At 39.5% G+C, this 118505-nt stretch overlaps 3 protein-coding genes across 11 annotated transcripts; 1 reads left to right on the plus strand and 2 right to left on the minus strand.

The window, feature by feature from the left end:
* Positions 1 to 17233: 17233 nt before the first annotated feature.
* Positions 17234 to 23834, plus strand: rnft1 (ring finger protein, transmembrane 1). 2 transcript variants are annotated; one of them, XM_023267430.3, is made up of 9 exons: positions 17234 to 17402; positions 19117 to 19580; positions 19663 to 19739; positions 19822 to 19922; positions 21488 to 21641; positions 21743 to 21901; positions 22020 to 22085; positions 22172 to 22273; positions 22742 to 23834. In XM_023267430.3, exons 1-9 carry the CDS (start codon positions 17377 to 17379, stop codon positions 22874 to 22876), a joined length of 1284 nt encoding a protein of 427 aa, XP_023123198.2. In that variant the 5' UTR covers positions 17234 to 17376; the 3' UTR covers positions 22877 to 23834. The 2 variants fall into 2 exon arrangements, with proteins under 2 accessions (XP_023123198.2, XP_023123201.2); XM_023267433.3 differs by having other exon boundaries at positions 17248 to 17402; positions 19230 to 19580.
* Positions 23835 to 24494: 660 nt separating this feature from the next.
* Positions 24495 to 38400, minus strand: rps6kb1a (ribosomal protein S6 kinase b, polypeptide 1a). Of its 2 annotated transcripts, none has more exons than XM_023267434.3 (15): positions 38155 to 38400; positions 36439 to 36482; positions 35172 to 35292; positions 33276 to 33344; positions 32675 to 32822; positions 32449 to 32506; positions 30673 to 30773; positions 30487 to 30577; positions 30251 to 30341; positions 30031 to 30138; positions 29861 to 29923; positions 29677 to 29754; positions 29490 to 29597; positions 28567 to 28679; positions 24495 to 27388 (listed from the first exon to the last, which is right to left on the minus strand). In XM_023267434.3, exons 1-15 carry the CDS (start codon positions 38224 to 38226, stop codon positions 27124 to 27126), a joined length of 1530 nt encoding a protein of 509 aa, XP_023123202.2. In that variant the 5' UTR covers positions 38227 to 38400; the 3' UTR covers positions 24495 to 27123. The 2 variants fall into 2 exon arrangements, with proteins under 2 accessions (XP_023123202.2, XP_023123203.2); XM_023267435.3 differs by having other exon boundaries at positions 35172 to 35257; positions 38155 to 38251.
* Positions 38401 to 53188: 14788 nt separating this feature from the next.
* LOC111566699 (vacuole membrane protein 1-like) lies at positions 53189 to 118149 on the minus strand. 7 transcript variants are annotated; one of them, XM_035946886.2, is made up of 13 exons: positions 117995 to 118129; positions 117662 to 117766; positions 116228 to 116327; positions 115737 to 115875; positions 107828 to 107918; positions 106106 to 106216; positions 91957 to 92208; positions 87461 to 87592; positions 78379 to 78459; positions 77847 to 77963; positions 74136 to 74197; positions 57448 to 57550; positions 53189 to 56149 (listed from the first exon to the last, which is right to left on the minus strand). In XM_035946886.2, the coding sequence occupies exons 3-13, from the start codon at positions 116304 to 116306 to the stop codon at positions 56009 to 56011; spliced, it is 1308 nt and encodes a 435-aa protein (XP_035802779.1). In that variant the 5' UTR covers positions 116307 to 116327; positions 117662 to 117766; positions 117995 to 118129; the 3' UTR covers positions 53189 to 56008. The 7 variants fall into 7 exon arrangements, with proteins under 7 accessions (XP_035802779.1, XP_023123208.1, XP_054873431.1 ...); XM_023267440.3 differs by having other exon boundaries at positions 116228 to 116330; positions 117995 to 118128; XM_055017456.1 differs by having other exon boundaries at positions 117662 to 117777; positions 117995 to 118123.
* Between the last annotated feature and the right edge of the window lie 356 nt (positions 118150 to 118505).

Below are 118505 nucleotides of genomic sequence, written 5' to 3' on the forward strand. Positions count from 1 at the left end.
AGGGGAAAACTAAGCTTTTGCACTTCCTCTTGGCTCCATTCTAGCCTATGATAAGAGATTTTAACTAATCATAGGTATTTTCATCCAGAGTCTACAGCAACCAAAGCGATGTGATGAAGTCCCCCCAAGACAAATATAATCAGTATTCCTCATTATTAAAGTAATGATTTCATTGTGCAAGCAAGTACACACATATTCAAAAAAAGATGAGTGAAAAGTAATTTTAAATCTTCTTTTCAAGTGTAATTTTTGTTTTACAGCTAAAATCATGTTTAAACTTTAATTATCCTACTGATACCAGAAAAGTGAATTTGAAGATATATAGCACCTCTTCCTGCAGCTCTTCCACCAGATGAGCATGCGCTTAAACATGCAACGACTGTCAAGCTAAAAGTAAATATTCCTTCATTTTCATCTGATCAGGGTGGAAAGACCTGTGATTGTCTCCTGTCACGAGCCACATTTACAGCCAAGAGGAGGTGCAAAAGATTAGTTACCTCTCAAACCCCCTGAATTACAATTTGGTTAAAGGTTGGTGTGGAATTTTTAGCCAGTGATGCCACAGAAAATACTGCTTATGTCAGAACTAGGTTTGTATCAATCTAAATGAAGTGATGCACAAAACATGTAATGGAATGACATGAAAACATGCTGCGTTTAAATACTTCACTCTGCGGCAACATGGTGGTGCTGTGGTGTCGCCTCACAGCAAAAAAGTTTTGGGCTCCGGTGAGGTTTGCTTATTGGCTAGGGCCCTTCTGTGTAGAGTTTACATGTTCTCTCCCATCTACAAGGGTTGTAGATGTTTCTTCTGGTTTCCTACTACAGGCCAAAGAAAGGCAAGATTTGTAAAACACACAGTATGTAGTTTCTGTTTTTCATTACATTAAACAAAATCATGGATTTTGTGGGGCTGCACAGTGGCGTAGTGGTTAGCACTTTCGCCTTGCAGCAAGAAGGTCCCTGGTTTGCGTCCCGGCTTTCCCGGGATCTTTCTGCATGGAGTTTGCATGTTCTCCCTGTGCATGCGTGGGTTTTCTCCGGGTACTCCGGCTTCCTCCCACAGTCCAAAAATATGCTGAGGTTAATTGATTATTCTAAATTGCCCGTAGGTGTGAATGTGAGTGTGATTGTTTGTCTGTGTAAGTAGCCCTGCGACAGACTGGCGACCTGCCTTCGCCCGAGTCAGCTGGGATAGGCTGCAGCCCCGAGGCTTTGTGCTCATGCACAGGTGCATTTTCTGTGACAGCGGGATTCAGCGTCTTCCAGGGTTCGGCTGGGCCACGTCAAGTGCATGTCTGCAATAGGCAGGCTAAAAATTGGAACGGGCCTTTGCCCTGATGTCTTTGTTTTTGGCAGGACAGCAAGATGACATGAAGAGAAGGAAGGAAAAATGCACCAGGACCAGGACAACCAACCCTAACCCTAACCCTACACACAGAGTAATCTTAGTGTACAAGTCAGCAAAATATCGAACATATGTTTAGACATTTTCTTGCAGAAATGTTTCAAATTCTACCTTTAATTGATGGTTCTAAGTTGACTGTAGGTGTGAGCGTGTTGTGTTAGCCCTGCTATGAAGCTGAGCAGGGTCGAGAGTCAGTGCGGACAGGCTCCAGCTCCCTGTGACCTTCTGTAGAATAAAGTGGGTATAGATAATGGATGCATATTTGTCTTCCTGTAAACATTGCAAATCTTTCATGAAGAGAAAGAGTGAAATAAATAAATAGTTTTCTAAACATAAGGCAAAACACTACTAGCAAAACCACTGTACTTTCATGCACTAGTCAATTTGGAGATTTTGGGACATTTTGCTCCCATAACAGGTCTTTTTTCAGACTAATGGAAAGAAAACATCTAAAATACACATTTAGGTGTTTTACTACACTGTCTCTTTGTGTCTGTAGATTTCAGCATTAGAAATATCTCCAAAGGCCGTTTTCTCAAAATGAATTTTTCTCCAACTCTGAGACAGAAATCTTCACTTCAGTAACACCTACATATACCAAACTGTCCAGCTTCATTCCTATGTCTATTCTGAAGGTTTGTACAGAGAGTTTGTTCATATATGATTCGTAGCCTGATTCATAGGATATTTAAAATCATAGCAAAATAGATCTTTTTCTGTTTTTTGATAGTAATTTCTGATTTATGAAGTTATTAAAAATCCCCCCAGTAAAAACTTTCTGCACTAACTATAATGTCTAATTACAATGTAAATGTCAACAAAATGAAACAAGAATTTTATCCAGTATTGGGATGTCTGTTCTGGTAGATAAGGCACATGAGGGCATTTTTAGGTATAGGATATCACATATGCAGATTTAAACATTTAAGAGAACTGTCACCTGAGAAAGTTTCATGATATATTCTGTATAAAAAAAAGTGAAACACTGAGTGAAAGGGTTAAAGGTTCCAAATAACCAGCTGACATCTATATATCTATATATCATAATTCAATTCATACTTGAGGATGTTGAGAGATGCCTGTAGTTTCTGACACTGATATCACAGTAAGCAAATGTATATTCCTTTTTCATTAATAGTGGAAAACATTTAACATGAGTCAAACTGAATCAGGATCAGATGTCGCAAACTCAGATTGTCAGATTCTCTAATTTGAATAATGGGAAGACTATGATTTTCTAATAATACTATGTCTGAGAGCACTCCTTTGATTTTGTGCAGTAGTGATAAGATATACTACACTATCAGGTTATTTCGATTTCTGTCACTGAATGTGAAACTAGACTGAACTGAATGCAACAAGGGTTGCTGTATCATCTTCCTCTTTTTATTCTGTCTCTCTTTTCATTTGCACATGTGATATGTCTTGAGGAGCAGCTGCAGGTTTGGCTGGAGGTCACTCCTAATACTATCATTTTGCAAGCCTGTGAGAACGGTGTAGAGGAGCATACTCTGCACAAGGACAGGATCATATTTTAGAGCTGACTCAACTTCTTGTGAAGCATAAAGCATCTTTTGCCTCAAGTGAGGGGCTCAAATCACATGGTTTTCTGCATTAAAGGCTTGTAGACATTTAGAATGATGAAAAGAAATGTCATCTGTATATTACCATGACTCAGGAGTACAATAGTTTTTTAATGTATTCTGACAAAATTGTTTAACTTTAATGTAACACATGAACAGCCACATATAACAATGCCAAGACTTTCTGGTGCTGTTACAGTTTTTCAAAGCCTGTAATGCATGCTTTCAATAACGAGCAGCTGCGGGAAAAACAGGGTTTTCCATCTGCAGTGTTCTTTTCTTGTGTCATGTTGTATTGCAGGATCTGTAGAGGCCATAAATAGTTGATAATACTGTATGATTCTTATTTTATTCTTCCTAGGCACTAAAGCCTTCTGGGATCGGCTTATAAAAATACATTAGGATGCAAGGTCAGTAAAGTCTGCAGTGTTGAGCAGCAGTGAATAAAGAAAAGCTGTATAGTTTCCTTTTCTACTGGAAACAATAAGTTATATTTATGAGGATTATAGAGGAAATATGGAGGAGAACGGCTCTGCTAAAAGCTTGTCAGCTCTACCTGTACAGCAGCTTTACTCTGTGTTGCACTGAAGACTCCAGCAGTGGCTAGTGTAATTAGCTGTTGGCAATCAACATAAGATTATTTGCTTAATGACTGAGAAAAACAAATGGTATCCATCCTACTAGTGGAGGAGCTTCAGAGCGATCAAACACACAACATCATTAAAAAGCCTGCTTTACACACTTCACATTAGCACGAAACAGCAGAGAGATAATTAAGTTGAGGTGGAGGTTAGTCCTACTGGAGACAGGAGATTTTCAACAAATAATTGCTCTCTGTTATTAATGAGGCCTAAACAGTCATACAAAGTTTATTATATTTTCCATATGCTAAACAGGGCGATTCATGCTTGAGAGGTCTACTTGCTCTCAGCTAATATGAGCATTCAAATCCAACTAAGGATTCAATTGAAGGTAAAGAGGCATGGCATGGAGATAGCAGTCACATATACATATATATGTATATGACTGCTATACATATATATGTATATGTGTATGTGATTGTACACTACTGTTCAAAAGTTTGGGGTGACTTAGAAATGTCCTTATGTTTCAAAGAAAAGCATTTTTTTTCAATGAAGATAACATTAAATTAATCAAAAATACAGTCTAGACATTGTTAATATTATTGTAGCTGGAAACGTCTGATTTTTAATGGAATATTTACATAAGGGCCATTTCCAGCAACTATCACTCCTGTGTTCTAATGGTGCATTGTGTTAGCTAATCTTGTTGAAAGACTAACTGATGATTATATATATATATATATATATATATATACACACACACACGCACACACAAACACTCAGACACATATCAACCTTACAGAATGAAATTGGGCATGGACCTAAGTTCCCCTGCTGTCTGCCAGGGTCATGCATTTGGCGAATAACCTGCAACATGGAGCTAACATGTGCAGCATCATCCCATACGATCAAAATCTACTATCTTCTCGTGATCTACACACCTACAGTGTAATAAAGCCACTATTTTGACTGTGTGTGTGTGTGTGTGTGTGTGTGTGTGTGTGTGTGTGTGTGTGTGTGTGTGTGTGTGTGTGTGTGTGACAGCTGAGTGCTAAGTGCACCTTGTTATCATGATTTAAACAAAGGTGGAGGACGACATGTGCACCCTCAGGACCTTGAGATAGATGGGACGAGACAGTGAGGGAGAGAGCATGATAGTCAGAGATAGAGTTGGGTATATACAGAGAGTTTATCAGGGAGAGCAGAGCCTCATTTGCATTCACTACAGACCGACAGCAGCGGCACACACCGAACCAAACCCACCACCACCACCACCCCCGCCATGCCCCAGGGGAGCTGCTGCTGCTCTTGCCCAGAAAGAAGAGACGCACGGTCTCCTGTGCTGATGAGCAAGCATGATTTTATTAAACAAAAACAGAGAGATAGGGAGACAAATGAGAGACAGAGGGAGGGTGTCTGGGGGTGAATTTTGTTTTTGCTATGCTGAGGACATGAACTCCTTTAGAGCACCATCTGGAATTCTAGATACAAATTTCACAGCTCTGTTACTGTTGCCATCTATAAGTTCTATTGAAAAGGTCAGGACCCTCTGTTTTTTTCGTGTGTGTCTTGTATTTTTTAACGTTATCATGTGTTTATATGCTGATCCAGTTCAACACAGCAATAATCCAGTCTGTTCTATGCACTGAAGTTACTGTCTGGTTTAAAACAGCCAACATCAAGGACAGAGACAGACTATCACCTATACAGACAGTCAGCACTTATACATGCCCAGATTAGAGAACAGACAGGTAACATGACAGCAGACTATCACACCCTGGACACTCTGTTCCAACTCCAGAAACAAGAAAGAGTCACACATACACCAATAAAGCTGATTTAAACTCTGATTCAGACTCTGTTGGTGTTTTATGTCAAGTTTGTTCAGAAAAATAAATGCATTTTTCAAATAAATGTGGTAAAAGTAGAACATTTCCCTTTGAAATGTAATGGAGGAAAAGCATTTTAAGTAGCATAAAATGGAAATGCAGTGGAGGTTCCTCAGAACGATAGTTAAGTACACTAGCTGAGTAAATGTAGTTAAATTTGTTCTTCTCACTCACATTTACTCAGAAAAACTCTTTCCAAATCTTTGCCTCCTTAGAGTGAAACGCTTGTTTTCACTAGAGTCAAATTATATGGAATTTACAGCTAAAACACACTTTCTTTCAATTTCCTCTGGCAGACTTTACACCAAGGCCTATCAAAGTTCAGTTCACAAGGTCAAACACTGGGGTTCATAGTATTACGGTAAAGTAAAAGTGAGCTGCTTTCCTCAGACAGGAAGGCTTTAAGTTAAGTCCTGGCCCTGATGCACTGTGGGTAGAAGTGTCAGTGGATGCCAAGCACAGTTGTGTATCCTCCCATTCCTGCAGGATCCTGCTGGGCCACACAGCATCCATCCACTGCAGTAATTAAACACAGCACACAAGCATACACCCTCACACACACATACACTCATGCACTAATTGCAGGCAGGAGGCCTCCTACTCATTATAGGCCAAATTAAAGCAATCAATTGAAACTAGAGACCAGCAGAGAGGAATTCATTCACGGAGGCCCAATCTCCTCTATAAAGACTGCACAAGCTGTGTCAGCTATCTATCTAGACAAAACCTTGCCTATTGACCAGAGTCTGTCACACAATCAGCCTGGTAATCGCCTTCACCGTCAGCTAATGGGACGCACTTATAGACATGCAAATACATTTCAACTCTCCTACAGTGCATATGTGACCCTTTAAAAGTAGTTTACAGCACAAAATTATGTTCCTCTCATCACCAACAAAATCTCCTGGCTGACACAAGTGGCTACACTGCTGCACACATCTGTAAGGCATTTCCTAGTCCAGTGCCTCTCTCTGTTTCCTCTTCTCTTTTCTTGCTTTTGCCGTCTCCAACACAAACACACACCAGAGGGGATCAAAGTGTCAAACATCATGGAAAAAGCGGAGTGTGGCAGGTAGGGTAATGCCTCCTCTTTGTCTCTGTGTTTAGCAGAGGGCGCAAGAGAAAATGAACACATCTTCCAAAATCAGCCTCTGCATCTCTACACCAGCCCACTTAAGGGAGAGCGAGAGTCTAAGCGTATCCAATTCCAACATTCCCTGTGTTTTTACAAACACATCATGCTCCTGTCACCAGGGAGCCTCCCCCTCCTCCTCCCCTCTCCTCCCCTCTCCTCCTTTCCTTTCCTCCCCTCTCCCATCCCCGCCAGCCAGGCCAACTGTTGCTCCAACTCCAGGGCAGATTAGGGGAAGTGCTGGCTCCTGAAGAATGCAGGCCTGCTGCTGCCGCCGCCACTCTCAGCTGAGGATTTATTAGGACTGGAGAGGCGGCTCAGGCTTTTGGCCTCCAGCTAGCAGGGGAGACAGGAGGAGAGGGGTGGTGAAAGAGGGGGCCCTCTGCTGAGATATTACATGCCATCAAAAGAAAACATCATGGTGCCTCTTAGAGGACGGCGGCAGCTTTTTAATCTGTTTCAGTTCATTGTGATGCCTTCTTCAGACTGCTTTCTTAACTCTGACTGCCATGAACAGCTGGTAAATATTTGCGTTAAGGACGCAAAATGTTCAGCTAATAGACAAGATCACTTTTTCCACTGAGTGTCGTGTATACTAAAGGTTAATAAACCATTTCAATAAGTACAGGTGAACTGTCTCTGGGTGGATGTTTCACTGTGTCTCCAGTCAAGATGACATTGAACAAATATAGCAGGTCATGAGCATTAAACTGTCGGGTGCTGGGTGAACATTTAAATGGACTCCCTATCATAGCCAGTCTGAGCCGCAATAACAAAACAATTACACCGCAACAGCAACAAGATGCGAGCAGCGATGTGTATCCACGGTGAGTGGCTAAGAGCCTCCACAACTAATGCAGTGGCCTAGATCCAGGCTGCCCACATCGATCAGATTGACAATTGAGTCGCCGTGTCGTGGCCGATAAGGCTTTTGTTTTTTTTTTCCAACGGCGGCTGGGGAGAAGCCCATCTATTAAGATGAAAGGGGAAAGAACAAAAACTGTACAGCCATGCCAGTGGCATTGTAGCAAACTTGCGTGAGGCCTAAAGAGAAGGTGGAGGACGTGGAAGGTGGGGCATGTTCTGAATAAGCAGTGATGCACAGAGGTCACCACGGAACGATTCTTTTCACCTTGGTGTCCATCGATGTGCTGTGGGGATGTGCCAAGAGCTCAACACTACATTAATCTGCTCTTCACCTCTCTGTGAGGCCAGTATTATGAATGCATGGACTTCAACTGCTCAGTTAACCTGTAAATATTGATGCTTTGTTCTGGCTGCTGAAAGAGAAGAGAAGAAACGCAGCTGTTTGTATCCCACATTTACAATCTGTCAGTGTTGGTCTACATTGCTTCAGTTATTGTTGAGTTCCAGTTAGCAGTCCTAAATTTATATAATCACATACACAGATGCTTTGACAGCAGTAGTTGCCATGTAATATTAGTGTGCTGCAAAAACAATAATTCACCTGCACAGACTACACTTCCTTATCATACAGCACCACCTGCTGGACATTATCGAATATAGCGACCAGTGAGGAGCTGGTGTAAAGTATCAGGTAAAGTCTGTCCTTTAGTGTCTTTGAATGCTATGCACTTCTGTCTTTATGATACATACAATACATGTGGATGACCTGAGGTAATATTTGATGCTGCTGCACACAGTGACACTCCCTTTTATGTATGTATGGAGTGCTATAAATTGTTACAATCCCTACAGGGATTCTGTTGGTGAAGGCCTGCCATTTAGTGCTGAACATATAGAACACTAATTCTGGTGATATTTTCACAGAATGAATTATTCAAGTATGCAGAACTATAATCAGCCTCATTTAATCATTAAATTATTGTACTTACAGTCAGGCAAAAATATATTTTTTGACACTGACCTTTTTAATGTGCTGTAGAGACAAACAAAAAAAATATATGGGATAATGGAAACTTGGATTCCCTTGACTTTTTTAGTTTTCTCTTTTGTTTTGAACTGTTTAGAGAAGCCACAAAACAAACAGGTGGGAAACACTTTTCAGATACACGGGAGAATGACGGGATGTTAGTGGAGAATCCTCCATGGACTGAAAGACATTGGTCTTTCAGTCAGTCTTGAAATGTTGCAATAATTCACTTACTGGATGAAAAATGCCATGTGTTTATAGTTCACATGTTGTTTGTTTACGGAAAATAACGAACAAAACAGAATAAAGAATCATTAAACAAGGAAAATTGATAAAACAAGTACATTTGCATTGGAAACAAGTAAACAATGAATAAAGAAATTGTAATCTCAGTGATAATCACTGGTAAGTACAAGTGTGGAAATGATTTCAATCATTTAGTAATATTTTAAAATTGCATTTGTTCAGCTGACAAGTTTGCACAGACATATACCTGGGTCAATATTCAAAATGATTAGTATAATCAATATCAATAATGTAGTGGTAAAAATCCAAAGGCCATAAGGAAACAGCCTAAATCCAATTTACTGACATGTTTGTCTTTCTTTTAAACCTAAACTGATTTACTTACTAAAGAATTTCTATTATAGATCATTAAACATTTTTGAGCATAAAATATACGAAGTGGGAGGACAGAGATTAGGTGGGATTCCTCCTAATCTCAGTATTACCTGAGAATCTAATCATCTTGGAGATCAAGAACATATTACAAGCCTTACAACATCTACTGCTTCAGAAATTCTAGAGTCAGATGTTTGCTTCCTAGACCATGACACTAACACCAACATCAGACACGCTGCAGACTCCTTTGGGAACCGACATAAACCAAGGCTGGAGAGAAGAGAACTAGGTGTCCCCGAACTTCACTTTGTACATTTTTTGCACAGGAATTCTTCTCCATTGGCATGCCATGGATCTGTGGAGTGGTTATATCACTCTCTTGAAAGACAAATGTTCATGGACAGGCAGGTGAGGAAATTAGATCTGCTAGATTTGCTACATGCATCTAATGAATTTATCGCACTGTCAGACATTTAAGCTTTACACTTGTTTATTATTTAATATGGAATGCTTTAATGTAAAAGAAAACTCTATTCTCTGTCTTGCCAGTTCTAGATGTCAATTAGACAAAAAAAAACTTAAACCATTAAGAGCAAATACACAATTAAATAAAACAGTAACACCTGGGAGGGTGCCCTCAGGATAAAAATGAACGCATCTGTAGGTTGTTCTCTATCATACTCTAGGTTGCAGGTGCAGACCAAGTGAAACTGGATTTCCCAAACTCAGTAAAACAGTCGACACCTGCAGAGGGATCCAATCGTCTGAATGTGTTCTATGGAGACAGTCAATAAAAGACAACAGCAAAGTAATGTAAGAGGGAAAAAAACCCAATGAAGGTTCTATACATAAATAAAACCCGACCTTAAAGAGAGAGAGGACCACGCTGAAAATACAGCTCACAGTGATGAGTGCTGTAATAATGACTAGCAATAAATCTAATAAAATACAGAAAGGTTGATGAGTTGTAGCTGTGGCAGACATGTCTAACATTTACAATGCAGAGGGAAACACGATCCATTTCAGAACACATAGAACACACTTTTGTCCTAATTTACTCACCAGATTAGTCATGGCATTTAAAAATTACCATCCAATTCTTTCATATTCCAAAATACTTGCATTCGTCAACTCTTTGAATATTTGTATCCCTCTTGGTAGAGACTAGAAGATTATCATAACTGATATTTTTGAATCAGGCAAAAACCATGATTTTAGTTTTATTTGTATTGAGAACTGATTCATGGTTACTGAGTGCAACTTGTAACTCAAAAAGTGCTGAGGGGGATTTAACAGTAGAATATACAGGATGTGAACTACACTACAAGACAGTGTCACACAAGATTTATATCACACCCAGTTAGTAGAAGAAATATCATCTATAAGAAGAGTGAATAGAACATGCCGCAGGATTGAGCCTTGTGGAACACATCCTGTAACTTTCACAAATGTAGTTTTTCCAATAAATCTGTTGTTTATCTCAAATGAAATAGTAAGCAATTTCAATGTTAAAGTAACATCCACATGAATGCCAGGACCTGCGGTTTCCCAGCAGAACCCTGCACTGTAACAACATGATTAGTGTTGTTCCCTTTAATTGTCAGTGTGTTGAATGTTGGTGGTTGATCGGTGTATGTATCTCAGTTATGGTTTAGGTGCCCTGCAACAACAACAACAAAAAAAACTCATCCTAGTTTTTCTCTTGTAAATTTCTGACTATAATCTGAGAGAATGTCCGAGTTTTATTTTTGTAAATATACATCTTTAATGTGAGAAATGCTGTGTGTTCTCATCACCAGCTCTGCAAAAACTTTTTTTTTAACCTACAATACCCTATGGTCCTTTTAAACCATTGTATGACAGCAGTTTAGCATATAATTACTAGCTTGTAGTCCAAAGCTGAGCAGGTTAGTTCAAATCCTTGAATTATTCTGATGTGACTGTATGAACACGCATGGGCATGTACACATAACACCAGACCACCACTGTGTCATGGTAGTCCTGATGTCTTACTGACAGCTCCAGTAAGACATCAGAGGAAGCAGCAGCTGGCACCGTGTACAGAGAAAGGAAGGGGGAAAGATGACTGGGGATATACGGAGTCTGTCAGGAGCGATGTCAGGTCACTGCTCTCCTCATATGCTCTCTGGCGAGGCCCATTCATCTTGGCAGATAGCAATTTATATGTCAAGTTAACCTCCCTCCACAGACTTGGCTCAGATGTCTTGACTGGAGCAGGACAACTCCACTGACAATTCTATAGTGCAATAACACAATTACAGAGAGCAGGATAGAGCTGGGGAACAGCTTTCACAGCCGCAGTACATTAACCTCCTTTTACCACAATGGCTGACTTCATGCTCATACAGTGTCTACGCAAGGCCAAGACAGACTTCAGAGAAAACAAAACCTCTTTAACAGAAATAGGTCAAAAGGACTTCAGTGTAAAAACCTTCAAAAGCGCCTCAGATCCTGGTCTGTGAAAAGGCATAGGATGTATTGTACAAATTGTCAGAGATGTTAGCTTTTCTTTGAGTTTCTTTATTGTTGTTGGAAGGCATTTTCAGTTCTGTTCACCCTAAATTAGTGACAAGTTTGTCTGCCACTGTGGCTGAATTTCCTAGCTTAATCTACAAGTAAATAAATTGAAAAATAACTTAATAAAGACCACCTATGAAATAAAAGAGACACTAATAGTGTGGAGGACTCTTTGGATGAGATTTAGTAGTAACAGTGACAAAATTTACTCTAGAACTGCACATGGACATCGTTTTCAGGTACATTACATGAATATATCAGTTCTATGTTACCTGATACTAACACTCTACCACTGTTCAGACTTAGTTATGTGGTGGAGTTATGTATGAACTATATTCTTCTAGCAGTCATAAAGACTAGTTACTCTTGAGATTAAGGGTTTACATAAAAAAATAATTAAAACAAATATTAATATTAAACCTGTTTTGCAGTGGGTTTGAAAGGCAGTGTCTAGTTGGTTCATGGACAGTTCCGCCAAGGAGACGTTAACTCTCTGAACTTCTATGATTCCAATTCATTTTTACCTATTTTAACAGTTCGGGGCAAAATCTGATAAAATGATGCTCTATTTTACAAATAAAGACTAAAGACAGTTTTCCTTATCTTTATAATATTGTGCAAACACACTGATGAGCAAAACTTTATGCCCCCTCACAGATGATGCAAATAATTCATTTGATGGTAAGTTGGTTCTTGTAGGCTAAGTGTTGGATGTAGAAGAACTAGGCAGGTATAAAGATCTGAGCAAGTTTGATGAGGACTATATGATCATAACATCTTTGAAGCAGCAAGGCTTGTGGATCGCTCCTGTACACTGTATATAAAACAAACATAGCCCTGGTTACCCATAGTTTTCAAAGCCTCCAGTTTGGAATCTGGTTGTTTGGATCAGACTGAGAACTCAAGGACACTATGCATGTTTACACAGTAGAGACCTGTCAATCACAAGGGAGCCTGGGCTGAAAGCATCCCCTCGTTATTGTCTATTACATTACATAGGATCATAATTTGTGAACTAATGTGCAAAATCAACACCATGCTGTTTTGAAGGAGATTTGAAAGTGTTTGAGACTATAAACTCATCAGGAAAATGTTTACTGAGTTAACGGCTGAAGTTGAAGTGAGAAATATCCTCAGTTTTCTATACCTCCATACAATCAGCCTTGTTTCTGCAACCAGAAGAGTTGCCCCCTGCTGATTGTGAAAAAAAAAAGAAGCTCTTTTAAAGCACATCTGTAATGGCTTCATTTTGAAGACCCAGAGGCTACGTCCATCTGTGGGTGATCTAAGTCAGAGTATGTACTGAGAGTGGCTTAAGGAGAGACACAGCAGCCACCAACAGGGATGTCCTAAAACAAGTCTGATTCCTGGTAGCACCAAAATGCACCTTACATTACTCAAAGGATCTACATCTAATGACCTAATGCCATTAAGCACAGTGAAAGTTGAGGGGTCTTGTTGAGTCCATGCTTTGTTCAGTTATCAGAGTTCTGCTTGTACCACTGTTAAAGCAAGAAAGCTGCTTTTAGTGATAGCTATTTGAGGATCTTTGTGAAGATCGGAGGCAGTACTTTTATGGTTCACACCTCCATCAGTGATAATGCATAACTTTTAGGAACTCTGATTCTTGAAGTTAAACCCCACAGGAAGAACTGAAGGGGCTGTAAAGTGCACAGTATAATACACAAAACACTGAGATTATGAGAAATTCAATAGCACTTCACCCTGCTTTTCCTTTTATTTTCCCAATTTATTAACTGTGGAAGATCATATCAGTTGCCTTAAGCTGCAGGTGAGCACAAGCAGGCAGCAGACAGGCATGGCTATGAAAAAACAGATGGCTGGCCAGAGGCCAGATCAAATGTATTGCATGTGTTGCTGCAGGTATCTGATAAATTCAGAGGAAAGACTCCTACAGACAGCACCAGGCAATAGAACAAGATTAACAGCATACATATTGTAAGTTTGTTGGCTTGCTCTGTCTCACTGCAGGGAGAGAATCAAATAGCCTCATCACTTCATACTCTTCCCAAAAGCCAGCACTACATATGGGAGTTTAAAAGATGAAGCATAGTAAAAGATGCTGTTTAGCTGCACAAAGTGAATTGCAGGATTCTGTGTTTTTGGAACTGAGCCACACTAAAAGTCTAAATATCTTGACCTATGCTGCTTTATTTTTGGCTTTTTTTTCTGGAAAAGCTTTCTACAAAACTGCACAGCTTAACTCCAAGTGCTGCTCCAAGTCAGCCACAGGAGCTCTGGTGAGATTGGCTGCTGATGCTGATGCTGAGCTGATAAAGCCAGGCTCTCAGTTGGCACAGTTCCAGTTCATCCTGGTGATGGATCGGGTTGAGATGAGGGCTCTGTGCAGGCCAAACAAGATCTTCCACGCAAAACTCAGCAAAACATTTTATATTAGAAAAATACACTACCAGTCAAAGTTTGGACACACCTTCTCATTCAATGCTTTTCATTTATTTGTATTATTTTCTACATCGTAGATTAATGTTGAAGATTACATTTTTTTTGTTTACAACATAATTTTACATGTATTCTTTTGTAGTTTTGATGTCTTCAGTATTACTCTACAACGTATGAAATAATTAAATAAAAATCATTGAACGAGAAGGTGTGTCCAAACTTTTGACTGGCAGTGTATGTAGAAAAAAAACTTTGTTTTCACAGTAACATTCACTTGAACTATAACAAAGTGTCAAACCAAAAAGCACAGCTCTCGATTAAATGTAATGTCATTTAAATTAAGACACATTTAGAATGTCTGACAAATAAAAAAATCACACAATTCAAATATGAGAAATGAGAAAAAGGACTTTATCCTTGAGAAATGCCTCAGTAGATGATTTACTTTGAGACACTCAGAGCTGTTCAGGCCTTAACTATCCGTGTGTTACGTACAATAAATATACAAAGCAGCACAATGACAACACTTACATTGTCATCAGTTAGTGGCAGCAGGAATAACTGTCAGTAGCAGTAGTGATGTAACAACAGACATTTTTCACTTGTCAAAATTGGACAAACACAAATGTAAGTAGTCATTTTACAGATGGCTCTGTTTTATTAAAGTGCTCAATAATCCCTTAAATGTCCACATGGTGCAAACTATTTTTTATTGTGTTTTGTGGTTCTAATTAACTAGGAGGTGTAAAATAAAAGCTGTTAAGATATGAAGATGTTTACTTCTGCCATTCCTCAACCACCTTGTGGTTGTATCACTGCTGGGAATGCTCCTGGATTTTCTGTCAACAATAGATCCTGCTGCTTCTGAATGCTGACTTCTCCTAGTGATTCTTTGAAGATCTTTAAGGAAGCTTTTTAGACATTTGGACATGGTCAAGTCTTAGATTCTGGCCCATGATTGGGACTTAACTTCCACTTCGGGACTCACTTATGAGCTCTTTGCAATGTAAATGATAATAGCCTTCCATAATCACAGGATTATGAGGGAGTGTGGCAGTATAACTGTAAAAGTGTGTATTACCAGAAGTGTTCTGAGGATGCTGAAACAATAAAGGCTCACCCCATGTTACGGGGGGAGCTGGGGAACCCAGGCGCAGACACAGAGAGGCTGGCAGAAGTGTGAATTAAGGAAAGGCTTTATTTAACCAGAGAACTAAAACAATACATAAATGGAAAACTGAATTGGGGGGGAAAACAGACTAAACCAAACCACTAACAAACAATATGAATTCAAGATCACTAAACTAGAACTAACAAAACTAAGCAAAGGAGGGGTACTTACAAAATGGGGGAACTGAACAGAAGGGGTAGGGAAGCAGGCTCAGGAAATCTGGGGTGAACGGAGATGAGACTGGAGCTACTGGCTGGGGACAAAACAGGGCTAGCGAGAATCCAAAAGAACTGCTGAGTCCAAGTGAGGGAAATCCAGAGGAGGGGAAAAACAGAGTCGAAAAACAGAGTGTAAAAACAGAGGGCATGTGGGTCGATGATCCGGCAGGGAGTGAATGAACGGGCAGAGCTTAAATAGGTGGAGGTGAGGTGGAGAACAGGTGAATGATGTGAACTGATTGCTGCAGCTGAAACTCATTGTAGCAATCAGCAAAACAGAGTGCAGGCAGGTGAAGCAGGTGAAGCAGGAGGGTGAGAGACAGGGAGAGAGAGAGACACATGAGGGAGAGGTGACAGACAGACAGAGGGAGCCAGAGAGAGACAGGTCAAAACAAACAGATGAGGAACAATGGGAGAAAAGAGAAAAGGAGGAAGAAGGGCAGAGGCAGGAGCAGGATCATAAAACCCCATCTCAGAAATTGTTGTTTTTTAATTGATAATTGCACCTTTGTCAGTTTATTTCAGAGTAAAATCAACATAAAATACAAAGCACCGTGCTCTTTGCAAAGTCAGCTCATCCTATTTTGTTTCTGTTTAGCCTATGTTTCATATTAATATCACAGTGAGAGCAGGTTAGTTTAACGTAGTGGTTCTCGAACTGTGTGCTGCAGAATTAGTTTATGATGATTTACAGCTATAATACCACAAATGAACAATTAAATTAATAATTAGATCAAATGTACTGCATGTGTTGCTGCAGGTATCTAATAAACTCAAATAAAGACTCCTACAGACAGCTGGAAGCAACAAACTGAACTTTGGCTGCTCTTAAAGTTTTGACATTACATTACATTCATTATTGGTGAGTCTCATTATTCTCATCTGTTGCAGACTCTTCATCACAGTAAAGTTGTAATAAATGTGGAATTGAAAAGGCAAAATTCAGCCTACATTAAAGATGTTTTCTGGGTGTGCTTCACATAAATAAGGAATATAAAGGTCATTTGGAAACTGCAGAGTTTTGGTAGCATAATATGGCAGCACAGCTCAAACACCTGAAGAGAAAACACACAGTGGGCTCTTCACATCTGTTTGCTTCTCTCCTGCTCCCTGTGCTCACATTGACTGTTCTTTAATACAATTCATTGAAACTACATGTTAACCAGCAGTCACTTCAAGATGCTGTTCTGTTCACCTAAAGTCAACTAACAAGTCAAAGACCACAGCTGTCATTGAATTCAAAACCATTACCAAAATAAAAGACCAATTTTATAGCGGGAAGAAAAATAATTTCTTTAACCCCTTTGGGCTTGTAAAATGTCCACTGTGTCCATGCTGCACTTTGTTAAATATACACACTGAACTTTTCACTTTGTTAAGGGGTTAAATAGCAACTTGGAATGCTTTTGGAGTTGCACATCTGACTTAAATAATAATCTCTCTTTTTATTTAATTTTCATCATGTTGGGGTTTCTAGTTTAACTTTACAGTTTTGTACTTCAGTTTATTAAACCTTTGTTACATTTTCGTACTGTGTTAAATTGTAGAATGGCATACGGTTTACAACAATAATTCCATTTAAGAGGAAAACATTTGTCTAAAAGAACCGATTAATTTCCAAAATGTTAGTGGTAGGCGTTGTTATAAACATATTCAGTCTATGATGATAACCTGTAGTTTGAGTGCAATGTCAGAACTGTCCAGTAGGTGGAGGTATTGCAGCAGTTTACAGACGCTTAGCCGTAAAAATCCAACAGAAGAAATTTGCGACGCCTACCGTCGTAAACAACGTCAAGATGTCTGAACAAGCTGCTTATGGCTTAGCCTGAAAGCTAACCGCTTAGTTTTATTTTTGGTTTACTTTTCATTTCGTTTGGTGTCTTGGCTTTTATACTAGATGGGGACCAAGAGCCTACAATGAAACTCCGGGTGCAGAATGACAGGTGAGCTGAAGCTTTAGCAACGGATAGTTTCGCCTAATAGAAAACATCTGTTAGCTGCTAATGCTATCGGCTAACTGTGTAGGAGGCGATCAGCTGGCTGTTATCTGTCTCTGTCAGCTACTCTTGGCTTTACTGAATGAAAATGACTAATGTAATTGACTGCTAACGTGAAATATTTTGGCAAAAAGGTGCTTAGAATAAGTACATCTTTTAAATTTAGTTTGCGTTTTGACAGTTAGTCAATTTCAGTTAGCAAACTACACTTCAGCTAGCAAACAAGTATTCACAGTTAAATCTGTGCCACAAAGTGCTGTGAGGAAGGAGACCTGGACATGATGTCTGTCAGAAAATGACCACAATGACTGAATTTGTTTCGTGTGAACTGTCTGTCCAAGGATAATTGCAATCTTGAAATACAACCCTGCTTTACAGTTTGTCAGTTACCTGTTATGTGTCATTACAGTCAAACATTACTGAGGTAGATCATTGGATTTTAACCTGCATTGTGATATATTAACTTTTGTGTAACTTGTATTAGTATTAACACAAGCATACCTTTCAATCTCTAAAATCTTAACCTTCTTCTATACAAATAAAGGAACCACAAATTCTGTGCAAGTACATTTAGTCCCAGTTCCAAATATCTTCCTAAACACCATGATTAAGTAATCTTTGTTGAATTGTTAAAGGCCATGTTTGTGGGATCTCTATAGAAATATTATTTTGTTTTGTTTTTTAAATAGAGGACTTTAGCTGTTGACATTTGTGTGTGTGTGTGTGTGTGTGTGTGTGTGTGTGTGTGTGTGTTGTTTTATTGTGAAAATTAGATTTTTAATATGTTTTATGATAAACATTTTGTGATCATGTAAATAACTGTAAGGTAGGATTTATAAAGTTGAGTAACTGTGTTGTACAATTTTTAAAATGTAGAGAACTGAATAAATTATGTGCCATCTTTGGTGCAACTACAGTTAGATTTTCAAAAACTATTGAGACAATAATTTAAATAATAATTGAGATATAAAAACATTTTTAAGGAGTTTTGACAGTAATGTAAGATGCAGCTGAAAATAATATATTTCCTATATGACTGTTAAAATGCAAACATTTCCCATACATCTGTGAAAATTAAAGTAGAAAAAAAAACACATTTCCAATAGTACTGTGAAAGTTCTTATTGAGCCTGACACGGTCTCTATAAAGTGCATAGTTTGCCTTATAGAATTTGGAGAAATTTATAGGAATCCATTAGGATTCTATTTGTGAAGTTGTAATCCTAAAAGATTCGGGTTCACATCAGTTAACAAAAACCATCAGATCAATGTCAGATAAACAGCCAAAAAAGCAGTCAAAACTAAATGCAAAGTCTTCAATTGAATTCTCAAACAAACTGGGAGCCAATGAAAACCCTTAAAGCAGAATAATATGCTCTGTACATTTACATTTCATGAGAAGACAAGCTGCTGCATTTTTGAATAATCTGAATCTTGTTTAAATATTTCAATGGAAGGCCAGAGAACAGACCATTACAATAGTCAAGTCTGCTAGAAATACAAGCATGAGTAGGTCTTTAGTGTTTTCCTTAGACAGGAAAGTTTGCATGCAGGTAAAATGCATTTCTCAAGATGTTTGTCACCTGGGATTCAAAGGATGGGTCACAGTTAAAGATGACACAATTGGTGCTGGACACTACAGTCTTTCTTTTGTGTGATAGGAGTGATTCCAGAAGAGCACTAAAACTGAGGGAGCCTCCTAGAGTAATGCAGCCTAATTCAAGTGAACGTGATGATCAAGCAGGAAATGGTTTATCCCTGACTCTGCAACCAGAGCTTCTCACCAGGGCACCAGTCACTACTGCTGCTGCTGCTGCCGCCGGCCCTGAGAGCGGTGAGGTGCGGGTACCCATGACTGGCGGCCCTGGGGAGTCGAGTGGAGGTGCATCATCCAGGAGATCCAGAGTCAACTCCCACAGCCACTCCCATTCACATTCACATGGACATAATCGGGCGCAGCACCACTCCAATTCAGAGCCGGAGCTTGACCCGCCTGACTCTGATGTGGACTCTGGAGAACCCAGCACCTCCCTGTCTGAGCTGCGCTGTCTGTTCCGCTGGCTCCAGAAGAGCCTTCCTTTCCTCGTCATACTGTGTGCTAAACTGGTCCTCCAGCATGCTCTTGGTGAGGAGGAGTTAAGCAAGCAGCATTATTGTGATCTCTGAACACCAGACGACATGCCCTAATCTTTCTCTTCATTTACCAGGTTTAGCTGTTGGGGTTGGCCTCTTCACAACTTTTTTATATGTGAATAAAAACATTCAAACTCAAGTCTTTCTTCAGGTAAGTCAAGAACTAAAATTACACTGATTCATGATTCATTTGATTGATTCCCATAATGTGCTTTTCTTGTGTGCACCCTCAGGATCGACACTCAAAGCTGCAGTGCATATGGCTGCTACTCTTCCTCATCTCTTCCACCCTCCTGCTTTACTACACCTTTTTCACTGAGACACTTTACCATTGGTAAGTCTGTATCATCCAAGTCGCATGAATTATCCTTTTGACATTAAATTAAACATTGACATGAGAACTGTTTCTTTTCTGGTGACACTGAAATCCTCTTTGATATAGATCAGTCCAGGTTTATGCTGCCCACCTGGAGCCTTTTCCATAAAGTGATGTTAACAATTAAGTCAGGCTGATTGGCCTTTTTGTCAGTTGTTTGGAGTCCATAAAGAAAATTCTGAACTCATGCTGGAAAGCTAACGTGGGCCAACCGTCAGTCTGAGTTGTTGCTTAACCAACAGTAGTAAAATCTTGGGAAAGCCAAGACATTATTTCTGACTCCGACGAGCTACCTACAGGTTTTCTTTTCTTACCGACTGAATGTGTTGTGATGTGATGTGTTGTGCCCAGGATTTTTTTTTTTTAAAGAAAAAGAATTATGCGTTATATTGTAGCATATTGTCAGAGTTTAATAGACTACCTCAGCAATTCACAAATCTTCTTTCTAGGGGAGCTTATGTCCTATTAAGAGAAGCCAAACTCCCCTGTAGCTGTATTTATTCAGCGTCTATGAAAATATTTTATTATATTGGAACTAGTTGCCACTCACATTCAATCGATCGGCAGTTTCTTGCAGCCATTCTCCCTGGTTTTGTTTATGGCAGCTGTATGACTTTCTTGGTTATTAGATGTTTGAATTTTTCATATATTTGTAATACTGTAATATTGTTGTGGACATGGCTGCTCTCTTGGTACCATACTCAGAGCTCCAGACTGCAACCAAAATGGTCGTATTTGCGACCTTTTTTGAGAGTGTGCGAGTTAAAATTTCAAGTGGTTGCATTGTGCTAGTGCATGATAATCATTAAGCTGTATTTGTGTTGCTCTAACCAGCACAGGCAGCTACTGTGTTACCCAGAGTCGTGGAAAGTAGCACTTTTATAACTTCTGTGTACTGCGATATTTACGCTTAAAAATGCAGTCTTCTTGTGGAATGGGGAGTGCACCTTCATGCACTGTTGTTTCTGCTCATACAAAAGAGCACATGTAGAAAAAATATCTCGGTTTCTAAGTAATTTTTGGTCAAACACCTGTCTGAGCACTGCAGCTACCAAGCAGGAGCTACAGGAGCCTGCAATGTGAGGCATTTAGGGAAATTTGATGAATTGTAGTGTGTATCGATAAGAAAATGCAAGTGATGTGTTTTGCTTGTGACAAGGTGGGAGGTGCGACAAAATGAGGAAATTTGTCACATCAGTGCAACCAGTGGAAAAAGTTAGTCTGGAGCCCTGGTAATTGATTTCCATGCTGGATCAATTTGAACCAATGTTCGACCTCTCGGGCTGCTTAAGAAAAGTGCACACATGTAATTATCTTGACTTCTTGAGCCTGTATTACCCCTTGAATGACCTTTTTGGAACTGCTTTAACCCCGAAAGATTTGTTAGTTTCATTTTAGGCAGGTGTTGGACTTTAAACCCCACTTTTCTTAGTGTGCTTCAAGGAACAAGCCCCTGTACTATAGTCTAGAAAATAGCTAACCCAGGATTGCACCACTTAACCTAAATGTTAACCTCCTTCTAGCCTCATCTTCTTCAGTCCAACCATTGAGTCGCTGGGTTTCTGGGAGATTCTTTGGGCAGTTGGCGTCACCAATTTCATCATAAAGTTCCTCTTTATGGGAATTAAGTGCCTTATTCTGCTGCTGCCCTCTTCGCTGGTGACGTACAGAACCCAGGTAAGACTAGTGGATTTGTTCATGGGAGGCTTTATCCAGAAAAACATTGTGTATGCATTGGGGGTTCTGGCTCGGAAAGTGAACTTTGTTTATGTCTGCAGGGCCGGTGGCTGATGCTGACTGAGGAGCTGGGTCAGGTCCACCAGGCCACAGCACCTGTTCCACTGTGGTTCCGCTACCTGGTCACCTACCAGGAGGCTGACGGTGCCACTGGACTTACACTGGGGGTCCTGCTGGCTTTGCTCTACCTCATACTGAAGGTGCAGTCCCACAGAGTAACGGGGAATAGATTTTTGTTGTAGGACTGTTGAAAACCTTTTTCGATGTTGACAGATAACGTGAATTTACTTATTTTTTGTTCTTTTACTCCCATTTCAGCTTTTAGGATTGTACGGACAGTGGACAGCTTTACTGAAAACTGTGAGGATATTTCTAATTGGAGAGGTAAGTGCTAAACAGCATCTTAGTAAAACAGTAAATATTCAGACTGTTCACCTTTATTGAAGTTTTTTTTTGTTTTCATTTCTCAGCATACAGGCACAGCAGCCACAAGGAGCCAGTGCAGCGAGGCAGGAGATGTCTGCCCCATCTGTCAGGGAGAGTACAGGGAGCCTCGGGTTTTGCTCTGTCAGGTAAAACCACAAGTGTTCACTAAAGATCCTGCATGCTGTACAAGTGTTTACCCTCATTCATTGAGTAGAAGAAGTACTACTTCAAAGAGACAACTAGAAGTATTCTGAATATTAAAAATCTAAATGATGAATTTTTTTTTTACTTTTTAGACCTATGGTTTTCTTTTTCATCACCTTTACTTTTTGTTTCTGTAATTATAACCCATGTCTTTCTTCATCTCATTGGATCTGTTTCATTCAGTTATTTTTTTTTTTGTAGAAATCAAGATTCACCTCTTCTCTGATGATTCCAACATTCATTGCCTCATTGGCTCATTTTACCAGAATGTCACAAATGTCAGATGGGTTGAATAATTTTGCATGCAAATGTAGAGAGAAACTAACATCTCATTTGTTCAGTTCTTTAGCTCTCTTTATATAATGTAAGTACAAGACATGCTGATATGCTTTTACATCTCATCTTTGCAGCACATATTCTGTGACGAATGCATCGCTCTGTGGTTTAACCGGGAGAAGAGCTGCCCCCTCTGCCGCACAGTGATCACAGAGAAGGTTTACAAATGGAGGGATGGTGCCACATCTCCACACCTGCAGATTTATTGATTTCTGAGGCACGGGAGAGGGGGGAGAATTGGTATTAGCTTGTATGCAATATGTGGCTTTCCATGGCTGTCAAACCCCACTGACAAGTAATGTCATACACACTGTTTCATTAGTCAGCTAAGGGCTGGGCTCCCTGCAGGTCGAGGTCAGTAAAGACACACGACTTGCACCTTCAGTGGGTCTGTTTCTGGCTCATGTTCCAGTACATCCCTACCTGTCCCTCTCACAGACAACTGAAAGTTGATTATTTTCATACCCTCAAGTATTTTTTGATTTTCCTATTTCAAGTTGTTTCTTTTTGTGTTGTGTTGCCTTTGTTCACATTAAATCTTTAAACTTTTTTGATGGGACATAAAATACTTCTTCTTCGTCCTCAGTTTCTTTTACTTGTAAATATGGGAACATGAAAGAATTATATAAAAAGTATTTTAAACCTTTTTCCTTTATCATTCTTTTGACAAAAAAAACTTGCAACAATGTGAACCCCTTATCGAGCATTTTTAAAATCGTGGATGCAACCTTTTTGATTTGTAACAATAAATGTGTAGAAGCCAGCAGCTGCATACCTCTGCTCAGGAGTCAGTGCTTGCAAAATGTTGATTCAGATGTATTGTTCAGTTTGAAAATAAATGAGTGGAAGGCTGACACACTGCAAAAGCTTTTAGGAAGCACAGTATGGTGACATGAAGATGGACATGGCAGGCTAAAGAATGGATGTTTGCCCTCTTCTTTCAGCTTTTTTGGACTGTATTTTTCATGACTAGTGAAAACAATGCAACTGAGCTTGTGAGATTGATTTACACATAAATTATTTTTCTATGGGGGTGACATAGCCTCATTTTTGTTAAAACCAAAGACCGGGAGAAAAGTCTATTTTATGTATGAAAATCATTTCACTGTTATTTTTATCCATTTAGATCCATAAACTATCTGAATAAAGATCTACATTTAGATTTGAGTTGTGACTGTTAATTTATGTGGCAAAATGGGAACATTTGCCTACTGAGCAGCTAAGAAATTACTCCCTCTGGAGAAAATCAAGTTTTTTTTTCACTTGTTGACATTTCAATATCAGAAAACAAATCCTTAGTAAAACAAGTTAATGCCATGCCGAAACCCTCCCACTTTGAAGTGCATTGTACCAATTAGATTTTTAGAACCACAGATTCAGACTTAAATGTTTTCATACGTCACAAACCTAAGGAAGTAGTCCAGTCAATTTGTATTTTTGAACTTTCCATATTACTCTAAAGAATTGGTTTTTACCTTAAAATTCTATGACTGAATTATTTCAATATTATAATTTCTAAATGTTTTAGCAGAGTCATGGGGAGCTGGTGTGCTGGAGCTGCTCTAAGTGAGGACTGGGTGGAGAGAGGAAACAGTGTAGAGTTACATTTAAGCCATTATTCTTAAAAAAAAAAACAAAAAAAAACAGTTGAACCAAGTTAAAATATGTAACTTTGATACACAGGTATCTTTTTTTTGTTCCATTTTTGACCAGAGAAGGATTTTAAATAAATCCATAAACTGCCTAACATAACTTGAAGATTGGACAAATGAACTGTTAAAATCAAATTTATGCATTCTGCTGCACCAATGACTCAGAAACAGGACCCATTATTTAGATTTTATTTTTTTTTTACATTTTATTTTGACTTCATTATGTACATGATACAGCATAGCAGTCCCCATCTGAAGGGACAGATGTGGAAGTGACACATCAACAGAAATAATGATATCCAACACCCTCCAGTGATTAAAACATCTTTTCTACTCAAAAGATGTGTTCACCACATGAAGTAAGCTCAGTAAGATGGTTTTTGGAGGATGCTTCTCAAGCATACCTGAACAGAAGCAAACTGAATTTTTGTTTACTAACCCAATGATCCCACACAAATGATCCCACTTCGATCATATCACAATGCAATGGTGGTGTAAAGAAATGCACATCCTAAAGAGACTTATCGGACTTAGTATGATGTGAATGTTTGGGATCTATCCCAATGTTTTCCATACATTTTTAATATATACAGCAAACTGTACATACATTATGTACTCTGTCAGCAAAGGCACAATGCCATTCCCACTGGTTTTTGCATCAGTTTTTTTTCATAATACGCTATCCTTGCTTTGAGCACTGCAAATAGAAAAACGGAAGTTCAAGTTTTTAGCAAGGCAACTGTCTGAAAATCCTCTCTGAATGTGATACTATCCATCCATCCATCCATCCATCCATCCATCCATCCATCATCTATACACCACTTAATCCTCATTAGGGTCGCCAGGGGGGCTGGAGTCTATCCCAGCTGACTTAGGGTGAAGGCAGGGGACACAGAGGGCTACACAGAGACAAACAATCACTCTCACTGAATGTGATACTATGCCACAAAATAAATACTGTAAGACAGTCAGGCCAATTTTGGAATATATATGTATGAAAAAGCTGCATTGGAAGTTGTTGTAAGACATGTTCTGTGGGAAAAAAAATTATACAGTACATGCTTATTTTTATGACAAAGGAAGTCAAATCAAATTATCACACATTCTGCTGCCTTATCTAAATAATACTACATAATAAATACAGTTTGCATAGTGTGGACAATGCAGTGGAACCATAATGGCACTTGAAATAAATATAAACAAAGAAAGTGGAGTAAAAAGTGGAGTGAATGCTCTTTAACACAGTTGTTGTACCGGAATGGTAGAAGAACACAATCAATTCAGTCTGACACTGACCCATATTGCAACCTCAATATCTGCTTACACAAGCTTCATCTACAGTACGTAGAAGACTGAAAAGCTGAAAAGCACGTTAAGCATTGGTGTAGAAAATGAAGCCAGTCCTCTTAAAAATATGATACGAACCAAACATGTTTGACTTTTGAACCGTGTGCTCTTCAAAAAATTCAGTTAGACACTTCTACTGTTGTTTTCCAAGGTTTGTTGGTTTACCAGCAAAAAATAAACAATAACTGAAACAGTGCTTTTGGTCAGTTCATTAAACTCCAAGTATTTGTAAAGCAAGACACCATTCAAACATGAGCTAACGTTATAGCATCGTAGGAATCTGCATCTGACCGTGTGGTCAGTTTTAAGATGAGTGTCGAATGGCTTGACTCCAGAGGCTCATATAGCAGCTTCACATCACACAAACAGGTCAAACATCTCAAACCAAACAGGTTTTAGTCAATGGTCCACTCATGTCTGGGTTCATCCCCCTCTAACACTGAGAGCCATGTAAGTGTAAATGCACAAACAGCATACTGAAAGCACCACAGCACCCGAGACATGAACGCAGCCAGAATCAGTAAAAGGCAGTGATACTAATCTGGCTCAGAGTGTTATGAGTCGACATGCGTGTTGGTCTCAAACTATGTTGGTGGCCATGAGACTGCAAGAGTTGAAAAAAGGAGTGTGGGAGATTAAAGCGACACACAAAAAGGCTTGTAGAGTCTGTTTACATTCAACACAAAAAAACTGAACAGTGCTTCTGGACAGGCCTCCTACAGACAACATTCCAGTCAGAGGAGTAAAGCAGTGCCAGCATTTAGTACTGACTGTGGTGAAAGCGATGCTCTCGGCTGAAACTTCACTTCTGTCTTTTTATAGCTGCTTTTCTGTTGGTCGTGCTCTACCCACGCTCCAGTGACAAAGGCAATGAGATTGTTTCCCTTAAATAGAAAGGAATACTGTGTTCATTTGGGAATTGCAATCCAATAAATCTACCTACTGACAGTGTAGCCTGCACGCTCTTATCATTTCAGGAAAGACAGACCGGTTCAGAGAGAAATAAACGTCCTTTAGAACCATAGACTCCGTCTCACTGTGATGGAGGTAACACTACAAGTAACACTTTGCAGACTTGAAGATAGAAGAGCACCAGTAAATCACATGATAATGCCAGTCAAGTCCACCGAAACCACCTCAGCCCACTGATTAGGTGGCATTACTCAGTCAACCACCACACTGACTTTCATTGAGGAGCACCTCCCTCACGTCTCTCTGCTGACTGGTCAGATGTTCACTTAAACTGCTGATTATCTGCGGCAAGCTGAGGAGGCCAGGCTGAGTCAGGAAGATTTGGGAGGCCAAGGAGGGGAAGGCGCTGTTGGAAGAGCTGGTGATCAGCGTTGACAGTGTCAGTCAGTTTCTTAAAAATTTCTACAGGTCTCTTTGAAAGAAACAATACAAAGGAAGAGGAGGAGAAATTGAAAGAGAGCTAATGTTCGCAGGCAAGCCGAGTGTCATAGGTTCATCCGCAGATGTTCGGGCCGCTTCGAGTTCATGGGGTAGGTCTGCTTTTTGTATGGCCCTGCATTGATGCCTGAAGGGTGCCTGATGGGAAGCGGAGCCGAGGCTTCGGAGTTGCCACTACTGCTCGTGTCCATTTGCTCCACTGTCGACACCTCCATGGGTTGGTCCACAGAGCTGCTCTGGGAGAGCAGGGATGGGCTGCCGGTCAGTGAAGGCCCCCGGGGCCAGCAGTCCCCTCGTGCAAACTTCACTGGACTGTGGAAGAAGATATGAGATAGTTGTCTTATTCTTATGTACTGGTGACAAAACCCGTTCTTTTTTGTAAGGTCACAGAGGCAGTCGTGGTGTCGCACAGCTCAAACTTAATATATTATAATGCGGGATGGGTATTGCTGAGCTGTTAACAGTACAATTCTTATTGATACTGCCATCTGATCTGGTCCACCAACAGCACTCGTATTACTCCACCAAGGAACGCGGTGGAGTAATAAGAATTTTGTAAAATGAATACTAAAAGAAACTACATTCGTGTTTTTTTTTTTTTTTGATTAATGACTTAACTGTGTTATACTGCAAAAAAGACTTTTTTTGAGTTTTCTTTCTAGTCATAGGTGTGCGGTTTCAGTAAAGGTGCAGCACTTTGTATTGCAGTAAAAAGTGAGCCCAGAGTGAGTACAAATGTGACGGGGTCAGAGAGAGAGAAAAAAAGGAATTAGGCCTCATTTTCCTGCTTTGTTTAATTGTTTCTCATTCATTCTTCACGTATAAGTAACACTGAATGCAGGACTTTTTCTTAGAAAATATTTTACTGTGTATTATTAATAGTTCTATTCAGTTAGCAAAAGAGCAGAGTTTGCCTGCAGGCCTCAAAAATCACTAAATCCTCTTGCTCTGAGTGATCCTAAACTAAAACAGAATTTCTGAAGGACAGTTCACACGACGCATTGACCATTTCAGATTGAGTTTCTTAACGCACTCACAGCTTGACAATCAGCTGACTAATGGTTACTTTTAATCAGTAACACAATGTTTGTGTCACTAGGGTAAATCTGCGTGACTTTAAAGATTATGCAAGGGGAAACCCTCCCATCATAATTCACTGGAACAATATTGGGATAAATTAAAGGCAAATTACTCGAAAAACCTCCCTTCATCTGTCAGACAAGCAACAAGCATCTGTCTCCTATTCCTCTTGCTCAGTTCACAGTTTCCAGAAGTGACCCTTCTTATTTGAACCATAATGAAAGAGATAAGCTGTTGTGTCACTGGTAAAGAAGTTTCACCTTCCAATAATGACTTAATTTTGGCCAAGCTGGTTACACTTACAAGGTCAGCAAATGAGTCATGAGTGTGGGAAAGATGAGTTTTGGAAAAAATCTGTAAATGTCCAATGTAATTGGACAGAACTAAAGACAAAAACAACAGGCTGTTACCTCACAGGTGTTCTCGGACTTCCTGGGAACTTCCGTGGTGAGCGGACCTTTGGCTCGAAACAGAACTTCTCTTTGACGTTTTCAAGCACAGATGGGGCTACATATGTGAAACCCTGGGGAAGGGGTGGGGGACAAAAACAAAGAGAGGATCTGAGTCCACCTCTTCAAAGACCACTTTCCAAAAACAACCCACAGCTGATGATGAGCAATGAAATGCTGAAACCATATCATGCAATGTGGTGGAACAGTGAGTGAAGCTTCCAGGAAAGCCAGCAGGATTAAACCAGATGGGACGCATTAAGTGATTCAAGTAAGACCCACTTGTTGAAAAGGCAATAAAAGACATTATGTGCAGAGCTTCAGAGCCTCTGTGTGTATGTTTGCAAGAAAACAACACAGAAACAGTGAAGGGCAAGAAGAAAAGCACTGTGTTCTATTAAAAACTGTCTGTGCCTCCACTTAGATTCAGCAACATCCCCATCAGGACCATCAATGCTGCACTAAAACTTGAGATTATTATCTGTAAACGGCATCTGACAACAAATGATGACTGACAAAACTTAAAAACATATATTCAAAGAAAATGTTTGACTTTGGATCCAGGCTATGAGTTATCTTTCATACCATATACATAAACTACTTGGCTGCATGATGTGGTGCAGTTTCAAGATGACTATGAAGCAAACAAAAAATTAACATACTGCCCCAGAACATAAATGACATTGAGAAACTGGTCACATTGTAAGCAAATATGATCCACTTTACTCCTTTGAGTCATTTGTTGCATTTGAGAGTCTGTAAGGTTCATCAGAGATTACTGATTATATAACTTATGAAAGTCTGTGGAAACTGTACACCAGAAACTGAGAGCATAAAGCTGCAGGATCCACTGCTTGCTGGGTAGTATGGCACTAGTTACTCACCAGGAAGACTTGGTTGGCACTTTCGCTGAGTGTGGAGTCGTCAGGACTGTCCACTGGAGTCTGGCTGGTGAACTTGGAGTCAAACTGGCTGACATCATCAGCAGATTGCTGCCAAAAGAAGCAGGTCAGTTAATCATCTAGCAGGGACAGGTCACAGAGGATGTTTCTGTGTAGAAGGCACACTCACCAGAAATGGTTTAAATGGAGGCTCTACTTTGCGAGCAAGGAGGTCATCCCAGTTTATATGACGGAAGAATGGATGGGCCTAGGAAAACAGTAAGGTTTGTATATGTCATGACCTCTTAGTTTTCTCGGTTATTGTATGGTAGGTCCAAAAATAGCACAAATACTTGAGACTCTGGTATATTTACCTGGACCTCAGCAGCATCTCCTGGTCCAGCCCCGAGTCGCAACGAGGCATTTCGTTTCAGCAGCTGAAAAAACAAAGTTTGAAGACTATCTTTCTGTCTTTCTATATGTTTTAGTGGAGACAACACAGCCAGTGAAACCATGAAGCACAAGAAAGGTCTCAACAGCTCACCTTTTTCAGGAGGTCCCTGGCTTCTTGTGTGAGGTAAGGCGGCAAGCTGAGTTTGCATTTCAAGATTTTGTCAATTGTCTTCTTTCGGTTTTCACCAGTGAATGGAGGCTAAGAAAGAAGTAGGTCAGAAATGACAGCTCAGCTACATGGAATGATTCCTACAACGCTGTGGCTGCTTACATTAGTAGTAGTACTCTGGGATTGATTGGTGTGTACTCACTGCTCCTGTCAGCATGTCGTACATGAGAGCTCCCAGACTCCACCAGTCCACGGCCCGGTTATGTCCACTCCTCATTAGAATCTCTGGAGCCCTGAGGAAGCCGAGACGAAGACAAGGTGATACAGCAGAAACACTAAACTGTGTATGAAGTAGGAAATATGTCTAAATGTACAGACGTCTATACAACTACAATCTGAAATCATTTTCAAAGTCTAGGTGAATATTGTGATCCATACATGTATTCAATGGTGCCACAGAAGGTGTGGGTAACCGTTCCGTCATGGATGGACTCTTTGCAAAGACCGAAGTCTGTCAGCTTCACATGTCCTAGAAGGTAAATGTTAGTTAGATGAAACAAACTAGACCCCAAACAGGCAACAGTTTAGCAACCTGCTTGTAAGAGACATTTCAGGTTTCTGTACCGTTGTTGTTGAGCATGATGTTCTCTGGCTTTAAGTCTCTATAGATGATGCCTTTCTGGTGCAGATGACCTAATGCCATCGAGATCTCAGCCAGGTAGAAACTGTCAACAGAAAAAAACATGATGCAGGTCCCACATCAAGTCAAATTTCTTGACATTTAGACAATATATTTTTCCTCATAACAGATCTCTGGATATGTATATTTATGTTTTTCACCCACATAGTGTTTATACCCAAGTGTTCAGTAATCTACAGTCAAGGTGTTATTTTCAATGTCATGAAGGTTTTTCTATGAATATTACACACCCTTATTTGTTCAGCAGCTTGGTTCATGTAATCACCAATTATATCTTCAGGTTGTGTTTATAAAACAGAGGAACATGTCACTGTTCTAAGTGACACTCAAACTGCCCGAGAAATAGTGTCACATATCTGCCTGTTTTCACACAACTGATTTTGAACTTTAAATTTCCTATATGAGAAATTCCTAGCTGAATATCTTTGTCCTTATGATGCAGTTTGGCACCTGAAGGTTAAAAACACATCAGTGTGCTGTAGTGGTGTCATGGTGTGATCCAAACAGATCCCCACCGACAGTTCAGCATGTGTGTGAACTGCGAATTAATTGTAAAGTTTAACCATCAGAGAGTGAGATGCACAATACTTTATAAAGCAACTAGAAGGGCACTCAGAAGGCACAGCTCTCTGCCAGGTCCAATGCCCTATTTCACAATTTTGAGGCAATTGATCTGAATGTACAACAAAATTTGACTGTCTATGCTTCAACTCTCTACCAAGTTTAACGAAATTGGGCCTGGTATTCTTTTTGAGTAATATCGGTTAAAGACAAATGGACAAACCCAATTAGAAACACTGCACCTAGCAAATTACAAAGGCTGTTAAACAATGACACTAATGCTGTACTTCAATTTTATGTAATTTGTGAAGCCATTTATGTTTTCCCATTGATCAATACATTCTATATACTTCAGGCTGCATGTTGTGGTACAACTGACATCAGCCTGATCTCATTATTTAACATACCATGTACATCTTACAACGTGCATTTGAGTTTTTACTGTTGTGTCAGTGGTTTTACAAATTCCTGCTGTCTTCATTGTGACTCTTTTGACGGTAACTTATGCGGTAAGCTTCCACCACACGTCTATTACACAGTACCTAGAGCTTGCCTTTAAAAATAATATCGGCAATGAATAATTCCCTTTATCTCCCTAAATTCTTTTGTTTTTTTGTTGCCAAGCTTATCTGGCTCCATCACTCAAAAGCTGTGGTATGATCCAATCCTGACTTTTTAATTTGTTGCCATCAGAATCCAAGCAGCTGCTGTTTGTCTTTTTAGAAGTATGTGATTACTTGCAATATTTTGCCAACCTTGCTGCTCATCATGAGTCAACAAAAAAGACCTCAAAGAGAAAGCTGGCAAGTCTAAGTGTTTGTTCATACTGTAGTCATTTGGAAACGGTTTAGTGTTGTAAATTCAGGCGAGAAGCTTTAACATATGTGTACAAACATAGTAGATGTGGTTGGAAAAGTTGATGAAACAATTCACAGGAAATTAAATTTATATGTTCAAGCAAAACATCTTAAAATAAGAAAATGACATAAGACTAGCTATCTTTTCTTAACATTTATTTCACATGAAATGTTCCTATTGATCACCAGAAACAGTGTAAATAAATCAGAGGAAACATAAAAGCTGATGTTCTTTCTGAACAGATGGTCCAGGGTTTACCTGTAGCACACAAACTAACTCACCATGCTGTATCTTCCATGAAGATGCCCTCTCTTTCCAGCTGCATAAACAGCTCCCCACCTGCCGTCACCACACACAAAATCTGTATTTCAAATACATCCACGATGGAACTAGAGACTAATTTTACTTTATTGAGAAAACTCAGAATTCACACATCACTTAAAGTGTTCCAGATGATCAAAGAACATTTACTACACTTCAAATCTGACTGGGCATCATTACGCTTACCGCTCAGATACTCCAGGATGAGGTACAGTTTTCCTCCTGTCTGGAAGGCATAGATGAGGTCCACGATGAAAGGATGCTTCACCTCCTCCAGAATGTTCCTCTCAGCTTTGGTGTGCGCTGTGTCCTTTGCATTACGCACAATCATGGCCTGGCAAGGAATACAAACGCATATACAATATAGGCTAGATTTTCAAAGTCAGACATCAGCTCTGTGTCAACTGCAGAAAGGAGGCCAGGCTGAACAGATGGAGCAGCTCTGAGGTTTCATGGAGAAGAGCCTGGTGCTATTATTTTGGGTGGTCTGAACTTAGCTTCTGGCTTCATAGCTGAATGAAACAGTAGGTCACCAGAAGAGCCACACAGTGACACACAGTTTATGTGAAACACTGTACACAATTATGCAGCATAGGGCTTGGGAACCAAGTGAGTATGTAAGAAGCAAGTACACTGCAGATGTATGCTAATTCACTAATTCTTTAACACTACAATACTGTGTATTTACACTAGGGGGCAGTTAAGTTCCCCATTAATGACTGATCTAAGACCAGAATGAATATTACAGTTCTTTTTATGTCAGTGAAACTCAAGCAGATTCACTCACCTTCTTCAAAACTTTCATAGCAAATATCTTCCCAGATGTGGCACCTGACACCTTCCGAACTTGAAACACCTGTGAAAATTCACATCATATCAATCCATAGATATTTAAACAGGCTTTCTACAGGGTTCACCAAGCGTAATTTAAGACTTTTAAACCCTTTTAACGCCACACAGAATGTAGAGTATTTCCTGCTTCACAGTCATACCAGCCAAAGGATGTTGAAAAACCAGTAGTGACGATACAGCCTGGAATCATTTAATAATATATCCAATTTTTTCTATGTTTCCTGATGATACGATTACTTTAATTAAAATGCCCTGATCTAAACTAAACCCATGCCCATAATGAGAGCCTGAGCTCATAATGAGTTGCTAGAAGCAGTGGCAGTGTTTGGTCTGATGGTCCTGACTGAAGGTCAACACAGCACAATTCACTTTAGCAAGAACGGCTGTTTCTGTTTTTTGTTTACAGATATTTAGTTTGTCTTGACATACATTTTATGACACAATGACGCTTAGTGCAGGGGAGAGAAAAAAATTTGTCAGTTTTGTAAATTAATTTTGAAAATCTAAATGCTGTCATTCAAAAACAAATGCAGAGACAATAATCATTTGTCTGTGCAGACCAGATAATGTCCACATCCCAATTATGGACTGAAAAATGAAAGTTTGTCGTGTCTGGGACATTTAGAAAAATGATTTACAGTAGACAAACAAAAATGACATTGTTTTTGGACTGACATTCTGTTCAGAACCTGATCTTGTACATGATGTGTTGCCATTTGCCTGGGAAATGAAATATCAAACATAACCTTTGTTTATAAAAATGGCTGTTAATCTTATATTATTCTGACAAAATTGCAACAAGGGATTGCTCTGACTTTGCATGACTCAAAGTCAGCGTTATGAGTACTTGGATAATTCTTGAAAAAACGCTTAGGCTATCAGTTTTAAAGGCAGGAACCAAGCCTATGCCAAAATATATACTTGTGCAACAGCATAAGGACATCAAAACAAATGACTTTTAATCCATAATGCAAAGAAATTCCCAAGTTACAGAAAATGGCTTCTTAGTCACCACAGCCAAACCACTTCAAGAAAAATAAGTCTTGCATCTGCTTGCGAAGTGAAAAATGTTTCCAAAATAACTGTGATGTGCACCGCCATTGTCAAGTTTAGAACGACAACATCAGAAAAGTTCCAGAGCTCTACAAGTTGGCCATACAAAGAAGAAAAGAAACTCAACAACAAAATACAATCATAAAAATAAGGCGTATCTCTCAGTGTGCACTTATCTTTGAATTTCCAATTTTTTTTTTATAATACTGGATATGAGGGGTGCAGGGTATTATAGTTAGGCTTCATGTTTATGCAAGCAAATGTGGGAATGGTTCTTTGAGGCCAGATCTTACAGTTAAAGGTGAAAGACATTTTTTTAACCGCAGATAAAAAAAACATTGCAGTATATCTGGGAAATGAAAAGGTTGTTGATAAACAACATTGACTAAGTAAAATACTGATGAAATTACCATTTCCTGGCTGGAAATGGAAAAAACTCGATTTCCAGTCATTTTGGTGAGAAAATTCCCCACCCATTGGAATTTCAAGACAACCCCCACGTTCTGGTAATGTCAGAGCAGGTTCCAGGCCAAGGCAAGCAAATGACAAAGTGTTTTTTCCCTCACATTTTTAGAAAATAACTTTTTAGTACAGTTTTATGACTTTGAGTCTACTGCTTTTTACTGGCACTCAACCAAAAGTGCCCACGCAGATGTAAACACCCCACAATCAGATTCTTTAAAATCTAAATTTAATGTCAAGTTAGATGCTATTAAGAATAATGGGAGAGGAAGACAGGCCTTTTTCTAAATTTAAGTTTGGGATTCAGATGCCTCACCTTTCCATAGCCACCTTTCCCCAACACTTTCAGCAGCTCAAAGCATTCAGGCCTGATCTGCTCTGTTCCCTTGTTCACGCTGTTCTCTGAAATTTCAAACTTCTCACAGTCATCCATGTTACTGGCAAAACAAACAAAGAAGATAAGAAAATAAACAAATAAAAAGCACATTCAAAACATTCACTCAACATTGTGTTTACAGTTTTCAGGACATACAGCAGCACTAACTATGCAAATCTAAATGTAGCAGTGGGTAATGGTTGAACCATAGACTGTGTATAAAAGATGAGCACAGTCACCATAATGTCACCTGTTGTTTTTGAAGCCTCAAGTTTTGCACTTGGCTGTCGCTATCAAAATCGGATGTAACAACACCATGTAAGCACACACTAAAGCATCATAATTTTTGCTGAAAATTAGACAATAATTTTAAAAATTAACATCATGCTGTTCAAAAGTCTTGAAACCACTGACTGAGATCATAAACTTATTAAGAAGATGCTTACTGAGATAACAGATCAAGTGAGAAGTAGAGTCTGCGACGTATTTCCCACAGCTTTCTCAAGAGACTATTTTCTCATAGACTTCTACACAATTGGATTTCTTTTTGCAACCAGAGGAATCGCTCCTGCTCGATGCTAGGAAGAATGCAGGATTAAAGCACTTCCACGTTGGCTTGAATTTCAGACCAAGAATCTGTCTATCTTTATATACAGTCTGTGGGTTGAACTGAGGGTGATGGTGGTGCAACAGTTTGGGAATAAGCAGCTAAATGAGATGGGGGCATGCTGATGAAGTGGTTCTCAAACATTTCTACACAAAGATCCCTCGAACAGATCCAGCTGAGTGTAGTTAAGCCACTTTAAATTGTATTCTGACCTATCAAGAACTATATCAGTTTTTGCAGGGTGAACTCCCTCTTACAGGGCACTGAGTGGTTTGACTAGAGCATTAAATTGATGTGAATCATGTGCTATGGCTTTCAGTTACCAGATTTCACCCAGTGTTAGACAGCACTCTCCACCACCATCATCAAAACACCAAATGAGGGAATATTATTGGAAAGCATCTCTAATTCATTACAGCAGTACGGTTACGTCAGCTTAAGCTCTGTTAGTGCATATACTTAACAAAAAATTAAAACAGTACCACGAAAACCATCAAATCATTAAAGTTATTTACAGGTCCATGATGCTAACTTCCAACCATTCAAATATAAATGTTTGGCACAGTCCCCTCAGTGAATGACTGCTCTGCTTGTACTCACAATTCAAAGCTGCTGCACTGGTCCATGTATTCACTGAGCTGACCCTGAAAACAAGAGGACACCAGGACACAACAGTTACACCCGAAGGAATGTGAGGGAAGACAGCTGTTTAACGACGAGCCGGATTGATTCTCACACTTACTTATACTGTATACCAGGAGTGTCAAACATACGGCCTGCGGGCCAAAACCGGCCCGCCAGAGGGTCCAATCCGGCCCGCAGGACGACTTTGCAAAGTGTAAAAACTACAGACGACATTAACTGCAATTTTTCAATAAAAGTTACTGATATTTTAAATTTGTCTACTGTACTGCCACAACTTATTTTATGTATAAATCTAATACATTTACAAGGCAGGGGGACAATTTGATCTTTTTTATAGCTCCCACTTTAGTTTGTAAGGTGTGATGCTCAGGATTACTACACAGATCTGCAAATGAATGTAAATTTAAAATAATTTCTAGATCTTGACAAGTTGTTTTGACCATGAAGTAAATTACTAGATTGTTCAGTTCGAGATACCTGTGACTAAATGTTTTGTGCCTTTGTAGATACACTGTGGTGTAAATGATAAACCAAGGCATAATATTGTTGAAATTTTACTTATTTTTCTTTCAGTTCTCCTTTAAATTTGTTCATAATGTTTTTGCAAAAGATAGTTATTTAACTTTGACATTTTCAGAATGTACTTTTTGCGCTAAAACAAAGGGAAATATTTGGAGTTGGTGCTATTTATAGGTTATTATGCTGTGATTTTACTGGTCACTTGAGATCACACTTGGCCCCTGAACTAAGATGAGTTTGAAACCCCTGCTGTATATAATCAGTGTTCGGTCGTTTTCTAGACCTTGTTTTAGCCCAGGTCGTTTAAGGCTAACAGGTAACCTTATGGATAACGAACTATTTACAGAGCCAAGTAAACAGACACTCTTACCTTAAATGAACTTAGCAGCACTGTATAAGTAAGCTTCTGTAGTAGCTCACAGAGCAGTGACCACAGTAGAAACTCCTTCGTGTCCGGAGGAAGCTAGTAAACAGCTTGTAGCTACACCAGCGTTAGCATTGAGAGGTTCAGCCTGTTGTTGCTCGGCTGTACACTGACTTTGCATTTATATACACCACTTATACTATATATCCTGATAGTTATGTCAACGTAGTTGTCAAACGGTACACATTACATTCATGTAACTAACAGCTAGTTACACGGTAATGTAACTACATCGCTGAGATGCCGATGCAGAGCACTATGCGTCTATACGTCCATTATCGGACAGGAGCTATGCCTGCTTCAAATGATGGGCAAGTTATTTTTGCTTGTGTTCGGCCTTACATGTCTTCTGGCCATAATCTTAATTTAATTACAGAACCAATTTCCCGGCCGTCATACCGTCACGAGATACCAAGACTGAAGGATAATGTGCTTTAGCCATTGCTGTTTTAACTTAAGCCGAACTACCCGCCACCCGACACTTTGGGTTCTGTGTAAACTCATGTCGGCTGTAAAACCAAGTTTGGGCTCCATAATCATTTTGAATTTAGTACCAGCAACGAAACGAAGTTTAAAGTCAGTGTTATATGGAGCTGTGCCAGAATCCGCGGGAAAGGGGCGGACGAAGACATGTCCGACAATGGATGCCTGGCCGCTGACATGAGCACCGCAGGCCTCGGGGCTGCTAGCTAACCGGCTAACAGAGGCGGTGTGAGCCCCACACTCACCCCGTCCTCCAGCTCATCGTCAGACACATTCTCATCCGGTTGATCCAGATCGATGTCGAACACTCCGGCCATGTCCACGGCACCTCTGTCGGCGTTTAACCAGAAAGCACAGCCCCGCTCCCCCGCCTCATGGGAGAGCCATCACCGTCCCAGCCGGCTACAGCAGACAGCATGGGCTAATCTCCAGCTAACCACAACAACACCGGAGCCGAGCGGCGGAATGAGCCTCTAGTGTCGGACACCGGCACTGCCTGGATCAGCTCAGCCCGAAGATAGACACCTGAGGACAGATCCAGCAGCTTCAGGGACAGCAGAGGCTCGAATAAATGTGAACAGGAGGCTATCGAAGTTAGTCAGCTGTTCTTGGATAAATATAACTGAACTTTTCACTCTCAAATTACAGCTGGATGACTCCTTTTTGAAATGTAAAATGAGACTTTGTTGAAATTCTTCGCTTTTGTTTTTTTTTATGGTGTTTTAAACCTGTAAAACCACTGACTAATTTTCATTAATGTGGGTCTCCAGAAGTTGATTAGTTTGTATTTTAGAGTCAAAATAGTTTACTTCCTTTAGTTATGCCTATATTCTAAGCACTATATATTTAAGCCCAAAATAATTCATTCCTGTGACAGATTTGGATCCATATATGATCAATACGTTTCTTCTGGCTGAAAATGAAAAATACAAGTCACAAATGATGATAAACATTATATTACATATGGTATTGATCAATTTGAACTTTTTCTGTATTTTTAGACATCTTTACTAAAAATGCCATGTCCAAAATTATTGATAACATTGCTCAGTAATCAGCGGCAAAGAAACGTTCTGGGAAAATAAAAATTCGCCCTCAAATTTTACCATGGGTATGAATAATGTTAACTGCATATAATTTAAAATGTAATATTATTTAATAGCTTGTTTTTTTTCTCTTAATGTAAATTTCCTTGATGTGTGTGACTGGATAGTTCTCCATCCAAACAGCGGATATCACTCAGAAAGTAAAGTAAGTAAAGGACTTTTAAATTTCTTTATTACACCTCTCCAGATGGGCTTTATGCCAATTGTAATTTCCATAAGATGAGCTCATTTCAAGGTTTCAGTTCTGAGCCATCATTTCATGTCCTAATTGTTTTACTCAGCAGGATGTAAGAATGTATAAGCAGCTCTCTACTTAGCAGAGGTTTCTCCTGTTTCCTCTGGTTTCCTCCACTTGCTCTATAGACATATGTTCTGCAATGTCATGAAGTGATCATATGAATGGGATTACCTCTTATAGGCTGCTGGTATAATTAGAACACTAGCTCTACATTTTTGTTTTCAAAAAAATGCAATGCTCATTTATTTTTAATTCTCAATGCTGATATTTATTTAGATTAAGCCTATCTGCTTTCTGTCTCTTGTTGTGATGTATGATATTGGATTTTTGAAGGTATCCAATATGCAGATATTGTCCAATTCATTTTTGCAATTGCAGATGCCAATACTGATATTTTTTTACTTAATTGTAGAGACCATCAGCTTTTTCCTGTAGTGGAATTAACATATTAATATATTATCACACCTACTCTTGTCTGGATGGCCCACTGGTACAGACACAAAAGACATGATTTTCAAAGGCATACATTCAATGAACAAAATAAAAAACTACTTCAATTTACATGTAAAATGGCATATTTATTTTTTGCATACCATTCTAGAACAAAACTGTACACTTTTAATCTGACAGGCACTATCTGTCTGTCACTGTGTATATTTGGGGCTGATGCAGATTCATTTAAAAGGTTTTATCAGCTGATGATGCTAATATCTCTGTGAAACTCTAATGTCTTATTTATGATTTTTTCTTTCTCTTATGCTGGCCAAACATACAAAGATGTTAGTTAAGTAAGAATTAGACCACAACCTAAAGTATTCAGTTACTTAAATGAGTCCTGCAATTAACAGCTGTGAGTAATAGAAGTTCACATATATTTAAATCTGAACTGAATAATCCATTTCAGTTCAAATAAAATCAGCAACAATTTTTAACTGACTTTAACTATTTATGTCTGTTAATCTATAAATTTGGAGCTTCTCTAATGTGAAAAAGTGTCTTTTTTGATAGTCAACATGCCCTATTTAATTTTAGACTGTTCTGATTAAAAAATAATAATTAAGGCATCATCCCGCTCTAGGGAATGTGTTGTTGTTGTTGCTATTCTATAGTCTGGCATTGTACATTGACCTAATGTCTATCTAGGATGGTAGATTAATTGCAATACAAAAATATCCTAATGAAATAGTGATGTAATGTTACTAATGCATATATGATCATATTGTAAATATTTCACCATCAGTAACTGTCTCACTCTTTACCTCCATACACTCTGTCTCTTTACTCTGTTTATTTCTTGTTTATAGAACCACATGCATACAGATGCTGGCATATGTGTAACCTCTGTTACAAATAAAGAGAAAAAGGAACCACCTTGTCTTGTATTCTAACTGATGCCCCACCGGCGGTCAACCCTATTGACCGGTGAAAATTTCTACAGTCTTTGTAATCTCCAAAATACACTCAGTGATCATTTATTATTTGATTTGGCAAAAAAGAGACGAACAACAAAAAACAAAGTTAAAGGTGATTTTGACTGAGAGCATTATCGTTTTTTCTTTCAAATTTTCCATAGATATTGTGATAAATATATATATATATATATATATATATATATATATATATATATATATATATATATATATATATATATATATATATATATATATATATATATATATATATATATATAGTGAATTCTTTTCGCAATGGTATTCATGCAGGGAAAATCTGATATTGTGTATTTATGTTAGTGTCATGTAATTTTTGCCCATTAATTCCTGGTACCAGGAGCTCTGATATTAACTGTAACTAGGCTCTCTTCTTTTCTTTTTGTCATTTTTGACTTTACTGAATGCTGATATCCAAACCAGCAACACATGAACCAGGGAGGTGTTGTAATTATACGGCTCATTCCAGAACTGGAGGACATTTTATATTCCACACATCAAGTTTCAAATAATTCATGTACAAAATACTAAAACATGTAGTTGTTGTGTAAATATACTTGTCCTGAGACCAAATCTAAAAAAAACTAGGAGACAAGAATGTTTGAAAATACTTTTAAACATACTGAATAAGTCTGGACTTCACCCTAAAATGCCATTTTTCTTGTGTCCCACACCCCTGATGACCAAATTGAATCTCAAATAAAACACTTCAAATGAAACCTAAACCTCCTTCTTTTGGTATTATTTTTTTCAGAAGATTTATTTTTCAAAAAATTTAAAGCCCAAATGTCCTCCAATTCTGGAATGATCCATGCAGTTTGTAAAAGTAAAATATATCAGTTCAGGTTTAACAAATTGTTCACAGTTGTTCAGATTGGTTTGAACAGAGGCTTTTGGACTAACAACCAAGAACATTCTGACATGTTACTGCAGGAAAAGGGCAGGTAAAAATCATACAATTAAAAATGGCTCTGTGATGAGCTAGCTGCTTCTGTTTCAGGATCCCAGTTTAATGCATGTTGGCTCACTGTCACTCTCTCAGCTTACTGGCACATCATTAATGTTATTGGTAAAACCTGTGATTATCCTGCTCTGACAAGTTGAAATATCTGCGACTGTGAAAAAGGCCTGTTTGAGGCTCTGCACTGTAAGAGGTTAAGTCTCTGGCTGTAGTGGTTCCACCCAGCTATAATCTGATTATATCCCTGTAATTCACTGCAGGGTCAGTCAACTAAAGCCGTTTCTCACCAGTAGGTGGCGGCAAGAAAAAGGGAACTTCTTCAGAACATGGACGTGTTTCTTCATTAAATATCAAATAAAGCTATACAGAGGGGGAAACTAGATGGTAGACTGAGGTTTATCAAGTGCAGGTTGTTGTTGTCAGTAAACAGGAAGGTAACCTGGAGGTGTTTTACCTCATGCAGACAGTACAGCAGCATTGCGGCTACAGTGTTGACGCCATATTGAGAGGAGTTTCTCCCAGTGAGGTTTGTGGTACCTGTAGAAACACAGATATGTTCCTTCAAACTGTGTTTACAGGAATACAACTTTTTGTGCCTGAGACAAAGCTGAATCCGTCTGCATCATCATCAATATTCCACTGCAAAGATGATTGTGATTATGTTCTTTGTGGCCAATATTTTTAGAAAGATGTTAGGAAGACCTCATTTTTTTCTTAGCATTGCATAAGATATCTTGACTTGGATGGTCAGTGAGTTGAGAGCACAGCTTAAATGTAAAGAAAAAATCTATCTAATCTACATAATTTGAAGCACTTTTGAAATGAAATGCTTATCTAGCTCAGTGGATTACAGCTAAACCTCAGCTAAATGTCAGATTCTTTCCATCTGGAGGAAAACAGGAAAAAAAAGGATTTTACAACATTTACAAGAAGATCACCTCCAGACATGTTTTAACACATTACCCTGCTTTGAACAGCCATTTGTGTTTGATGGGGATTTCCTACAAAGAACACAAGTTCAATTAACCAGTTAAAAGCACAGTTGCTTCTCTCTTCTTTCTTGTAACTGACAAATCCATAATCTGAAAAAGCGTCTATTCCCAGTGTACGATACTGTTCAAAAGTTTGAGGTCACCAAGACAATTTCATGTTTTCCATGAAAACTCATACTTTTACTCATGCGCTAACATAACTGCAAAATGGTTTACTAATCATCAATAAGCCTTTCAACCCGATCAGCTAACACAAAGTAAAATTAGAACACAGGAGTGATGGTTGCTGGAAATGTTCCTCTGTACCCCTATGGAGATATTCCATTAAAAATCAGTTGTTTCCAGCTAGAATAGTCACTTACCACATTAACAATGTCTAGAATGTATTTTGATTAATGTAATGTTATCTTCATTGAAAAACACTGTGTTTCTTTCAAAAATATGGACATGTCACCCCAAACGTTTGAATGGTAGTGCATATGCAGTGGAAGTGTCAAGTTCTCACATCATATTTGTTTAAATTGCATATTAAACTGAGATTTGTTGCTAAACACAAGTTTTAAGGTGAACACAAAGAAATTTCCTCTTTAAATTTGACAAATAGCCTTATAGTGTTAAACTGTGCATTAAAAATGACAGCACTTTTTTTTAAATGGAGGGGCGACAGAGACGACGCATCAAACAACAGATCAGAGTTAGGGTTAGGGTTAGGGTTATATATCTATCAGATTTTTCAGTAAATGTGGGGAAACTATTTTTCAGTTTAGGCCAGTAAACAGGTGTTTTTTTTAGACTCTAAAGCTATATCAAGCTTACTCACGATGATGGTATTGGGGAACAAAAGGCCTGTAAAGTGCATATTAAAGTGCAGCCAATGTGGACGCAGTGACCAGAACGTTCCTGCTGCAGCACAATATAAATACTGATGCATTTATCAGTTAAACTATGTTTGACCTCCATCCTATTTAAGTAAAAGTGACAATGATACCAGACGCAATCCCCAGCACGTCCCCAGCTTAAGAGCTACAAAGCCGTTGTTTATAACAACAGCCTTTATTGTGGCTGTGGGGGGTTTGCATGAAATCTTCATCAGGAGGTTGAGGGAAGCCCCCCTGCAGGTCAGCGTTACTTCAATTCCATCCAATAGATTGTTGTACTTTGATTGTCTGGTGATCAAAACCAGCTGCCCTGGGTAACAAAATCTACTTTCTGTGTGTGTTCTCTGTTTTGTTTAGCTCTGTTTATGTTTACAAAGGGACAGACTAGACACTGGTAGAAAGTCACAGTGCTCTGTTGTGGGTCTGTGTGATGACTTGAGGTCGGTATCGTGTTCACTCAGAATCACTTTGCATATCAACTGACTGCGCTGCGTTCTCGTGTTTGGACTTTGTCAGTATGGAAGGCCATTAATTTAAAACTGAGGGTTAAAGCTGTCAGCGTCTTCATTTTTTATTTTTGGTGAATGCATTCGCCTGGTATTTACTACAGGACTTGTGAAGTGTTCCATGGCAATCTGCATGTTTTTATGTGAACAATAAATACCAATAACATGACAAAACTGTACAGTTTTAATGATTCTCAGTTGTTCTATAAATACTACTGAACACTGTAAATGACAGGTGTTCCCCTTTAACTGTGCTGCAGTCTGTAATTGACACAAATTTTCACAGTGTGAGTGAGTTATCTGATCAGAGCTGGGATCCAACAGCAACATCTAGTGAAGAGGTAACGGCAAAAGATTTACTGTGATGCACTGAAGGAGCTGCAGTTTATTTTCCAAAAGAGATTACTGGCTGCAAAGGAAGTTTTGAAAGCCAGATATCTATTAATCTGCTAAAGCAAGCCCTGTGACCCCTGCATTAATTTGTTTTGTGCAAAGGGCTGCTGGCCTTGCAGGGTCAGACATAACATATATTAATTTGTACTGAGTGGATGTTGGAGAGGTGAATAAAGTGTACAACAGAAATAAAAAGGAAAGCTCTTGTTGATAAATACAATTACATATATCTTTTTGACACTGATCTGAATTTTAAAAATCAAAAGTGATTTTAAAAACAGAATCTGGTGCAATTATGTCAGTAATATTTAATCGCAAATGTATTTTTTAAATAGTCCCCTATAGAGTCCAGTCTATACTAAAAAACTGAATTTGCTAAAATGTAAAAAAAAAAAAAAATTAAAATCAAAGATACACAGTATTTAAAGAAACCTTCACTTCACATCCTTTGTTTGCATGTTCAAACTAATTTTCCATGTTAAGGAAGCCAATTTCTTCCAAAAAATAAAAGAAAATGGAGGAAAGGAGATACAAGATTCAAATAAAAATGTCCATAAGTCAAAAGTTTCTCATATTGCAAACAACATAATAAATTATTAAATAAATGAAAGACCCAAAATCTCTAAGATTTTGGTCAGCATGGGAGTAATATCAAAATAGTCTGTATTTTGCAGTGGAATTTTAATTTTACAAATTACAGACAGAGCAGATTCACATTAGACTAAGATCAGAGATGAACCCTGTGATTATTACAGATTACTAGAGTTCCACAGGTAATAGTAGTATCATGTGAATAGGGTGTAAAATAAAATTTTGGCGTAACAGACTGAGCTTTAAAAATGAAATGTGATTTAGTAACTGTTTGTGTTGAAATACTGTTGTTGATTTGTGGTTCAGTCAATCAAGTGCCATTCAGCATAGGCGATCATTTCTCTGCAGCTCCTCCGATCTTTTGCCCTCTGAATTGTGACTGTTGCCCTTTCCATGTGTAGCCATGATGTAAGTCCATCTATCATTTTCATTCTCTGTCTGCCTTGCCCTCTCTTCCCGTTAATTTTTCCAGTTGTGACGATATATTCCAGGGTCTCCTTCCTTAAGATGTGTCCAAAAATGTTGCTTGCCGTTTCCATATTTTGTTCAGCAGTGTGTAATTTGTGTTTAGTGTTTTTAAAACATCTTCATTAGTTATTCTGTCCGTGTAAGATATACACAGCATGCATCTGTAAAATCACACCTCTGCTGCAGTGACTTTGTTCGACATTTCATTATTTACGGTGTCGGTGCTGTATAACTGCTCTGCACTAATACAGCAAAAGGAGGTGCAAGGCGCTCCTTCCGTCCGATGGCCTACAGGTCACCCTTGGACAATGTGTAGCACCTGTTTAGCCTCCTGACCAGGGTTACATGAAACCATGACTTGCAGGTGGATGGATGATTGTACAAGCAAATTCAGTTTGAAGTGAATATATGGATGTATAATCGCAATGCTGCACAGAGGAATCCATAGATCAATGGTCAGGGTTACAAGTCCAGTAATGGACACTGCAGCTGAAGAAGGCAACGGAAGACCACTTCAGTATTTATTCCTAGTACAATCATGAACTCCAGCCAGTGTTGATTTGTGGTTATAATGTTCATTAACAACAGATATTTTATGGAATATGGACTACGATGTCTCAAGAAAAAAATAAAAATACCTATTTTAAAATTGCTTTTTGTATCATTGCTCTTTTCCCAACACAAATGGGCTTCCATATCCCCGAATATTTGCAGGAACATGCGAAGAGAGGTCAGAACATAAATGTTTAATTTCTCTCAGCAAATTTAATTTCTCTCAAGATACTGATTGAATTAAGAGATAAAATCAAGCACTGATGTGCCTTTACAATTAAGGACCTCCAAGCCAACAGATCTTGATGTTATTATACCATTCAATAGATGTTTACATTGCATTTCATTCCCTTATTATAGTAAGCTCACTAGAATTTTTGTCAGTTTTTAAAGATTAAGTGAAAGAACTACTTGGTTAGGTTTAGAAAAGTATCTTGGTTTGCATTAAAATACACCCTGTCACTACATTTACAACATATTACAGAGCTCCAATTGTCCATACCCGACCAAAAGAGGTCGGGGTCACTTTTATGTTTATCAAAGATCAGACCGGATGATGGCAGGCCTACAGAGCTTAATAGAAGATGGAGAAAGACCCGACTGGCCCATATGTATTAGAATGATGTCCTCTGTGAATGGGTCATTTAATGTGCTGATGATGTCTGGGCCGAGGGTACCAGGAACTTTTTTAAAAAATCCCATTAGTTTGTGGGACTAATACAGACAACCTCAGGTTAGACTTCTAAAGTCTTGTTATCTTTCAAAGAAGTTCCCCTTTTTTGGTTTTGAAAAGGCCTGCAATGGGAGGATAGGTATGGTGATAAGAAATCAACATCAAAGCTGTGATAGAATTATTAAGAGGGAGTATAAATATTTGGAGGCTCAGGTGAGGTAGTTAAAGCAGTAAAAGTCCTCTGGTGGAATATCACAGCAAAAAAGCCATTCCAGATGAGCTGTAAATACAGCACGTTTGTTGTGTAGCCTGGCATAGATACGTCTGCTTTTGTTTGCTCTTTATGGTTGTTTGTAGCATGTTGATGAGCACGCTGCATACAGCCATGTGGACAAGACTAAAATTAGCTCTGACTGCAATTCCATAAAGGCTGACAGCGTACGTTTGTGAGACTAACGTCATATGGTTGATGCCAGTATATAGGCACAGAGGATACTGTGGTGTCTGACAAATTTCTCTTTATATTTTGTTGGACATAAAAAATGAGATTGAATCTCTAAAGAAGTTCTTGTTTCTTTGGTACTGAATAACTGACAAGCAGGATTGAGTCGATTTGAAACAACAGATCTGTATCAGTGCTGAAGGTAATCTTTGTTTCTTGGTCAGTGTTAGCACAAGATCTGTGTGTTTCCACTTCCACTTGCGTTGACTGAGTTACAGTGGGTAGCGCCACAGTGTTCCCCAGCCTCACTGACCTTTATACTAAAACCATTACAATAAGTTGCAAACAGTGGGGTATACAGATATTTTAAAAGAAAAGACAAGAGAGGTCAAGTTAAATCCATTTATCTCAAACTAGCTGACATTTACTGTAGCTGCTATGCTAACATATTAAGCTTACTAATTACTATTATTTATGGCAATCCCATAGTGACAATATTTTAAGAAGTTATATGCTGCTTGTTTTTGCTGTTTTTCTGTTTCCTAAGAGACACAATGTGTAAATAATTAGATTCAGCTGCTTAATTTATGATTTTCACCAGAGAGGGGATTTAGATGTGTTTAAAATGTAACAGTGTGCTAACAGTGAGAAACAGTGTGTACCTTTATCTCCCATGTTAGCATGAGATGATTTTGTACAGTGATGAACAAGGCCAAAATAACACATATTTCCATAAATGTAAAGATTTTCCCACATTTAAGTTGCTTGCGAATATATACATAAAATCATATGAATTATAAAAAATAAACATAAACATTAGTCTCACTTCAGTCAGGCATTCTACAGTCACTGGCAGACTGTGCTGCAAAATGTAGCACGTTTACACATAAATGTACAATTACTCTTTCACTATTCTGAAGACCAGAGGCATCAATGGACGCATCAGTTCACACTTATGATTTCCAAATGCCTCGATGCACCACTGTAGGTAGCCAACCACGATTGCTAATATCTTTTTTCAGGCTTGTGATTGGACACCATTTCTTTAGTTTCTGGGTTATATTGCCTCCTGTTGGTGTTTGCATTATTATGTGGACAGAGATTTTTGTTATGGACAAAGTAGGAAAATCCCCATTTTTAAAAATACCCATGCACATGTAGATTAGGCCTGAGTGTTGTTCCTTCAGTTGTTGGTATCCTGGGTGTCTAAGGGGATTGACTTGCTTTTGAACTGCAGTTTTTGGCACTTCAGTGTTGGCTTCATTTCTCAGTGCCCGAGGATGCTGCTTGGGTTTGAACAACAAAGTTGTGTCTCCATTTTTTATCCATTTAGCAATGATGTCTGGTATGTAACATGCACAACAGCCTGCAGTTGTGTTAGGAGGTCATCAGCAGTTAAAGGTATCAGGTCTCCAGAAGATGCGTCCTACTAACTTTAGTGATCCCCCGTCTTCTTCTAGTGCCACCAGCAGGTTGACATTGGCAGTTCTATTAAACTGAATTTGGAATGTGACAATTTCCAGTTATTACTATCAAATAAATCAAGATGTTCTCAAGGCACCTACAGGTCTTTATTCAAATCAGCTATTGGCAGTTTTTCCGGTTCATTCTAGTGTTGCCAAATTTGCAATGGAAAGCACAGACTTCACATTATGAGCTTTGGAATGCTTGGAAGGCAGCGTGAGACATTTCTGGGTAATTTTTCTGAGATGGCATCATGTCATGACACAGATGCATGCCATGACACGTAAAGCTGCTGTGCTTAAGCGGCACTCAGCACCTGAGGATAAAATCTGCTGTGGAGAGTCCTTACTGTCAGATTTCAAGCATTCCAAAGGCTGACTCAGTGATTTTCACATCAAAGAGGTGTGTTGTTTCAAACTGCGTGTCGGACGTACATTTCAACCATTTTACGCCCACTCTGCTCTCAGGCATGTGCTGCCTTATTGTGTTTCCTAATTTCACTATAGCAGGCATGTTCCATGTGCGCGTATGACACACCTGAATGACGCAGTTCCTTTCGCAAACTCCTGGGACATAAAGAAGCATGACAAGTCATTCTGCAGGTTTACAACAACTTCTCTGTCTTGTTATGACATGTAGTCACATAAACAGGAAAGGATTTTCTGTGTTTGATACATAAATTAACACAAGCTGTCCATTTGTGAATGCAGCACTGAACCAAATTGAGATCTGTTTGGGATAATTATGGACAAAAGGTTTAGTCACTGGTGTAGTTCACTGAAAGTTTTGAACTTCTAATAATAATTGAAACCGTTTGTATTGTAAAAACAAATGATAAAAAGTAACAAAATCAAAACTGCAAAATATACAAGAACAAATACACTGACTCGAGTTGCACTAACAGGCAGGTGGAGGATGGATGTTTGTGTTTCGTCACGCTGCCCGGACGTTGCCACCTGGCATCAGCCATTAAGCTGTCTGCCATGTTGGCACCATGTGGGCAGGAACAGCAGATGCTTGTGCCAAACTATGCTCTGTTAAAATGCCCACACATAATTTGGTTCAGCTCAGCGCACGGATACTTGTTGTGTTGTGTCAAATTCAATCTGAGAAGCAGTGCATCATTACCAGGTAATGGTTTGAGCGACTGTGTTTAAATAATTGTAAAAAATAATAAATCGTCAGGGTCAGACACCAGCCAAGTGCCTGTTGATAAGTTCAGTTAGAAACTCAATCACCGTGAATAGACGTCATGATCAAACTCATATGAGACCCATAATATCTTTCCTCTCAGATGGAATTATTTTATTTTATTTAGCATTTATTTAACCAGGTTAGTCCCACTGAGATCAGAGATCTTCTTTACAAGGGAGAGGGGAGGAGCATAGTCACATTAAAAATAGTAAACAATAGATAAAATTAACAACATTAAAACTTGCTCACACATAACACTTGCACACAGACCAGGTAGACTGTAAGGATTTCACCAGAACTTAAAACTCATTCAGTGTCACAAGGGCTTGAAGTTTAAGCTCAGATTGTAATTTATTCCAAGCATTAGGTGCAGAAAACCTAAATGCTTTCTTGCCCAGTTTTGATCTTACTTTGGGGTGACAAACTGCAAAGCATCCATAGATTGGAGATTGTGATTTCCATGTTTCCTTGTTAAAAGACAAGACAAATACGAAGGAACAATACCCAGAATGGTTCCGTAAATAAACACATACCAATGACTGAGACGTCAGGCACTTAAAGATGTCCAGTTAATTTTAGAATAGAGCTCACAATGGTGAGTAAGGGGACCACATCTGATAATGAATCTCAGCGCCCTATGGTACACACTATCCAGCATTCTAAGACAACTAGCAGAAGCCTTCATATACAACACATCTCCATAGTCAATAACAGGTAAAAAGGTTGTTTCTACCAATTTCTGTTTCACACAAAAGGAAAAGCAATGAATTATGAAGAGTCTGATGAGCCTATTTGATCTTGGCATGCAAAAGCCACAACAAAGGAAACAAAGACTTTTGGAGCAGGGGCTTTGCACCAACCGCAGTTATGATGTATGTGCATATATAAACATGTGTGCATGACAGAGGAGGAATATTCACATCCTGTTGCATTACAAACATAAATATGATCTGTATGTAGTTCAGACTTGCAGCAAGGTTTATGCAGGAGCTGGCACTGACATCTGATGCAATAAAACACACATTTAAAAAATGTGTCATTATTGATTTACCCTGTTTTAGTCTCTTTTTTTGCATGCTCCTTAGTTTTTAGAAGGTCTTCTTGTAATCGGATTACTTTGCAATTGTACGCTTTAAAGTTTCACTGATGAACACTTTGAGAAGTACTACAGAACAGTGACCACCATTAGGCTAAACAGCATCTAATGTACTCCTACAAAATAAAGTTGTTATCAAAATCAGAAGGGTATATTGTCTCCGCTGTGGCCATAAAGTTAATCTTCTATCAGACTAAAATGTACTAGTCAGCCACCAGAACACTTAGACTCAGCTGTACTTCATATCAAATGCAACTTCAGTTGCTGTGGTGTGAATATATTTTAGGACATAAAATATTTAGATAAATAATGGGTCTGGAATTTTCTACAAAAAAGTTTAATTACCTGTGTACCTCATTGAAAAATGCTGATTATCTAAATATGTAAATATATTTCATGTCAGAAATATAACTAATAAACACAAGGTGCCTCCTACTTTCTTGTAAAGTCCATGCTCTCAAGTTTCACATCACACATGTAAATTACAGATTGAACCATGACTGGCTTACAAAACTAGCTGTCACACAATCCTGCTTGAATGTCCATGTCTGGACATCTGATTTAAGGAGTCTGAGCTTTAATGCTTACTGTTTGAGTATTTTACTGAATGATACATCCATGAATTGTAACTTTGCTTTGCTCATCATCTTTGTATGTAGCACGTGGTGCACCTGCTCACTCCTCTGTGGTCTGATATGACCCCCTGACTGCTACTCACAAAAACAATGGATAATGTGATTTAGAATTTTAAAAAATGGAAAGAAAAGAAATCCACATGGTCAGCATAATTTAATGAGACAGAGTGTGAAAGGAGCTAAGTGGATAACCAAATGTAGAGTGGGCTTGTGGGTGGGTGGTGGATGAAGTCAGTGATATTTCAGCATCCCTTAGTGGTTAGCCTGCTGACAGGGAGGGAGAAAAAACTGCAGAGTGAGAGACAGTGAGGGAGGAGGAGGTGGTGGGTGTGTGGGGGGGTGAGTGTGTGGGAGGGTCACTGTGCCAGAAATTAAACCGGCACCAACAGATTTAACTGCAGTATATGTAGAGCATATGGAGAGATCAGAGAGAGGAGACGAAAGACAAAAGCAGTGTCATTATTTGAATATCAGTCCCCAGCCTGTTTAGACAGGCAGGATTTGCATATTGGGTTTTGAGCCGGAGCCCCAGGGCAGGGCAGGGTGGGGTGGGGTGGGTGGAAATAGTCGTCTTCATGGTGCTCTGGGTGTGGCTGCTCTGGGAACAGCACACGACTCAGCACAGGTTACACATCTGACCTCAAGACACAAGATCACACTGTGTTCACACACCACTTTCATTGTTTGTTTTCTTCATGAGCACACAGAAGCGATATGAGCATTATGTAAATTCATGTAAATAAGTGTATATTGTATATATGAAGTTTACTGGTTGCTTGAAGTGTGGAATTTTGTAATTGTAACATAATTTTATCATGGGCTGCACAGTGGCTTGGTGGTTAGCACTGTTGCCTTGCAGCTAGAAGATCCCTGCTTCGCATCCTGGTGGAGTTTGCATGTTCTCCCTGTGCATGTGTGGGTTTTCTCTGGGTTCTCTGGCTTCCTCCCACAGTCCAAAAACATGCTGAGGTTAATTGGTAACTCTAAACTGTTTGTAGGTGTGAGTGTGCTTGTTTGTCTCTCTGTGTAGCCCTGTGATAGACTGGTGACCTGTCCAAGGTGTCCCCTGCCTTTGGTCTAAGTCAGCTGGGATAAACTCCAGCCCTTCCGTGACCCTAATGAGGATTAAGCGGTGTGTAGATAATCGATGGAATGGATATATAATTTTATCATAGTTTGTCTTATAGCACAGGATATATATTTATTTTATATTGTTACAGAAGTTACCCAAATCTGCACCAAAGTTAACATGCTCAATAGTTTTGCAAAATTTAGTTGATCAGTGAAATAATGTTTCACATAACTATCATTTAGTAATAGTAGACCAAATTCTGTTTTATAGACAGAATGCTGAGATTAAATACAGTCTCAATTAGTGACAAAAGTGTAGCTATAATTCAGACTCACAGTGAAGGTTTCACTTGGAATCTGAAATGGAAATGATGTCAGTGTGCAGAGGGCAAATCAGTAATGTGATAACTGTTTGGATGTGAAACATTAGACAGGGAAATCGGAGTTGTGATGGACTCAGTATCCTCCTTGTCCCTCGTTCTTGGCGACATGTGAGATTCTTTGGAGGCTTGAGGGTCAACACGGACCCAGTGTGTTCAGGACTTATCACATAATGCACAGAACACCAGTCCTCTTTTCAACAGACTTTATTTACAGTGAAAGCAGAGAAACTGTACAGTGCATAGACTTTTAAAATAACCCAGGTACGGACAAGAAATACAGGCATTTACACAGAAACATCAACAGAATTTCTTGACAAGCATGCACTCTCACATTCAGATAGTCAAGCCAAAAGGGGTCCCCCTTATGGAACAGGACATCCTGAAACTGCCAAGAAAAACACTCTTTAAGCCAGCGAGCCATTCCAGTGATTTTACTTTAGTGACCAGGAGAAAGTCTGACCCTCTTGCTCTATTCTACAGAAAGAAGAAACTAAAATAAAATCGAGGCTTTGTGGTAAAAGTGCCCACTGGTCAAGCAATGATTTTCAGCATTGTATAATTACCCATTTGTGGCCCTTACAAAAACACCCTCTCAAGAGAGTTGTTCCAATAAAACGCAGGCTCCTACAGAAAAAGTGCATGTTGAGCAACAGAAGAAAGTACTCAGTAAAACAGAAGAGGGAAGTGTAAAAGGGAAGGGGAGAGCAGGGTGAGCACTGCGTGTACCATACCTAGGACTGGATGTCACAATGTGATGTGTTGCAATAAGGTGTGTGCTGCCTGGATTCTCTGGAAATTCAAGAGCACAGAGCCAAGTCTCTCTCTCTCTCTCACACACACACACACACACACACACACACACACACACACACACACACACACACACACACACACACACACACACACACACACACACACACACACACACAGACACAGACATATACAGAAGTACGCTACTGACATCACTACATCTGCAAACATGCGAGAGCACAGTTCCTCACATAAACCCACATAAAACCCTCACAGACGTCAGCATGGCGGAAATAAACAATAGACCCATGTCTCAAACGTTTCACAAGCGGTTGGGATAAAGGGAAGTGACATCGCAGCACACACACCTCTAAATGGGAACTGATGCTAACTGAGACAATGACAATAACAGAAGGAGGACAAAACAGGATGCTGGTCAGATGAAAGAGCCCGAAATGTCAGACAGCCTACAGACTGTTGTCGCCTTGTAATCTTAACAGCCAACACCAGTCTGATAAGCTATCTGACAGGCCGGGAGAGTGACGGACATGCCTGAGACATACGCATGTACAGAAACGACAACAATGGCAGGAAAAAAAAAATCCTAATCCTACTTACCATGACAGGAGAAAAGAGGAGATGTGAATGTTCTGACTAGAGCTGAGGCAGAGCGCAGGGTTCAGCTCTCTCAACAGTACCCCTCTGTTTCAAATCTACTCGAGTGATTCGTCTCCTGGCTCCGTGACTGGGGCAGTGCAACGAGTTCATTTGAAGGTTCAGCTGAGGTAACGGCACAGACGCTTTTCACTGTGCGCTTGAGGGTTTTTTTTCCCTCTGCTGCTTGTGCCTGCTCTAGCGCCCACTGCGCTCAGTCCAGCGTAGCACAGCAGCGGTACAGAGAAGGAAGAAAATAGCACATTTCACTCGCAATTATGGAAAAAAGGAAGGTACTGCATATATTGAGAACGAGTTGACGTGATCCCTCAAAAAAGAAAAAAAAAAAAACAGGCAAAAAAAATTACCATTGATCAAGCAGGTAAAATGTTGCTCATGTAATGCCAAACATGAGCTTGCTGTCCTCATCTAGAGAAAAAGGGGATTAAAAAAAAAGAAGCTCCGTGGACAAGTGAAGACAAAGAACACTTATCCTGACAAGAGACTACCTCGAAGTTAAAGGCTGCTTTCTGCTACACTAAGACTTCCAGGCAGACTCCGAGTCTAAAAGTGGAGCACAATCTGCTTTAATCCATAAAAGATAAAAGGGAGAGCAACAAATGTGGCAGCCACACAACCTACTATCTCTGTCTCGCTCTCCGTCTCACACACAGGCACGCGCACACACAATTGTAGATCTGATTCAATATATGGCTGCATCTGGTAAAGTAGCCCCGGGCTGACTCATGCGCTCTCTTCCTGGAAGCAGAACAATAAGGGCAGACAAAGGGACCAGCAGGGTGATTCATGGCCGATTTATCATTTCTCATCCAAAAGTACTACGATGAGCTTTACGGCACACACAAAAGAAGTGGTCATCTTAAGAACCATGTACAGTCTGAAACACTCATTAACATCTCTACTACAACTGAGCTCTACAGTATGTAGAAATGACATGGCTCTGAGGAGAACATAGTTATTTAAAGTCCATTTACAAGCCTTATCTAACCACAGAACAACAACCCTACAGTTCAGTCATTAATACAGAATTATTAATAATCTGGCAAATATAGATCATAAATAAATACGATATTTAACAAATAAGTGTGCTGGTTTTACAAAACAATCGCAACATAAAACAATCCTAGCTTATTCAGATAAAGTGAATTCAAGTGACTCTATGGAGACTTTAAGGTTGTCGTAGTGAAACAAACAGTGCAGCTTAAGGCGTCACTGAGGAGAATTATTGCCAGCAGCTTCTTCTCACGTGCTCGGGAACTGCTAAAAGCACCAGCATGAACACTTTAACAACACAACAGCTTACACACACTCACACACACCCCAGTGAACACCTACCTTACAGAGAACAATTGCGGAAATCACTACCAAATGCAAAGCCTTCAAAAACAAGTAAATGGAAGTCCAACTTCAACATAAACATGTTGCTACAATAACAAGAAACCAGATAGGGGGGATATGTTGCATCTGATACTGGCGGGGTATCAGCCAGGAGCGAGAGTGCAAATGAGGAAAGGAGCGGCGGGAGTTTGGAGAAGCAAGGAGGCTTCTGAAGTTGATGGTCCAGCGTGATCTGTCGCTGGCCTTCACTCCGTCTTGCTCTCCGAGTACTTCTGCTGCTTGCGCTTGGCGTAGCTTTGAGCCATGGAGTTGACAATGGAGCAGACAAAGAAGCATACCATGATGACCACAACCTTCTCAAAGAGCCACGACAGCCAGTTCTCCTCCTGCCAGGAACCACAGAGAGAACAGAGACACAGAAGAGGAGCTCAGTCAGTGAGCCGAGGGCCACCCCCCTTCACCCCACACCCTGCGCGCCCCTCTGCTCCTGATGCTGTAGGCTAGGTGGGGATCCAGCTCCATGTGCAGGACAGATAGAGATCAGGGGTAATAAAACACGCGGCAGCCCCCACCGTCCTCCCTCCTAACGCCCCCACTGACCCCAGCCTGCAGCCTCCCTCCACCAAGTTAAATTGCCTCGCTTCTCTCCCGTAACTGCTGGAGGCTCAAGTTACAAGAAAAAAGGAACATTGTTCTAGAAATGCCTTAATCTGTCCTTGTGCAACTCAAAGTCTATCCTTTTCTTCTTCTCCTTCCTAGTAAGCACATAAAAAAGAAAGATTGTTTTCAATGAATCACTTAGAACAAGAGGAAAAAAAGAGGGAGTGAGAGACAGAGAGGAGGGAAAAAAGCTTTGAAAGAGAAACAGGCTACAGCTACAACTGGCTCTTTTTGTTCTTGATAGGGGGGTTTTGAAGGATTGTCACTAGCGGAGGGGGGGCTGCCCCGGTCTACAGTTAGTGCTGGGTTCAGGCGGGGCACTGAGTGCAAGTGTGTGTGTGTGTGTGTGTGTGTGTGTGTGTGTGTGTGACACATAGGGGAGTGACCACACTCACACACACTCTCCCAATTGGTAAGATGGAGCATGAGTCAGCACGCCCCACGCTACAGTAGTACAGTTCAATACAGCAAGTGAAGCCAGACCCCACACTGGCCCCTCTCCTCCTCCCCCCCTCTTTCTCCTCCCTCCCTCTCCTCGAGCCCGCCCAGTGCAGTGCTAGCCTACTCTGTCATTCTGGCCCTAAACAAGCCTCTGTAATTTACTGTATCACTACAGAGTAAAGCAAAACGTAAAACATCAACATTACTCTTATCATGAATAATTTTGTTCTTATTTAAATATATATATATGTATATATATGTATATATATATATATATATATATATATATATATATATATATATATATATATATATATATATATATATATATATAGTGTTTTAAACAATTAATTGAAATCAAGCAGCACAGGTAAAGCAGGTGAAAAGAGAATTAATTGCATGCATGAGAGAAAATGGGTCAGTGATAAAAAAGGAAGGCTTAGATAAAGAGAAGAAAGGAACACAAAAAAGTGGAGGGAGAAGAAGTAAGAGAGGCAAAAGTAAGGGGGCTGCATTCTTTTCTTGGCGCGCACACGTGAATGAATAGATGCTGTGAGCTGGGGGCTGAGGTCCCTGTACTTACAGTTGGGATCCCCTCTCCACGGAGATGGTGAAGCTTGGCCTTCTGGGCCTCCAAGTACTCCCTGAAGGGCTTCTGCAGTGCCGCACCCAGCAGTGGAACAGCTCTGTTTCCACCAACAGAGAAGGGGAGTGGGGGGGGGGCATAGAAAGAGAGAGAGAGGAGGGAGAAGAGGGGGGAGAGGGTGGGGTGGTGGGGCACAAATCACGTCACGTCATTGTTACTCACCAGCCCAAGGGCAGCAACAAAGGGAGGCATGCTGTCCTATCTCCTGTACAGTGTCGGTCTCGCCTGCTTCCTCTCTCCGAGAAGAGAGAAAGACGGAGAGAGCAACGAGTGCAACCCCTTCACTGCTCATTACCACAAACACACACAGACAGACAGAAAAAACGGCACAGACTGTAACACAGCTAAAAACACAGCTAAAATGAGTGCTGCTCAAAAATAAAAAATCAAATAAAACAGAGACATCAGGAATGAAGTTGTCTGGTCCTCATACAGCAGCTGCGGCAGCAGTATCAGCCACATTCTCCCGCTCTGCTCTGCTCTGCTCTACACACATACTCGGCTTCCTCTCCGCATACACACACATCGGTGAACTCGTTCAACTCCCCTGCAGTGCCTCCTCTGCCGCTGCAGCGAGTAGAAATGAATGACTTCTCAGAACTCTCACATTTATCACTGGCGGTTCCTGTAAGAACTGGTTTCAGCCAATTAATGAGGAAGTGAGTCGTACCCGAACTGTGTCATCACTGGCTGAGACCTGAGGGGATGGCCCACAGGGGGAGGTGCTGTTGTAAGACGGCCCATATTAGGAAACCCTTTACAAGATTTAGCCACCAACTACAAGCATACTACCGAACCCCCCCTTCCCTCCTGCTCTTACACACACACACACACACACACTTGGAGAAAAAAAAGACGTGAGAGATTGCAGAGAATGCCCTAGAATAGCGAATCAGTGGCCCATCCCTAGACTGGAGTTAGTGATTAATCACTAAACAAATACATACTAAAGACCTTCATTTATTCTCTTTTGTGGCTATACACACTCAATTACATCCTCTGAGCTATTGTTTCAAAGCATTCCTTATGTTCCACTTATGTACGTCTTTTGTTCATGTTGGGGAGGCATCATCCAAGCCGAGACACATCAAAGATTTTCAGGCAGGTTTGCGTGGGCAGTCGTGTCACATTCGGTTGAGTTTATAGCTGATAACTTTCTCTGAAGGAGGCAAGTCATTTCCGTCCCTCCCCACCTCCACACACACAGAGACATATACACACACCTATGTTATGGTGAGAAAAAAACTGACTGTCTTAAATGATTGAGTTTACAACAAGGAAGCCTTTTAGTAATGATTAACTTTATAACAGGTAATGGATATCCTGCATGTGAATGGGCATAAAGCAGTCAGGAAGTCTGACAGATGGATCACGCTTTAAGTTACACAATAGAAAATGGTTAGGACACGGTATCAAAAATCAAGCTAGGAGTTTTTTTTTTGGAGGGAAACAAAGCCTCTCCTATTACCATCCCCCACTTCACAAAATTCACAACACATTCACACACAAAACGTGTCAAACTAATTAAAGAATATAGAAAACTTGGGTGACAAGCTGAACATGAGATCTCGGCAGAAGAACAATGATGAAGCACAGGAGAAATGCATTAGTTAGCAAATAAAAGTAAACAGACAAGAACAAAGAACGAGAAAAAGAGTTTTCAGAAATGGCGGGCGAATCATCTCCTACACGATGAGCAATACTGAGTCATGAGCCGGGCAAATCCACTGACAAAGAAGCTCAGAGCAAGGAGTCTAAAACAAGAATTTAATGCCACAGAGTGAGGATGTCTCTTGGTCTTTCCATTAAAGATGATGATTTTGTGTTTTTTGGGAACATATTTGCACTTTCTGAAGAAGTTGTTGAGAAATTATTGGATTTGAGATTTCCTACTGTATGTTCACAATTTACTCGTGAGTACCTGTGCTGAATATCTCTGTCTCTCTTTGAAAGAAGTTAACAAGATTATCTTTTTTCTTTTTCTGAAATAGAGTTTCTGCCTACTGGAAATGAATTAGAAATTTGTGTCAATTGTGCATGCATTAAATACATCTAATACATACCAATATGTTGTGAAGGAGCTGTTGTAAAACCTGGTTTAAATGTTCAGTAAAAGTTTGGAAATTTAAAGTTGAGTTTTTGTGAGTTCTTTCTGAGTTGAGCTGATGAGGAAATAGCTCAAAGCTGAAATTTATAACAGCAATAAGAGGTAATTTGGGAAACAATAAGCCTAAACCATTTACAGCTACTGAACACACTTTACAGCTGGTTTGTGAAAATCTTGTGCTTAAAGTAAAAGTAAAAGAAAACTCCTCGCTTGAATCTTTTCTCCTAAGTGAGCCTTTGAAAAACTGTGGCCTTGGAAAACGGGAAATTAATCACTTTCAGCAAAACTATTCATAGCACATTTAAAAAATGATATAGTGTCATTTGTACATTTTGAGAGCTCTTGACAATTTTTATAGTATATATAAATTCTTTTTTAAAACAAAAAGTGACTATATCTAAATTCAGTGGCGAGGATGATGCATGTTACTTTTAAATTACTTCTGAAATATATAAAATGCCAAAACACTCATAATGAAAATAAAACACACTGAGTCATGTCTCTTATTTTATTTAATCAGCTGGGTTAGCTCTACCACATGTACCAGAAAATTACATTCAATGTAAAGTTTTTTTGGCCATTAATTTTCTTCATGTTGTTTAAAATGAGAAAAACCCCAAATTTTTGTACAAATAATGTTGCCCTTTATTTAAAATGAACGTCTGTTTTGTGTGCTTCACTACAAATGTTCTTTGTCAGTTTGGGTATAAAAATATAAATAAAGACAATACATTCATTATCAAGTGTTAAAAAAAAAAAAAAACACGGCAGTTAATCCGAGCAGATCTCAAAATGTGCTTTTTCTCATTTTCATTTTCTAAAAAGAAAAAATGTGATACAGTTAAAAAGGATAATAACTGCAATGAAAAGCCTTAAAATGTAAGTAGTTTTACAACTAAAAAACCCTACATGTGTGGATCCTATCAAACCTTATAACAGTTGTTCTGCAATTGATTAAATTAATTCCAGAAGTTGTGCAAAAAGCATAGGGGGTTTCACTTGGTGAGTTAGAGGTGGACTATAAAATTATTTCCACTGTCTATGTATTTATTATCCAAATGATACGTTTGCTTAATATTCCAGCACATATTCTTAAACATAAGGAGTGTGGGTGATCATTTATTAATCATCCTTAAATAGGTAGCGTGCAGGTTTCTAGATATTAAGAACAAATGACTGTAGCGTCATCAAATGATTTCCATTGAGTCGCTAAATTGAATCAATAAATTTTTTTTAGAAATTAATGATGCCTAGCAGACAAAATTAAATTTATAGAAGATGAAACAATTCAACTCTTATTTGTTCACTCACATCAGATCAAGAACAGATAACAGTAGCTCAGGGATTATGCAGAAAATGCAAAGCTGGAGCCAAAGCATTTAAAGAAAATCAACATCTAACAAATGTTTAATACAACTGACTGTGACTTAGTAATGAAGAGCTCAGTAACTCAAACAGCTGAGTTTGGGTATTTAGTTTATGCAGGCACAAAACGGTTTGGATCTCTTTTATTGTATGATAAGTTCAAATAAAACAGAACACACAGAAAGTTGACATTTACCATCAATACACACCGTCTTTGTTCTGTTTTAACCATGCAAAATTGCTTAATTTCAAAAAGGGGAATACCACTTCATCAAAGTAGGTATTCAAACAAGCCCAACACAATTTGATCAGTGTTTCTGAACATGAACAGCTCTCGTCCAGAGGTACAGGCCAGTCCGTTGACACCGCCACACTCCTACAATACCACTAAACCAAGCACTTTTTCTGTTTCTCCAAATACTTCTTAGTGCGGTCACACAGTACATCTGTGCAACATAACCATATGCACAAAATACAAAAGTGTTTGACAATTTGTATCAGTGTGTTTAGTGAAATTCAGCAGTGCTGCCCATTAGTGGACTTTACACTCAAAGTTAATTTCAGATCCATGTATCAAACCAACAAGGCCAACCAACAAGTCCCCAGCTGACACACACACACACACACACACACACACACACACACACACACACACACACACACACACACACACACACACACACACACACACACACACACACACACACACACACACACACACACACACACACACACTTACAAATATATATATTTACATGTTTCATTTATTTGACGAAAGATGAAACAATACAAAATGTCAAAGTCAAAATAATACAAAAATACTGAAGGTGTGAAAAATATGGAAAATGAAAAAAGACAAATATTGACTGTGAGCTATTACATAAAAAAGTTACCTACTTTTTCATTCTCCTAACAAAGATATAAAAGCATGCATAGTGTTTGTATGTTTAAGAGTGCAGTGCTTGCCAGGCTGTACAGAACAGCATCCTTTGCATCAAATTCGCAACTTTACAAATAAAACCAGGGGTCAAAAGTGGCATATCTCCACTTATTATGTTAATTTTCAATGAAGCTGTAGCAAATGGTGTTTGAAGGTTTTTCATGTCAGCCCTTTATCAAAGAAAAGGGTCTAACTTGATCAATAATCAGGAAAGAAAGGAGGAATTGAAACCAGGAAACATGGAGGGAAAATCCCACATCTCTCAGCTTCCTGCAGTGTGATCATTGCTGCGAAGGGTTAATATGGGAGCAACATCTCGGCCTCTTGTTTTCTTAATGAACTATCATTTCCTGCTGCTGTTCATGGGGTATGGAGTGTGTTTAGGCTTCCTGTGTTCGTTTTGTAAAACTAAATTCCACAGGCCTTGAGTCAGAGGTGACCTTTGACATGTCTGCCCCTTCTGAAGGCTGCCACCACCTATGGCACTTGAAAACATATAGATACTCCCTCATAAAATTTACCATTTTTAGTTCTTTCTGCTTTTGAAATCAAAAAGGGATGCACACACAAGATGACACACGCAGGCACACAGGCACATGTACCCTGACGACCTAAGCAGGGGAAGATAGAGAACAAGGGCTCACATGACAGCCAAACCCTGGCCAGGTCCGATGGGTTACGACATCATCACAACAACTGGCTTAGGCAATCGCTTGTGTTACCCAATGACTCCACAGGGCCATAGTTCACACCTAACATAACAGCACCAACACTGCAAGACGCACACGCACAGTGTGGTTAGGGGGTGCTCTGACCTGTGGTACTGAAACACTGACCCCTTCACCATCTCTGTGCAAAACACTGACATCTGAATATTTTTTATTTTTTTTTTTATCAGATCATGGCTCACTAAATTGCTCCTGCTCCAATTAGATTTTATTAAGTGCTGGAATAATGAAATAATGGAATTAGGGGAGGAGGAGTGTGTTTGACTTTATAGTGAGGAAAATTTGTGATTCACGTGCAAATGTTGTAAGGTAATATCTGTCCGTGTGTTTGCCTGTGGGTGCGTGTCTGTTCCTCCTCCAGTTCAACCAGGCTTTTTCCCAATGACTTCACCACTAAAGCATGAAGCCCACTCCTGGACGGAGATCCCCCTGCCCAGGGTGTTTATCACATCCCTGTTCCACAGCCATCTGCACACACACATACACTAGCATGGACATATGCTATCCTCTTGGGTACCCGCAGAGCTGCCAGGAAATCAAGGGGCAACAATTATAGCAGTCTATTATTCCTCTCACTTCCCAGACAACCACATGAAACAGCCCTCCACCCCTCATGACCTCCCCAGGTTCAGGTCAGCATGCCCACACAGACCTTCTTGGTCTACATGAAGAGGTGTGGAGCTGCTGGGTCACTGGGTAGCCAGGCCTGGACCCTTCCCTTGGCAAAAAAAAGTTTGTTCTATGAGTCAGATATGACTGGAGACATATCCAGACAAGTCATAGTGCTACTTGTAGAGCGGAAGCAATTGGCAGGATAGAAACAGAGGAGGAGGCAGATGAACAGAAGGAAAGGAAGAGATGTGGGGAACTGCTAGTTCATCAGGGTGTCTCCTGTGAAGTCATATTTGGGGGAATGGTTGCTGTATGGGATCTATGGTGACATTATTTCCTCTGAGACATCGTTTCAAAGGAACACCTAATGACCTGGTCATAACCACATGCACAGTATTTCAACTTAAATTTACAATTTATTAGTCCCAAATGGGAAACTTAGGTGCAGAAAGTCAGAAAACCCAACAACACTGAAACATACAAGAGGGGTTAAATGAACACATTACAGCATGTTAAATAAATGTGAAGGGAAGTAACACACCAAAAAAAAGAGGTCACAGGGTGGAAAATTAATGGCACGTGGAATAAATGAGAACTTGAGACTGTTTGAAGCTGAACTGTCCCATAAATGCAATGTATGTCACTAATCCAACACAGCAGGTTAGCTGGCGAGAACAAAAGTGCAAGTGTGGGACTTTTTTAGTATATAGCACACTGTGAGACTATATGGAGCCTGTGTGGTATGTTCCATACACTACAACATGCTTCTCAGACAACCACATAGGTTACTACATACCTGTCAAAAGCCACAGCACACTCTATATCTTCCGCTTCAAAACTTTATGCTCCACTCTGGCTGTATAAGTGAATTAACAACCAAACAAGAAGAATGAAGCCTTAAGATGGGCAGCATGATCAGTAAACAATGTTGGTACAAGACAAAAGAAAAAACTAGCTAAAATGTTCAAAAGTGATCATCTGATATACTTTCTAATCAGTTGTACATATAGGCTACTCTCTGAGTTTACATGCTGCAGAGATTGTGGTTAGAGGCCAGCAAATGCAAAGTGAAAGTTTCTCGTGTGCATGACAGTATGCAACACTGTGTCTTAATATGCAGGGACAACACTGAAAAAAATAAATCGACAAAAACGCAGTCTGGCAAAAAAACACTAAATACTCCATTACTTCCAATAAAACCTTTTGAATGTGATTTAAGACAGCAGTCTAATCCTAACATTTGGATAGTAATAAACTGTTCTTATTATGTTCATAGTGGGGAATCTTTGAATATAACTAAATAAAATAACAGCAAATGAGTTAGGTGTATGAGATAAAACATAAAACGCAGCTCCTCATATTTAAAATCTGTGGTTGCCGTGATTTTCAGGCTGAAGTTGACACAACTGTCTACCTCCACTTCATGTTGAAGCTGTGAATAAGCCTGATGGGGGACAATAAGTCTGTTTGGACTGAGGAGTGATGGATGCAGGGTGGGGAGCGAGAGGGGTCCAGACTGTCCGGCTGGCCTCTGAGTCACGGCCTGTCTGGAATGACTCCTCTCACAGAACACAGATGCAGACACACATCCTCATGACATCTGTCGAAATTGCTGCACACATTATGATGTTTATGGGATTTACAAAACAATGCGCTTCAGTGGATGATGCTGATTAAGAGCTTGAGGTCACGTTGTGTTCCCTTGATAAATGAGCCGCTCTAAAAATGAATGAATGGCACACTGTTTCCTAAAACAACATACAGGCCATTTGAATAAATACATTAGTAATTTCATAGCCTTGGCCTGAGCATTTGCAGGAATGATTTGATGTGCAAGCAGCATGTGTGGTGTGGCAAAAAGTATGACGGCGAGGACCAAAACAAATGAATCAGGGATGAATAAAGCAGGAAGCCCTTGGATACACACTGTGCCTGAGACACATAATATGACACCAGACCTGGAACACACATCTGACCTCTCCCTCTCTTTGTGTCTTTCTATTCTATCTAGCTCTCTCTCTCTCTTACACACACACACACACACACACACACACACACACACACACACACACACACACACACACACACACACACACACACACACACACACACACACACACACACACACACACACACCTACTTACTTACCAAAGCTACAATTACATTCATATCTGTGTGTGCCACTTCAGAGTCCCTCAGTGTGCTGTTAACTGCAGAAATAGGCCTGCAGTATATGATCTGAACAATAAGTCTTCTTGAGCGATTGAATATTATTCTAAATGGCTGTAGTAAGACCTTCTGGCTCAGAGTCAAACCTCTCTGACTGTTACAGCCTCTGCTTCTGTCAGAGCTTGGGGGCCAAAGTAATCTGAATTGAAGTGGGGGAGATGAGAAAATGGACGCCCTGCTGGGCCTCACATTAAATTTAATGACGCCATATAAAAAGAGAGTCAGTTGCGACCCGCCAAGCCATCCCTCACTCCTACTGTCTTACCCTCTTTGCCTCTGTTCCCGTCACCTTACATGGGGCATCTGACTGTGTTTGGGTGAGTAAGGCGGGCAGTGGAAGGACTGATCAATGCCATCTTTGTCAGGGCGCTTCTCAGGTGACCAGTGCACCCAGTGACTAATACAATCGAAAATACTCCCTTCCTGCATATTGGGTTAACAGGAAGACTTTACTCATATGGCTCAAAAAGGGCTATTTATAGGAGCTCTAATGTGACAGAGATGCAAGTGGTTATAGTTTACCATTATTTAATGAAAAGACATACCCCATTTTTGGTAAGCTAAGGTGTAATACATCACCTTTTACAAAATAACTTCAGTTGATAAGGTTTAGCACAGACTGCTGTTCACTTTTTTCTTGTGTATTTATTATTATTATTATTATTATTATTATTATTAATAATAATAATAATAATAATAATAATAATAATAATAATAATAATAATAATAATAATAATAATAATAATAAAAGATTGATTGATTGATCAAATAAACTTATTGCCCCAATTGTTATTTCCACCAAAGTTCTACTTATGTAGTGTAATAAAACGTTTCCATATAATTCTCAAGCAACTTTGAAGCAAACTTTGAAAATGTTGCAAACATTTTTTTTTAAAGAAAGAAAAAGAATGTGAATTGAAACCTCTTACATTACCTGCTTTGGAGCATACAAACTGATAGTGTCATCGGAATGTGCCTGTATATACTATGTTACACAAATTTGTTCAAAATAGAGTGAAGGAAGCCGGGAACAAAAACAGTTCTTTGCCCACCGCTAAAACACACAAAGAAGACGAAAGAACAAGAAAAACATCAGCCATCTCCAAGTCAAAAATGGAGAGAAGTCTTAAGTATTATTTGCAATCAAGACAGCTGTAATTATTCTTTCAAAGACAGACAGACAGACAGACAGACAGACAGACAGACAGATAGATAGATAGATAGTTAGATAAGGGGAGGTTTATTGGAATTTTGCTGTTTACATTTTTAAAATACAATAATGTAAAAATGTACATAAAGCATTAAAAAACCCTCCTTCACTGTACAGTAAAGTGCACACTAGATTTACCTTCAACCCAGACAAGCCTTAATTCAAAATGAAACCACACAAACCTAGTTTCTATATAAGCTATGGGTGAAATTCAGTGGAAACAAGCAGTAACACACTTCTCTCCCCTCAAACTCCAGTAGCTTTGTACAAATAGCTGCACTACTGTGAAAACCCTGAATAGTTTGATTTGCAAGGTTCTCAGCAATTTCACTTCTCTCATAACCCAAGTGTACTTAAGTGGTTTCATAGTAAATGTCCACAAGAAGCTGTGTTGACCTCTAAGCTAGTAGGAAAATATTAAATAAACTGTGGACTTTATATTGCATCTGAATGTAAAGAGCCTCTTCACATAAGTTGCATAACTTAATTGTGACATGAAAACTGTGTTGTTTCCACCACAACATTTTTCAAATAGACTTTTCACAGTAAGTTATGTGACGTTCTGTGTTGGTTTGTCTGTCTGTCTGTCTGTCTGTTTGTTAGCAACATTACTCAAAAACAGATGAACGGATTTGGATGAAATTTTTAGGGAAGGTCAAGGTCAAGCGCAAGGTCATTTTGTTTGTGGGTACATCTATATTAAATGGCCACATTCTATAGTGCTGTGATTTCTACCGTGAATTTTGTCAATATTTCAGCCTTCGGAAATGATACAATGACTGAGCAACCTTGGCGGAGTACTGTGCTTTCTGAGTGCCTTTCTTGTTTATTCTGTTATCTTTTTGGCACCAGAACACAAAGATACCAGATCAAACAGTGCAAATACAGAGTAGTTTCACAGTCTGAATAATAATCAGTCTCGGTTAACTGATTTATTCTTACTCCAATAACCATCCCAGAGTTCCTGCCTAAGGTATACCAAGCCAGTTCTATTGTAGTCACATCATTACACTGAACATAAATGATGATTGGGATCTGGAAAGTTCTAGTATGATTCAGTAAGTGGCTCATCCAACCAGTGCGGGCCTGTTCTGACCTGTGATTCTCCCCTGGCCTTCTTCTGAGCGGGGCCACCTGCTGTGAACTCCTAATGCTGACAGCCTTGAGCAGCAGGAACAGCCATCTGCAAGCCCATTGTGCTGGTAATGGACTCACCAGCTTAGAGATGGACTCACATGGAAATGGGTGCATTCTCATGGAGACCTGCTGGGTTCCCCCATGGCCCCAGCACACCGGTTTCTACTGGATAACCTTTTCAGTTCTTGGCTCTTCCTTTCTACATGTCAATGGCTTTCTCCCCAAGAGTCTGACAGTGATACTCCGTCCCTTGACAAATGACTGTGCAAGATTTGTCAAGCTCCATACAAGACACGGAGAGTGCTGACTCAATCGAGATGATGGATTATTGAGAAGATTCATTTGAAGTATGGATTTAAAGCCAGAAGATGAGACACTACAAGATGGAACTAATGTTGCTACTCTTTTCTCTTTCTCTTATCTCATTTTCTTTCTTTTCCACATTCTTACAAACATAATGTACATCGCACTTTGTCCTTTCCCAGACCTCTACAGACACTAAACCCAGTCCCACCACTGGAATCCTACAAATGGTGAATCACCAACACTTTAACACCAAAGCCATTAGATAGGCCTGATCACTACAACTTTTCTCATAAATAGGACAGACATCTTTGCTGAAAATGCGGCACAGATCAGAGTATGCAATTCAGCCTAAACACAGCAACTCGCAACAGATCAAGCAAGGAGACTGGTGACCCAGACAGCATGTCAAACACAAGAAAGCTCCCTGTTCCATTACTGCATGCACTGGGTGATTTTGAGTTTTTCTTGATGTATATTACTACCTCACTGGTTGACAAAGCCCCAGTGGAGATAAGAGAAAGGAGGACAGGGGGGATTGGGCACAGAAAAAGATAAATCTGTTGCCCTGGACTTATATGGAGCATAGCAGCAGGGTCTTGCCCATTCTCTTAAGTGTTTATAAGGTATCAGCCTCACTAGTAGGTTAAATGAAAATGTTCTGTTGTTGAATTAAGAAAATTCAAGGACAGAAAACTTCATATGTTGTAGGAAAGGGCAGGACACTGGTCATTAATAAGTATCTATGACTATTTTTAGGCCATTTTGAAGTACAGAAAATCTGATAAATTAAAAAAAAAAAAACTACAAACTTAATATTTGTTTAAAAAAAAATTTAAAAAAGGGAAATGTGTGGAGTAAACAGCATGAGATGTCTTGACATATAACTGCTTCAGATCTTGATCAAAGCGTTGCTCAATGTGAGTTTGCAGAATTTTCTTAAACAATGACTGTACATGCATGGTTGATCTTCAAGAGGAGACATCTGTACATTAGTCACAGGACGTAGAGAAACCTAACAAGTCTGATCAGACACACAGCTTCATCCGACCTGGTTATCAGTTCTTGTTATCAGCCCAAAAGGCATTTTAGGAGGGTTATATTGTGACTTTCTTGCAGTTCAAAGAAAAGCTATCTTCATTATTATCCTAATACTGCTGACAGAAGGTTGTAGTTTTAGCCTTAAATGCATTGCACAGCAGGAAAAGACTGAAAACCATCTGCCTGAGATACACAAATCTGTTTCCACAATACACACAAAGAAGTAATCCATCAAGTTTGAAATATCTGACACATTCTTTTGTCCCAGACAGTAATTTAAAAAAAAAAACTGTTGAAAAAGGAGGAACACTTCGGTGAGAGGACAAAACTTATTTTTCCACTGAAACTTCTTTTCTGCTTTGGTTCTCAAAATGAACATTAGAAAGATACAAATGCATAACGGAAATTTTAAGTCACTTATGTTTTTCATGTTCAAAAGAGATGGTTTTTTTTTGCATATTCTCAACATTATATTTCCAATGGGTAAAAAAAAAACTCAGGAGTTGGTCATTTTTGTTAAGAGAGGTGATGAAATAAGCTGTTGACAGTTTTAGAGCTTCATGATGTTTAAGCATTTAATCCAAACCTCTCCTATTAGACTGAATGTCACTATCACACTGTTTTCCATTTGTCATTAATAGAAAAACTACTTCGCTAATTTAAACTGTTGATGAGTGATCATATTTGGAAATAAGCTTATTTATTAAAATAATTCTTTCAGAAAAAAGCATGACTATGATGATTAACAGCTCTGATTGCCACATAAATATCTTTTAAAGTACCACAGTGTTTCAAAAAGCGATTTTCTTAATGAAACTTTCTGATAATTTGTGGGCATTCCCTATTTAGTAAATTAGACAATTGTCTTTGCCACTGGCACAGAAATATTTACCAAATAAAGTATGAATCAAAATATGCTACTGTGCTGTTGATTGTACTTGTGGATGATAACATTAAAGCATCTAGCAAGTAGCAAGTGTTTCAGTATTTCTATCTCTGCATCAACCCTCAACCCCATACACACACATACATTTTTTTTTGTTCTTATCACCAAAAATCACCTAAATTTTCACTATTATTGAAACTTAAGGTTTGTTCTTTTTCAAAAGATTATAGGTCACATGAAAGGGGATTCACCTGGTAAGTTTAGAATCAACAGTAAGTTCCGATGGACTCACACCGAAAAATGTTTCAGTCTATTTTGTCACACGCTGATAAATCATCAAAATGAATTTACAAAGCATTTAGGATAAACATATAAGATAAATAACTTTATCAAAAATAAGAAAATAAAGTGCTCAAGATAATTGTGCAGGATTTTTGAAGTTTTCAATGCATGTGACAAATTGAAATTATACTTCAGGACAAAAATGTCCTTTAGGGGATCACAAACAAGGAGGTTAAAGTCTTCTGTGTGTTCTCTGTGTGTGCCAGCTAACTCACCTAGCAGGCGAAGCACAGGAAATAAATTATGTAGTATTATATTAAGTCCTGTGAGAATGAAATCACAAAGGTGAAATTCCAAAAGTCACTTCATTCACCCACAAAAACACAGTGTTCTCTCCGCTTAAAGGAAATAGATCCAGAGCAAAGCAAACAAAACCTACAAAATTACAATTCCACAATAAAGATACAAACTGTGTCTTTATCTAAACAGCTAATTCCAGCCATTAAGTTTGAAGGTTATTATAGAAGCAAAGACAAAAGTACAATTTATGGCAAGTGCTAAAAATGTTTCACAAGATAACAAAAGAGAGCTCATATGTTGTAAATAAAACAGACCAAAAGCTAAATTAATCATTAGTTTAAGAATTTCCAAATACATGTATTCTTGACAGACATGCCTCTAAATTACAATTGTAGGAGTCTGATTATGTAATACCAAGAAATCACAATTTTACTGAAAATAGTTTCTATGAGGCTGACAAATCCAATTGAAAATGAAAAAGAATTAATCAGCTTTTACTGCAATCCTAACATCAGCCAGGTTGGAAATGTTTCTGTAGCACTTCCAGATTTATTTTAAATATGAATTAGTGGCAGGTAAAACTTTGAAGTGTGTGACTGAGGTGTGGAAAAAACATACTATGTTGTAACAGTTTTTCATTTCTAGAATTTTTGAGAACAAGGGTGACCAGAAGACAAATGTTTGAAGTTGTGTGTGTGTGTGTGTGTGTGTGTGTGTGTGTGTGTGTGTGTGTGTGTGTGTGTGTGTGTGTGTGTGTGTGTGTATCTGTGAGTGTGCACGTGGGTGCGTGCAAGCGTGTGCGTTAGGGTTTGATTGTGTGCACACACATGCAAGTCTGCAAGTTCGCAGTGGGCCGGGGTAGCTGCAGGTGGCAGAGTGTGAAGGTATCAGTTTATTGTCAAGCACCTGCATAGTTAAAACTGTGGTCTGTTGGGGCTGAAAGGGTTAAAATGAGAAGGCTGCCATCCATTCATAAGGTGATGTGTGATTGAGAGTGAGAGTGAGAGCAGCACAAAGAATCAGAGGTGAGGGTGGAAAGGCCTCAGTGAGGAAGGAAGCTGACGGTTGACAAGTTGTAACGAGGGAAACTTCCTTTAGAGAAGAAGCAGGCCCTGAGTCAGAATGAAACCTGTCAATAACCAATGATCTGTCACTTGGAGTCTACAGCTCAATGAACAGTGACTGCAAGAGGGCACAGGTCTTTCACAATACACACACACACACACACACACACACACACACACACACACACACACACACACACACACACACACACACACACTTATATAATTACAATTTAATTTGCAATTTGTTTTTTAAAGTCAAGCGTCAGTTAGCTTCATTAAATAATGAGACTGCGCTTAGGTCAGTCAAATCTCAATAAAAATTAATGGCAACATAAAGACCCTGCTGCTCACAATCTGCTTGAATTTAATGAAGCTGAATTACAGCATTAGAGTCATTATTTAATAGCTGCACCTTGTGTATCCCAAACAATCAAAGTGTTCTTCCAATTTCAACAGTTTTAAAAAAAAAAAATTACTGTCTTTTTGGGACAAAAAATGTGTTACATATTTCAAATTTGATGTACTGCTTCTTCGTGTGTATTGTGGAAACAGATCTGTGTATCTCAGGCAGATGACTTTCAGTCGTTTCCTGTTGTGTATCCTAAACATTTTCCATTTTCTAATTTTCAAATAATTTTCAGTTTATTGATTTCAAATTGAAATCAATAAACTGTTGATTTCAACACACGAACACACACACACACACACACACGCACACACACACAAAAATCTAAAAATTATGTTGGTAAACATGTGCTAACTAACCATTGACCATGCCTCATTTAGAAAATATTTTATGTTGTAGCAATACAGCAGGAATAAGATAATGTCTATAAAAATTAAAACTACAAATATAGAGAAAAGAACAACCACAGCTTTTTTAATATCTGTCCTAACTAAGATATTTTCAAACTCATCTCAGAAACAAATCAAATGCACAGAAAAACATTGCAGCAAAAAAATAGAGCTGATGCAATCTCGTTGCCTAATTTCAGCATAGGGAGTGTGTGTGTGCAACAGCAAGAGTACCTAAGTGCAAAAGCATGCGTGTGAATGTGAGTGTGTATGCGTATGTGTGTGTGTTTGTGAGACCAAGGGAAGAGGACCGTATAAATGTGCATATCTCTGTGTGTGCATGTAATAAATGGTACTCCCACCAGCAGGTGTGTCGAGGACAATTTCCAGCTGCAGGCCCTGGCATCTCTACAAGGACACCCCTCATGACACCCATCAGCACCCACACCCAGCACCAAGGCTCTTTCAACTATTACATCTAGTCCTTGTTTTCAAGAGGCCCAGAAGCTGTAGGTGAGAGTCTGCTTTACATTTTAGTTAAGATGTTTTAGTAGTTTTAAAACCAGTCGTTTAATCCTGCAAAATAACTTCATGTAGTTGGTGTGTAAAATACTCCACTTGAAGTATGCTGATGCTGCTTCCAGCTTGGCCTACACAAATACTAACACAAATGCATCTCTTCTGTGAAAATTGTCCCACTGGAAACTCAGACTTGATGTTTCTTTCCTCCCAAGAGATTCCAGGCTAATAAACAGTGGCACATCTTGTCTGGACGCCTGACACCTGAAAGATCCTATTTTATGGGAAACATAAATGTTTTTTTCATAGCGATCCAACTCTGGACACATAGAGGCAGCTCTTTCTTTTGGCTTGAACTAACTATGAGATCAGGTACGTACACTACCAGTCAAAAGTTTGGACACACCTTCTCATTGAATGGTTTTTAATGTAATTATTTTATTCATTGTAGATTAATACTGAAGATATCAAAACTATTAAAGAACACATATGGAATTGTGTTGTTATAAAAAAGTGTTTATCTTCAGTACTAATCTACAATTTAGAAAATAATACAAATAAATAAAAAGCATTGAATGAGAAGGTGTGTCCAAACTTTTGACTGGTAGTGTAGGTAATACCTAACTTTCTGTGACAGACAAGAGTTCATCCTGTCCTGTGAAGCAGCCAGAACATGTTCATGCCCATAGTCATCCAGTGGAAAAATCCAAACCATTAATCACCAAGTCGACTATCACAGCAGAGTGAGGAGCCAAAGCGGGAACAAAATGTGACAAAATCTCAGTTTCAAGGTCTGCACAAAGCATTTCAAGCACAAAAAATCAACAAGTCATCTTCCAAAATCATCATGTAAAACCCAAAGTGACTTCTGACTACACGACCTTTAGCAGTGTCATGAAGAGGCGGAAGGAGGAGGAGGCCAAGTTCACACAAAGGCATGTGAATTACCTGAATGCCACATGACTACCAAAAAAAGGCCTTCAACTGTCAAGTTCTGCATTAACTCTTTCATGTGTGATAGCTGCACACAGGCCAGGGTACTTTTGTTGAGCAAACATACAAACACACACAAGTACACACACACACCAGATGAGGTTTACTCACCCGATGAGGGACACCATCTGCTCCACTATGTGCCTGCTGAAGGTGATGATCACAAACAGTTTCTGTATGACAAAGAAGCACGCAGAGAAGTAACCAGTCAGTTATTGAACCATGAGGTCACTGCTGGGGTGCTGAGCAGGGCAGTATGTGCAGCATAGTTTGACCAGTAATTTCTTAACTCCCCTACATGCACGCATGCACACACACACACACACACACACACACACACCTACACACCTACACACACACACACACACACACACACACACACACACACACACGCACACACACACACACAGACTACTCATTATGCCCAAGCCCTTGCCTTGCATGACCACGGCGGTTTGGTCTAAAAGCAACCATGAATGGTACGACATTTTGTCATTGAGGGCAAGAAATAAAAGGCCTGGGTTCTGTGACACACCACCAACATAGTACACTAGGTCAGCATATCATAATGGCTAGCATCAAAAAAGCAAGTATGTGTGTCTGTGCTTCAAGGCCAGAGACATGCAGGAATCAAAGGAAATGTGTCACTGCTTCAGAGGGGGTCTCAATCCGGCTTCTGTCCAGTCTGATTCCTGCTTAGTCACCACACCAAACAGCCGACTGGCATCTATTTTGGCTCATATCAGCTCCTCGTCCTCCTGAGCGATGATGCGGGTGTACGAATTCACTCGATTTTTTTGTAAGTTACTTTTCTTGTCCTTTGCTGTCATTTGCTATAGGTTACTGTGTTCTTATAAACAAACATTTGTTTTGACCACTAAAAACGTGGCTTCAACCAGTAACATCTTGGTTCTTGCCATTAGAAAAGCTTAACCCTAAAGAACTTTTGGCAGGTCCCGCTCATATCCACAGAAAAATATTTTAAATTCTAGTCCAGATCTCAAGGTTTCCAAAGATACTAAATTTATACCGTTGAATTACAGGGAAAGGAGAAAAAAGGCTAAATGACACTTCTAGAATTTTCCAATTTATGTAATGATGGACCCATAAAAAATTTAAATGTGTAGCTTCAATTCAGACATATAAATGATAGGTTTAAGTGTCTAAAAACATAGTATCTAATGTAGGCCGCAATTTGTAATTATATTTATAGTTATGATAAACGCAATTTTTCACAGTGCTTCTGCAACAGGCGAATCAAATTCTTCTAAACTCCTGACATAAAGGTCAGCACCAGCATTCTACTGAAACTTGCTACTGAGTACATTTTGGTTTAGAGGTTTACAAACTCAAATGCTAAAAAATTTGCCTGACAGAGGAGATCATTTCAAAGATGATTTAAAAGCAATGAAAGTGTAGTATTGAAAAAAAACTCTAGAAAACATACAGAGCACGACAAAGTACAGGCAGGTGGACAAAAATAAATATGACAACCACTTCAGTACAACACCCAGAACCTCGCATTGAAATGACTACAGTGCAGATCACTCTGCACCAGAACACCCCAGAGACAGTTTTAATTTCAGGTGACAGGCCTCTTTGATCAGTGCTTTGCTACAATGTTCGTTATAAGGTTATGCAACATGTGATCCAGGTCATCCCTGTATTGTCATTTGGATGTCCTTTAATTTGAGTTACTGTTAAGCCTCAGAATGTCATTGTGGGGTAAACAGAGTGGATGAGAGCCTCGCAGTCAAAATGTACCAATGTCCCAATGTTACAGAAATAACTAAACTTATAACTGGCATTTACAACAAAAAAAAGACTGACATTTGCTCTCATGTGATTTTTGTGCCTTTCAGAAAATAAACAGACACCACAGTAAAGTAAGTAAACTGCCTCACTGCAACTTTTTAGGCAGAACTTTTATACAAAGTTTTGGAGTACTGCACTTGGATTTTTTCACTCGCAGTTCCCTAAGAGACACACTGACAACTATCACCCCACATGAAGCAAGTGGGAAGAGACAGCAAAATGGCAGACAGAAAAGCTGACTGAAATGCTTTTGATGCACCTCTTCAGAAATAGTAACATGGTCATGACTCGCTGATTTCTGTTTACAGTTAATGCGGATAGGAGGTACACATATCCAAGTCATAACCCTTTTACTCAAAAGGGGAAAATGTTACATCAGTTCTCAATAATTTAAAGAAAATGGCTGCTAAATATTGAGGCCAGTGAGTGAATGTATGAACAGTTATACACCATGAAGAACATCTCATGTTTTTGCAGCTCTGTCAACTAATATACTGTAATTAAAAAGGCAAAATGCTCTAAGAGTAATAACCCAATATCTACGCCTTCTAATGGACCTGACAATGCTTCTGAGAATCACCTAACTGAAGCGCCCAGGCAGTGTACTTTCATGACTTTACCTGTGATCCCCAAGTGAGCTGACGTTTACCATTCAACAGCGCACATTTAGACGGGAGGTTTAATGAGCATTGAAAGGCACAGAACAGTACAGAATAAAAAAGCTTCTCCCTGGACACCACTGAGAACACACCTGAAACACAGGTACAAACCCAGATCAAAAAGACGCTTTGAAGCACTGAGACAGCTCACATTTTTACGCCCACACACACACACACACACACACACACACACACACACACACACACATACAACACAAGCCTCAAAATCCCCTTTTGTTCCCTCTTGGCCCATAAGGGAGAATGTCACCTGCTCTACAGTTTGCTTTCTTCTAATACTTCTTGTTTTCTGCTCATACACTCTAAATGACTGAACCATTTGCATTAGAAGCAAAACTGGAGCTTGAAGAAAATTAAACCAAGCAGCTACAGGAGAGATTGGGGGCCCCAGACGTGCCGGAGAGCCGGGTGAAGTGTTTCTTTCCGTGAGACAGAGGGGACACACCTCTATCAGTGTGAGGCCCCTGGGACCCCTGGGTGTAATCTGCTCCTGTGTGTGTGATTGTGCCTGCCATGCATGCAACCCCTCTGTTTCCCCCGATCTGGCCCTCTCTCTTTCTCCATCACCTCCCACAGACAAGGTTTATCTGCTTTAGCTCATGCTCACTAAGATCTCACATCTTTTTCTGTTTGCTGGAGGACCATGTTTTCTGCGTATGATACAGAATAGGACAGCATGGAAAAAACGCTTTCCTTTAAACCCCCCCCTCCCCTCCTTCCTCTGTGTCACAAATTCCTGCATTTGCTTAGAAAACAAAATGCTCTTGACGGTAATCACAGATACACTGCAAATTCCTGGATGCAAATTGAGGATTTTCCAGGATTACAACAAACATCTGTGATGCCAAGTCTCCTGACTGCAGGTTCCTATTCAAGACTTCGGATGTAGCTGTTACTTTCCTGTAAGTTCTCAATCTGCTGTAGCCTGACCAGCCTACTGTACAATGTGCTGGGGCTGCTGCAGCTGCGATCACAAAATGGTTGACTCCCCCTACTTTTGCTGCACAAAATGGCCTCCTTACTGCCAGCTGACTACAGTGCAGAGACGCTGTGCATGAATGTGTTTTATTATTTAACACTTTTCTCCCTCTGAATAAAACTGCAGAGGTAGTTTTAAGTAAACACTGGCCCAATGTGTATTAATTCTACCCTATAGCATTAAATAGAAAAGGTAAAAGACAACAACAGGATGTCAAATATTGTAAAACTGTTCTCTAACATGTTTAAGAATCAACTGCATTTTAATGGACTCTTTTTTTTTTCTTTTAAATAAAGGTTGAAATAAGGATGCAATGTCAAAATAGATGAGGATTATTTAACAGCAGCTCACCTGAATGTGCATCTTGATGACTGCTTTCCCAATGAGTGTTGCACCAAAAAAAGTCCAGAAAGGGACCAAAAAATGTCCACATGTTATTCCTGCCAGATCAAACAGGGGATTTGGAATCTAGTAGAAAATAATAAAGGTAATTAGACTTCATATAGTGCAAATAAACCCCAAGAAATACAAAACAGATAGACAAACAGAAAAAACAGACTAAATTGCCCCCCAAAATAAAGTCCATTTAATATTTTTTCATTGACAAGTCTGCTTTACATCTGTTAAAAAAACAACATAAGGCTACTGACTTCACCATGAGAACATCTGATAATTGCAAATGTCTATTTTATAACTATTTATTTCACAGGTTGAACGACTCTGCACTGCTATTCCTTTTAATCGTGCACAGCTGTCATGTAACATGAATGTGGATATAACAAAATTATTTACAAATATAAACCTCACAGTGTATAAAATGTAAAGAACACAGTTTTTTGTAAAAAGAAAACAAAAACAAAAAGTTGTGTGTGATTGCACTTACAGAGGCACAGGCTAAAATTCCTAAGAATCCAACCTTCTGGATGAGTTTCTGTACTGCTACTTTTGCCCGGGATGCAAAGTCCTGAAAAACAGAAAAAAAAAAAGTGACAAAATGTTCTTTGAGACTTGTTGATGTTTATTGATCATATACTGTTTGTATACTGAATGCCTAGCACAGACAGCATTTTATTTACAGGACAGATTTCAAACTTGATTCAAATATTTTTTTTTTCAAACAGCAAATTGCAAAATAATAATTACTCTTCTAGTTTTTGTTGTGGAGCCTCTATTGTATCATTATCAGACTGTCTTTATAATACCAGACCATTTTTGACAGTTTTGAATAGTTTAAAACGATTATTAATGATTTCACATTTCATATGACAAATTAATTACTATTAATTTCTGGTAAATTTTAGATTGACAAGTTAACCAGGTTGAAGTGAAATAATTAAATGAGCTGCTGAATCATTTATCAAGGGCAAGCTAGAGAAAATACCTTTTCGTTGTATTTTTAAGCATTTATATGGAAGAGGAAATATCACACACGTGTGAAATAAGTGTGTGTAATCAGCTAAATGTTGCACTTTGAAGTTATTTTAATGAATGCTTTAAAACCCATTGAAATGTCACAATAAAACAAATGAAGATTTTAGGATAGCAACTTAATTTAGAAAAACAACTTATCGTGAGAGATCAGCTTTTAGGATCGCTGTCATTCTTAAGTGTTAGGCATCGTATCTTATTTGTAATTTACTGTTTGTATACTGACATTAAAACTTTCCATTTTGTATCTAAAAACTAATTTTTGTCCACATGAAACGAAAAATCTGTGAAGGACCTGTTTTTATTTAATATATACTTGTTTCTAAAGGAGTACAAAGGAGCAGCAGCTGCGACAGGAGAATTTCCTACCTCCTGTAAATGTTTCCTCAAAAAAAAAGGGTTTAATCGATTATCAAACAAGATAACAACTGACAAACAAAATAATTAGACCTCAAAAATTAGATGTACACCAGTGCAAACTGTTTAGAACTTGACAGTACATATATTGTAATGTGTCGTGCATCAGAGTGATTTTCTCTTACTTGATCACAGAATTTGTGTTTCTAAACCCTCCCAAGTTTAAGTACTTCATCATAAATGTCAAAAACCTCTAAAAATCAACACTTGAGCAAGCATTTTCCAAAAATATTTGCATGGCTGTAATTCAAATTTATCCACATTTATCAGAAAAAATAATATAAGTCTAAGTGATGAGGAACTCTCATCACTTAGACTTGTGAAAAGTTGCCAGTATGTGTGTGTTTTCTGTACAAAAACATCATCAACTTCTCTAAAAATAAACAATGTCTTAGAGTATACAAATATTTCCTTCAGTGCTTGATTAAAAAATGTAGATTTCAAGTTTAAATAATTTCTTGTGCTAAATTCATGACCATTCTACCAACAGAAATATCTTGAAGTTCACACTAAAATGCACTGATTCACCTGTCACATATTCTAAAACAATTACAAGTCTCATCTGTAAACATGAGTCTTCATTCTTGCATAGTATTAAACTACTTTTAGCATGTTTGTATCGTACCTCTAGTGCCAGTTATTAATTTCTTTGTCACTGGGAATGCGAGAACAAGACAACAAACCTTGGTCATTCCAGTGACTCACAAATTCTTTGTGTTTCTGCTAGTCTTGCCCTATCCTTCTTGACAGCTTCACAAAAGCCTCCTTTCATAGCAGTGACAGAGATTTTTCCTCAATATACCTTTTCGGGGCTGAGAAGCTTTAATCTGTTTGGATTTTATTCTAAATACTTCTGAGAACATTGTATGAACTCAAAGGAAACCCCTGATGCAGGACCTCTCGCATTTTGGATGATCCATTCAATATGTAGGTAAATTCTAAAATCCTTACATGCATACCATGCTAGATTTGCCATTGTTATAGTTAAATTATTCTATCAAAGAAATTGAAATTCTGTGTCTCTTACACTAATAACAATTAAAAAATACTAGGCATATTACTTTTGCCAAAATGTTCAGTGCAAGTTTTTTTAAAATCAGTAGGTCTGAATAGATTAATAATTTGATCTCTTTGTACTAGAAAATGAAATATTGTACAACCACCTTAATTCTTTATTAATACTTCTACAATTGTCTGAGCTTCTCTTGAAGTTGTTGCACTTTTATGATGAAAAACAATAAGAATATTATTTGCTTGCAAAGATGCTTGACTTATTTGGGTAACACTGCACCTTTTTAAATTAATGAGAAATTCTCGATATTTTCAAGTAATTATTTAAGTGATACTGATCATGACATTTGCGTTACACAACTTTTTCAGAGAATTTCTGTCTGATGGGGATGTAAATAATTATTTTGCAGAATAAAGCCTCAAGGGCATGCCTAATATATCTTGACATGAAACTGTACCAAAAAATTACACATCTCAGTGCTTTTAACTTGAATCTGAGTCTGTTGCCGTGACAAATGCATCTGTTATAATGTGAAATAGCTACATAAAATTAAACAGATCTGTCCCTTCAATTAAACTTCAACTCATTTCACATTTGTAATGAAAATATTTGAATGTAAAAATCCAGGCCTATAATTTCATTATAAACAGCAAATACATCTTAATGATAAGGACGTGAAGACTTTGATCCAAAGTGTCAGACACACTTTTTTCAAACTGAATGTTGATACAAAGACATAATATTATGTTTGTTTCTAAATTGACACTTCTCTTAAGACAATTATAAAATTTTGCATTTTTTCTAAATCAAACCATTTTCACAATATTTTCTAATGATTTTAATGTCACAAAATGTTTCCAAAATGCATCTACTGCATTTTAGATTTAAATAATAAAATAATTACTGTTCAGTATTTCATTATTTAAAGTTAAAAATATCCTTGAACAGTATTTGCTGTGTGTGAAGCAGAGTTTCCCACTGAAACCATGTTTTCTTCTCACATAACAATACAATATCAACTGAAAAAAAAAACTGGAGAAACAATTAATTTGTGTCATATGAATGGACAAGAAAATTAGGTTTTATTCAAAAAAGGCCTCATTTTGAAAGACATATTTGTTAAAATGAGGTGTGGAGTGGGTGGGCTTGTAATACATGATCATACCTAATATGGTCAACAAAAACCAGTACAGTCCTGATGACATTCTTTACGGGGTGCAACCCAGCGGACAGGAAATTTAAGAGACATGGGAGGTCGCCTAATAAGGTGGTGGGGGGAGCAAAGGGATACACAATCCGATTGGTTCACGATTTGAATTTCTGCCTCTACTGATGTCCAATCATGAAGGTTTCTCTTTGGACAACCCTGTAGTTTTAATTCTAGCCTGTCCCTATGTGTGTGCGTGTGCGTGTGTGTGTGTGTGCGTGTGTGTGTGTGTGTGTGTGTGTGTGTGAGCTGCTCAGCTGGTGGGAGACAGCGAGGGAAGGAATGTGTATGATTGGTTTACAGCTGAACCACTGAGGACTGTGTCTGGACCAGGGACACCTGACAACTGCGGCTTTTGCAGCATGGACAGAATCCTGTAGAACCAATCAGTGTCATACACAACGCCTGCGAATCTCATTCTCTCTGACGTCATGACACATGCATTGTTTACATGAGGTTCCGTAGTTGAGCTTTTAGTGAGTGAGAGAGCATGAATATATCCCCACAGTGTGAACAAAGGGTCCTTGGGGAAAAGAGGGGAGGGTGTGTATATGTGTGTGTATGTGTGTGTGTGAACTTGTGACACTGTGATTTACAATAGTTGAACTACGTACTTGGATTCTCTCTCTGTTCTGCATTTCTGGACCAGAGAAGCATCTATCTTGGATGGCTGGGGTTTAGACATCCAGACTCTGTTGTTGGCAGCTTATGGAAAATCACCATCTTTGCCAGGCAGTTTGCCAAGGACTGCCTGCCGTCCCCCCACACACCACCCTCGTCCTCAATCTCCGTCACCGCCGGCCTGTAGGGCTGGGCTTAGCAGCAATTACATTTGGTGAGATCTTGTCAAGGGTACAGCGTCATAAAATGTTGGAGGTTTGGTTCCAGGTCTGGCTGCTCAGCACAGATGGTTTACTCAGCACTATTCACAGTCACCCCACATAGAGTCAACCTTTATGAGAAACAATATTCACATCTGATGTGCTTTAGGTTTAGATTTCCTCCCCGTTTACATCAGACAATGAGAATATTCTTCATTGTAATAAGCAAATCATAAGTGTCAGTCAGAATCTTCCTTTTACCAGTTTTGTTTTACGGCATGCTACTACCATGTGTTTCATGAACATGTTACTTATGGGTCCAAATTTACTTTTTGGAAAGTACTGACTTTGCATTTGTGACTGCTAAGTAAAGTATCTATGCTGAGCACAACAAACACAAGAAAGGTGTTTGGATTTGACCACAGTAAATATACAGTAAATTAATTAATGTAATACATAAGTGTGTCACCTGTATGACAAATTGAAAATGAGATTTAATAAAAAGACATACTAATTCAAGGTTAGGAGTATATTTATTAAAATTTCTGAGGATGGAATATATTTAGCCCTATATTTAATATGACAGTTTGCTTATCTGGGGTTACAGCTGTCAAGTTGTTTTTGTTTTGTTTTGTTTTTTTACCTTGATGCAGCAACCCCAAAGCAATTATAGTTTCTTCAGTTAAAAGTAAACAGGATCAGTTATAATTTGTATAAATCATGATAGTGAAGTTTTTTCTTTTCTTTTTCCTTCCTTTGCTGTTCTTAAACATCTAAAATGCTCAATACAGCACAATGTGATATCTGTTTATTTTGGACTCAAAGTTGACGAAGCAAACACACTCTTCAGTAGGATTTGGTAGTTTTGATGAGGTATAGAGTTCAAACATAGACGAAAAGCAGGCAGCGTCAAGGCACTTCACTCCATGTGGAAAATTGAAGTGTCAGACAAGGAAAAATCTATGCATAGCCTATACACAAGTCAACACCCACGCACATTTTTTCTCTCCCTCTCTCTGTGTTTTCCTTTTTTCTCAATGAAAGTCTTTCACACAGAAGACACACATCTCCTGAGCAGTCGTGAGCCCCCTGACACGAAGACGGCTAAAGTTCATCTCATTAACTCCTGACAAGCCCGCGCCTGCTCTGTCTGGTACAGGAAGTGGAGTGATTAAGGATCCTGATGCAATCAAAGCTATAGTCCCCTTTCAAGAATAAAGAAGCGGCACACATTCAAATCTGTCCAGAGTGCACACATGCACATGTGCGCACACAAATGCACCCCTGAGTCCACGTTGACAAATTCTTTAACAAGCTGTGGTTAAAGGGAAGCTGGTTTTACTCTGACTCACCCCCCTCCTTTCAAACAGTTTACTGGAAATAAAGAGGGAGGAGGAGGGAGGGGGCACTTTCAGAGAAGTCACGTGACGGGGCTGGGCAAACCACAGCACAGAGAGGCTTTGAGTGCAGTAGGCCAGGGGGGAAGGCAGGCATACGCCCAGCGCAGATGGCCCTGATTTGAGTTACAAGAGATACGATCCTGGGAGTTGGCAATCAAGAATTCACAGCCTGTTAACCCCTTCCGTGCCAGATGAAAAAAAAAACACACAGCAGGAAATAACTTCATAATCAAGTTACAAGCAATCATGGACACAATTCATGTAGGATCTTCTGAGACGATCTCTGTCAATATTGAGGATTCCTCTCCAGCATGCAGAGTGCTCTCATACTGAGCAAAAGATTTAAGAGGGGAAAAAAAGCTGATGTTCATGACATCAGCGTCTGGAGCCGTTAGAAAAAGGCATGACTTCATTATTCTTGAATAGCTCTGTTGAATGAATGAGAAAAAAACCCAGAGTGCTTTGCTGCCATGCATCACGTGCACTTGTGGCAGGAAGTTGGCACGTGCAGGCTGGGAGAAATACCACTGGGTTTAAGTCAAACTGCTGGCACCTACGAATCTCTGTGACTTTAGCGCAGGGGACGAAGTCAGCATCTTAATCCAGTTCTGTTGCCACAGGGTGTGTGAGTGTGTGTGTGTGTGTGTGTGTGTGTGTGTGTGTGGTAAGGGGAAGAGCCTGAGTACGTATGTGGAGTGGTGTAAGGTTCACGGGGGGTCACATCCTTGACGACAAAACTTAACCACTTCAGTCTAATACGCAACAATCCAACACAATACCACAGTTTCTCAATTCCAATCCCAGTGGAGTCTCTTATCACTTCGTCCTACTACTATAGATTTTCATCTTTCAGTTCAAAAACTCACAGCGGATGAATACCTCCGTCCACCTAAAAAGAGCAAAAGGTAGACAAGAGAAATCAGAGATGTGTTGCAGGATCTCCTTGAGCGTAAGAGGGAATCCCAAGAACATCCAAGTAATAGTAAAAGCCCTGGCGAGAGAAAAAATGTTTCCGTATGTAGCAGGTCCCTGCTGGTGCAAGCAACCTGCCTCCAGATGCTGTCCAATCACACAAGCACACACTATATACATATACACACACAGCCGCTACATATCATGAGACAACAAGAGAGAGACAGAGAGAGAGAAATGCAGTCTGGGACAGTGTTCGTGGGAAAGAATAAGCATAGGAACAGAAAAAGCAATGTGAGAGAGACGGAGAGAGAGAGAGAGAGAGAGAGAGAGAGAAAGAGGGAGAGAGCAAGAGTAAGGCTGTGTACTAAGACAGTATCATGCAGCGTCACTGCTAATCTGCCCTTCCACGGATGCGAACCAAGCAGGCGATGCTCCTCCTGCATCACACTGTTGGTTTGTTTGGGAAAGACATGCAGGAACTCCTCAATGCTGAGATGGTCACTTAGACAAAATCTTGTCTTTCCGACGCCTCCCATTTGCATTGCTCTTCCACTGTCTCTGCTGTTTTTTGGTAGGAATTGCCACTTTATCAGTAAGCGATGTCAAAGCTGCGCTCACACATATGTGGTCTCAACTCTGGAGTTGATGTTGGTGCCAACCTACCCGGCTGACCACAGCGTTAGTTGCAGTGGACTTCAAATCAGGTGCGACACCCCTGCATCTTGAAAACAAGCAGCCATACAATCCTGCCACATAAGTTTGTGACTTGTGACTTCCTTTAATTTGCTTGACATTTAGTGTTTCAAAAAAATTACCTCAGTTTATGTGCTTGGCGCCAGATAAACGACTCATAATGAAACAAGTGGTTGATGTAATAGTTGCTCAACAGTGCTAAATTTACACATACGTATAGTAAATCTAGAGGAGCAAATACATCCATTTTGAGTCCTCAGAGCTTCTGGGTGTTCTAGGGCTTTAATTATTTACTCAGAAGCAATTTTAGATACTTTGAAAAGCCTTATTACGAGATGGCCAGTTCCATTTGAACAGCTGCAAAACAAGCAGGCATAGGATAAAAGTCTATGTGTTTGCGACCGCCTATTGATAGTGGGGCAAATTAAGTGTTGTGAATATGTGACTAACTAAAGGCACGATACCTGCCTTGACATTATTTGAGCTGTAGCAGAAATACATGTGATTAAAAGTTGTATTCCAAATAAAGTAGCACAAGATTTCCTGACACTGGAAATCAGTACTGTTATCTATGGTCAAGGTGTTTTTACATCAGATATAATTTTCATACATTCTTGGACCGTACCAAGAACCAACAAGTAACTTTATTAACTAATATCATTACTGATGTAGATGGAGTCATTTGCCCCAGTTTAGCATAACAACTTACTCCTAGAATAGTACAAATGTTAACACTTGAAATAAATGAAATTCTGTTATTCTACTGGCTCAAAACAGAAGGGTCTACATAATAGTACTTAGTAGATATTTAAATAATTTTTTGTCATTTTTCATCATGCTCTTTCATGAAAAGGGTTCTTAGGCCTAAATGTACTAATGGAAAGATAACAATTTAAGTAGGTTAACTTAAGTTATAAAATAGTTTACACCTTACAAAAAGCAATTAGGGTAGCATTTTAAAATAAACATAAAAAATAGAATTTCAGGAAACTGAACAAGACCACATTGAAGTTAGTCATTTTATGGGTCTTGTAAAATTATGGCTCGCATTTTCTACACATAAACAAACATGGGTTTCTTATATTTCAGATTTTGTATGCTAGGACCAGCAGCATGCATTTTGAGTTTAAATTAATTTATTTCCTTTGGAATTACTAGAATATTAAGCATTCACATCTAAACTATGTGTATATACTGTTGCTAAACATGTATGCATGCTGAAAAGTGAAATACATACTGTAAACAATACCAAAGGCTCCCTCCAAATGCTTAGTAATCCTTTGATATCTGGAATAACCTCATAAAAACACTGGCTTTATTATAAACAGTTTGGTACAAAAAGCTAGAATTTATATGCCACTGCAAAAGCAAGTGAGTCTGTTGTAAAATTAAAAACCATTGTGGATGCAGTTGATGTACTGCACTTGATCTGTCTGACAGACCAACATTGGAGGAGAGAGAAACATTTCTCAGAATGAGGACTGGACAGACAGGTCTGATGAAAAGCCTTTACCAAACCACACGCATGTTTCCCTTCATTCCTCCTTCTCCATTCAGAATCACAAGAGAGGGGAAAAATAAATATTTACAATGAGCTGTTAGGCATTGTTGAAACTTTTGCAGGGATGTTTGATATGAGAACATATTTACAGGGGATTTCTAAATGAAGGGTCGGAAATGGCAGGAACATTTTACTCAGTGCATCATCGCTGTTCTCTTAGTCACAACGTTGTGAAAGCACTTGATTCCTGCTGTATCGTTGAAACAATAAGGTGGACCTTGATCAGGGGTCAACACACACACACACGCATGTACACACAGGTGAGAAGGAGACTGTACTGTTAAATTCAGAAGAATACAAAAAGATCTTGAAACAAAAATGATAGTAACAGTAAAGACAAAGCTTACAAGTGCAAAAGAGAAACGATGACAAGCAAACGAACCAGTTAGAAGTAAAAGTTATACCTTTACAAGAAGGGCATTGTGGGAAGTAAGGGAAAAGGGAGAAGGGTTTAGATAGCACAGAGTGGTTAAGGTGACTGGTTGAAAATGATGCAGGAAGCAGTGGTCACCTGTGCAGACTCCGTCTGGTCCAGCATTTCCTCAAATTTTTGATAATCCTCATCATCAGGCTCAGCACCGGACAGCCGTGCTGCTCGTGCCATGAAGTAAGGAGGAAGCTCTCCTATAGCTGTACCTGCACCCTGTTCACACACACACACAAATATACACATATACAGACATTTTGAATTACTGCTCTTCAGCTGTTCATGTTCATAGCACATACATGATGTGATATATGTTGTTTTGGCAACAGTGACTGCTGCCCTGTCATGCCAGTAAGTCTGGATTCAACATAACAAGAGGGATGACACTGTCTATAAAAGTTATCATCTGTTGTGTGTACATTTATGTCTGTACATACATGTGGAGTGCAGGGTAATTATTTTTTTTTTATCAATTTTGATAAATTGCTTTTAAATGCAGTGGTTACTTACACTGCTTTAAATTGTATTTTAATTATTTAAAGACCTTGTATAGCTTGCTTGTAAAAATGCTATATGAAGTTCTACATATCAAAGTGTAATAGTGACAAGTACATTACTATGGTGCCTGGGGGGGTTAATGAAGCAAAATATCAATATCCACTATCCAAAGGAGCTTGTGCTGCTTGACGTCTGAGATTGTGCGATCAGAGCGCTTAATGGGAATAAAACGGAAAGGATTTACGACAATGAAAATCCCACAGATTATTAAACAATCATGGGCACATTAAACGTAGGCCCAGGGTAGGTGAAACACCATATACTGCCTCTAAACAGTACATCAATAAATTGCATTGCTAACTGCTCTGTTCCAATCTACTCTGGATGTGAAGTTCTGATTTTTATGAAAATTTAAGATGTGCTAACAAGTCCAGAGAGGTCCAAGGAACCAAGATATCGATATCCAAGAGCCAAAAGGAGCTTGTAGCTTTAAAGTGCTGCAGCCTGTGTGATTGAGGGGGGCTTAACAAGAAGAAAAAAGCGGAAGTGATTTGAGGAAAATAAATCCTCAGCACTTCAGTCGGTTCACCAAGTTCATCCACCAAAACATGAGAACGGGGTAGGAATCGGGGTGAGGGTTACAGACACAATGAAAACAGTCGCCAAGAAATGCGGTGTTTTTGGAGTTGCTCACAGCTCATTACTTTAATGTTTCCAGGCACAAGTGGAGAGTATGGGTGATGGGAGGTTGAGAAGATATGCTTAGTGTAAATTACAATTACAGAGAGAAAATGTATGATCCTCAACCCTCAATGCATCCCTGACACCCTGCAATGCAGAAATAGCAATAAAGAATTTATTTTTTTCACTAACAAGCTAGAATTTACCAGAAAAGTTCCCTAACTCTTCTTGGCATTGTAGTAGCTGCCTTTGTGTCCTGTATCATGTGCCCGATACAACCACCACAGCAGGGCTGGTCGATAGCTAGACTCTTCTCCTCTGTGGTTCCCCAGTGGTGGAACGAGTTACCAAATGGTGTTCGATCTGCAGAACCCCTTTCAATCTTTAAGAGAAGACTAAAAACCTAGCTCTTCACTAAACACCTTTGCACCTGACAGAAAGCAAAAAAAACATGTCCTCTTACATCACGGTCCTATTATCACACTTGAACTTGTATTACGCCATTTATCCAGGTTGTTTTCTCCTGACTAGATCCTTGCATGTGTTGTATCTGCTCTCAGATATACATTGTTGTGGATAAAAGTACCTCCTAAATGAAGCTGTAGAATTGTAGAATTGCAACATTCAGTTGTTGTAAGTGGAACACACACACAAATCACAGCTTCAGTTTATCTCCCTAACTAATCACAGGCACATTACTTGCATGTTGCTGGCTGAGCCAGAGGATGATTAGTGGGTAGTTAGCAGCCATGGCAGCGACAACAAGCCCAAACAATCATTCTCTGGAGGCGGTGCTAGCCCCAAACCTGGCAGACTTCATCTTTAATCTGGACACCCCGTTCTCTTGTTAACACTGCAGTCTTTGATGAAATCTGCCAGCTTTTTCTCATAATGGAGACGTGTGTTAATCTCCCTGGCAGCTGTTCCATTCAATAGCTCTGCTTCTGTTTGTGAGCATGCGACTGTGTGTGTTTGTGCAGGGGGCAATGAAATACGTCCACCTGCACAGTAGCCGTGCTTGAAGTGGAGCACTTAAAGCACCTGCAGTAGTGGACAGAGAGGCTTCAAGAGGGAACAGAAACTGACAAAGAGGGAGTAAGCCACTAAAGGAGGAGAGAAGATGGTTGTGAGGAGGGAAATATCTCATGTCTCATCATCAGTCTATCCAGAAGGTGGGGAGGCTGGCAGGAGGAGGGTAAATGTTGGCGTGGGTACTTTGAAACCGTGGGTGCAACAGGTGTCGCCAACTGTAGAGCTGACAAGCCTCAGATGAGGCCATGCCAAGCTGAGGGTACAGGGGCAGTGGTGATTGGGTGGCTGTAAATCCAAGGGGATTGGGTGGCCCACACACACCCACAAAAACACACTCAGATATCATTGTCAAGATATCACCTCTCACAGCATGATGCCGATGCTGGGGTGCAGCTTGGCTCAGAAGAAATTTGACTCCATTTTGAAGGAGGAAAAACTAGAATCCTGCACCAATAAATCAAATACGCAGGCCGTTTTGTATACGGGATTGGTGTGCCTGCACATGTACATGCAATAGGATGCAAATACAGTATATTAAGACAGTGTGTCTCATACAACAACATGAGTAAGGGTGAAAGGTGAGGATCACAGTATATTTTATTATGGTACATTTTTTGATATTCAGAAAAAATTAATATTTATTTCAGTAAAAAAAAAAAAAATAATGATAGGATTGGAGGCTAGTGAATAAATATAATAAATAATTAGCCCTCACAATATATTGTGGTAGTGATAACATATTTGTGTATAGTACAAATGTGTATTCGTGTAAGGGAATTGCTATCCAATAAATCAGAACCTAAAAGTTTGCATCAGATGTTTTGGTGTGTATGTTTCCAATTTTGCATTTGCAAATAAGCATGTGTACGTGTGTGTGTGCACATACACTCAACATAATACTAGAATAAGGAAGCCTGAAGGTCAATTACAGTAGGAAGGAGGTTGTGGAAAGCCAACATGGTTCCTGTAAAGTTCCCAGTAGTGAAGAAGTAGCTGAGAATGTGTATTTCCCCTTTGCCTTAGCATCTTCCACATTATGAAGAACAGGGAAATAGATAACAAAGAATGATAAAACTCATACAACATGTCAGTGATCAAGTTCTCTTTTCTCTATTGTTGGTAGTTCTGCCTCTAGGCATTTTAAAAAGGTTAACTGATAATTTGTGGACGTGGACATGAAAAGATACTGTTGTTACAAGATAGCTGATAATGAGTGTGACTTCTAGATTACCAGGGCATAGATTTTTTCTTGTGTTTTCATGTACTCTGCATGCGTGTATGTGTGAGACGGTAGCACAGGGCATTTTCAGTGGTTTTATGGTAATTCTAATGCATGTGTGAGTCACTGATAAACCACCACAGCCCCAGCTTAAGCGTAAGTAGGCATCCAAGTACAGGCTGCTCTTTGTCTAAGTCCAAGCTTTAAAAAGCAACCCTGACACTGCAAATTTAAACAAGCTATTTTTATATTTTTTTACAATTATGTGGTAAAAATGCTTTTGTTTCAGCACTAAAAAGAAGCATAGAATGAAAATATCTGATCTTTCTTGTCAGTCATGGGGCTGGTTTGAGGTGTGAAACCACTGACGCTGCTTGGGGGAAATTCACAGCAAGGAGATGGGGTTTTCCAAGTAAATGAATTATCGCTGAATACATTTACACATTTAATGCACAATTGCGTCATTTCTAGCTTGAGTATTTATTGGTGGAGGTACGACAAAAAAAAAAAAAATCAAGGAAACACTGGTCACATGAGAGTGATACTGATATCAGGTTGCAGGTATTATACAGTCTTTTATATGGTCAGAGAAATATGTAAAACATTTAAATAATTACTTTTATTGGGATGTTAACAATGACCAAATAAACAAGAATGGGCAAGTTTTCACATTTTTCATTGCTGCACAACAGCATAAATTGCATGTTGGCTGAGAAAATCATAATCTGATATATGTACTAAATTTGGAGTCCCAAGCATGGACAGTTTGACCCTGCCCTTGGTCTCTGAAAGCCTTCAATTTACATAATTTTCATGTTTCTACTACCCTCTGTCTAATGACACCTTTTAAAATTTACTGGATAAATTCAAAAAGTTTATGCTGGTCAAGCTGAAAACAAGACTGTTTTTCTTAGTTCCTGAGAAACTGGACTTTAGGAGATATGAGGTTTTCAACTGACAGCAACAATATTATAAAGTAAACACTACTCAAAGCTGTGGCAAATGTACAAGGTCACTGTAGACAGTGACCAAATATGAGCCATGAGAACTATATTATAAAAGCTTAATTCTGTGCAGATTCAGCAGTCTGCACAGGATTTTGCACATTCTTTAGCTGTAGGTCCACAGCCAGCATGGAACAGGTACTCACCCACATACAAGCTTCCAGCCGGACTTTTGAGATGATGGTCCACAGAGAGATGCTTCCCTGGAGGGCTGCTGATCCCACCACACTGTCCGTGCCCACGGTCTGCATGCCCTCCACGCCCACCTGCTCAGCATCAGAGCCTGATGTTGGTGCTTCATGCTGGGGACAGACTATTTGGTCTGGATAAGGAGGCTCGGGGAAATCCACAGAGCCACATTCATATGCCGCCAGGGTCACTGACGCTATGTGTGGTCCCTGGAAAACAGAGAAAGACAGACAGACAGAGAAAAAGACAGAAAGACAAGAGAAAACAGAAAGGAATGTGGGTGTAAGTCTACCTGTTGGAAGTATTTTGAGTCAGAGGAAGACCCCATCATTATTAGCATGGGAAGAAAGTGACAGGAGTGAGTCAAACACTGATTGATAACATTAAGACAGTTATATGTGGGCCAGTATCGAGACTGTGTCTCCAGAACTTCACACAAAGGAACTTTCCCTCTGCTTTTCACCAAAAACTAGCATAAAGAAAAAATGATTCTTTTGCGTTCCTTGCTGTATGAGTTAATTAGGCCATTAGGAACAGCTGAAAAACATGTAAACGTGAAGCATGACCTTTCAAAACCTAAAGGATGATTTAAAATGACAACAGATGAACAATGGAGGGTCCAAATGAAACTGATCAGAGATGGAAACCAAAGCTGGGACAGAGAAAACATTTGGCACACACACACACACACACACACACACACACACACACACACACACACACACACACACACACACACACACACACACACACACACACACACACACACACACACACACACACACACACACACACAAACACACACACACACACACACACACACACACACTCACTCTATCTCTGTTTCTCTCTCGTATAGTCATTCACTCTTCTCATGCTAAAAACTGATAAGTTAACAATATGCTGCATTTTATTACTACAGAGGTTTAAAACCCAGACTCCCCCTATTGTTGTATTGAAGCATGCTGATGAACACACACACACAAACGCATACAATCAAGCGTAGCCAAATTCAGCGACATTAAAACGACTGCCAAGTGAAATAAACCACACTGATTATCTTATTTTTGTTTTACTGAGTAGCCTTGGATCCTGGCATTCATGGGGGTGTTACTTTGACACGCACCATCCACCTAAACACTGTTGCAGCCAATGCAACCACCACATGGCCACAGCACTTCAGCCAGCTGCGATCTCCAGCAGTACAATGCAGCTCGCAGTACTGCAAAAACTGTTCAGGGACGGCTCGAGGAACATGAATAAAAGCCAAAGTCATTGACCCTAACCTCAAAATTTCCAGATCTCAATCTAATAGAGCATCTATGAAATGCACCAAAAAACTGGTATTAATGGAGGACGAAACCCACAGCTCTCAAAGAAAATACTGTTAACATCAGTATTGTTGTGTCAATCCCTGGAGAGTTGTCTTGGTGGTACGAGGGGCACCTGCATAATATTCGGCAGATGGTTCTTATGTTGTGGCTGACATATGGCTGTGTATCCACAGGAGAGAGTCACGCAATAACACTAAAGAAAGGAGAAGCAGAAGAAGAAATGAGTTCTAAATTCAAGCTCTCTTCAGATAAAATTTATTAATGTTTGACTGTTCCTGTTGATAGAATGAGACATTAGCATACTTAAGGACCCACTGTCTTTGATATGGCCTGGTCTGGTTTACATTTCTGGCTCCTGTTTATTTACTTGTTTCAATTAGGCTTCCAGTGAGAAAACAGTCAAGGAAAGAAGAGAGGTGTTTGAAGTCTGGTGCATGGTGAAAGTTTGTTGACCTGCCAGTTTTTGTTCTTGAGTCTGAAAATCCTGAATCAAGTTTTCACAATATCTGTTGCTGCTGTGTAGGGAGACTCTGAGGCCACACACACTGACAGTCAAACTCAATAACAGGCAAATACCAAAATGGAAATATCAAGATGGGAAATCTCCATTTCAACACATTTCTGGCATGCTCAGATAAAGTACAAGCATTAGTCATGTGGAGTCTCCTTTCTAACTGCACATTCAATATTTTCAAAGTAAGTAATTTAATTCCCCATAGCTCTTTCAAAAAAAGTATCATTAAATTATATAATTTTATTTCTTTACTGTTTAGATCTTTTCTTGCTGCACACCTGTTTTCAACAGTAATTTGATTTCCTATTTAGGTCAAAGTAGGGTCGAAACATGAGCACTGAGTGTACCCTGCTGGTGGAATACACAAAGTAGAAGTAAAAACTATGCAATTAATGCAGCATAAACTCAGTGTTCTAAGTTTTTTTTTGTGTGAGAAAAACAAGGAAACTACTTGTACAAATGGTTGTTGGTCATTCTTCGCTGACTCATTACAACAATAAAGTTGATAACATCGTCTGAAAGCACAATGTTTGATTAAGCTTTATAATGAAAAGCAGCCAGTCAGGAAGAAAAGGTCATATAACTTTGCATTTCCTCTGTAAGAACAAGTTATCCAATGAACAACTATCAGATGAATATGAAATGACAGAGATGATCAAACAAGTCTCTAACAGTAGCATGATCCAGGCAAATAAAGGCAGTTCCACTGAGTGGGCCGATGTACGAAGGCACTTTGTACTCTGTCTATTCCATGTGTTTACACTCATCTGTATGTGTGTATAGGAAGGGTGCTCCCAGTGACGCACGGGGACAGTTTGACATTACGCAATGTAGCGCCAAAGCAATCTGGCAAAACTGAGGTGGGGCTGATACTTCCGGAGCAGTGTGAGACAAGGCAGGACTGGACAGGATGGGACGTGGGAGGGCAGGACAGTGGTGTGTGAGGCAACAGGAAACTGCAATGTCTTCTCTAGAGCAGTGCACTCCCTTTAGATGACACAGATTACTCTCTATAAACACAATTATTAAGCAGGCACAATGTTAATGCTAAAAAAAACACTCCCAGGACTTACATAGAAAAGGCCAGATGTTTACACACTTGTTACCAAAGCAGAAGACAAATAAGAAAATCTTTAGCGACCCAGAGAGAGAAGTCAAGAAACTCCCAGCACTGACCCAGTCAGACTGGATACTCCCCGTCCTCCCCACTGCCTCTTCAATGGGATCGTGCTACCCTGACATTCACGCACACAACTCATCAAGAGGAATGTTTATGTGGACAGGAAAAACTATATTCCTCTTGTTCACACCTCCCACCTCTACCTCACGTAATGTGTGTTTACCAAACACACACAGCAAGCCTGCCAACAGAGAGTGTTGCGTGACTTGGAGTACTTGTTCTCGTTCTTGTGCCCTTTTCCTCGCTATCAAATGCTGTGTCACTGTTTCTCACCTTACACTAAAGTCCAGTCCTATCATGTTGTCCAGGTGACTCAACATTAATGGACAGCCAAGCCCACAGCATTCAGGTAGCTACATTCTGTCCCATTTTCTTTGTGACTTGATTGCATGCATAGACAAATTGACACACAAGAACACATTTTATCTTTTTAGAAAGGCAAATAGATGATTAATACAAGGAAATATACAAAATACACAGGCAGAGAAGTATTTTTTTCCTCTGAGAAAGCATTGTTCCACACTATTTACTATAAACAAAGTCCGGGAGAGGGTTTATGTGTGTATACTGAAACAACTATTCCACCTCCGTGCTGTGTCCACTTTGACATGCACCCAATGCTGATGGTGTCTGCAGCCACTAAAAGACACATCAACACTCACAAAGTCCCTCTCTCTGACACAATGCGATCCATGCTGGAGGCATTGCTGGCATTCCTGTGGTGAGCTGCAGAAACAACGCCTGGTTCCTAAAATGAGTGGTATCCCCACTTTTAGGTATGTATACATCACCCAGATCTGAGACAAACAGTTTGGATCTTTTAACAAGTGTGTATGTGCGTGTTTGTGCGTGTCTGTGTGTGTGTCTGTGTGTCTGCATGTGTGCTGACGATATATCATCGGCATACAGCAGAGCATTTCAGTGGGAGCACAGGGAGAAAACAGAGAACTACCGTCAAACAATATTTAACGTAATGCTCCCTAAAATAAAACTTTAATCAAATTTGTGAGTGATTTTAATCACAACCTAAAAATTATGTGGGTAATTCTTTTATTGGCTCCCCGGGTAATAACTAAAGACTTTATAAGTCGCTCATGTATTTCAAAGTGAATCTATCAGCTCACTGTGAAGGTTTTATGAGAATGGTGGAATTCAAAAAAGTCTCTGCTAGATAGAAACATGTCAACTCCAAAATATAAGCCTATTTGAGAACGAATATAAAATGCCAGCCATCTGGAGACCAAGAGCCCATCATACAGGCTGTTATAATGACAGCTACAGGTAGATAGTGATAACTAACTTGATAAAAAATTACATAATTGTAATAAATTGTTCTTTAACCGCTATTCTGGACAAGTCTGAGGGGATTAGCTACAAGTTTGGCAGTTGCTCAGTGCCCCAGCTATTAAAAGGTGTGTGTTAGTGTGCTCACTGAGTGAGGATGTGAGTGCTGGTTGGCCACAAGTTTCTGTCGCGAAGAGCTAATGACACTGACTTCCAAGTCAGTTTAGTCTTAAAATGTTAAATACCTGACATAAAAACAAGTAGATTACTAACTTTTGTGCGTGACAGTGTTATTTGTATTAGCTTGCACATTTATTTATAACATAATGTTACAGTCTTCTAATAATGATTTAAATACAAAGCAGCTTGTGCAAATATTGGGCATTTTACATTTTAATTCTGTACAGGAAAACAGATGCTATGGAGAGATTGAATTTACAAAAAAATTTCATCATGTATCAAATGAGATTTCCAAAACCAGCACAAAAAAGCAAGCAGTGTGATCACAATAAGATTCAGTGCCCTGTAGGTTATATATACAATTTAAAAAACACATAGGTTTTGTTTCTGTCCCGGCATTCTATTCCTAATTGAAATTTTATGCACAAGGCAAAGATCAGATCAGATCTTTGTACTAAATCTAAGACCTTTGCAGATACGGCCCAAAATTGTCCCAGACACCACTAATGGTGTGGACTCCTCTTGTTAGTTTACAGTGGCAAATGTAGTTGCTTCTGAAGCCCAAACCAAGACACTAATGGGTGACCATAAACTGACCAGTTCTCAGTGACCACGACCGCAGGATGGTCCAGTCATTAACAGGTCGCTGTGGTTGTCAAGGGTCATTTAAGCACATTCGACACGGTTCGGCTAGCATAACCTGCTAACCACTTCTTACAGTGGGAGACTGCTGGAGGCTAAGTAGCACAAACATTAGAGGTTAGTTCGTTATGAAGAAGCCCTGGTCAGGATCTCTGAGGGAGGTAAGAGAACGCTGGACTGAGGCCAGTGATGGAGCAGAGACAGAGAGGAGGGGCAGGGGTGTTTAGAAGTGGGTGGTAAGTATATATACACACACACACACGCTTGATGGGTTGGTTCTGGTGATATATCCATGTGGTTTCACCATATGACCATGTTCAGAAACCTTTCCCAGCAGACAGACATACTCACTCTGACCCCAAATTTGCAATGAATGTGACTGTGATGCAAAAGTTCGGAACACCAAGTAAAAAAATTAAATAATCTTGCACTGTCTATGTGCTAAACGGAAAATGTAAATATGTTCATATGTCAATTTGCAATAGCTTTACTGATTAGAATTACCATTTGAGTTTTTTCTAAAATCGAATTATAAATTTCTGAAAAAAAGAAGTGCTTGTTATCGCTATGTTTTGCTTGCTTTAAATCCTTTATGGTTTAACAAATCTCTATAATTGAATTCATTAAAATGTAGCATTTTTTCTGCTTATGCCATCTTACCACTAAAATTCCTATTGAAATAAGTAGGTAAAAAATGATATATTTCTGAATGATTATTATAAGCAGTATGTTTGCTTCTGGATGTTGTTAACTCAATATGTTCTGTGGTTCATCTGTTGTAACAAAATATTATATTACTGAAAATGCTGCTATGGTATGCTAGTCGAATAGATTTGAAAGGGATACCTTTATTTTTATCTTAAACCTTTATCCTTAACTTTTTCATTATGACCTTCATTTACATTTGATTTCAGTTTTGTTGTGTTTATATACAAGAAGAGCCATAACAATTTGATTCAAACTAATTTGATCACATTTATGTAATTAAGGTTCATTGTAAACCCTCTTCAGCACTTTCTGTGAAGCTGCTTTTCTTTGACTCGTGTGACAGCAAGTTGAATATCTTTGTTAGCAGGACAAAGTGTTCACAAAAGGGATCACTCTAGATGTTTGACTTTTGTAATGGGTAATTTTTTTTAGTTTTCTAACTTATGGACTGAAAAAATAATGTAAATATTGTTTTTGCTGACACCCTAATCACAATAAAAAAATGTAGAAACTAAAATCATCAAAACTAAATATATCAATTACCTAAAGTAATGTATCACTCATTCTCTTCAAGAGCAATGACACTATGGATTAATTTCATCAAAGCACAGAATATATATACTCCCTCTCTGAGTGTGTTTAATTTTACTACTACAACAACAAAAGAAAATGTGAGTGGCCATAAAAAGTCCCTATCAGAAAAACAAGGAGGATGATGCAGCGACTGTTCCACATATCAGTCTGAGGGTGTGTGACAGTAACTGCAAAGCACAGCATGGCCTTTATGGAAGAATTTCAGAACAAAAGTATTCTTCAAAAAACCTAAACACCTGCAGTCTGCAAGCAGCGCTCTGGTTTGGTCTGGTCAGGTTTGGCTTGTTCTGAGAGAGTTGTTGGTGCCATTCCAGACTGGCTACACACTAAGCCTACTTTGGCCCGGGATTTGCTTCCTGTGGGTTGTGTGTGTGTGTCTTTCAGACCAAATGGTTATTGTACTTGGTATTAACAAGACTCCTGGGGCCTCCAAGACACAGACAGACGCATGCTTTGGATGGCTGAGGTGTGACAATTAAGATTGAGACACTATTACAGATACCGCATTCACAAGCACACACACACACACACATACACTCATACGAAGACACAAAGCTCCCATTGACACATCTTTCTGGTATTCATCTTTGATGAAGTTTGGTGAAGATGAGTAAGTCACAAGATGTTTGGGCAGATCCATTTGTCCAACCTTACAAGGAAGAAAATTAACTACTTAAAAATCATGAATGAAATCAATTGTGCTGTTTTTTTTTGTCAAAGGAAGTAAAATTCCTTTTTATATTTGAACCCAAAGCTTAGCAATTCCTGTCACAGCTGCAGCTTTACAGGTTACCAGTGTAAAACTGCCAACTAACATTTCTTTTTGGTAAGTAATACTGCCTCTTCAGCAGTGAGAGGATCAAATCCATACCCTAAAGTTCTGACATACTATCTAGACGTAGTTAAAAATTAATGGTTTCAAATTGAATTTAAGAAGTGTTGAAGTTAAAGCGAGAGTTCTGTTACTGCCAGCAGTGGTGAGTGAAGAGTAGCTTTTCAGCTTTTCAAAGAACTACTGAACTTGATCCTGATGTGTCACTTATGTTTTAGGTAACATATATGCAAGGTATCAATGCTCACTTAGGTGAGCAGAGGAATGATTATATTGTGCTGAGTCACGTCTGTCTGAGCATAGCAAAGCAAAAAAAAAAAAAAAAAAAAAAAGCGAAATTATGATCACTGTAAGGTTTATATATGCAGCAAATCCATGCCAATCAGAGTATATTCAACTCTTCCTGAAGAGCTGGCTCCAGTCCTTATCATCTCTGAGTTTAGGAACAACTCCCTAATCAAAACTTGTCAAGTGACAAAAAAAAAAAAAAAAAAAAAAAACACTTACACATAGTGGAAAATTTAAACCAGGTCATACAGACTAGCACAGTGTGTGAGTCACAGCTCAAACAAAGCAACCAGGTTTCTGTCTATGTGAATGTGAAGGTGACCTATTGTTTGCTTCTGGTGTTAGAACAAGTCTCGTCACTATAAAAACCACACAGTGATCAACTGAGTGAGAAGAGGCACCTCGCACACACGTGCAGCCCATCATCTGATAACCTTTCATGCTATTGCTGCATTTCTCTTACCCACATGTTCTTATCATATTCTGAACGTGTTGGGGAACTGCACCTAACAATAAAAGACCACCTCATTCAGAGAACTTTAAGAACCCAAGCAACCATGTGTGAATGTGATGCTAACAACAGTGCAGAGACAGTGTGTAGAAGTAATTTTCTCAGACCTGCTCAGCTCAGTGATAGTTGGCGCTAATTAAAGCTGTGCTCCTGGTAATTGCCCACAGCCAAAACTTAATTTTAGGGGGATTGCTGGGGAAAATCTGTATATTCTACACAAACCTCCTCTGTAACCTATAATTTAGCAATCCTAAAAGAAACTGAATATAGAAAACTGCAGAATGTCCCTTTATTTAGATGAGCCACTGGTTTAGTTTTTGAAAGACAAGGGACTATAAATCATAAGTCATAAGCAAACATGGTCAGATTTTTGCGACCCCATTTTTTTTCCAGTGACTGCTGACATTTATGCTCATGGAAAGACACAACATGTACAAGTCTCACTCATAAAACTGCTCAAAGTCAAGAGGGAGTGAAAAAAAGACTACCCTAGTTGCTATTATGTAAACAGCAACGTGCGCAGCTTCAATTATAATGACTTTAAGTCTTTGTTTCTGTTGATTTAACGTTGAGCACAACAATTTTCATGCTGCCCATAATGACTTAATGGCAACAGCCATTACTGAAAGTAATTTAATGGTGGATGACTCAGATGAGCTCTCTTCTAAAATATTTACAGCATTCCCAAGCTTTCAAGAGTCACACTCATTGCTAACCCCTTCTCAGTTAAAAGATGATTTATGGAGAGCAATGACACTAGTTGTCACGAGAAGACAAATACTTAAAAACATAAGTGGGGATGAACGCTGGCCCCTCATAATTGTGATCTTCACAATTGTTACGGCAGATACATGCACAGGTGCAGGACTTGCAGCATGAGTACATGTGAATGAATGCAATGATCCTCGTCTCCGCAGCCTGTGCCGAAATGAGATCTCCAATGTTCCTGCGTGATTTTATTGTTTTCATAGTTTGTATTGTAAGCACCCACCAACTACGTTCTCTCTCAAAACAGCTGGATAAAATACACTTAATGATGTGCCAAGTGTGCCTTTTTTCCTTCTCTATGCCAGAGTTCCAGCGTTTCATCTTTCTCCATTAACCAGCCCTGAAACATGTACAATGATCTCCCGCAGTTTCAGTGGGATGCAAACACAGCAAGGAGACACAGGGCAGCAATTGCCATTGTCCAAGAACAGGGGAGCTGCCACTTCTGCTCTGGTTTTATTGACTGGGATGATTTGCATGTTAGTGGCTGTGAACTGCCCTCTGCTGGTGGCTCTGCTGTGCATGGATAATATGTTCACTTGCTTCCCGCCAACCACTAAGGATGCGCGCTGTTAATATGTGATATGTGGTCATTTATTTCTAACAGAACAACTATTAACGCTACCAGACTGTCACATCAATTTCGCTGAGGTTAAACAGAAACCTTGCATCTAGGAGAGCCCAGTTCATTAAGTCAGCACTGTGTCAGCAGAAAACAAATTAACCGCAGATTTACTTGGAGGAAATGAGAGAATTAGCTTGGGAAGGTAGGGGAAGTCATATGACATCAGAGTCACATGTTAGGTCCTGTGAAAATAGCACAACAGTGAACCTTTACGATTATTAGACCTGCTAATATTTCCACCATTGCAAATCTTTACACAAAGACAGGAATAAAGATATTTTTTATAGTTTTATAATTCATTTTGTGCCTTCTGCATTCATGTCATTAGAACTGCAGTAAGTTGAACGATGCAGTGGAATGCTAAATATTTGTTATGTAAAGGTCCCACTTGTCTTTTCCAGAAAGCAGACAACATATTAATCACCAGCTGTTAGGCCGTCAGCCAAAATGTGAGTAAAATGCTGATAGTTGTGTCAATGTAATTAAGTACGTAAAGTAAAGCAATATTACTCTGAATAGATTTTTTTGACATTGCAAGAGCACTGGCACCCTCTACTGTCACTTCAAAAAAATTAATCAGGTCAGTTACAAAGTCTTAAGCACAATTTATCAGATATTATTTTCTCAAAAAATCTGTCTTTTTCTAATGGACTACTGACAGCAAACCTGGATTTAAATGTAATGTGGAATACTATTTTAAACTTCAAGAGCAACAAGTTATTTTTTTGAAATTTATTATATTGGACAGTAGAGAGTGAGAGACAGGAAATGTGAGTAGAACATTGGGGGAATGATATGCAGTAAATGGCCATAGGTCAGACTCTAACCCATGACCGCTGCACTGGGGACTATAACCCCTGTTTATGGGTCGCCCGCTCAGCCAACTGAGCTATCTGGGTGCTCAGCAACAAGTGATTTTCTTATCAACTAATCAACTGTTCATTTTTCCCACAGCCCATGGCGACATCTTTACATTTTTTATCGAAAATTCCAGGAAATTTAAGTCAAATTCATAAAGTCAAAAACAGTGCAAATTCTCATATATGATATGATATACATCCTCTTTGCTCATTACTTTTATCAGTACTTCATCTACTAGTTATTTACTGACATAAAGGTGAAGTCTGTAATTTTGAAATCCTGTGCACATATGAGCTCAGATACTTTCACATTCATGCACAGGACTCGCTGGAATAATGTTGTGTGGCTCAGTCCACGCACACAGTGCACACACAGAACTGAGAGACAGCAGACGGTGAGAAGACACACAATCTGAGAAAAAATCTCGCAATCCCTAGATTAAAATGTCTTTATTAAAATGACCTGTCTTAACTGGATTGGAATTTTTGGGACATAGTCCTGAGGTGGGTAAATTGACGTGTACAAGCTCAGTTTACCAATCAGGCGAGAGCACAGGTGTCTATTATCAGTCAAACAAGAGCTACAACAACAATACTACACCCTACCTGCAACACAGCTCCACAATCTAGTCAGCTGATTCCACATTTGAAGAAACATTTCTCAACTACTAAGAGTACCCAACCCAATTCAAATCCAATAGGACTATGATGGCATACCCAAATGGAAAACATTTTTTTGAATATCAGCTAATGATTTAGCAAAACAGATCAGGAATGAATTAGGTCCTAAAGGATTGCTAAATCTTTTAATAAGCTGAAAAAAAAACCAAACTAAAATCTCCTCAAACATAAAGTTTTGAGTTACAGGTTTCCTTCTTCATAGCAGCAAGACACTTTCAAAGTTTCAAATTTGTCACTCATTTCCCAGTGTGCTAACTTGTTCCAGGTTTGAAACCTTGTAAATGGCAATTTCAAAGTGCTATGTGTCAGTTCTGAAACATTAAAATTTGAGTTTCAACAGGGCAAATTTTTCTTTTAAAATGTTTGTGGATGTTCACTGCAAACTCTGGCCGTGCGGACAACACTCACTTTTTAGAGACCTTCCCAGACTATTGCAACTTTGTGAATCATATGACTTCTGGCCATGTTGTCCTGCAGCTGTGAAACTCCAAAACAGAGAGTCTGAAGAACAGTCCAACTTCAAGTTGTATTTCTTGATTAAGGTGGGATGACAGACTGATCCACCAATGGCTAGTGAGCACAAGATATGCAAACACGATGCATGAGTGAACATTCTAGCATTAAATCCAAATTCTGATGGCTAGCATTCGCTAAATCAAAACAACTCTTCGCTAATGGACTAATTAATAGTCCCAAGCTTGATATATTGTTGTCATAACCTGGACTCATATCAACACACAAATGAATGTGTATTTTCGATTGAAAACTGTTATTTTCTTAAAAATCTTTTTTTTTTTAAATTTTATAACTGTGACCAATTTTTGTCTTCCTGGTAGTCAATAAATCAGCCTACTGTACAGATTCCGCTCTCAGGTCTTCTCAGCTTCTCATATTCAGGTATGATTAGGACAACGCATCACGGATTATACCACACTGCAGACCTAATCAGATCCTGTGCAATCATAATAAAGTGTAGCACTTCTCCCCTGAGCAAGTTTACATCTATAGTATTGCACTTAGAGTAGCGTGGAGTCTGTGATTCTTAGAAAGACTGTTGTTTTTGGCAGGCAGCGAACAGACTGTGAGGAGATAGTCACTGAATTTGACAATAAGAGTACTGGATAAGTTATATACTCCACCTTTACCTGTAATTATGTTGGTGTGCTTCCCAAAAGTTGACATAGGTGTCAGTCTGGAAACTCAGGCCCATTTAAGTTTCTAATTTGAACCATTATTATAAAATCTTATGGATTGCATGGAAAACAGAGCCAGAGAGGTCAGGCTGCAAGTGGTAGATTTTTATATTTATGGAGACATCTTAGCAACCATTCTGAACTTGCTTGACCCAGTTACAATCACTGACCCAGTCCTAGTTCCCAAAAAACAGGCCAACATGTCTGCTACCATTCTCTAGTGTTCACTTACCACATAAATTCTAAAACTGTTTTACTATCAGAAATCTAAAATATCTTGTGAAGACCCACAAATGTACAAGATCGCATAGGAATCTAAATGAATCCTTTAAACAGTGCTCTACAGAAAAAAAATGTGCATAATAATAATTCTCTGAGGTCAGCTTTGTGCTTCTTAGGTATGGCTGAAGCACACAGAAAGGAAGCAGTAACTACATTAGACACAATGTCTTACACAAGTACACAAGTATGGTTAAACTAATAACTTAGGCCAATATTAGACTGCACACTTATTAAGGTTTCAACCAGTTGAAGATATTCATGTTCACAGTAATTATCCCTATAATTATTGTGACAGTGAATTAAAATTTCTAAAATAATATTTATTTTAATTAATCTAGATATCTGACAACAAAACTGATTTCAGTAAACTGTATAGAGAAGGTGGGCTGGCATCAGAAGGCTAGGTCTGTCAGTTGTACAAACCTGCAGTGTTGAAATGTAATTTCTGAGGCATTTCCATCCTACAAGGAGGCCATTTAGTGGGCAACACACTAATGTGTGACTTTGTTCAAGGTCAGGGGTGAAATAAAAATAAATACATAAATATAACATTTATTTGAACATCTATATGAAAAATCACCTATCAGCAGATCAAACCACCAAATATCTGCCATAGTATCAACCTTTCAAGAACAGTATCAGTAAACCTCTCCAAAAAAAATGCACAACAGCAGCTCCAGCAAGGAGCACCAAGGTCTGTCATGAACTCAATGACACCACAACCTGCAGTAGCAGCCACGCTCACTAGATGGTGACATCCTACATCAAAAGCTTCCAAAAAAGTGAGCTGGGTCACTAAGAAGCAGAAAAACTCTCACATTACATTTTTCAGCGTCACAGTTTGGCTTTTAAAAACAGCAGAATGGAGGACACGCACTTCAAAGTTTCCAGTTCAGCTCCGCTGGGCAAGGGCACACGAGAGTGACAGTGGACTCCCTGATGACAGATGGACTCGGAGCAGTGAAGACAAGCAGATGTTTTGGGACGCTGATCTGATCAGCAGTACAGACCCAACACCCCATGCTCTAAACTATGTAAAAATTGCTCAGGGAAGAAGAGAGTGAGGGCTGAAACAGAAAGAGAGAGAAGGAAAGGGGCAGTAAAACAGGGAGCTTAAGCTGAGAGACAAAAAAAGGAAAAGTGAGTAAGGGGAGGGAGTATCAGAGAAAGTGAGAGTGAGTGACACAGTGGGGAGTAGGAGAGTGGGGAGAAAGGAAAGAGAAAGAACTCTGAGAGGGGGAGGGAGAGTGTTTTTATCCTCATGTGCACTCAGTCAGAGGGGTCAGTGAGTGCGATTGTTCCTGGTCTGCCTGTCAAAACAGTGTGGCTACCACAGCGCCTATTCATCTCCGCCCCACTCTTAAATGCGTGCACACACAAACCCATACTAACGTATGCAAGTGCAAATGCATGGAGCCTCCAAAATCTTTTCACAATGCTCTTATTAAAACCATAGCAACAATTTAACAACAGCATCAACACAGATTTTTCAGACCTGCGTCACTGAACCACCATCATCCACTGTGGTTTAGTTTGAGCTCTGTGATCAGCATGCACAGGCAAGTCAATAACTGTAAAGTGAAAGTGGCAGGCAATTTGTTGTGAACAGTCACAGAAAACACTGCCTTACCAGGTAAAGGAGGAAGGTGTGCAGGCCAGTGCCAAGACCCACAGAGGAGAGGATGCCCAGGCCGACCCAGTAGGCGCACCACAGCGTCTTCTTCTCCATGTAGCGCACATACTGCGGAGGCCAGAGAGAGGGACGGTCAACCACATGGCAGAGACACATGCACAGAGTGTGAGGAAAACAGGGAGGGGGGGCATAGCGTGAGGAAGGGAGGGACAGAGTGAGGTACGAGAGCGAAAGTGTGCAAAACACAGGGCACTTTAAAGGGTGGGAGAGGCCATGTGAGTGGTAGAGAAAGAGAGGGAGAAGAAGAGAGTGAGAGAGAAACCTTTAGAGACAGAGGTTGTTGTTGAGTTTAGAGGACAGAGCCGTAGGGTAGGAGTGTTCAGCACACAGAGAAGAACAGCATCATTATTCTCTTTGGTGGCAGCCAGCTCTTACACAACTTGTAAACTAAGGCAAGCCAGCATCTCTCTATCTCCTGTTCATCCACCACTATCACTCCATCTATCGCTCTGTGCTCACCTCCTCCCTTGAGCCAAGGCAGGTTGTTTTCAGTAGGAAGCACTGAGTGTGTAGCTTACGGGAAGAGGGGAGGGGACAGGGGTGGAGGGGCTTTGGTGGGACCAAAAGACTCCATTTCCCAGGAAACCCAGCAAAATAAAAACAGCACATATTCCCTCTCTCTTTACTGGCAGAATGCTGGGAAGTGCAGTGCCAGACTATGGGTAATTGTTCCGTGTAGCTACTGAGAACTGATTGCACAACTTCTGAGCCTCTTCATATAACACTAAAACAATGTTTTACGGCAGTAGGTTTCAAAATCCTACAGGTCATGGCAGGAAAAACACAAAAAGTGTGTGTGTGTGTGGGGGGGGGGGGGGGGGGGTGACATTTACATTCACACTAAAGTTATCTTCATCATTCATGCAAGATTTAAATCAATGTTTAATGAATTGCACTTATATAGTTGGACAAGACCAATGTTTTTTCAGGGTAGATCATATCAATAAATGATATTTAGAACTGATATACTTTTATGTACAGTGGACACATACTCTATATAATTATGCAATAAAATGTAATCTTGGTGTAAAAACTTGAAGTATACAAACTACTAGCCAAAACTTTGCTAAAATGACTTTGTTTATTTACATTTTACATATGCTTAACTAAAAGAGAACATTTCACTTAACACGTAAAAAGTCATATAGTACTGTTGGTGGAACACTGCTCAGTATTCACTACAGAGAAACAGTAGTGGCTGCATCAAAGTTACAGTAGCACATTTTAAAATCAATTTTATTTAAAAACAACAAAACACTATCAATATATTAATAAATGCAATAATCAGCCAGGCCAATAACGAGTCAACTCATATAATATAGCATCTGCTTGAGTTTCTTGCTACAGTTTCCTGTGAACAGATGAAGCATCAACCCTGTATGTATAGGGGCCTGCTCGAATACTGAGCCACTGCTGCATCAAATATACATATTAGATTCAGCATTACACTGATAAAAAGGTAGAAAATTGTAACGTACGCAATATGATTATAAGGCCATTGACCACTACAGAAACAAATATCTAAGTGTGTCCCTACAAGAGTATGTATGTACAATGTCGGCCTAACAAGCTGGACAAATGAGGTTACGTAGCAGACCCTTCACAGCATTGAAGAAGGGTCATAATATGTTATAAAATACACGTGTAATATTCAGTCACCTTCTGGTGTGTTCCTTCAATACGGTAGGCAATGGAGAGGAGGATAAGCAGGATCAGCAGGCCAAACACAGTCTGTCTTTGCTGCCAGAGCCTGGATGAAGAAGAGAATGAAGGCAGACAATGAAGGGCCAAAGGTGAAAGGAATACGAGGCAGCGAGAAAAAGGTGAAAATGAAGGAGAAGGCAGAGAAGAAAAAAATGATGAGCAATCACTGGAACTATGTCTGAGGAAGTACTGGTGGAAGAAAAAATTTCAACTCGGGGAGAGAGACATCTGCTGGAAACCACTCACACCTCTTAAATTCATCACCAGTTTTATTAATAGGAGCAGCATGTTCTCAACTGGGTAACAGATGTGGGCCATATTTGCACATATACTCACCTTGAGCTTTATTAGGAACACCTGTGCAGTCGAATGCAATCCAGTACAACAGATCTGCCATACATTCTACTTTATGTTCACATCATTAACATACTAGGAGGTGTGAAAATATTTCGATATAATGCAGCTAAGTACCACAAGCACCATCCGCTACAACCTCTATAATAAACATAAAGTGGATTTAAAACCTTTCTGCCAAAGTTAACAAAAAATGAAAATGCAGAAGCTTCAAAAATATTCGAGTAACAGCTGATGAAGTTAGCAGTTTTCGCGGTAGACTATGCTAATGTGTAAATGTAAGGGAATGAATTCAAGTTTATAAAATATTGACGATTTAAGCTCTGAAACTTTGACTCGATATCTTGAGTTAATTTAGCTGATAATCTACTTTACACACACGCCAAGGCATGCACAGGCGTTTTGACAGAAGGCTTTTACTTGGAAAGCTAAAGTTAGCTAGTTATCGTTAGCCTGCTAATGTTCGATGTTAAGCTAACCGTATTCAGCCGTTGAGTATTTTGGCTAACTGTCGTTTACAAAGTTAGCTAGCGTTTCGCTTCTAATAAGTCTCTATCGTCGAAACATTTTGCTCTCTTTCATAATTTTACTTACTGTGCATGTGATTTTTGCAGGCCTAATGAGTTAGATGAGAAAAGTCAGATAACCATCACATGCTGGAACTTGTTCTAATATGTGCAAACTTGCAGAAAAGAGGAATTTTAAAACTTTGGCATCTCCTAGGAATGAATGATCGGATTGGCTGGAAGTGGTTCAAATATGTGAAGCAGTAGTAGAAATTAGCAGAAATTAAAGAGACAGCTGAATAATGCATTTGATTATGAGTGACAGAAAACTGAGAGAAAATGTTAAGCTATATAAGCACCTGAATCACTGAATATATAAATGACTGCACATATACTAAATATTTCTATCAGGAGAGAACAAATGAGCGAAAACCTTAAAGTCTGCTCAACTGAGAGGGACAACTGAAATGACCTAATAAGCTGTACAGCTCTAACATTTATTTCATTCCCTCTGCTCATTCATTCAAACAACTTCAAACTAAGCATGGCACTTGTTCAAGGGCCCAGCAGTAAACCCACCAACTCTGACAAACTCCTTGACTGATTAGTGAGACACATTTGTACCTTCACACATGAAGACAAGTGCATAATCACAACTGCACAAAACAATTTTTTTAAACAGCAGCTCTGTTGCTGTTTTTATTGTAGTTAATATTTTGTTCAATCTTGTCAAACAATAAAAGATGTAAGGAACATGCTGTTAAATTTAGTTTTTAAAAAAAATTTTGTTCTGTTCTTTTAAACTGTGTTATTAACATAGCATGTTGATATATATTTACATAACGATAATATAGCTGCGTGTTATCTCCTGTATTTTGTAGGTATTCATTTTTGTTGCTGTGGTCCTATTCTTGGGACCTGTAACATTAACGTGAAATGTGTGGACATAATAATTAACAATGGTTTCTTTACATTTACACGTAATGAAAGATGATTAATTACTGATTATTCGTCTCACGGGTACAGACAGGCAGAGGCTGAGGGGAAGAGGATCGACCTGAATCTAGTCAGGCTGAGGTTTGGTCTCACTAGTTTTCTTGAAGAAATTAAGGAACCTCTTCAACAAGGGCTTCTTCTTTTTTGGGTTACTGTCCTCCACTTCCTGTACACAATCTTTTTTTTTTGGTTCAAGTTCTCTTTTTCTTTTGAATGTGCCATCTTTAGGTCTGATGTTAGGTGACACCCACTGGCACTGTTCTTGAAATTGCAGCTGAATTTTTGAAGTTTTTAGTTGGGAGTTTTCGTCCACCTGTTCAGCCAGACAGGTAACAGCCTCCTTCTTTTGTCTTTTGAGTTCTTCAAAAGATGACACATTTGTTCAATTGTTACTGAAGCATTTCTATATTTTAGTTTTTCTTTATAGAGATTCACGGACAGATTGGCGATCTGTCTCGTGGACTCTGCCTCTTGAACTCCTAGTTTGTTTTAAATGTAAGATTTGCGCTTTAGCAGACAGATTTTCATCAGCTACGAACTCTGGTTTGGATCTAACTTTGGGCTCTGGCTCTTGTCTAACTATAGGCTCTGTCTAACTATAGCCTCCGTGTGGCCACGGGCTCTGGCCCAGATCTAGCTGTGGGCACTGGCCCAGATCTAGCTGTGGGCTCTGACCCGGGTCTGACCGTGGGCTCTGGACCAGGTCTAGCTGTGGGTTGTGACCTGGGCCTGGCCGCAAGTTCTGGCACGGGTCTGGCCATGGGCTCTGGCTCGGGTCTATCTCCAGACTCTGGCTTGGGTCTATCTCCTTGCTCTGGCTCTGGTCTATCTCCGGGCACTGGCTCGGGTCTATCTCTTTGCTCTGGCTCTTGTCTATCTCCGGGTACTGGCCCAGGTCCATCTGAAGGCTCTGGCTCGGGCTCTGTTTCCTGGGTTACAGCGCCCTCTTCGCTGTCAGGGTCCGTTGGGGATGCAGGGATGGCTTGTGGCACCGTCAACTCAAATGTAACTTTGAGACAGGATTTTTTTTTTTTTAGTGCTCTGTCTCTTAGGTCCATTATGTTGTATCTCATCTACTGTACTACAGACAAAAAAAATGACTTTGTTCTCTCTGTAGAGCAGGAAAATCTTCTGTATTGAGAATGTCTGAGTCCAGCAGGTCAGCTTCCTGGGGGCCTGGTACCTTTGTCAAGGGGCTTGGAGGCAGGTTCAGGTCTTGGGGCTGACATTCTGATTGCTGTTGCTCATCTGCTATTTCCTCTAGCTGCTTAAGGCAGGACAGGAAACGATTGAAAAAGTTGTACTTTTTAATTGCTGAAAAACCTTATAAGATAAATAAGTGCGCATAAGACTCTTTTGTCAAAAGCATCCTTGACACCCACCATCACATTATGTCCATCCAGCTTTTTGTTTCCTTCTTTTGGCTGCAGGTTGTGGGTCAATGTTGCATTGTTTTGCACTTTATTTCCAGAACTTTTCAAAGTAGGCTTCATCCCTACAGTCTTTAAGAGTCTGTACAAGAGCTTCAACTAAATCCACAGCTTAACTGAAGTCATACTTGCTTACACACACTAATAAAAACATGTACAAACACATTTTTCATGTCATATATAAATAAAAACAGATGCATTTTTTTTAAACTGTCTATACATTATTCAGTGACTATATTATGGAATCTTTCAAATGTTACAAAATCAGTACAAACCTTTTCTGGTTTTCCAGATCACACTTTTTTCTCTAAGTGTGTACTACAGCTGTCCTCATGCAGTATGCATACAGTTTGAACATACGCTATATTGCCAAAAGTATTCATTCACCCATCCAAATAATCAGAATTAGGTGTTCCAATCACTTCCATGGCCACAGATGTATAAAATCAACCACCTAGGCATGCAGACTGCTTTTACAAACATTTGTGAAAGAATGGGTCGCTCTCAGGAGCTCAGTGAATTCCAATGTGGAACTGTGATAGGATGCCACCTGTGCAACAAATCCAGTCGTGACATTTCCTCGCTCCTAAATATTTCACAGTCAACTGTCAGCTGTATTATAAGAAAGTGGAAGTGTGTGGGAACGACAGCAACTCAGCCACAAAGTGGTAGGCCACGTAAACTGATGGAGCGGGGTCAGCGGATCCTGAGGCTCATAGTGCCAAGAGGTCACCAACTTTCTGCAGAGTCAATCGCTACAGACCTTCAAACTTCATGTGGCCTTCAGATTAGCTCAAGAACAGTGCTTCAGCAGAGAGCTTCATGGAATGGGTTTCCATGGCTGAGCAGCTGCATCCAAGCCGTACATCACCAAGTGCAATGCAAAGCGTCAGATGCAGTGGTGTAAAGCAGCCACCACTGGACTCTAGAGCAGTGGAGACGCGTTCTCTGGAGTGACGAATCACGCTTCTCCATCTGGCAATCTGATGGACAAGTCTGGGTCTGGCGGTTGCCAGGAGAACGATACTTTTCGGACTGCATTTTGCCAAGTGTAAAGTTTAGTGGAGGGGGGATTATGGTGTGGGGTTGTTTTTCAGGAGCTGGGCTTGGCCCCTTAGTTCCAGTGAAAGGAACTCTGAATGCTTCAGCATACCAAGACATTTTGGACAATTCCATGCTCCCAACTTTGTAGGAACAGTTTGGAGCTGGCCCCTTCCTCTTCCAACATGACTATGCACCAGTGCACAAAGCAAGGTCCATAAAGACATGGATGACAGAGTCTGGTGTGGATGAACTTGACTGGCCTTCACAGAGTCCTGACCTCAACCCGATAGAACACCTTTGTGGGAGGAATCAGAGCAGAGACTGAGAGCCAGGCCTTCTGGTCCAACATCAGTGTGTGACCTCACAAATGCGCTTCTGGAAGAATGGTCAAAAATTCCCATAAACACACTCCTAAACCTTGTGGACAGCCTTCCCAGAAGAGTTGAAGCTGTTATAGCTGCAAAGGGTGGACCAACGTCATATTGAACCCTATGGATTAGGAATGGGATGTCACTTACATTCATATGCGAGTCAAGGCAGGTGAGCGAATACTTTTGGCAATATAGTGTATATTACTTTGTCATAATAGCACTCCTTCCGCTCTGTAGTGGGAAATAAACTGTCAGTTGTATGTGCACTCTTGGCGACTTCAGGATGTTTATACTCATGCAAGACACTGTGACATAACTGCTCAGTTGGAATGGCTATAAAGGCATGTTGGCTGGTGTACGGTAAAATCCAACCGGATGTAGCAGGACATCCTATCATTTACAGCATTTAACATAGCTACTGTGTGTTGGGACAAACTAAATCTTTTTCTGGCATACTTGCATTATTTCTACAAAAATGTTGCTTATTGTTGATTGAAAAATACCTTCAGCAGATCGTTTGTATAAAATATAGCATATAACCAATCAGGAATGACTTATATCCTTAACCTGGTCTGAGATATCGAAATAATTTGACTCAAGGGCACCAACAGTTCTATTATGAATTTTAAACAAAAATTTGCATTAATTTGACCGAAAGGATTTCTTAAATGTCATATATGTCTTTCCAAATCTTCCTATTGTTTCACAAGCCATTTACAGAAGAAGAAAGTGCAGAGTCACAGTATGTTGCCTTAAGTATTGCCTGTGCATATGCTGTAAATTACGAACCACTTCCAACAACAACCAGGATAAACTTCTCAGTGCGCCCATAGTCCACGCTATAATGTCTGCGCATGCAGGGTTTGTCCCTGCAGCAGTTATAGCAGCATGTGTTTTCAGTGTTGTTGAACAGCAGCTTCTCTCAGTCAGAACACTGCTCGTGGTGCTTGCGGCTCACCACTTCCTCTTGTAGTTTAGAAAATAAACACGTTGTCCTGACACGTTCAACCATGAAGGCCCCCCTGAGAGTACAGTCTGACCTTCTTCTGGGCCCTTGGAGTCAACAAAGACTAGAAGGTGTGTAAAAAACGTGTTGTGTAGACTGGGGAATTCGCCATCAATGCAAATTCTGACGTAGTTGTTGCTGTTGCTCTGTGGGTGAGTTAGCACTAGTCTGTGAGACGGAAAGTCATTATCAGTTCTGTCAGCACTAAGTATGAGGAGTAATGAGGGAAAAAAATGATAAACCATTCCTGCGATGTTTTCCCTATGCTCTGTTAAAGGCCATCTGAAGACTAAACTATGAGGGAGAGGGCCTCCTGGATAGATAGCACTGAGACGTCAAGGTCACCTCTGGTGGTGTAAAGGAGACTGTGGACAGTGTACGAGTGCTATTTTTTCAGTTGTTATATCCTCTGTCTGAGAATGTGAGACATCTCCTTTACAGATAAAACTGACAGAAAAACGCTGCTTAGCCGCATCGGTGCATAAATATTACATATAAAATCATCATTTATATGCTACCTTCTCATGACCAAACCCACAGCACATTTACATTTGTAAATTCATCTTCAGCATTTTATAGCTTGACCACGCACTTTCTTCATTTCATTTCATTTAATTTCTTCATTGAATTTCTTTAAACAGCTTGTACATCACATGCCACACATGCTTCAGTTGAAACATTGGTATGTTTTCAACTGTAAATTCAGGGGTAGTGACTGACTCATATGGTTCATTCAATGACTAATTATTTTGAAAGTTTTCAGTCAATGGCTTATAATCTTATTGATTAGATACAGTTTTTTTGATGTTCAGCAGCTACAGTGTGCAACAGTTTAGCCACACATGAACAGATCCTCAGTAATGGCAGTAGCAGAGGTGCTGTCAGGTATAACACCGATAAGAAACAGAATCCTAATGTGAAGCATTGCCTAGGGCTAGCAAGGTGACTTACTTGTCATCCTACAACCATCCCAAATGACCAGTCGGATAAATGTTTTATGACCGTGACTCCTCCAGAGTGGCAAGTAGAATCTGGGGGATCCATGCATTCATTTTCAGAGCCTTGTAAACTACTTAGCTGGTTGAAGGCTTGCTACATCACAATTCTCAGGTAATGTATCTATCCTTTCTCACTACCGAATGTGACTAAATAAGACCGTAAGCATGTTGTTAAGAGTGACCAATTAAATCCAGACAGGTGACAAGCTAAAGGAATAACTTAAAACCCTTGACCCTTATAGTTAGGAGGTCCAGTCGCTTTGTTGTGCTGTGGGGGGCTTTTTGCTGTCATGGTTTGGGTTCACTTGTCTCCTTCCAAGGAAGGCTTGCTGTAAATCAATACAAAGATTTTCTGAGAGATCCCTTTATTCTATAATGAAACATTTCTGTCCTGATGGAAGTTGTCCTTTCTAGGGTGGCAATGCCCCCACAAGGGGCATATGTGCCACCAAACAGTTGAATGAAAATTGTGTGAAATGTGTTATGGCCTCCTTTAGATCTCAACTCAACTGAACACTTACGGGAGATGGGGCAAGGAATTGGACAGCACTCTCCACCACCACCATCAAAACACCAAATTAAGGAATATCTTTTGGAAGAATAGTTATTAATCCCTCCAATAGAGCTGCAGAAACTAAGAATCAATGCCAAGGCATTATTCTGATGGCACCTGGTGTTCCAGCACATTACAAAGACACTTTATGTTGGTTTTTCATGGAATTTGTCACCTATCAGTATATTGAGCTTTCAGTCTGTGAATTTAAGTCATACTGTTTTCTTTCAGTTAACATTACATTCAGCATCGACACATTTCCCATTTTTCACAGCACCCACACAGTGCAATGAAATTGACCTAAGGGGGAACGTTACACTGACAAAGCCATCTCCACTGGAGACTCTACATTCATATTTTTGTTCACTGGTGGGGTGAAATAACTGTCAGCTAATTCTGTTAATTGGTCAGCCAGTTATTGCAGATTTTCTTAAAATGGCATTTAATCAGCTCAATTTACTGTTCGATCTCTATTCTCTTACTGATCCAAAAGCATTAATTCATGATGCCACTAGTCAAATAGAAGCTAGAGGAAACACCTTAAGTGCACCTGTGCAGAAACAAGGCAGTGTTTGCTGAAATTTTGTGTCCTAATTTTATCCTCACCTGCATATCCACCCTTTAAGAGTGATGAGCAGCTCCAGAGTGAAGTAGTGGAGTGTGAGCAGAGGTTTCTTCCACAATACCAGGGTTTCACGCTCTTCCCTGTCCCTCTGCTTCCTCTCATCCACAGCAAGCTCTGAGTCTAGCCACACAGCATGGGCGTTGTAAGCACACACAAATAAACATAGTGATTAACACAATAAATGAAAAGTGTGCAGATAAAAGAAACAGCTTTTGCATCAGTGTAATTTTATTTAATTAGATATGCATCAGCAACACATCAAGGGTTGTGTCATTCAAAACTCAAATGAGATGTGATAGTTGAAAAAAATGTTAATGTAAGAAAGAAAGAGATGACAAGAAAGAGACAAGAAGATGATAAAAAGGCAGTTTTTGTTAGACATTTTAATAGTAATGTACTAGTAATAAAACTATCTTTAAGCATGGGTTTGCACTGTTGCCCAGCTATTTTTTTCGGTGTCTTTTGTTTTCACCTATAGGCTCTCCATTTTGTTGTTCCTTCGCACCAACACGCCTCTGAGGTAGTTCACCTGCAGCTCCACACTCTGCCATGTCGTTTCCCTGCAAGGAGCCCTGCTGCGAGAAGAGACAGGCCTTCAGCACAGCATCACACATCACAACATCACGCTCACCACATCTTAAACTGATACTGCTCCAAAGCAAACACAGATTCACATGCAGTAGCACACAGAACCTCCAGACACCCTCAACCATGCCTGTGCCATACCAGCTGACCAGCCGGTGTTATCCTTCTTCTGCATCTGTGCATGACCTAATGAGTACTTTCACTGGTAACAACGTTGATACTGAGAGCACATGCAAGCCTTATATATTCTTCTGTGTGAACACTCCTGCAGGCATAATTTTTCCTTAGTGATTAAGACACTGTGGAAGGATTGTTAATATGCGTAAATGATGTATTAAAGAGTTTTGTTTTCTCATTACCGTTACTCACAGGAGATCTGCACACCTTTGCCTGCAGCCATGTGAGCACCCCACTAAAGAGCCTCTGGTCTCTCAGGAATCTGTCAGTGAGCAGCGAGATGGGGACTCTGACACTGAGGTATGCAGCTCACCATCTGTTGGAACTTTCAGTTCCTCACTCTCTCTCTCTCTCTCTCTCTCTCTAGCCTAATCCCTCTATCCTGTGCCCTAGCTTTGGGCCTCTGGTTACTGTTTCCATGTATTCACACTCACTTTGTTTTGGGGCTGCAGGCACTGTAGAGCAGTGATATTACAGTGCCTTTTCGAAACCTGCACCAGTTTAGTTGATAGATTCTGTTAATTGCAAGGAAATGTGTCTTTCTTCCATTAGCTTAAGATCACTCCTCCAGTAGCAGTGACATTTCCAATAATTGCTTGCAGCAGGCCAAGGACCTCAATAACTGTTCGACCACTGGGTGGGTGAAACATGTTTAAGTGTTAAGTCTTATGCTGAAAGACACACATCAAGATCACTGGACAATGAGACTGTGAGAATTTTGTAATCGGATTCATGCAACTCAGGTGTCATTCAGAGGAAAATAAAAATACTCTCGGACAATTAGACTGCAAGACACATTGGAGAGCTTGGCTTTCTCAGAGAATCGCAAACAAAAGCTTTTCATCACAGATTTTAAACACTGACTACACACACTCACACACTAGAAACACTCAGCCAATGCTTCATGCACTGTGGTATTTAATACACCCTATTATTTCTCCTCTTGTACTGGAGAGAACAAAACATTGTCCAACAAAGGGACTCAACAAAGTGTGTCAATGTAAAATATCCTCTTAGCAGCCCAAATTATAGAAATTGATGCCGTACAGGTCAATATCTGTAAAACATGCACGCCAGCTGCAAGTATGAGCTTTATTACACAGTTAATCTGATCATAAATTAAATTTAAATGCACAAGCAGTACCTAGTAAACAGTTTCGTAACAGCACTTCTTCTTGTGTGAGACTCAGTAGCACAGCTCTGCTCCAGCGCTCAATTGCGCAATCACTTCTACCAAAACAGCTCAGACCTGTTGAGTAACTCCAGTGCGAGGGACAATGAGAAACTCAACCCAGAGCACATACACTTCAGGATGAGAAATTTAATAAGCTGTAATCAATTTCCACATTTCAAACAAGAATAACCACAGCGTACTGCAGAGAGATGACAAATTCACAAAGTGCAAAACAAAAGCAGGGCTGTAATATAACCCCATGGTGTATTTTAGCAATGCATCATGTAGAGAGAGTAAACTCACCGTTCAGCTGATGTTTAATCCACAACGAGCTCTGAGCTCAAGTATAAACCTGTGGTGAACCCCCAGTGGCAATGTAGGGCAACATACGCTACCCATGAACTGCATCATAACTTGAGTGCAGGGTGTGGTGGTAAAGGGGGCCAGTGAGAGATAGGGCACTGATGCAGGGCTGATGGGGGAGGAGGGGGGAAAGAAGGTTGACAGAAGAGATACACAAAAAGAGGCAGAGATTTCATCATTTGCCTGCTAAACCCTCCAGAGAGCCAGTCTAATTAAAGGTCTATAAATAAGTGGATCACTTTCCTGGAGCGCACTTCTAACACTTCTCAGTCCTCCGTAGGTTTCACACAGAGAGTGAATGAATGGCATTTGGGCAAAGAGAGCTCAACTAATTCCCAAAATGAAAAAAAGAAACACTCAGGGCATCATGTTTTTTAGGTCATAACTAGAGACAGAAAAGCTCGGCTGTGTATCGCCATGTTTGAGCTTCTGCGTCATCTTGTTTGCCAGA

This window comes from Amphiprion ocellaris, chromosome 14, assembly GCF_022539595.1.
Source record: "Amphiprion ocellaris isolate individual 3 ecotype Okinawa chromosome 14, ASM2253959v1, whole genome shotgun sequence".
In the NCBI taxonomy this organism is placed as follows: Eukaryota; Metazoa; Chordata; class Actinopteri; family Pomacentridae; genus Amphiprion; species Amphiprion ocellaris.

Excerpts from the sequence above, each read along its gene's own strand:
- rnft1 (XM_023267430.3), top strand. The coding sequence starts at position 17,377 with ATGAAACTCCGGGTGCAGAATGACAG. Across the intron at positions 19,740-19,821 it reads AAACTCAAGTCTTTCTTCAG|GATCGACACTCAAAGCTGCA; the intron begins GTAAGTCAAGAA and ends GTGCACCCTCAG. Across the intron at positions 22,086-22,171 it reads GGATATTTCTAATTGGAGAG|CATACAGGCACAGCAGCCAC; the intron begins GTAAGTGCTAAA and ends TTCATTTCTCAG.
- rps6kb1a (XM_023267434.3), bottom strand. The coding sequence starts at position 38,226 with ATGGCCGGAGTGTTCGACATCGATCTGGATCAACCGGATGAGAATGTG. Across the intron at positions 30,139-30,250 it reads ACGACATGCTGACAGGAGCA|CCTCCATTCACTGGTGAAAA; the intron begins GTGAGTACACAC and ends CTTCTTTCTTAG. Across the intron at positions 29,598-29,676 it reads CTCCATTTAAACCATTTCTG|CAATCTGCTGATGATGTCAG; the intron begins GTGAGTGTGCCT and ends TTCTTTTGGCAG.
- LOC111566699 (XM_023267441.3), bottom strand. The coding sequence starts at position 116,306 with ATGGCAGAGTGTGGAGCTGCAGGTGAACTACCTCAGAGGCGTGTTGGT. Across the intron at positions 107,919-115,736 it reads CTTAAAGGGTGGATATGCAG|GCTCTGGCAGCAAAGACAGA; the intron begins GTGAGGATAAAA and ends TTCTTCATCCAG. Across the intron at positions 106,217-107,827 it reads TTGAAGGAACACACCAGAAG|TATGTGCGCTACATGGAGAA; the intron begins GTGACTGAATAT and ends TGGCCTCCGCAG.